This window comes from Somniosus microcephalus, chromosome 15, assembly GCF_052327205.1.
Source record: "Somniosus microcephalus isolate GS21.2 chromosome 15, FLI_Smic_1.0, whole genome shotgun sequence".
In the NCBI taxonomy this organism is placed as follows: domain Eukaryota; kingdom Metazoa; phylum Chordata; class Chondrichthyes; order Squaliformes; family Somniosidae; genus Somniosus; species Somniosus microcephalus.
The window spans coordinates 74,330,326-74,474,504 of record NC_141001.1 but is presented as its reverse complement, the minus strand read 5'-3'; the positions used below and the strand labels follow the sequence as shown (position 1 = coordinate 74,474,504).

The window sequence follows — 144,179 nt, the reverse complement described above, 5'->3', positions numbered from 1 at the left end:
GCTAACTTAAATAATGCTGGCAGGACAAGGATGAGCGTCACGGCAGCAGTCAGCCAGATACTTTGGTGGGCGGGGGGTGGGGGGGGGGGTGGTGCGGGGAAAGAACATTTGTGAAGGGGGTGGAGCAAGGATGCAACTTCTGCACTTAAAGGCCACAACGAAGTTAAAGGGCTGAGAAAGTTCTTGGCAGAGGGACTGAAATGGCAAAAGGGAAAAGATGAGTATCTAACTTCGAAGAGGCTGATCTAGAAACCTTGCTGGCCCAAATGAGAGAATAAAGGGGTGCAATAATTGGAGTGCCAGGGAAGAAGCTGTCACATGCAATAGCACAGGCTATGTAGCTGCGGCCTAGAGTTGGATCTCCATGAAAGAAATGTAATGACCTTGCTTGGTTAACATACGCAAGTGTGTTTTCAGATTAAAAACAGGGGAAATAACTGAGTCACAGAGAAAGCAGCAGCGTATTTCCGAGCACAATAGTCAAGCATTGTCCTTTGGGATATCACATGCCACTATAATCCTTGTCCCAGAAACTAAATCACTTGGTAGCACTCTGTCAAATGCCTCACATCCTGTAATGCACGTTAGTACATTGCAGTCTCACATCCTAGATCCTTGATCCCTGACACCTGCCATTACTAACATCCATTCTATGAATCTTGATTTATTGTGACTGCAGGATCTGAATGCTACAGCAGAAAATTAACACAATGCATTGCTCCTGCAGGAGGAGACAGCACATGGTGCCAAGGAATGCCAGGATACTGGAGGAGAACATACCAACAGCTGTTAGTTAACTGCACATGATGAGGAAGCAATAGCAATAATTGGCTTCAACTCTGGCCTGGCAGTTAGAACATAAGAAATAGGAGCAGGAGTCGGCCATTCGGCCCTTCAAGCCTGCTCCGCCATTCAATAAGATCATGGCTGATCTTCTACCTCAACTCCACTATCCTGCACTATCCCCATATCCCTTGATTCCCTTAATATCAAAAAATCTATCGATCTCTGTCTTGAATACACTCAACGACTGAGCCTCCAAAGCCCTCTGGGGTAGAGAATTCCAAAGACGCTCTGAGTGAAGAAATGTCTCCTCATCTCAGTCCTAAATGGCCGACCCCTTATTCTGAGACTTTGACTCCTGGTTCTAGACTCCCCAGCCAGGAGAAACATCCTCCCTGCATCTACCCTGTCAAGCCCTGTAAGAATTTTGTATGTTTCAATAAGATCAGCTCTCATTCTTCTAAACTCTAGAGAATATAGGCCTAGTCTACTCAATCTCTCCTCATAGGACAATCCCCCCATCCCAGGAACCAGTCTGGTGAACCTTCGTTGCACTCCCTCTATGGCAAATATATCCTTCCTTAGGTAAGGAGACCAAAACTGTACACAATACTCTAGGTGTGGTCTCACCAGGGCTCTATATAATTGCAGTAAGACATCTTTACTCTTATACTCAAATCCTCTTGTAATAAAGGCCAACATACCATTTCCTTTCTTAATTTCTTGCTGTACCTGCATGTTAACTTTCAGTGATTTGTGTACAAGGACACCCAGGTCCCTCTGAACACCAACATTTCCCAATCTCTCACCATTTAAAAAATACGCTGCTTTTCTATTTATAGTACTAAAGTGGATAACTTCACATTTCTCCACATTATATTCCATTTGCCATGTTCTTGCCCACTCACTTAGCCTGTCTATATCCCCTTGAAGCCTCCTTGCATCCTCCTCACAACTTACATTTCCACCTAGCTTTGTATCATCAGCAAACTTGGATATATTACATTTGGTCCCCTCATCTAAGTCATTGATGTAGATTGTGTATAGCTGAGGCCCAAGCACTGATCCTTGTCATACCCCACTAGTTACAGCCTGCCAACCTGAAAATGACCTGTTTATTCCTATTCTCTGTTTTCTGTCCATTAACTAATCCTCAATCCATGCTAGCATATTACCCCCAATCCTATGAGCCCTAATTTTGTTTAATAACCTCTTGTGTGGCACCAATCGTGTTTGACAAACCTACTGGAGTTTTTTGAGTATGTTATAGGAGTCTACGTACTCCTAGCAAAAAATACTGAACTCGGAGAGGTTCAACAGAAAAGGTTTAATTGTTGAGGCTGCATGCTGAACACAAAATGGAGTCAGAGACTACACAAAGTACAACTCTCTTTCATCAGTGCACAGCTTAGACTGCTCCTCCCCCGCTCTGGGCTTAACTATGTTGCAGATCGGGTTTCTTAAAGGTGTGATCCTTCTTAAAGGCATGACGCCTGATTTATAGTCTACGGACCGGAAAGCGGATTGTGTCCGTTCTGTGATTGGTACGCCACACAGCTCCCCCCAGAATCCGCTAGTAGGGAGTGTACGAACCGGCATGGCGGCTTGATGGCACGGCCGGAACGGCTCTTGGCGGTTGGTGTCGGGAGCGGGGCGGTCGGACGCGTCGGGCTCTTAGGCGGTCTGCCCCGCGGTGGGGGTTGGCCCACTTGAACGGGTTCATCGGGCTCTAGGTGCGCCAGCTTGAGCCGGTCGACCGACACCTTGTCAGTTCTGCCGCCCACTTCGAGGAGGAAGAACTTGTTCCCCGTCTGGAGTACCTTGTAGGGTCCGTCGCATGGGGGCCGTAGAGGTCCTCGGTGGGCGTCATGGCGCATGAAAACAAATTTGGCCATGTGCAGGCTAGGTGGTATGTGGGTTGCTGGTTCGCCGTGCCGGCCGGTGGGTACCGGAACGAACTGTTGTGCTCGGTTGGCGAAAGCGCAGCGTTGCTGGTCAGCCGACCAGGGGGTCGTGGCGGTGGGCAGGAACTCTCCGGGTACGCGCAGCGGCTGGCCGTACACGAGTTCCGCCGCCGAGGCTTGCAGGTCTTCCTTGACCGCGGAGCGTAGGCCGAGTAGCACCCACGGGAGGCGGTCAATCCAAGCCTCTTCCTCGAGGCTGGCGCGGAGGGACGCCTTCATGGACCTGTGGAATCGCTCGCACAGTCCGTTGGCTTGGGGGTGGTAAGCCGTGGTGCGGTGAACGGCCACCCCGAGGTTTCGGGCGATGGCGGCCCACAGATCAGAGGTGAACTGCGGGCCTCTATCCGACGTCATGTCAGAGGGGACGCCGAACCGAGCGACCCAGGTACCGATGAACGCCCTCGCGATGTCGGCGGTGGTGGTGGACGTCAGTGGAATGGCCTCGGGCCAGCGGGTGGTACGGTCCACGATTGTCAGCAGGTGCATGTGACCTTGTGATGGCAGCAGGGGGCCGACGAGGTCGATGTGGGCGTGGTCGAACCTTCTTTCTGGCACGGTGAACTCCTCGAGTGGGGCTTGGACGTGTTGGTGGATTTTGGCACGCTGGCAAGCTATGCAGGATCTGGCCCAGACGCGCACATCTTTGCGCAGGCCACGCCAGACAAATCGGTTGGCCACCAGTCTAATGGACGCGCGGGTGCCGGGGTGTGAGAGGCCGTGGACGATGTCGAACACCCATTTTCGCCAGGACGCCGGGACTACGGGGCAGGGTTGCGCCAAGGAGGTGTCGCATTTGACTGTGACGGCGGACGGGCTGCAGGCGACATCGGTCAGTCGCAGCCCTGGGAGGGTTGTGGGCGCGGAGAGCAGATCGGGGTCGGTGCGTTGCTCCGCTGCCAGTTGAGCATAGTCCACTGCCAGGTGGGCGCCGTGGACGGCGGGGCGGCCACCACGTTGTCTCGACCGGAGACATGCCAGATGTCCGTGGTGAATTCGGACACCGCGGCGAGCTGGCGTTGTTGCCTGGCTGACCACGGGTCCGCAGATTTCGCCATCGCGAATGTCAGGGGTTTGTGGTCGACAAACGCGGTGAAGGGGCGGCCCTCCAGAAGAAATCTAAAATGGCGGACTGCCAGGTACAGTGCGAGGAGCTCGCGGTCAAAGGCGCTGTATTTGGCCTCCGGGGGGCGCAGTTGGCGGCTGAAAAAGGCCAGCGGTTGCCAGGCCCCGTCGACCCACTGTTCGTACACGGCGCCGACCACGTGGTCGGAGGCGTCCGTGGTGAGTGCCACCCTGGCGTTGGGCTGTGGGTGAGCGAGCATGGTGGCGTCGGCGAGCGCCTTTTTGGTCGAGTCGAAAGCGGTCAACATGTCCGCCGACCACTCAATCGCCATTCTGTCTTTCTTACCCCGGAGGGCTTCGTATAGGGGCCGCATGAGGGAGGCCGCTCCGGGAATGAAGCGGTTGTAAAAGTTGATCATCCCCAAGAACTCCTGGAGGCCTTTGATGGCGGTAGGCCGGGGGAACTGCTGGACGGCTTGCACCTTGGCGGGCAGGGGAATGGCTCCGTCCTGCGTGATGTGGTGGCCGAGGAATTCGATCCTGCTGAGGCCGAATTGGCGCTTGGCTGGGCTGATGATGAGCCCGTGCTCACTGAGCCGCTGGACCAGGGTGCGGAGGTGCTCGATGTGTTCCTGCTTGGAGGAACTAGCTACCAGGATGTCATCCAGGTAGACAAAGAGGAACTTCAGGTCCCGGAGGACCGAGTCCATGAGCCGCTGGAAGGCCTGGGCCGCGTTTCTGAGGCCGAAGGGCATTCGGAGGAACTCGAATAGCCCAAAAGGGGTGATTATGGCCGTCTTGGGAACGTCCGTTGGGTGGACTGGCACCTGATGGTAACCGCGCACCAGGTCGACTTTGGAGAAGACTGAGCAGCCGGCCAGTCTAGCCGAGAAGTCTTGAATGTGCGGTATGGGGTACCGATCCGGCATGGTGGCGTTGTTTAGGCGCCGGTAGTCCCCGCAGGGGCGCCATCCCCCGTCGGGTTTGGTGACGATGGGGAGTGGGGAGGCCCAGGGGCTGTTGGAGCGGCGGATGATGCGGAGCTGTTCCATTGTGGCGAACTCAGCCCGCGCGATCTCCAGCTTGGCCGGGTCCAGCCTGCGGGCGTGGGCATACACAGGTGGGCCTGTGGTGGGGATGAAGTGTTCTACCCCATGCTTAGCAACCTTCGCGGAGAAGGTCGGGTTGGTGAGGGCTGGGAACTCAGCCAGGATTGCTGAGTAGTCATCCGTTGAGCAGGCGCGGCACTGCCACGCCATTTCGGTGGGTTGGGGGGGGGCCATGGCGCCCAGGACAGGTGACATGGTGTTCATGTCCACGAGGCGGCACCGAGGCATGTCGACCAACAGGCTGTGGGCGCACAGGAAATCCGCACCGAGGAGCGGGGAGAGCACCTTGGCGGTGATAAACTCCCAGTGGTAGCGGCGGCCTGCGAGGTCGATGGTGACGGTGCAGGTGCCGTACGTCCGGATGTCGGTGCCGTTGGCGGCAGCCAGCGCAGGGCCGCGGCCGCCTCGCTGGATCTCGAGGGCGGACGCGGGGACGATGCTGCGCTGCGCGCCCGTGTCGCATAGGAAACGGCGTCCGGAGGCGCTGTCCGTAACGTACAGCAGTGCACCTGCTTGCCCCACGGCCATCGTGTAGGCCGGTGTGGGGGCGGTTGGAAACGTGCAGGGCTGGCTGCAGCGGCGTGCCCGTGCGCCGAACCGGGTATGGAAGTAGCAGTAGCCCTGGGTCGGAGGGCTTGGGGGACGTGGGGGCCTCGTGGCCGAGCTGTGTGGCCATGCGATAGAGGGTGGAGCGCGCGCCGATGCTGCGGAGGCCAGGTCGGGGGTGACGGCGTGGTTGGAGCTGGCAGACAGGAGCTTATCGGCTTCGTCGGCCAGGGCCTCGAGGTCCGTGAGGCTGGACGCCACGATCGCCGGGCGGATGCTGGGAGGTAGTTGGCGGATAAAGAGCGTGCGGAAGAGGGAGCCGGGCGGTTTCTCGTCGGTCAGAGCAAGCATGTGTGAGAGCAAGTCTGACGGCGTGGAGTCACCGAGGCCCGGGAGGTCGAAGAGGTGGCAGTTGCGCACGAATTGGGAGGCTGTGAATTTTTTAATGAGCGCGGCCTTGAGATGTGCGTACTTGCCTTCCTCCGGAGGGTTTTGTAGTGTTGTCCAGACTTTCGTGATTGTGGAGCTGCCCAAGGAGGCGAGGAGGTAGTCGTACATCGTTGCGTCGGCGGTGATGCCGCGGAGTCGGAATTGCGATTCGGCTTGAAGGAACCAGGCGGTGGCCAGGTTCTCCCAGAACTCCGGCAGCTTCACAGAAACTGCATTTGTGTCAGCCATGGTTACGCTTAGGAGTCACCAATGTAGGAGTCTACGTACTCCTAGCAAAAAATACTGAACTTGGAGAGGTTCAACAGAAAAGGTTTAATTGTTGAGGCTGCATGCTGAACACAAAATGGAGTCAGAGACTACACAAAGTACAACTCTCTTTCATCAGTGCACAGCTTAGACTGCTCCTCCCCCGCTCTGGGCTTAACTATGTTGCAGATCGGGTTTCTTAAAAGTGTGATCCTTCTTAAAGGCATGACGCCTGATTTATAGTCTACGGACCAGAAAGCGGATTGTGTCCGTTCTGTGATCGGTACGCCACAATGTAACTGGTAGAATAGATAAGGGAGAATCAGTGGATGTGGTGTATTTGGATTTTCAGAAGGCCTTTGATAAAGTTCCACATAAGAGGTTAGTGTGCAAAATTAAAGCACATAGGATTGGGGATAATATACTGGCATGGATTGAAAATTGGTTAACAGACAGGAAACAAAGAGTAGGAATAAATGGGTCTTTTTCAGGGTGGCAGGCGGTGACTAGTGGGCTACCGCAGGGATCAGTGCTTGGGCCCCAACTATTCACAATATATATCAATGATTTGGATGAGGGAACCAAATGTAATATTTCCAAGTTTGCTGACGACACGAAACAAGGTAGGATTGCGAGTTGTGAGGAGGATGCTAAGAGGCTTCAAGGCAATTTAGACAAGTTGAGTGAGGGGGCAAATACATGGCAGATGCAGTATAACGTGGATAAATGTGAAGTTATCCACTTCGATAGGAAAAACGGAAAGGCAGAGTATTATTTAAATGGTGATAGATTGGGAAATGTTGATGTACAAAGGGACCTGGGTGTCCTTGTACACCAGTCACTGAAAGCAAACATGCAGGTGCAGCAAGCAGTTAGGAAGGCAAATGGTATGTTGGCCTTCATTGCAAGAGGATTTGAGTACAGGAGCAAGGATGTCTTACTACAGTTGTACAGGGCCTTGGTGAGACCACATCTGGAGTACTGTATGCAGTTTTGGTCTCCTTACCTAAGAAAGGATATACTTGCCATAGCAGGTTCACCAGACTGATTCCTGGGATGGCAGGACTGTCGTATGAGGAGAGATTGGGTCGACTAGGTCTGTATTCACTAGAGTTTAGAAGGATGAGAGAGGATCTCATGGAAACGTATAAAATTCTGACAGGGCTAGACAGCCTGGATGCAGGGAGGATGTTTCCCCTGGCTGGGGGGGGTCTAGAACGAGGGGTCACAGTCTCAGTATACGGGGTAGGACATTTAGGACTGAGATGAGGAGAAATTTCTTCACTCAGAGGGTGGTGAACCTGTGGAATTCTCTACCACAGAAGGCTGTGGAGGCCAAGTTACTGAATATATTTAAGGAGATAGATAGATAGATTTCTATACACAAAAGGCATCAAGGGGTATGGGGAGAGAGCGGGAATATGGTATTGAGATAGAAGATCAGCCATGATCATATTGAATGGTGGAGCAAGCTCGAAGGGCCGAATGGCCTACTCCTGCTCCTATTTTTCTATGTTTCTACCTTATTGAATGCCTTCTGAAAATCCAAATACACCACATCCACTGGTTCCCCCTTATCTATTCTGCTAGTTACAACCTCAAAAAACTCTAACAGCTTTGTCAAACACGATTTCCCTTTTATAAATCTGTGTTGACTCTGCCCAATCCTATTATTATTTTCTAAGTGCCCTGTTACCATGTCCTTAATAATAGATTCTAGCATTTTCCCTACTACTGATGTCAGGCTAACTGGTCTGTAGTTCCCTGTTTTCTCTCTCCCTTTCTTAAATAGTGGGGTTACATTTGCTACCTTCCAATCCACGGGAACCGTTCTAGAATCTATGGAATCTATAGCCACCTCTTTCAAAACCCTAGGATGTAGGCCATCAGGTCCAGGGGATTTATCGGCTTTCAGTCCCATTAATTTCTCCAGTATTATTCTTTTACTAATACTAATTCCTTTCAGTTCCTCATTCTCGCTAGACCCTTGGTTCTCCACTATTTCCAGGAGGTTTATTGCATCTTCTTCCATGAAGACAGACACAAAGGGCCGGATTTTGTCAATGGGAGCGCATTGGGGGGCGGGTCTGCTGGTTTTCGGATTTTAGTCCCGCCCCCAATGACATCCAGCCAACCCACGCTATTTTCCCTTGATTGACGTTGTTAAGCCCACCCTGCGGGCTTAGCCGGCCAATGAGGGGAAAGCTGGTGACAGAGGACGTCAGCGTATGACGTTTCATCTGACAAAAATTTTTGACAGATGAATTGTCAGCATTTGACAGCTTTGAGAAGCTGTCAAACACTGACAATCTCTGTTCTAAGGTGAGCCCTTGTACTGAAGACTCGCCAAATCTCTTTCCTCAGCAGAAAATAGGCAGTTAAATGGCTGTAATCCCCTTCCTGCCTCAAGGAGACGGGTCCCTGCACGACTCTGGGACCCGCCTCCCGGGAAGATTCCACGGAGTCGGGTTGGGGGCGGATTCGGTACCTCCTCCCAGTTTCTGCCATTTTCCCAGCAGTCCCGCCTCCATGCCTGCCTCCCCAGGGTTGGCAAAATTCCCCCATAGTATTTCTTTAATTTCTTGAACATTTCCTTATTCCCCATTATAATTTCTCCTGTCTCAGCCTGTAAGGGACCCACGTTTACTTCTGCTAATCTTTTCCTTTTTACGTACCTATAGAAGCTTTTACAGTCTGTTTTTATGTCTCTCGCTAGTTTATTCTCATATTCCATTTTCCTTTTCTTTATCAATTTCTTGATCCTCCTTTGCTGAATTCTAAATCCTCCCAATCCTCAGGCTTACTGCTCTTTTTGGCAACATTATAAGCCTCTTCTTTTGATCTAATACTATCTTTAACTTCTCTTGTTAGCCACAGTTGGACCACTTTTCCTGTGGGGTTTTTGTGCCTTAAAGGAATGTATATTTGTTGTAAATTATGTATTAATTCTTTAAATGCTAGCCATTGCTTGTCTACTGTCATACCTTTTAATGTAGATTCCCAATCTACCTTAGCCAAATTATCCCTCATACCTACTTAGTTTGCTTTGTTTAGATTTAAGACTCTAGTTTTAGATTTAACTAAATCACTCTCAAACTTAATACAAAATTCTATCATATTATGGTCACTCTTCCCTAAGAGCACCTTTACTACAAGTTTATTAGGGAGGATTTGTGGGAGTCTCTGTGTCTTTAGTGGGTTTGTCAGAACGTGTCAGAGCACAGGCAGCGGACCTGAGCAGGAGCAAGAGCGGAGGCGGAGCAAACAAAGAGCGCGGCAGAGGAAGGCCCGAGAGCGCAGGCAGCGGAATGAGCGGGAGTGAGAGCGGAGGCGGCGGACCTGAGCGGGAGCGAGAGCGGAGGCAGCGGACCTGAGTGGGAGCGAGAGCAGAGGCAGCGGACCTGAGTGGGAGCAAGAGCGCAGGCAGCGGGCCTGAGCGGGAGCAAGAGCGGAGGCGGCGGAGATGAGCGGGAGCGAGAGCGGAGGCGGCGGAGATGAGTGGGAGCGAGAGCGCAGGCAGCGGACCTGAGCGGGAGCGAGAGCGGAGGCAGCGGGCCTGAGTGGGAGCGAGAGCGGAGGCGGCGGAGATGAGCGGGAGCGAGAGCGCAGGCAGCGGGCCTGAGTGGGAGCGAGAGCGGAGGCGGCGGAGATGAGTGGGAGCGAGAGCGCAGGCAGAGGACCTGAGTGGGAGTGAGAGCAGAGGCAGCGGGCCTGAGCGAGAGCGGAAGCAGCAGGCCTGAGCGGGAGCGAGAGCGCAGGCAGCGGGCCTGAGCGGGAGCGAGAGCGGAGGTGGCGGCGATGAGCGGGAGTGAGAGCGCAGGCAGCGGACCTGAGCGGGAGCGAGAGCGGAGGCAGCGGGCCTGAGCGGGAGCGAGAGTGGAAGCAGCGGGCCTGAGCGGGAGCGAGAGTGCAGGCAGCGGGCCCGAGTGGGAGCGAGAGCGTAGGCGGCGGGCCTGAGCGGGAGCAAGAGCGCAGGCAGCTGGCCTGAGCGGGAGTGAGAGCGGAAGCGGCGGAGATGAGCGGGAGCGAGAGTGCAGGCAGCAGACCTGAGCGGGAGCGAGAGCGGAGGCAGCGGGCCTGAGCGGGAGCGAGAGCGGAAGCAGCGGGCCTGAGTGGGAGCGAGAGCGCAGGCGGCGGGCCTGAGCGGGAGCGAGAGCGGAGGGGGCGGGCCTGAGCGGGAGCAAGAGTGGAGGTGGCAAGCCTGAGCGGGAGCGAGAGCGGAGGCGGTGGATCTGAGCGGGAGCGAGAGCGGAGGCAGTGGACCTGAGTGGGAGCAAGAGCGCAGGCAGCGGGCCTGAGCGGGAGCGAGAGCGGAGGCGGCGGAGATGAGCGGGAGTGAGAGCGCAGGCAGCGGACCTGAGCGGGAGCGAGAGCGGAGGCAGTGGGCCTGAGCGAGAGCGAGAGTGGAGGCAGCGGACCTGAGCGGGAGCGAGAGCGGAGGCAGCGGGCCTGAGCGAGAGCGAGAGCGGAGGCAGCGGGCCTGAGCGAGAGCGGAAGCAGCAGGCCTGAGCGGGAGCGAGAGCGCAGGCAGCGGGCCTGAGCGGGCGCGAGAGCGGAGGTGGCGGCGATGAGCGGGAGCGAGAGCGCAGGCAGCGGACCTGAGCGGGAGCGAGAGCAGAGGCAGCGGGCCTGAGCGGGAGCGAGAGCAGAAGCAGCGGGCCTGAGCGGGAGCGAGAGTGCAGGCAGCGGGCCCGAGTGGGAGCGAGAGCGCAGGCGGCGGGCCTGAGCGGGAGCGAGAGCGCAGGCAGCTGGCCTGAGTGGGAGCGAGAGCGGAGGCGGCGGAGATGAGCGGGAGCGAGAGTGCAGGCAGCGGACCTGAGCGGGAGCGAGAGCGGAGGCAGCGGGCCTGAGCGGGAGCGAGAGCGGAAGCAGCGGGCCTGAGCGGGAGCGACAGTGCAGGCAGCGGGCCTGAGTGGGAGCGAGAGCGCAGGCGGCGGGCCTGAGCGGGAGCGAGAGCGGAGGCGGCGGGCCTGAGCGGGAGCAAGAGTGGAGGTGGCAAGCCTGAGCGGGAGCGAGAGTGGAGGCGGCGGATCTGAGCGGGAGCGAGAGCGGAGGCAGTGGGCCTGAGCGGGAGCGAGGGCGGAGGCGGCGGGCCTGAACAGGAGCGAGAGCGGAGGCAGCGGACCTGAGTGGGAGCGAGAGCACAGGCAGCGGGCCTGAGCGGGAGCGAGAGCGGAGGCAGCAGACCTGAGCGGGAGCGAGAGTGGAGGCAGCGGGCCTTAGTGGGAGCGAGAGCACAGGCAGCGGGCCTGAGCGGGAGCGAGAGCGGAGGCGGCGGGCCTGAGCGGGAGCGAGAGTGGAGGCAGCGGGCCTTAGTGGGAGCGAGAGCACAGGCAGCGGGCCTGAGCGGGAGCGAGAGCGGAGGCGGCGGGCCTGAGCGGGAGCGAGAGCGCAGGCAGTGGACCTGAGCGGGATCGAGTGTGGAGGCAGCGGGCCTTAGTGGGAGCGAGAGCACAGGCAGCGGGCCTGAGTGGGAGCGAGAGCAGAAGCAGCGGGCCTGAGCGGGAGCGAGAGTGCAGGCAGCGGGCCTGAGTGGGAGCGAGAGCGCAGGCGGCGGGCCTGAGCGGGAACGAGAGCGGAGGTGGTGGGCCTGAGCAGGAGCGAGAGTGGAGGTGGCGAGCCTGAGCGGGAGCGAGAGCGGAGGTGGCAAGCCTGAGCGGGAGCGAGAGCGGAGGCGGCGGACCTGAGCAGGAGCAAGAGCGGAGGTAGTGGGCCTGAGCGGGAGCGAGGGCGGAGGCGGCGGGCCTGAACGGGAGCGAGAGCGGAGGCAGCGGACCTGAGTGGGAGCGAGAGCGGAGGCGGCGGGCCTGAGCGGGAGCGAGAGTGGAGGCAGCAGACCTGAGTGGGAGCGAGAGCGGAAGCAGCGGGCCTGAGCGGGAGCGAGAGTGCAGGCAGCGGGCCTGAGTGGGAGCGAGAGCGCAGGCGGCGGGCCTGAGCGGGAACGAGAGCGGAGGCAGTGGGCCTGAGCGGGAGCGATAGTGGAGGTGGCGAGCCTGAGCGGGAGCGAGAGCGGAGGCGGCGGACCTGAGCAGGAGCAAGAGCGGAGGTAGTGGGCCTGAGCGGGAGCGAGGGCGGAGGCGGCGGGCCTGAACGGGAGCGAGAGCGCAGGCAGCGGGCCTGAGCGGGAGCGAGAGCGGAGGCGGCGGGCCTGAGCGGGAGCGAGAGTGGAGGCAGCGGGCCTTAGTGGGAGTGAGAGCGCAGGCCGCAGGCCTGAGCAGGAGCGAGAGCGGAGGTGATGGACCTGAGCGGGAGCAAGAGCGGAGGTAGTGGACCTGAGCGGGAGCAAGAGCGGAGGCAGGATTTGAAAGAGTGACGTCAGAATTAAAAATTGACGTTGGCACAAGGGAACGAGCTGGTTGGTGAGTAGCTGGTAAGTGTTTCTAGTAAATAGTCTATAAAGTAAAGGCATGGCAGGGCAGCTCAGCCCCGTGGAATGCACATCCTGTGCCATGTGGGAAGTCCTGGATGCTTCTCGTGGCCTGGACGACTATGTGTGCGGGAACTCTCGCCAGCTACAGCAGCTCGAGCTCCAGATTTCAGAGCTTGAGCGGTGACTGGAGTCACTGCAGTGCATCCGCGAGGCTGAGAACTTCATGGATAGCACATTTCTAGAGGTGGTCACCCCACAGCTTAAGAGTGTGCAGGCAGAGAGGGAATGGGTGACCGCCAGACAGAAGAGGAGGACCAGGCAGGTAGTGCAGGATTCCCGAGTGCATCTCGCTCACAAACCAGTATTCAGTTCCGGATACTGGTGAGGGCGATAGTTCCTTTGGGGCGTGCAGCCACAGCCAAGCCCACGGTACCATGGGTGGCTCAGCTGCACAGGTAGGGAGGAAGAAGAGTGGAAGGGCAATAGTGGTAGCGGATTCGATAGGGGAATAAACAGGCGTTTCTGCGGCCGCAGACATGACTCGATGGTATTTTGCCTCCCTGGTGCCAGGGTCAAGGATGTCACTGAACGGCTGCAGCACATTCTGAGGGGGGAGGGTGAACAGCCAGAGGTTGTGGTCCATATCGGTACCAACAACATAGGTAGAAAGAGTGATGAGGTCCTGCAGGAAGATTTTAGGCAGCTTGGAAAGAGATTAAAAAGCAGGACCTCAAAGGTAGTAATCTCCAGATTACTCCCAGTGCCACGTGCTAGTGAGTACAAAAACAGGAGGATAGAGCAGATGAATGCGTGGCTGGAGAGATGGTGCAGGAGGGAGGGCTTTAGATTCGTGAGGCATTGGGACCATTTCTGGGGAAGGTGGGACCAATAAAAACCAGACGGGTTGCACCTCAACAGGACTGGAACCAATATCCTCGCTGCGGGGTTTACTAGTGCTGTTGGGGAGGGTTTAAACTAGCTTGGCAGGGGGATGGGAACCTGAGAGTAGATTCAGAAGGGAAAGAAGCAAAGCTGGAAATGGAAAGCAGAAAATTAGTAAGTGAGTTTGGAAGGCTAAAAAATAGACAACAAAGGAGTTTGGTAATGCTAAATGGTATATAATTCAATGCAAGGAGTCTAGGGAATAAAGCAGATGAGTTGAGGGCACAGATAGACATGTGGGAGTATGATATTATAGCTATTACTGAGACATGGCTGAAAGAAGGGCAGCTCAACATTCCTGGTAACAGGGTTTTCAGACGAGATAGAGAGGGGGATAAAAAAAGATGGGGGGTCGCAATATTGATTAAAGAATCAATTACAGTTGTGAGGAGGGAGGATATCTTAGAAGGATCATTAAATGAGGCCACATGGGTTGAACTGAAAAACAAAAAAGGGGCAATCACACTGCTGGGAGTGTACTATAGACCTCCGAACAGTCAGAGGGAGATAGAAGAGCAAATATGTAGGCAAATTTCTGAGACATGCAAAAATAGGGCAGTAATAGTTGGGGATTTCAGCTTCCCTAATATTAACTGGGATAAAATTAGTGTGAAAGGTATAGAGGGAGCAGAATTCTTAAAATGCATTCAGGAGAACATTTTTAGCCAGTACGTAGCAAACCCAATAAGAGAGGGGGTGGTTCTGGTCCTAGTTTTAGGGAATGAAGCTGGGCAGATGGAAAGGGCATCAGTGGGAGGGCATATTGGTGGTAGTGATCATAGTTCATTTAGATTTAGAGTAGTTATGGAAAAGGACAAGGACAGACTAGGAATAAAAGTTCTCAATTGGGGAAAAGCTAATTTTACTAAGCTGAGCGGTAATTTAGCCAAAGTGGACTGGAGACAGAAACTTGAAGGTAAATCAGTGTCAGAGCAGTGGGAGGCATTCAAGGAGGAGATAGTGAGGGTTCAGAGCAAGTATGTTCCCTTAAAGAAAAAGGGTGGGACTAACAAATCTAGAGCTCCGTGGATGTCAAGGGGCATACAGGGTAGGATAAAGAAAAAAGGGAAGCTTATGACAGATACCGAGGGCTCAATACTGCAGAAACCCTAGAGGAGTATAGAAAGTGCAGGGGGGAAATTATAAAGGAAATTAGGAAAGCAAAGAGAGGGCATGAAAAAATATTGGCAAATAAAATCAAGGAAAACCCAAAGATGTTTTATAAATACATTAAGAGCAAGAGAATAACTAAAGTAAGAGTAGAACCTATTAGGGACCATAAAGGTAACCTGTGTGTGGAAGCGGAAGACATGGGTAGGGTTCTTAATGAATACTTTGCGTCTGTTTTCATGAAAGAGAGGGACGATGCAGACAGTGCAATCAGGGAGGAGGAGTGTGAAATATTAGATGAAATAAACATGGTGAATGAGGAAGTATTAAGGGGTTTAGCATCTTTGCAAGTGGATAAATCCCCAGGCCCGGAAGAAATGTATCCCAAACTGTTAAGAGAAGTAAGAGAGGAAATAGCAGAGGCTCTGACCATCATTTTCCAATCCTCTCTGGCTACAGGCATGGTGCCAGAGGACTGGAGGACTGCTAACATAGTACCGTTGTTTAAAAAGGGAGAAAGGGATAAACCGAATAATTACAGGCCAGTCAGCCTAACCTCAGTGATGGGAAAATTATTGGAAAAAATTCTGAGGGACAGGATAAATCTTCATCTAGAAAGACACAGATTAATCAGGGACAGTCAGCATGGATTTATTAAGGGAAGGTCGTGTCTGACTAACTTGATTGAATTTTTTGAGGAGGTAACAAGGAGGGTCGATGAGGGTAGTGCATTTGATGTAGTCTATATGGATTTTAGCAAGGCTTTTGATAAGGTCCCGCATGGCAGACTGGTCACGAAAGTAAAAGCCCATGGGATCCAAGGCAAAGTGACAAGTTGGATCCAAAATTGGCTCAGAGGCAGGAAACAAAGGGTAATGGTCGAAGGGTGTATTTGTGACTGGAAGGCTGTTTCCAGTGGGGTTACGCAGGGCTCAGTACTGGGTCCTTTACTTTTTGTGGTATATATCAATGATTTGGACTTGAATGTAGGAAGTATGATTAAGAAGTTTGCAGATGATACAAAAATTGGCCGTATAGTTGATAATGAAGAAGAAAGCTGCAGACTGCAGGAAGATATCAATGGACCGGTCAGGTGGGCAGAACAGTGGCAAATGGAATTAAATCCAGAGAAGTGTGAGATAATGCATTTGGGGAGGGCTAACAAGGCAAGGGAATACACAATAAATGGTAGGACACTGAGAAGTGCAGAAGATCAGAGGGACCTTGGACTGCATGTCCACAGATCCCTGAAGGTAGCAGGACAGGTAGATAAGGTGGTTAAGAAGGCATACTGGATACTTGCCTTTATTAGCCGAGGCATAGAATACAAGAGCAGGGGGGTTATGCTTGAACTGTATAAAACACTTGTTAGGCCGCAGCTAGAATACTGCGTGCAGTTCTAGTCACCACATTTTAGGAAGGATGTGATTGCACTAGAGGGGTTACAGAGGAGATTTACGAGGATGTTGCCTGGGCTGGGGAATTTTAGCTATGGGGAAAGATTGGATAGGCTGGGGTTGTTTTCTTTGGAACAGAGGAGGCTGAGGGGAGACCTATAAAGTTATGAGGGGCCTAGATAGAGTGGATAGGAAGGACCTATTTCCCTTAGCAGAGGGGTCAAAAACCAGGGGGCACAGATTTAAAGTAATTGGTCTGAGGTTTAGAGGGGATTTGAGGAGAAATGTTTTCACCCAGAGGGTGGTGGGGGTCTGGAACTCACTGCCTGAAAGGGTGGTAGAGGCAGAAACCCTCATCACAATTAAAAAGTACTTGGATATGCACTTAAAGTGTCGTAACCTACAAGGCTGGATCGCTTTGTCAGCCGGCACAGACAAGATGGGCCGAATGGCCTCCTTCTGTGCTGTAAATGTCTATGATTCTATGAGAACGTATTCTTATTTAATGTTTCTATGTATTCATCAATCACTTAGAGATTCCCAAAGTAGCTGATTAAGATAGAATGCTGCTCCAGCAGGCCAAAGCTAACAGTACCTCCTCCAGAAGGTGACAGTCAGGAGCTAGCTGAAAAGATTGCTGAATAGCAAGACTTCGCAGTCCCCTCTGCCTCTGCCAACACTGGAAACCATGCAGCCAGCCACCCCCATCATGTAACCTTTCCCTTGCACTCAGCAACCCAGGGACACCCACTTGAGCGGGTACAGAAAACTATCCGAGCAACATGATGCGAATGGCTTCAATGATTTTTGCTTACTTAAGGTGACTATAATGCCTGAAAATTTGGTCGCAGTTTGGAGAGATCCTCTGAACAGGTGCAATTGCAGGAAACTTGCATCTGTAACTTGGGTTCGGGGCCAATATTTTGGTTGCAGATGCGTGGGGTGGGCGGAAGGATTGATAGACCATTGGAAAAGATCGAGGAGATTTGAGCGTATTGTAATGACGCGCGTAACTCACTTACGCCCAAAATTCTGCCAACTGTTAGGCCGGCTTTATGCCCCGATTGCGCGAGTCTCTGGGCGCAAATACGCAGGAAATTCCAAGCCATGTGGACTTAATTTAATTGTAAGAGGGAGACGGATTACAATAGATTAGGATTTTTTAAACAAAAATAACCGTGGTCTCGCGCCAAATGACTGCTTTCTTGACAACAGGTTTGCATGTGTGGGTGCTTTTTGGTGGATTTATTAGTATTCGAGAAACGTCATGGGGGAAACCCAATTTCTGATGGAAACGTTCTGCTGATTTCTTGTAAACAGCAATGTACAATTTCCTGTCCTGCCAAATGGCTAAGGTTTGACACACTGTATGAACCCAGTTTATACTGTGTGAGTCTCCCCAGAACTTGGAGCGATTGCAATAATCTCTCGGTGCTCTCGCCGCAGGACAGGAATGGGTCAGAACCGTTTTTTTGCATTTCCTTCCCGTGGTGTGATGTGAATCTCCGCCTCAATTGCATTTTCACGTCTGTAGTTTAGAGATTTAGCACCAGACCCGGCCCCCGCCCCACTGGCTCTGCCCCCAGCACTGCTCAGCATTCACGATCAGACATTCATCGCCAAATCGCCCGCCGCTGAAACAGATCAGGTAATCGATCGCATGGGGATTTCTGACAGCGAAGTACTGGGATTTCCAACTCGTGCTGGGATTTTTTTTTAACTCCAGCTTCACTGGATGATAGTCCAGATCAAAAATGTTCAAAGTCAGTCAGCCATAGTTTACAGAAACGTTTCTTTCCCAACCCACGCTAGTATTCTGCCGCTGACCTCCCCCGATCCATCGCCCTCTCTCCTAAAGGCAGATTCCGCATAAACGCCTGTTCGACTGGAAAAGCTAAAGATGTGGGGAAAGGAGCTGAGATACAGGTTGCTGCAGAACATCACTGGAATAATTGGCTCCGTCGCCTTGATCTACTCGGTCTGCAGCCCCGACTGGTATCAGAACAAGGGGCTGTGGCACACGCCCGGCAACACAAGCACAACCGCTGCCCAGAACGGCCAACTCCACCACCGGCTCAGCCGAGGTAAGAGATTTCATCTCCAATCGGGTTTGCCCCATGTACAATATGGGTGTGTGAATCATAGAAGCATACAGCGCACAAGGAGGCCATTCGGGCCATCGTGTCTGTGCCGGCTCTTTGAAGAGATCCAATTAGTCCCACTCCCCTGCTCTTTCCCCACAGCTGGGGTCTAATCTGGCCAATCTCCTTCCTGTCCCACTCACCTCACCTGTGGACTCTGCCAGTGGATCAGCTATCACCGCTCCTCTCCCCATCTCCCTCCAGAATGTCCGCTCACTTGTGAATAAGGCCCTTGCTATTCCATGAGCTTATTGTGGATGATTCCATCAACATCATGGCCTTGATGGAAACCTGGCTGACGGGTGATGACACTTTCCCCCCTTAACTAAGCCTCCCCGCCTGGCTATACCTTCCAACCCCTGCTCCGCCCAGACCACCACTGTGCCAGTGTGGCTCTCATCATCAAATCACACCTTGGTCTGTCCCCGTACTCCTCTGGCATCTTCGCCTCCTTTGAATATCTTACCTTGTTCCACCTCTCTCATCCCTTTAAAATCCTTGTTCCATTCTGCCCACCCAAGTACCACACCAAGTTTCTCACCAAGATATCTTCACTGCTTTCCTCCATCAGGCTCTGCACCAAGTGACTTCTCATCCTCGGTGATTTCAACCTCCATCTCAACTCATCCTGCTCTCTCTTCTCTGAGTTCACTGCCCTCCTATCCTCCCTTAATCTCTCCCTCCATATAAACTCCTCTACCCATATGGCCACCCCCCTTGACCTTGCCATCTCACATAGCCTCTCTACTCCCATTGTGTCAATCACAGAGAAGGCCATCTCTGATCATCTCCTTGTATTGCACTCCACCCACATCCCCCTTCCTGCTCCTAACCACACTTCCTTCTGTGTCCACCCCTGGAAAAAAAACTCTTCCCCCAAGTCACTTACAATGGCACTTTCAAATTCCCAACTGTCTAGCCTTTGGCCTTCCATTCACCAAGACATTTCTGCAGCTATCGATCTGCTCAATCACACCCTCGCTTTCACCCATTGAAACCATTACTCTTTCTCACCTTGGTCATTCCCCCTGGTATGACCCTCGTCTCTGCTTCTTTAAGTCCAAGAGATGCGGACTTGAACGTTTATGGCGGACAACTGGTTTAACCATTCATCGCCAGATCTAGCTGGACCAGATAAAGCACTATCGGGTCTTGCTCTCCTCGGCCATAACTGCTCAATATTCTTACAACCCCTGGCTTCTCTTTTCCACTACAAATCGTCTTCTTAAACCTTTCTCCCTTGCCTCCTCCACCCTCACCTCCAACAAGTGCAAGGAGCTCATGGACTTCTTTGTCACTAAGATCGAGACTATCCGTTCAGTTGCTTCTTCCATGTACCTCCCTTCCACTAGAATACCAGCCCAAACTTCCCTTAAGGTTCCCTCTGCCCTAGCCCTGAACCCACATCTTTCTCTAGTTTCTCACCTCTCTCTTCGAGCTCATCCTTTCCATGAGATCCTCTTTCTGCTCCATCAACCCTATTCCCACCAAACTGCTGACCGCCCAACTTCCCTTCCTAGCCCCCATGTTAGCTGATATTGTTAACGATTCCCTCTACTCAGGTACTGCTCCCTCCCCTTCAAATCAGCCATCATCACCCCTCTCAAAAAACCCATCCTTGACCCCTCTGTCCTTGCAAACTACCACCTCATCTCCAGCCTCCCTTTCCTCTCCAAACTCCTTGAATATGTTGTCATCGCCCAAATCCGTGCCCACCTTTTCTGCAACGCCATATTTGAATCCCTCCAATCAGGTTTATGCCCCTGCCTCAGTACTGAAACAGCATTTATCAAAGTCACAAATAACATCCTCAGTGACTGTGATCGTAGCAAACTATCCCTCCTCATGTTTCTTGACCTGTCTGTAGCCTTTGACATGGTTGACCACACCATCCTCCTCCAACACCTCTCCTCCATCATCCAGCTGGATGGGACCGCCCTCACCTGGTATAATTCTGATCTATCCAGTTGTAGCCAGTGAATTATCTTCAGTGGTTTCTCTTCCCACTTCCGCACAGTTACCTCTGGAGTCCCCCAAGGATCTATTCTTGGCCTTCTCCTATTTCACATCTACGCGCCGCCTCTTGTTGACATTATCTGAAAACACAATGTCAGGTTCCACATGTACGCTGATGGCACCTAGCTCTAATTCACCACTACCTATCTCAACCCCTCCACTGTCTCTAATTTGTCACTCCGTTTGTCCAATATCCAGTACTGGAATAGCAGAAATTTCCTCCAACTAAATAGTGGGAAGACTGAAGCCATTGTTTTCAGTCCCTGCCACAAACTCTGTTCTCTAGTTACCAACTCCATCCCTCTCCCTGGCCACTGCCTGAACTAAACCGTTAGCAACATTGGTGTGGTATTTGACCCTGAGATGAGCTTCTGACCACATATCCGCTCCATCACTAAGACCACCTACTTCCACCTCCATAACATCGCCTGTTTCCGCCCCTGCCTCAGCTCATCCGCTGCTGAAACCCTCATCCATGCTGTTGTTACCTCTAGACTTGACTATTCCAATGCTCTCCTGGCCAGCTTCCCATCTGCCATCCTCCATAAACTTGAGTTCATCCAAAACTCTGCTGCCTGTCTACTAACTTGCATCAAGTCCCATTCACCCATCACCCCTGTGCTCACTGACCTACATTGACTCCCGGTCCGGCAATGCCTCAATTTTAAAATTCTCATTCATGTTTTCAAATCCCTCCACGACCTCACCCCTCCCCATCTCTGTAATCTCCTCCAGCCCTACAACCCTCCGAGATTTCTGCTTTCCTCCAATTCTGGCCTCTTGCGCATTCCCAATTTTAATCACTCCACCATTGGTGGCCGTGCCTTCAGCTGCCTTGGCCCTATGCTCTGGAATTCCCTCCTTAATCCTCCCTGCTTCTCTCTCCTTAAAACCTACCTCTTTGACCAAGCTTTTGGTCATCTGTCCTAATATCTCATGTGGCTTAGTGTCAAATTTTGTTTGATAACGCTCCCGTGAAGTGCCTTGGGAGATTTTACTATGTTAAAGAAGTTATATATATGCAATTTTTTTTCCAAGTATACAATTCCTTTTTGAATGTTCCTATTGAATCTGCTTCCACCAACCTTTCAGGCAGTGCACTCCAGATCACAACAACTCGCTGCATAGAATAAATTTTCCTTATCTCCCCTCTGGTTCTTTTGCCAATTATCTTAAATCTGTGTCTATATTGACCTTCCTGCCAGTGGAAACAGTTTTTCCTTATTTACTCAAAACCCCTCATAATTTTGAACACCACAATGTCAGGCTCAGTCTTTCAAACCATTGCCCACTTGACAAGGCAGCACACACAAACCATTATGGTTGTTCAATATTTTGTGCATTTTATCCAATCTACTTATGCAGTCTGTGATTTAGTCTCTAGTTTTAGGAGTTTTAAAAGGTCCCCACACCATCACCTAGCAGTAACAGTGCAGCGAATTGAGTTTTGAATAATTTGTTCAAACTAAGTCAGGTACTACACAATATTCCTGTAGGTAGGAGCATCAATGCACACAGGGAGACACAGATTCCATCCAGAAAATTACATCAACTCTGCTGAAATAAACAATAACTTACATTTTGATAGCATTCCCCGTGTTCAAAAATGTCTCAAGGCCTTTCACAGGGTGCTTGAAAACAGTAGGCAAAAAAGCAGAAAGCAAAAGGGGAAAACAGGAACAAAAAGGGAGCCTGAAAGCCAGGTTGAGGAAAAGAGGTTTTTAAAAGCAGGAAAAGCTAGAGGGATTTGTGGAGAGTGACCCAGAGAGCTGGGGCATAGTGAATGAAAGAGCAGCCACAAACCATAGAGTTGTGGGAGTGAGAGAGAGAGTGTCGGAGGAATGAGGTGAGTGCTTGCAGTGTAGATCGCTGAGGTAGGGCGTGACCAGGTAAGGAAGGGTCTTGAAAAGAAGAACTGGGATCTTTTGCTGGGTTACAGGGAACTAGTGCAGCTTGGTGAGGAAGAGAATGGTGGGAATGCCAGACTTTCTGTAGCTGAGGACATGGGTTATGTATTCTAAGTGAGCTGTCATTTTTACCACTCATTCGGTCCCCACTTCAATACTGGTTCCTTTTCCAGGAGAGTGAAACAGTCCAGATGTTGCCTTTTCCCCCTGATTACAGTCATGGCTGCCCTGCTGCAACTGATACCTTATTCACAGCAAAGCTCAATCCAAAATGGAGCACTCCAAACCAAACCCCCCGTAAAAAGTCAGAGACATGCACCTTAACACGTCTCTCAGGACTGACACAAAGTGCTTTACATACAATGAATTACTCTGCATAAGTGAACACAGCAGAATTCCACAAACATCACAATGAGATGACCGACCAGTTAAACTGCTCATGGTTGACAAAGCAATGTTGGCCAGTTGGCACCAGGAGAACTCTCTGCTCTTCTTAGCTAAGTGTCATAGGATCTTAAATGTCCACCTGAATCACCAGAAGATGCTATCCGAAGGATAATTCCAGCCTGTTGCGGAGCTGCATGTCATAATTGTATGGCCTGGGAACTTTGAGAGGGCAAACACTGCTGCCCACACTCTCCTATCACCAGCAATTAGCTGTCAGCAGCAGAGCTTTGTGCATCTGTCAAAACTCGCATGTGCAGAACTCTGTTATTGCTGTACCTCAGTGCCAGTCAGCCAGGCCTTTGATCACTATAGCAAGGGCCTGCCAATTGATCATCACAGCTTGTTATCTGTCCTATATAACTGCACCATAGATCTCAATAAACAAATAAGCCCGTGTTCGTTGATTCAAAACATCTGTCAATTCACAATCAAAGTTTCCAGCAGGTTGCACAGTGAAGCTCCATTAGATACATTGGCCCGGAACTTGCAGTCGGGATGACAGCGAACTGGCCATCATTCCGTCTTTGAAACTGACCGCAACTTCGGGATTTGGTGCATGCGCAGGCGCTTGCGGAGATCCCAAAGTTGTGCTGTAAATGACCGCTCCAAAACAGTCTGTGGTTCCCCCCCCTCCCAATCACAGTGCCGGCAATCTGTGTTATCAGCCAAATCAGTAATCAGGAACTGACGAAAACTTGGGCTCTTCCGCAGTAATTACGCTGTTAAATTCCCCACTAAAAGTTAGACCCAAAGGGATCAGGTGTAACTGGGATTTTGACAGCGTTATTACTGCTAAACAAATGTTAAGGGCCTGGAAAAATAATTTTAATTTTGTGCAGTGTGAAATTTGTCCAGTTTAATAAAAATTAAAATTAAGAAACTTTTCAAAAAAAGTTTTAATTTTTTTTAAAGCTTGTCCCTCTTTATTTCAGGTTTGCCTTTGCCCCATGTGAGAGCTCCAATCTTTGTTTTGCTCTCTAACGTTTTTAAAAAGTTAGAATTTTAAGAGCTTACTCATAAAATTCCAGGCTGACACTCCAAGAGCAGGGAGGTTATGCTCGAACTGTATAAAACATTAGTTAGGCCACAGCTGGAGTACTGCGTGCAGTTCTGGTCACCACATTACAGGAAATATGTGACTACACTAGAGAGAGTACAGAGGAGATTTACGAGGATGTTGCCAGGACTTGAGAATTTTAGCTATGAAGTAAGATTGGATAGGATAGGGTTGTTTTCTTTGGAGCAGAGGAGGCTGAGGGGAGATCTAATTAAGGTGTATAAAATTATGAGGGGCCTAGAGTGGATAGGAAGCACCTATTTCCCTTAGCAGAGAGCTCGATAACCAGAGGGCACAGATTTTGTGTAAGCCCTGGCTCAGTTGGCAGCACCCTTGCCTCTGAGTCAGAAGGTTGTGGGTTCAAGTCCCACTCCAGGGACTTGAGCACATAAAGCTAGGCTGACACTTCAGTGCAGTGCTGAGGGAGTGCTGCACTGTCGGAGGTGTCGTCTTTCGGATGAGACATTAAACCGAGGCCCCATCTGCTCTCTCAGGTGGACGTAAAAGATCCCATGGCACTATTTCGAAGAAGAGCAGGGGACTTACCCCGGTGTCCTGGCCAATATCTATCTCTCTATCAGTATCACTAAAACAGATTATCTGGTCATTATCACATTGCTGTGTGTGGGAGCTTGCTGTGCGCAGATTGGCTGCCGTGTTTCCTACATTGCGACAGTGACTACACTTCAAAACGTACTTCATTGGCTGTAAAGTGCTTTGGGATGTCTGGTGGTCTGAAAGGCGCTATATAAATGCAAGTTTTTCTTTTGATTGGCTGCTTAGACAAGCTGTTGACATCACAGCAGTTCACACAAGGGAATCCACATTAACTTCTGGGTTGATTTTAACTGAAGGTCGGAAAACCCTAAGTTCTCAACACAGGGATCACAAGATCCTTGTGCAAAGCGTACTTCAGTGCCAGCAGCGAACGCCTTCACTTCGTGCTGACTGCAAATTCCAGGCCAATATTTATCTAAGAAGTGGTTCTGATTCAGTAATATGTTGCAAATAAGCGAGTTATACATTCTAGAAACATTGTATCTTCTCTTCTCTTAGGCAGTCCCTCGGAACTGAAGATGACTTGCTTCCACATTTAAAAAAAAGAGTTCTCAGGTGACTGATGAGTCCAATGCGGGACCTACAGTCTCTGTCACAGGTGGGGCAGACGGTGGTTGAAGGGGGGGGGGGGTGGGTGGGGTGCTTGGGTTGACGTGCGCTCCTTCCGCTGTTTGCGCTTGGCTTCCGCTTGTTCCCGGCGAAGAGACTCGAGCTATTTGGTGCCTTCCCGGATGCTTCTCCTCCACTTTGTACGGTCTTGGCCAGGGATTCCCAGGTGTCGGTGGGGATGTTGCACTTTTTCAAGGAGGCTTTGAGGATGTCCTTGAAGCGTTTCCTCTGCCCACCTAGGGCTCTCTTGCCGTGTCAGAGCTCTGAGTAGAGCGCTTGTTTTGGGAGTCTCGTATCGGGCATGCGGACGATGTGACCTGTCCATCGGAGCTGATCAAGTGCGGTCAAAGCTTCGATGCTGGGGATGTTGGCCTGAGCGAGAACACCGACGTTGGTGTGCCTATCCTGCCAATGGATTTGCAGGATCTTGCGGAGGCAGCGTTGGTGGTACCTCTCCAGTGCTTTGAGGTGCCTGCTGTACATGGTTCATGTCTCTGAGGCATACAGCAGGGCAGGTATCACTGCTGCTCTGTAGACCATGAGCTTGGTGCCGGGTTTGAGGTTCTGGTCTTCAAACACTCTCTTCCTCAGGCGACCGAAGGCTGCACTGGCACACTGAAGGCGGTGTTGGACTTCGTCATCGACGCCTGCCCTTGTTGACATTAGGCTCCAGAGGTATGGAAAGTGGTCCACGTTGTCCAAGGCCTTGTCATGGATTTTGATAATCGGGGGGAGGGGGGGGGGGGGCGGGGTACTGTGAGGCAGGGGCAGGTTGGTAGAGGACCTTTGTCTTATGGATGTTTAGTGTAAGGCCTATGCTCTCGTATGCTTCGGTGAAGGTGTTAACGATGGTTTGGAGTTCGACCTCCAAGTGAGCGCAGACGCAAGAGTTGTCGGCATACTGTAATTCGATGACAGAGGAAGGGACGACCTTGGATCTGGACTGGAGGCGATGGAGGTTGAACAGTTTCCCGTTTGTTCTGTAGATTAGCTCCACTCCACAAGGAAGATCGAGAAGAGCGTTGGTGCGATGACACAGCCTTGCTTGACCCCGGTCCGTACGTGAATTGGGTCTGTGGTAGATCCGTTGGTCAGGATCACAGCTTGCATGTCGTCGTGAAGCAGGTGGAGGATGGTGACAAACTTTTGAGGGCAGCCAAATTTGAGGAGGACACTCCATACATTCTAGAAACATTGTATCAATCCTCAAATCTACACACCTTCTGTCTGCAACAGTTTATGCCAGAATGATACAAATTTATAAAACAGGTGAATAAATACACATTGATAATGAGGCAGCACATACCAATATCGTCAAAGACCTCACAACATCTCAAAGCAGAGAGAGATTAGAATCATAGAATCAAAGATGGTTACAGCACAGAAGGAGGCCATTCGGCCCGTCGAGCCCATGCTGGCTCTCTGCAAGAGCACTTCAGCTAGTCCCATTCTCCCCTCGTCCTTTCCCCGTAGGCCTGCAATTTTTTTTCCTTCAGGTACTTATCCAATTCCCTTTTAAAAGCCACGATTGAATCTGCCTCCACCGCCCTCTCAGGCAGTGCATTCCAGATCCTAACCACTCGCTGCGTAAAAAAGTTTTTTCTTATGTCGATTTTGGTTCTTTTGCCAATCACCTTAAATCTGTGTCCTCTGGTTCACAACCCCTCAGCCAGTGGGAACAGTTTCTCTCTATCTACTCTCTTTAGACCCATCATGATTTTGAACACCGCTATCAAATCTCCTCTCAACCTTCTCTGCTCCAAGGAGAACAAATCCAGCTTCTCCAGTCTATCCACATAACTGAAGTCCCTCATCTCTGGAATCATTCTTGTAAATCTTTTCTGCACCCTCTCTAAGGCCTTCACAGTCTTCCTAAAGTGCGGTGCCCAGAATTGGACACAATACTCCAGTTGAAGCCGAACCAGTGTTTTATACAGGTTCATCATAACTTCCTTGCTTTTGTACTCTAGGCCTCAACATAAAATAAAATCAATCAGACAATAGGAGGCCTGAGCAGTGGGGACAGAACAAAAAGGAGAATTGCAGCAGAGAGAAAGGCCGATCCTTCCCTATCTGGGGAGGGGGAAAGAAGAGGAGTAAAAAGAGGAAATCATTTATGGGTTAGGGCTTCTCTGTTTTTTTGATGGCTGGTTACAAAGCAATCTTGGCAGAAGCGCAGGAATGATTTCCTGTGTAGTCTTTCAGCCAGGGAATGGCACATGGCACAGGGAAACTGAAGACAGGAATAAATTATTCAAACAGCTAAACCTGAAATTTGACTTAAAATAAAATCCCTCCAAGCTGGGTATTTGCACTCAAAAAACTCAGCTTTGAATGCCCTCTCTGTTTACGACCATGACACATCTGGGCTTATTTCTGCCGTACCTACATATCCCAATTCACCTGGTTTTGGTTGCCGCTCCCGACCCGAGCAAGTTACTTCGATCTCGTTTTGAAGTCCATGGAAATAAAAATTGAGAGAGATGTAAAACGGGCTCCCAATTTGCTATCACTTGTTTCACACTATCGCACAAAGTCAAAATCTCCCCCCTGTGCTTTGATCACTGTCTTCTTCAGACTGATGGTCAGTCCAAATTTATTGCAAGCTAGCAAAAAGCTATTGCAAAGTTGTTTAAACTCCACTTCACTGTGTGTGACCAACACTGCATCATCAGCAAAAAGAAGTGATCTTATCAACAGGTGTTTGATTTTGCTTTTTGCTCTTAGGCGTAAAATATTAAAGATTTTTCCATCTGACGTTGTATGGAGTAATACACCTTCAGCACTAGGTGAGAAAGCATAACACAGCAGCAGAGAGAGGAATATACCAAAACGCAGCTCTGTTTGACACCACTATGAATTTCAAAACTAACAGACTGATTACCGTTGATCTGGATTATAATCTTCGTATCATCATCAAAGGATCGAATCAGAGGAGAACTGGGGGGACCACCAACTTTCTCCAGCAATCGGAAAAGGCCCTTTCTGCAGGTCATATTCTCCCCCCCACCCCACCAAACAGCCCCCCACCCAAATGCTCCGTTCCTCTGACTCTTGTGAATCCTCCTCCCTTAAAAGCACCATTGGCAGCCTTTTCTTCAGCCACCTAAGCCCATTCTCTGGAATTCCACCCCGATACTCCGCCACCTTTTCACCTCCCTCTTTTTTAAGACCATCCTTAAAACACATCTCTTTAACCAAGCTTTTGGTCACCCCTTCTAATTTCTCCTTCTGTGATTTGTTGTTGTAGTAATAGCAACAATAGCATAATTTGGAAGGCATTTAATTCAGACTTCTGCAAAGGGTTTAATTTTCAAACAGGGGAAGGATTCTACAAAGTGCTGAGAGCGGTATGTAGCACCTCTCTCTGATATATTCAGTCAGGTCTGATCCCACTGATTTCCTGTTTTAGTTCTGGTAGTGCTTGCTTCACAGACTCAGTTTCTGCTCTTCACGCCCAGTGCTATTAAATTAGACGCAAACTTTGTAGAGCTTGGTTTCTGTTCTGACCACTGGTTTTATAATAAAAATAAATCTAATAGATCATGATCCAGAATTGCAAAGCAGATGCTTAAACGGATAAAGTCATGACACAGGGTATTTCTTCTGATTAGCATATTTTCAGTAATTAATTGGCAACCTCACAATCACCAATTCAGATTTAAATTCTCTCCACCTTCAGTTTTTGCACTAACATTGCTCCGGGCAACGGCAGGCAGGCAATCTACGTCCAGGGCACTGAGCACTTGGGCTAGCTGTTAGGGTGTGTCAGGAGAGACCCAGCTCAACTTTCCAAATACTAGCAGGGGGTGGGGTTGATAAAAATACCAAAATGGGTGCAGTTTGCACAAACTGCAAAGGCACTTTGCACCTAATTAATATTTATAGCCTAAAGCGTGGAGGAAATTGTCTGGCCCACTAAATTAGAGCTTTGTTGATTAACTGAAAAAAAAATTGCAGGAGAAATATTACAGAATTTTGAATCAGTGAAATATGTTCAAGTGTTGCTGGTGCTTTTTGATTAGTTACGGTTGTTTTCATTTTTAGCTGTGGAAGTGGAGCGTGTATTTGGAGTGATTGCGAGTATGATGGCAGTCACAGCTATCTGTATCTGTTTGCTGCTTATCCTGTGCTGGAACCCAGATACCTGCAGGGAGTCCAAGATGAATCCAGGGCGGATACTGGATCAAGGAAAACTGCTGCTTGTAATACTGATGCCAACTGGTAAGAATATAGTCACTGGAGCTCCTCGGATGGTTCAGCTGGTTAAAGGCAGAGCTATGCAGACCAAGAAAGTCCCAGATTCAATCCCCAATCTGTGTTGATATTAGCTAGGATGGCAGTAAGGGTGCTGCGACTGGCACCAGTGTCCCTCCGTTAAGGAAGGGAAAACATAGACGAGGGTTCTCAATCCTGATCGCTGTTTAGCGATCCCTGCTGAAAGTGACTATGTGGACATCAGGTGTAATACCCCTGTGGTGAACAACCTGCCAACACTCACCGTCAAGGGTCATGCAAGGAGAATAGTTGAGGTACCAGAGAGTGATCTGCACACATGAAGAAGTACCCCATCAAGTCAATGCTTTCAGAAGGAGAGGGGGGAAGAGGAGAAAACTGGTGATGGAGAGGGGGAATTCCCCAGGAAAATCCATAAATACTGCACAGTGCTGTGGATGGAATTTACAAATTTGTATAAAAATTATACAGAATCTTTATTTATGCATCAAGCAGCTGCAGAAAAGCCTTTAGAAATAATATCTTAACATACAGAAAATAATTGAATTTCTCTGCTAGACTCCCATTATTTTACACCATGGACCCCATAGGGATAGACTGCTGGTACAATACTGTACTATCACAGGTTGAGTTTTTGCAAGAATCAATGGATAGCAATTAGGGTCAAGAATCCTTGCCAGCTTTTTTTTTTACCAAGAGCAAGGATGTGGCCAATTACAGGAAACTCTTTTTTATCCGGCACCGATGGGACCGGCGTGGTGCCGGTTGATCAAAAAGTCCAGATTACAGAGAGGTATACTTACCAAGGTACGAGAGCCCCATACACGGCCACAGGTGCAGGAGCCCCTGTTGCACGGCCACAGATCCAGGAACCCCGGTTACGCGGCCACAAGTTCAGGAACCCCGGTTACATGGCCACAGGTGCAGGAACCCCGGTTACGCGGCCACTAATATATAGTAAAACGTACCTGAACCTACTCCTGAATTTTGCCAGTTAAGAGAGATTTCCGGATATTTAGGCGCCGGTTAAAAGAATGTTTCCTGTATAGTGTTCCCACCTCAGCTATCTCAACATAGACTAAAGATGGAACTTGGGACTTTTCTGGTATAGAAACATAGAAACATAGAAGATAGTAGCAGGAGTAGGCCATTCGGCCCCTCGAGCCTGCGCCGCCATTCAATGAAATCATGGCTGATCATCCAAATTCAGTACCCTGTCCCTGCCTTCTCAAATCAAATCAACTTTTATTGTCATTGTTAGTGCGCAAGTGCAGTACAACGAAATGTAGGCTTGCGGCTCCCAAGAATGTACATTTGGATTAAGACATTTAAACATTCAACATACATTTGGCTTGTAGTATATTAACATAAACATAACCATAATAAAGTGCATTGGCAGATGCGCAGGCTTTAGAGTTTATTTGTGGAGTTCAGTAGGATGACAGCCCTGGGAAAGAAGCTGTTTCTAAATCTGGTCGTATGGGTGCGAATGCATCTGTAGCGTCTCCCAGATGGCAGGAGGGCAAACAGACTGTGGCTGGGGTGGGTAGGGTCTTTGATGGACCGTGACCTCCGTAGACAGCGTTTCTGGTATATGTGCTCTATGGTCGGTAGCCGGGTGCTGGTAATGCGTTGGGCAGTTTTGACTACCCGCTGCAGGGCTTTCCGGTCATAGTAGCTACAGCTGCCATACCATACTGTGATACAGTTTGTCAGGATGCTCTCTATAGTGCAGCGGTAAAAGTTAGAGAGGATCAGGGGTGACAGGTTACATCCCTTCAGCCTCCTTAGGAAATACAGGCGCTGCTGGGCCTTCTTCACCAGAGAGGAGGTACTGAGGGACCAGGAGAGGTCTTCCGTGATGTGGACTCCAAGGAACTTAAAGCTGTCCACCCTTTCCACCACAGCCCCATTGATGTGGATGGGGGTGTGACTTCCGCCTTTGGACTTCCTGAAGTCCACAATGATTTCTTTGGTTTTCTTGATGTTAAGGGCCAGGTTGTTATCGGCGCACCACTTCACGAGATGCTGGACCTCCTCCCTGTAGGCTGACTCATCGTTGTTGGTGATCTGGCCTACTACCGTGGTGTCATCCGCAAACTTGATGATGGTGTTGGAACCATTAACAGCCACACAGTCGTGGGTGAAGAGGGAGTAGAGGAGGGGGCTCAGCACACATCCTTGTGGGGCCCCCGTGTTCAGGGTCGGGGGGGGGGGGTGGGGGAGGTGTGGCTACCTAATTTGACAGACTGGGGTCTGTTTGTTAGGAAGTCCAGGGTCCAGTTGCAGAGGGAAGTGTTCAGGCCAAGAGTTTGGAGTTTGGTGGCCAGCTTGTTGGGGACGAGTGTTGAATGCTGAGCTGTAGTCTATGAACAGCATTCTGATGTAGGTCTCCTTACCATCTAGGTGATTCAGTGCCGAGTGTAGAGCAGTTGTGATTACATCCTCCGTTGATCTGTTTGCACGATAGGCAAACTGGTGTTGGTCAAGAGAGGCAGGAACACTGGCTTTGATGTGGGCTAAGACCAGTCTCTCGAAACACTTCATTATGATGGGTGTGAGTGCGACAGGTCGATAGTCGTTCAAGCACGTCACAGCCGTTTGCTTTGGCACAGGAATAATGGTAGCGGTCTTGAAGCATGTAGGGATTACTGCCTGGGCCAATGACAGATTGAAGATGTCGGTGAAGACATCAGCCAGCTGATCGGCACATTCCTTGAGTACCCGTCCCAGGATGCTATCCGGTCCAGCAGCCTTTCGTGTGTTCACTTCACGTCGGAGGTCGACAGAGTGAGCACCTGATCTTCCGGGGGTGGCAAGGCTTTGGTAGCCGGCTCCGTTGTCCCTGTCGAAGCGAGCGTAGAAGTTGTTAAGCTCCTCCGGGAGGGAGGCATCGCTAACCGGGGGGCTGGTGTTTTTGCCCTTGTAGTCAGTGATGGACTGGATGCCTTGCCACATGCGCCGGATGTCTTGCCACTGGATGCCTCCCCATATCCCTTGATCCCTTTAGCCTTAAGTAATATATCCAACTCCTTCTTGAATATATTTAATGAATTGGCCTCAACTGCCTTCTGCGGTAGAGAATTCCACAGGTTCACTACTCTCTGGGTGAAGAAATTCCTCCTCCTCATGTATGGCCTATTTAACCAATGAGATATAACAGATTCATGTTGATACATTCCTGAACAACAAAGAGTGATCAAACTCAGCTTTTCATACAGACTAATTGAGCATTTGATTGAATACTACAGCTGATGACCATCACATGGACAGGGATAACTCAAATTTACTGCAAAGTAACCTATTAAGAGTTTTGTTTTGTGTTCATTTTACTGAACAGCAGTTGTGGGGACATCGATCCCCTTGTTACTGCTGAGCTGACGGACATGAATTGAGTAGGAATAGTGAGGATGGCTCATTTAATGTAGATAACAATGACTGTAAAATGTTTATCTCAACACTCAAAGCACTGTTATACATTACTTTGAAAAAAATATCAGTAGATTTACTGATAGATTTAGGTTGTAGTTTTTAGCCAACCTGAGCCATAAACCATCATGAAAAGTGCCTGGAAAATTGCTGTCACATCAAACAAAACTACTTGAAGTAGGTTGGATCATTTTCATTGTGCAACTATTTTTGTGAGTCATTTGCCAGTTGCCACCTGTCACAAATCACTGTAAAACACAATAATAATTGCATGTGTTGCCAATCTGACCTTTTCAGAAATAATATTAAAGTTTTCCATGTTTTTATTTTCAGCTCTATTGTATCTCATCTCATGGTCTTTGTTCACCAACCGTCACAAAGAACAAATCAAGAATGATCTCACACAACTTGGCTCTGCATACTGGATGGGAATGTGCTCTTGGTTCACATTGCTAGTTATATTACCGATTATCTACTTGATAGAACAGTGCTCGCTCCCAGAACCTGAGACTCTAATATGACCAGGAGTTCAATATTTCAGGAGGATATTTAAACATTAGAATCGTGTGAACCTGTATAACATCTTTCCAAATACTGTACTGGCAGCTAATGGACCGAAGTTACGGAGATTATTTTCAGATACGGTTTGGAGTTCTAGGGAGATTGAATTTGAAAGAGTCTCCTTTAGGAACTGGAGAAGTGATACAATTTAACATTTTAATACTTATTTAAAATTGCAGTGGCCTTGGAAATTACTGGGCCATATTGTGAATAGGATAAAAAGATGTTTCATATGTGAAAATGTCCACAGATAGATGCCAATTAATGATTTCTTTTGAACATAAGAAGTCAAGGTGAAAAAGGGTCAAACAGCCCATTAAAGTTCATTGCTGCAGTACTTCATCTGCCCACTTCAGCATTCAACTACATTTAACTCCTTCTAATGTGTTTGACAATCTACCCTACTTGCTAGGATACCCCAAACATTTATTATCCTACAATTAAAGATTTTTTTTCAACCTAATATCTGTTTTAAATGTACTTTTCACTCATTTAAGTTTCTGTTCTTGTGTCTTAATCTCCTGGTTTACCTGTCACTGATATTCTGAGTTTACTTTATCTATACACTTAAACAATGGCCCATCCTCAATGATGCCGGAGCCTAGCACGTGAGTGCAAAAGACAAGGCTGAAGTGTTCGCAACCATCTTCAGCCAGAAGTGCCGAGTGAATGATCCATCTCGGCCTCCTCCTGAGGTCCCCACCACCACAGAAGCCAGTCTTCAGCCTATTCGATTTACTCCACATGATATCAAGAAACGGTTGAGTGCACTGGATACAGCAAAGGCTACGGGCCCCAACAACATCCCGGCTGTCGTGCTGAAGACTTGTGCTCCAGAACTAGCTGCACCTCGAGCCAAGCTGTCCCAGTACAGCTACAACACTGGCATCTACCTAACAATGTGGAAAATTGCCCAGGTATGCCCCGTCCACAAAAAAACAGGACAAATTCAATCCGGCCAATCACCGCCCCATCAGTCTACTCTCAATCACCGGCAAAGTGATGGAAGGTGTCGTCAACAGTACTATCGAGCGGCACTTAATCACCAACAACCTGCTCATCGATGCCCAGTTGGCTCCAGACCTCATTATAGCCTTGGTCCAAACATGGACAAAAGAGCTGAATTCCAGAGGTGAGATGAGAGTGACTGCCCTTGACATCAAGGCAGCATTTCACAGAGTGTGGCATCAAGGAGCCCGAGTAAAACTGAAGTCAATGGGAATTAAGGAGAAAACTCTCCAGCGACTGGTGTCATACCTAGCACAAAGGAAGATGGTTGTGGTGGTTGGAAGTCAATCATCACAGCCCCAGGACATCGCTGCAGGAGTTCCTCAGGGCAGTGTCCTAGGCCCAACCACCTTCAGCTGCTTCATCAACGACCTTCCCTCCATCACAAGGTCAGAAGTGGGGATGTTCGCTTATGATTGCACAGTGTTCAGTTCCATTCGAAACTCCTCAGATAATGAAGCAGTCCGTTCCCACATGCAGCAAGCCCTGGACAACATTCACGCTTGGTCTGATAAGTGGCAAATAACATTCGCGCACACAAGTGCCAGGCAATGGCTATATCCAACAAGCGAGAGTCTAACCACCATCCCTTGACATTCAATGGCATTACCATCGCTGAATTCCCCACCAACAACATCCCGGGGTCACCATTGACCAGAAACTTAACTGGACCAGCCACATAAATACTGTGGCTACAAGAGCAGGTCAGAGGCTGGTATTCTGCAGCGAGTGTCTGACCACCTGACTCCCCAAAGCCTTTCCACCATCTACAAGGCACAAGTCAAGAGTGTGATGGAATACTCTCCACTTGCCTGGATGAGTGCAACTCCAACAACACTCAAGAAAAAAGAAAGACTTGCATTTATATAGCGCCTTTCATGACCACTGGACATCCCAAAGTACTTTACAGCCAATGAAGTACCTTTTGAAGTGTAGTCACTGTTGTAATGTAGGAAATGTGCAGCCAATTTGCGCACAGCAAGCTTCCACAAACAGCAATGTGATAATGACCAGATAATCTGTTTTCGTGATGTTGATTGAGGGATAAATATTGGCTAGGACACCGGGGAGAACTCCCCTGCTCTTCTTCGAAATAGTGCCATGGGATCTTTTACATCCACCTGAGAGAGCAGACGGGGCCTCGGTTTAACGTCTCATCCGAAAGACAGCACCTCTGACAGTGCAGCACTCCCTCAGTGCTGCACTGGAGTGTCAGCCTAGATTTTTGTGCTCAAGTCCCTGGAGTGGGACTTGAACCTACAAACTTCTCAAGGGCAATTAAGGATGGGCAATAAATGCTGGCCTTGCCAGTGATGCCCCCATCCCGTGAACACCAATACCTGCAGTAATGGGAATGTAAATGAGCACACCCAGGAAACTTGTGTGCAACTCCCAGCACGAGAAATTAAAAGGTAGGGTATTCGGGGGCATTTCAAGAACCAGGAACATTGTTTGCCCGGGGACACAGTACCTCATCCGGGGACTGTCCCTGGAAAATGGGGGTGTGGTCATCCTAAATTACGCCGTTAAATACCCCATTAAAAGTTACACACTTTTGGATTAGATGTAACTGGGTTTTTAACAGTGTATCAACTGTTAAACAAAGGTTTTGGCCCTGTAAAACGAATTTTAATTTTGTGGAGTCAAATTTATCCATTTTAATAAAAAAAAATTAAGAATCCTCAAAAAATTTTTTTTTTTTTTTTTAAAGTTCTTTCATCTTTATTTCAGGTTTGCCTTTTCCCCATGTGACAGCCCCAATCTTTGTTTTGTTCTCTCAAACATTAAAAAAAAAATTAGAATCAAAGAAGCTTACCCACTTCCTGGTTTGCTGTCTGTGAGAATTCTACCTTTTGATTGGCTGCTTAGACAGCTTGTTGACTTCACAGCAGCTCTTCGCTGGGAATCCCCATTAACTTCTGTTGATTTCCAATTACGCGTCGGAAAACCCAACATTCTCGTCACAGAGATCGCGAGATCTTTGTGCGAAGCTTACTTTGGGGCTGACTGCTAATTCCGGGCCATTATGTGTATCCCGATGAAGTCCCCTGTATTCAAAGCTTAATAATCCTGTTCTTTTTGCCCTTTTTTCTAAAACAAAGCCAAAATTAATTTTAATTAAAAAAAATGTTTACATAACACAAGTGTCATGATCTTTAGAGATCTATTAGAAGCTGTTTATGTAGCACACTGGTGACTGGGTGGCTTTTGGTCTTAGTTCCTGGAATAGTGAAGTGCCAAGAATTGATCCCAGCTTCGCTGTTTCACACAGGTGGTTCAGAATTTCTGCATCAAGTATTTGCCTTCTTGGTGTGAGCGTTCTACCAACCAAATGTACAGCATTGTGAACACTATCTGTGGATAACTGGCATGGGAGCAAGATTGATGGCTGTGAGACAAAATAGTTTTTTTGGGGGTTTTGAGTTTCTCTCATATTAGATACTTAGGAGAAATCCAGAGTAAAAGTGACATCAACCATGCTGTCTGTAGGAAATTGATTTTTTTTCTGTGGCAAAGTTAGTCTATGGATGGCCAATACGCATGGTTGGTTGTATTGCAATTAGCAATCATCAACTTTCTCAATGTGGCCCATTTGGCCCATCGTGCCTGTGCCGGCTCTTTGAAAGCGCTATCCAATTAGTCCCACTCCCATGCTCTTCCCCCATCGCCCTGCAAATCTTTCCCCTTCCAAGTATTTATCCAATTTCATTTTGAAATTTACTATTGAATCAGTTTCCACCATTCTTTCAGGCAGGCATTCCAGATCACAACAACTTGTTGCATCATTTTTTTCCCCTCATGTTAAAAACACAAAATGATACAGCACAGAAGGCGGCCATTCGGCCCATGTTGCTCTGGTTCTTTTGCCAATCACAAGTCTGTGTCCTCTGGTTACTGACTCGTCTGTCACTGGAAACTGCTTATCCTTACCAACTACATCAAAACCCTTCATGATTTTGAACTCGTCCATTAAATCTCCCCTTAACCTACTCTGCTCTAATGAGAACAATCCTGGCTTCTCCAGTCTCTCCACATAACTGAAGTCCTGCATCCTTAGCACCATTCTAGTAAATCTCTTCGGCACCCTCTCCAATACCTTGACATCCTTCCTAAAGCTAGATGCAGGAAGGATGTTCCCGATGGTCGGGGAGTCCAGAACCAGGGGTCACAGTCTAACGATAAGGGGGTAAGCCATTTAGGACTGAGATGAGGAATTTCTTCACCCAGAGAGTGGTGAACCTGTGGAATTCTCTACCACAGAAGGCCGTTGAATATATTTAATGAATTGGCCTCTGTATTGATTTCTTTTTGTTGTTTAATCTAAAGTCTTGTTCAAGACTTTCTACAGCTTTTTACAGAACACACTATGCTGTGATGCATCTAGAATGAAACTGAAAGTAAAAGCTCTCTGCCTTGCTTCTCTCGGTCACATGACCTCTGCTGGTCAGGCATAAGTAATCAATACCTGCAATCATGCTATTAAGGCATCATAATCGAACAGGCAAATAACATCACTATTTGCTGATATCATTACATCTCCCTTTCTTAAAACAAAAGTATTTTACTTTTAACTAACAACATTTAATGAACTTACATTATCATTATGATCAAGGTTTTTTACCCTTGCTTTGTGTGTTCACATGAAATATGTCAATACACTAGAACTTGAAGAAAGAATAAGATAACATTACTTCCTTCTATAACAATAGTCCTTAAATTTGCTCAATGAGTCTCTCAGGAGGCTTCACATGTCTTGAGGATTTTCTGATTGATTGTCCTTGAATCTGAGTTGTTGCCTCAGATGATTAGTTCTCAGCTGTGTGATCAGGTTGTTCTTTGAACTTGCTCACTTTCTCCCCCTCTTTTGTTTTCAGGAGGTTCTCCGGGATGGGTAGGTTTGACCTTAGCCGACGTCCCATCAGGAGTTGGGCTGGTGACATACCACACTCGAGCGGCGTTGTGCGGTATACAAGCATGCTCTGGTCGAAGTCAGTTCCACTGTCTTTTGCCTTGTACTTCAGTCTTTTCACTGTGTTTGCGGGCTCTCCTGGGTCAACAGCTCTGGACAACGTGTCTGCTGTATACATCAGCTTACCCGGTGTGTACGCAACATTCAGTTCATCATAGACTGTCTCTCTTTCACTTTCCACAACGAGGACTCTCTTTACCAGGTTCAGTCTCTCACAGGCTTTTAAACCTAGTATGGCTTGCACATCCTTTGGCACCACAATTAATGCTAGCGTGTGCTCTCTGTCCTTGTGTGTTACTTTGACAATGCATTTTCCTTTCACTGGTATATCAGTACCTGAGTATCCGGTCACTTTCACTTGTATTCCATGTAACTTTGGTCTGGGTCTAATTCTCTTAAAATCGGTCTCTGATATCACATTAACTTGTGCTCCAGTATCCAATTTAAATGGAATGTGTATGTCGTTCACTTTTAGTGTCAACATCCAGTCTCTTTCTTCTTTTTTGTTTTCAGACACAACATCTACATAGAATTCCTCTATCTCGCTTTCATCTACTGTATGGACCTTGCTTTGTTGCGCTTGGTTCTTACAGCAACGGGCATAATGGTTGTTTTTGTTGCATCTATTGCATGTTTTACCATATGCTGGACACTTTCTTGGTGGATGCTGTGTACCGCATCGACTACATGACTTCCGATTGTCCCTTTCATTTTCGTTTGCTGGCCACGTCTCTTTTTTCACATTGGCGCTCCCTTTGTTAAAGGTTTGTATCCGTTCTTTCTCACTGCATCCATGTTGCAGCTACTGTCACTGAACAGCTCCTTTGCCTGCAACTTCACAGTCTCTGTAGCCCTACACAGTGCTATGGCTTTTCCCAGGTCTAGATCTTACTCACGTAGCAGTCTTTCCCTTAGACCATTATCTGGAATTCCACACACCAGTCTGTCTTTTATCAGCGAGTCTGTGAATCCCCCAAATTCACACGATTTGCTTTGGTTTCTCAGTTCAGTCACATACTGATCAATAGTCTCGCCGATTTTCTGTACACATGTGAAAAATTTGTGCCTCTCAAAGGTCACGTTGCGTTTAGGTATGCAGTCGGCCTCAAACTGTTCCATTATTTTATCTAGCTTCATTTTGTCTCCATCAATGGCAAATATAAAATTATTATATACCTCCAGCGCTGCATCACCCACTACATGTAAAAACACGGACGATTTCTGTTTATCACTTTTATCGTCAGCTCCGGTTGCCGCTAAATACAACTCTAAACGTTGTTTGAACCTTCTCCAATTTTCAGCCACATTACCTGACAACTGAAGCGTCGCCGGTGGGAGTAAACCTTCCATTTTTCACTTCGTTAGCTATTCTCTAATGGTAAGCAACGATGTTCTCTTCTGGCTTGCTAATATGTGGAGAGCTGATTTCACTTACTTGCCACAATTCCTTTCACTGTCCCATCGAGTTGCTAACTTCCGATTTTTTCTCTTTCAATCCTTCTGACTTCTGACACCATGTTTTGATTTCTTTTTGTTTTCAATAAAGACTCATTTCTGAAAGAGAATGTTGTTTAATCTAAAGTCTTGTTCAAGACTTTCTACAGCTTTTTACAGAACACACTATGCTGTGATGCATCTAGAATGAAACTGAAAGTAAAAGCTCTCTGCCTTGCTTCTCTCGGTCACATGACCTCTGCTGGTCAGGCATAAGTAATCAATACCTGCAATCATGCTATTAAGGCATCATAATCGAACAGGCAAATAACATAACTATTTGCTGATATCATTACAGCCTCAAGAAGGAGTTAGATATATTTCTTAAGGCTAAAGGGATCAAGGGATATGGGGAGAAAGCAGGGACAGGGTACTGAATTTGGATGATCAGCCATGATCTCATTAAATGGCGGAGCAGGCTCGAGGGGCCGAATGGCCTACTCCTGCTCCTATCTTCTATATTTCTAAAGTGTGGTGCCCAGAATTGGCCACAATACTCCAGCTGGGGCTTAACCAGTGTTTTGTAATGGTTTAGCATAACTTCCTGGCTTTTGCACTTTATGCTTCTATTTATCAAGTCAAGGGTCCCGTATGCCTTTTTTTACAGCCTTCCCCACTTATCCTGCCACCTTCAAAGATTTATGTATGTTCATTCCCAGGTCTCTGTTCCTGCACCCTCTTTAAAATTGTACCATTTAGTTTATATCACCTCTCCTCATTCCTCCTACCAAAATGAATCACTTCCATTGTGTCTCTCCTCTGCAAGGCGACTTTATGTGGAGGCAGCTTGGGAGTAGTAGTCTAAAAATATAATTTCCTCTCTAGTCAGGTGTTAAAAACCAGATTAGTTGAAAAAGGTAATAGTTGAGAGCAGACATGATTCCTAGGCCATCATCCCATATTTACTGGGAGATGGTTTTCTACGTTGCAAGAGTGTCAATACTACAGAAGTACGTAATTGGCTGAGAAGCACTTTGGGATGTCCTGAAAGGCACTATATATAAATGCAAGTTCTTTCTATTGGCCTGTTAGATGCTGTTTGTTGAAGGAAGTCTTCAAAGACACTGCTTCTACATCAGAAGAGTCAGAATGACAGATGTGCAGCAACCTCCAGAATGCTGGCACCACAGTAGACTGATTTTCATCGGCCTTGCAAGCTGTCTTTGTATTTGGTGACTTCTCTTCCGGCCCACTAAATAAGTGGGCCCAGTTCTATTCTGTGTACTTGTGTCATAACATAATCTCATGTCCTGACATCAGCACACACACACACACACACACACACTCACTAATCTTGCTCCACATAAATTTCTAGGCCTTGCTATGAAAACCTTGCTTTTTCCTCAGCACACTATTCATAGTATCACTTGCAGAAAGATTCAACTACATTGAAATTTGGTGAGACTTCTTTAAAAGGTCCACTCCCTATTTTCAGAGGCGCATCATGAAAATTGCAGACATGTACAATTTCAATTTTTTAAAATTTGTCACATAACCAAATACAACAAGTGAAATCCAGTCAGTGAAATGCTTTTTTCTTAACGAGCCGAGCGCACCAAGCAGCAAAGGACACTTAGCTGCCTGGTATGCACGGAGCCTGCAAGGATGGCAGCCATCTTCATCAGCGCCATCACAATAGGGTCCGCTCTCGCCTCGCCCCGCCTTTCCCGCACTCCTGCCCGACAACTTTCAGCCGCCGTGGTACCGACGTCCCGGGGCCTGCTTCTCCCTGGCTCTCCTTCCACCCGGTCTGACCTCCGAGCCTCCCGCGGTGTCCGACCTTCCAGGGCCTGCTTTTCCTGCCCTCGGTCCGCTGGCCGCCTCCCTCCTACTGGTTGGACCTCCGAGCCTCCCGCCGAGGAGCTGCCGGCCGCTGTGCTACAGCGGGTCGTCGTGGTCTCCATCGCTGCTTCTGCTGCCTCCCTGCTGACTCGCCGAACTCATCAGCGCCGATGCACAGTGTCTGTAGCATGGGCTCACGTTAAAAAAAACTGTCTTTCAACAGCCCTTGATCAGGAGTGGTGTCATGAACTAAGGTGAAAGAGGAGAGCAGGCAGAGAGAGAGATTGTGAATTAATTTGAGTACCACTCCCCTGGGATCCCCAACTTTTGTGTCTGTAGCTGATTGAAGAAAACCAACAGAAAAAAAGATTATGTGTGGCACTATGAAGTGCATATGTACCATGCAGGAGGAAGAGTCTCTCAATATAATGAGAAGTGTCAAAGTACATTGAGAAAGACACATGGCTTCTCCCTTGTGGAGTAATGGCATCATGCTTAAACCACAATATGTGGAAAAGATCATTTTGTGAATGAAGATTACTGCACTGTAGGTAAATAATCTACCATTAAAGTCATTACTTCTCATTTTTTTAAATGTATTCGTTCACGGGAGGTGGGCATTGCTGGCAAGGTCGGCATTTATTGCCCATCCCTAATTGCCCTTGTGAAGGTGGTGTTGAGCTGCCTTCTTGAACCGCTGCAGTCCGTGTGGTGAAGGTACTCGCACAGTGCTGATTTTGTTGTCGTGGTTAGTTACAACTGAGTGACTTGCTAGGCCATTTCAGAGGGCAGTTAAGAGTCAACCACATTGCTGTGGGTCTGGAGCCATATATAGGCCAGACCAGGTAAGGACGGCAGATTTCCTTCCCTAAAGGACATTAGTGAACCAGTTGGGTTTTTCTGACAATCTGGTAGCTTTTTAATTCTAAATTTATTGAATTAACTGAATTTAAATTCCCCCAGCTGCCCTGGTGGGATTTGAACTCACGTGTCTGGATTATTAGTCCAGGCCTTGGGATTACTAGTCCAGTAATATGACCACTTTGCTTGGCTAGGGGTTTGCTAGTGCTGTTGGGAAGGATTTAAACTAGTTTGTCAGGGGGCTGGGAACCTTGTGAAGGAATGAGCCATACCTATTCAGAAAAGTACACCATCCTATGAACAGAATTCTGACTTTATTAAAACATGACAAACTGGGTTTAAAAATCTAAAAGCCTCAACGACACAAAGCTGTAAACAGAATACAGGCTTTTGAGATAAGATAAATTGTTAACACAAAGCTGTAAACACAATACAGGCTTTTGAGATAAGAATCAGTTGTTGACACTGAAACAATAGCCCTATTGAAGCAGAGGGTTAGAGCTTCCAGAAAGTCTGAGCTTTGGAAAGAACACAAGATGATATACCCAGTTAAATTGTTTTAAACCAACACTTTGTAAACAGGCACATGAAAGAGCACAATGGTCATAAACCAACACTTCGGGAAACAGAAACACAGAACATTAAAGAAACAAATGCCTTCATAAATATGACAGCAAATGAAACACAAAGTCTGTAATACAACCAACAGAGGTAGCTAGGAAGACAATCATGTACTCAGTTGAAGTGTTTTTAATTTACATGTTGTAAAAGATACAAACAGAAGACTTTGTAAATATGACATTATTAGATGCACCAAGCAGTCACATTGTTTTTGCGTTGAACTTGGAACACATATGAGACACAAAATCTGCTTACAACCAGCTAAGGTGACTTAAGAATTGAATAGAAGCCCTTCATAAAAATGGCATCAAATAGAATCACTGCGGTCACATTGTTTTTATGATAAGTTTTGAACACCTACACACAGACAGAATTCTGCAAGCTACCAGCTGAACTGACTGTAAGAATAGTAGGGGTCAACAGAAAGATGACTAGAGATAATTAGCTTACGTCATCAGAAAATTTCAAAGGATATACCACTGAAAAAGGGTATAAAATATAGAACTTTCAAATAGGAAGACAGAATTCGCTGGAAGGGGCAAAGCGATTCTCAGCTTCAGAGACAGGTTCTGAAAGCCTACAATCCTTTGAGTCTCAGTTAATCAAAGGTATTTTGATTTTGGTGGATATCCTGGAATAAGAATTAGAAATGTAAAAATGTAACAAAGTTAAGATTTGAGAATAAGGATCTCTGAGAATAAGAATTGTAAGCTATTTGTATTTTGAACTGTTAAAGTTGCGATTGAATCACCAGCTGTAATTACATGTCAGTTCTTTAATAAATCTATATATTTTTAGAATTGTCTCACATAGTACTTCTGTATCAAACTTGCAAACTCAATCTCTGTACACTCTTTGGTGAGGAGTTGCAGAATTCTGGAGGAGTTTTCCGGACCCTCATAATATTCGAAAGGTTACAGTCTAGTTAAACTTATTAAAAGTGCTATCTGGAGGATGGTAACACCTTCAGGTCGTTCCTTTCCTTTAGAGAGAGATAGACTGGACCTTTAGACCCAATTAAGTGTCTCATACAATTCGGCTATCTCTAACTTTAGTTGAAACATAGAAGATAGGAGCAGGAGTAGGCCATTCGGCCCTTCGAGCCTGCTCCGCCATTCAATTAGATCATGGCTGATCATCCAAATTCAGTACCCTGTCCCTGCCTTCTCTCCATATCCCTTTAGCCTCAAGAAATATATCCAACTCTTTCTTGAATATATTTAATGAACTGGCCTCCATTGCCCTCTGTGGCAGAGAATTCCATAGGTTCACCACTCTCTGGGTGAAGAAATTCCTCCTCATTTCAGTCCTAAATGGCTTACCCCTTATCCTTAGACTATGACCTCTGGTTCTGGACTCCCCGGCCATCAGAAACATCCTTTCTGCATCTAGTCTGTCCAGACCTGACAGAATTTTATAGGTTTCGATGAGATCCCCTCTCAATCTTCTAAACTCCAGTGAGTATAAGCCCAATTGACACAATCTCTCCTCGTACGTCATTCCTGCCATCCGAGGTATCAGCCTGGTGAATATTTGCTGCACTCCCTCCATGGCAAGAACGTCCTTCCTCAGGTAAGGTGACCAAAACTGCACACAATACTCAAGGTGCGGTCTCACCAAGGCCCTGTACAACTGCAGCAAGACATCCTTGTTCCTGTACTCGAACCCTCTTGCTACGAAGGCCAACATACCATTTGCCTTCTTAACCGCCTGCTGCACCTGCATGCTTACCTTCAGCGACTGGTACACAATAACACCCAGGTCTCTTTGCACTTCCCCTTCTCCCAATCTATTGCCATTCAAATAATAATCTGCCTTCCTGTTTTTGCCACCAAAGTGGATAACCTCACATTTATCCACATTATAGTGCATTTGCCATGTTTCTGCCCAATCACCCAACCTGTCCAAATCGTACTGGAGTTTCACGACATCCTACTCACAGCTTACCCTCCCACCCAGCTTTGTGTCGTCTGCAAATTTGGAGATATTACATCCAATTCCCTCGTCCAGATCATTAATATATATTGTGAACAGTTGGGGTCCTAGGACCGATCCTTGTGGTACCCCACTAGTCACTGCCTGCCACTCGGAAAACGACCCGTTTATTCCAACTCTTTGCTTTCTGTCCGCCAAGCAGTTCTCTATTCAAGTCAATACCTTGCCCCCAATCCCATGTGCCTTAATTTTGCACGCTAATCTCTTATGTGGGACCTTATCGAAAGCCTTCTGAAACTCCAAATACACCACATCCACTGGTTCTCCCTTATCTATTTTACCAGTTACATCCTCAAAAAATTCCAGTAGATTAGTCAAGCATGATTTACCTTTTGTAAATTCATGTTGACTTTGTCCGATCCTGTCACTGCTTTCCAAGTGCTCTGCTATTACATCTTATATAATACTCTAGCATTTTCCCCACTACCGATGTCAGGCTTACCGGTCTATAATTCCCCGCTTTTTCTCTACCACCTTTTTTGAATAGTGGGGTAACATTAGCTACCCTCCAATCCATGGGTACTGTTCCAGAGTCTATCGAGTTCTGGAAGATGACCAGCAATGCATCTATTATCTCTAGGGCCACTTCCTTAAGCACCCTGGGATGTAGACCATCAGGCCCTGGGGATTTATCGGCCTTCAGTCCCATCAATTTTCCTAACACCATTTCCCTACAAATACTGATTTCTTTCAGTTTCTCCCTCTCATTAGACCCTATGTTCCCTGGCATCTCTGGGAGGTTATTTGCGTCCTCCTTTGTGAAGACAGAACCAAAATATGTATTTAGTTGATCTGCCATTTCCTTGTTTCCCATTATAAATTCCCCTGATTCTGACTGTAAGGGACCTACGCTTGACTTCACCAATCTTTTTCTCTTCACATATCTATAAAAGCTTTTACAGTCAGTTTTTATGTTCCCTACTAGCTAACTCTCATATTCTATTTTCCCTTTCTTAATTAATCCCTTTGTCCTCCTTTGTTGACTCCTAAACTGCTCCCAATCCTCAGGATTATTGCTTTTTCTAGCCAATTTATATGTCCTCTCCTTGGATCTTATGCTATCCCTAATTTCCCTTGTTAGCCATGGTTGAGTCACCTTCTTTGTTTTATTTTTATGCCAAACTGGGATGAACAAATTCTGTAGCTCATCCATTCGGTCTTTGAATGTTTGCCATTGCCTATCCACTGTCAACCCTTTGAGTGCCATTCCCCAATCAATCCTACCCAACTCGCTCCTCAGACCATCGTAGTTTCCTTCATTTAAATTGAGGACCCTTGTCTCTGAGTCAACGACTTCATTCTCCATCTTAATGAAGAATTCGATCATATTATGATCGCTCCGACCCAAGGGGCCTCGTACAACAAGATTGCTAATTAATCCTTTCTCGTTACATAATACCCAGTCTAAGATGGCCTGATCTCTGGTTGGTTCCTCGACATATTGGTCCAGGAAACCATCCCGTAAACACTCCAGGAATTCCTCCTCCACAGTATTGTTACTAATTTGGTTGGCCCAATCTATATGTAGATTAAAGTCACCCATGATGACTACTGTGCCCTTATTGCACGCTTCTTTAATTTCCCTTTTAATGCCATCCCCAACCTCCGCCTTACTGTTTGGAGGTCTATATACCACTCCCACTAATGTTTTTTTCCCCTTAGTATTTCTCAATTCTACCCATACAGATTCCACATCATCAGAGCTAATATCCTTCATTACAATTGTATTAATCCCTTCTTTAACCAGTAATGCTACCCCACCTCCCTTTCCTTTTTGCCTATCTTTCCTGAATATCGAATACCCCTGGATGTTGAGTTCCCAGTCTTGGCCATCCTTGAGCCATGTTTCCGTAGTCCCAACCAAATCATATTCATTTACCTCTATTTGTGCAGCCAATTAATCCACCTTATTACGAATGCTCCTCGCATTAAGACACAAAGCCTTCAGGCTTGTTTTTTTAACGCTCTTAGACCTATTAGAATTATTATTTACTGTGGCCATGTTTGATTTAAACCGTTGATTTCTCTGACTGCCACTTTTGTTTTTCTCCTTCCTATCTTTTGCTTTTATCCCTGTTTTCCTTTCCTCTGTCTCCCTGCTCAGGTTCCCAACCCCCTGCCATTTTAGTTTAAACCCCCCCGAACAGTGCTAGCAAACCTCCCCGCAAGGATATTTGTCCCGCTCTGGTTCAGGTGCAACCCGTCCGACTTGTACAAGTCCCACCTTCCCCAGAAGCAGGCTCTGTGATCCAGGAAACTAAAGCCCTCCCTCCTGCACCAACTCATTAGCCACGCATTCATCTGCTCTATCCTCCTATTCCTATACTCACTAGCACATGGCACCAGGAGTAATCCAGAGATTACAACCTTTGAGGTCCTACTCTTTAATCTGCTACCTAGCTCCCTAAATTCTTGCTGCAGGACCTCATCCCTCTTCCTACCTATGTCGTTGGTCCCAATGTGAACCACGACCTCTGCCTGTTCACCCTCCCCCTTCAGGATGCCCTGCAGCCGTTCAGTGACATCCTTGACCCTAGCACCAGGGAGGCAACAAACCATCCTGGAGTCACGTCTATGGCCACAGAAACACCTATCTGTTCCCCTTACGATAGAATCCTCTACCACTATTGCTCTCCCACTCTTTTTCCTCCCTTCCTGAGCAGCAGAAGCACCCCTGGTACCAGGAAGTTAGCTGCTGCTGCCTTCCCCTGGTGAGTCATCCCCCTCAACAGTATCCAAACTGTTGTACCTGTTTGAAAGGGGGATGGCCACAGGGGTCCCCTGCACTACCTGCCTGCTTCTATTGCTCCGCCTGGTGGTCACCCATTTCCCTTCTGCTTGTGCAGCCCTTCCCTGTGGCGTGACCAACTCATCAAACGTGTAATCCACAACCCTCTCAGCATCATGAATGCTCCACAACCCATCCATCCGCAGCTCCAATGCCTCCATACAGCCTGTTAGTAGCTGCAGCTGGATGCATTTCTGGCACACGTGGTCATCAGGGACACTGGCAGCGTCCCTGAATTCCCACATAGAGCAAGAAGAGGAGCATAACACGGGGCTGGGCTCTCCTGGCATGATTTACCCCTTTAATTAATTTAAATTAGGTGAATGGCTGGGGAATACACCTGATCCGGGGTAGCCCGAAAAGGGCTAGGACTAGTAATTATCCCTTCAACCTAAGTGTGGGCCCAGAACAGAGAGAAACAAAGCTGGAAGTGCAAGTTAGAAAAGTAGTCAGCAAAACTAGTAGAGAGCAGAAACAAAGGCCAACAGTAAAGAGGGTCAAAGTGCAGAAAAATATTAAACAGGCAAAGTTGAAGGCACTTTATCTAAATGCATGTAGCATTCGCAACAAGGTGGATGAATTAATGACACTAATAGAAGTAAATGGGTATGATGTAATTGCCATTAGAGACATGGTTGCAGGGTAACCAAAGCTGGGAACTGAACGTTCCAGGTTACTCAACATTTAGGAAGGACAGACAAAAAGGAAAAGGAGGAGGCGTAGCGCTGTTAATAAGGGATGAGATCGGTACAGTAGAGATAAAAGATCTTGGCTTGGCAGGTCGTGATGTAGAACTGGAATCAGTTTGGGTGGAGCTAAGAAACAGCAAAGGGCGGAAAACATTGGTGGGAGTTGTGTATAGGCCACCAAACAGTAGTGGTAATGTAGGGCACAGTATCAATCAAGAGATTAGAAGTGCATGTAACAAGGGCAATATGGTAATCATGGGGGACTTTAATCTACATATTGACTGGGCAAATCAAATTACCACTAATGGTGTGGAGGACGAATTCTTGGAATGCATGCGAGATGGTTACCTGGATCAGTATTTGGAGGAACCAACCAGGGAACAGGCTATTCTGGATCTGGTACTGTGTAATGAGAAAGGGCTAATCAATAATCTTGTGGTAAACATAGAAAAATAGGAGGAGTAGGCCATTCGGCCCCTCGAGCCTGCTCTGCCATTTAATGAGATCATGGCTGATCATCCAAATTCAGTACCCTGTCCCTGCTTTCTCCCCATATCCCTTGATCCCTTTAGCCTTAAGAAATATATCTAACTCCTTCTTGAATATATTTAATGAATTGGCCTCAACTGCCTTTTGTGGTAGAGAATTCCACAGGCTCACCACTCTCTGGATGAAGAAATTCCTCCTCATCTCTGTCCTAAAAGGCTTACCCCTTATCTTTAGAGTGTGACCCCTGGTTCTGGACTCCCCCAACATCCTTCCTGCAGCTAGTCTGTCTAGTCCTGTTAGAATTTTATAAGTTTCAATGAGATCCCCTCTCATTCTTCTAAACTCCAGCGAATATAAGCCCAATCGACCCAATCTCTCCTCATACGTCATTCCTGCCATCCCAGGTATCAGTCTGGTGAATATTCGCTGCACTCCCTCCATGGCAAGAACATCCTTCCTCAGATAAGGTGACCAAAACTGCACACAATACTCAAGGTGTCGTCTCACCAAGGCCCTGTACAACTGCAGCAAGACATCCTTGCTCCTGTACTCGAATCCTCTCGCTACGAAGGCCAACATACCATTTGCCTTCTTAACCGCCTGCTGCACCTGCATGCTTACCTTCAGCGACTGGTGCACAAGGACACCCAGGTCTCGTTGCACTTCTCCTTCTCCCAATCTATTGCCATTCAGATAATAATCTGTCTTCCTGTTTTTGCCACCAAAGTGGATAACCTCACATTTATCCATATTATACTGCATCTGCCATGCATCTGCCCAATCACCCAACCGGTAAAGGGGCCTTTACGGACAAGTGACCATAATATGATTGAATTTTATATAAAGTTTGAGAGTGATGTAGTCCAATCTGAAACGAAGGTCTTCAATCTAAACAGAGGAAACTACAAAGGTATGAGGGATAAGTTGGCCATGGTAGATTGGGAGACTACACTAAAAGGTATGAAGGTGGACATACAATGGCTAACATTCAAGGAAATAAGGCATAATTTGCAACAAACATATATTCCTCTAGGGCATAAAAACCTAAAAGGAAAAGTGATCCAACCATGGCTAACAAAAGAAATTAAAGCTAGTATCAAGTCAAAGAAGAGAGCTTATAAAGTTGCCAGAAAAAGCGGTCAGCCTGAGGATTGGGATCCTTTTAGAAATCAGCAAAGAGGGACCAAGAAATTGATAAAGGGAAAATGGAATATGAGCACAAACTAGCGAAAAATATAAAAACGGATTGTAAAAGCTTCTATAGGTATGTGAAGAGAAAAAGACTGGCAAAGGTAAATGTAGGTCCTTTACAGTCAGAGACGGGAGAATTTATAATGGGGAATGAGGAAATGGCAGAGAAATTAAATAAATACTTTGTTTCTGTCTTCACGGAGGAAAACACAAAAAACCTCCCAGAAATACGAGAACCAAGGGTGTGGCGAGAATGAGGAAATTATTATTAGTAAAAAAAAAGTACTAGCAAAATGAATGGGACTAAAAGTCGATAAACCTCAAGGACCAGATGACCTACATCCTAGGGTTTTGGAAGAGATGGCCATTGGGATAGCGGACGCATTGGTTGTCAGCTTCCAAAATTCTATAGATTCTGGATCGGTTCCTGCAGATTGGAGGATAGCAAATGTAACCCCGCTATTTAAGAAAGGAGGGAGAGAGAAAACCGGGAACTACAGACCTGTTAGCCTCAGCAAGCCAATAGGAAGGCAAATGGTATGCTGGCCTTCATTACAAGAGGATTTGAGCACAGGAGTAGTCTTATTCCAATTATATAGGGCCTTGGTGAGACCACACCTGGAGTACGGTGTACAATTTTGGTCTCCTTACCTAAGGAAGGATATACTTGCCATAGAGGGAGTGCAACAAAGGTTCATGAGATCGATTCCTGGGATGGCGGGACTGTCATATGAGAAGAAATTGAGTAAACTAGGCCTGTATTCTCTTGAATTCAGAAGAATGAGAGGGGATCTCATTGAAGCATACAAAATTATTACAGGGCTTGATAGGATGGATGCTGGGAGAATGTTTCCCTTGGCTGGCGAGTCTAGAACCAGGGCCCACAGCCTCAGGATAAAGGGTAGGCCATTCAGGACTGAGATGAGAAGAAATTTCTTCACACAGAGGGTGGTGAATCTTTGGAATTCTCTGCCCCAGAGGGCTGTGGAGGCTCAGTCATTGGGTATATTCAAAACAGAAGTCGATAGATTTCTGACTAGTAAGGGCATCAAGGGATATGGTGATAGGGCCAGTGAATGGAATTGAGGCAGAACATCAGCCATGATCTCATTGAATAGCGGAGCAGGCTCGAAGGGCCCACTCCTGCTCCTATTTCTTATGTTCTTATGCTACCGTTCCCCTACTTACACCACTTAGAATGATTGGCCATTTTTTCTCACCTTAACCACCGGGAGTACTAAGGCTAACTGTAACACCTATTATTTTCTGACTGTGAATGTGCTCACAAGGCATTCAGCATAACAACATGAAGAATTAAGACTAAGCGGCTGTTTCATTGACACTCAAAGCAGAGTGAGGGGCACAAGTACTGGTAACCTTCATAACTCCGCATCATCAGAGAATTGCAGAATCCTTGAAATGTTGTTTGAAAATAATCATTCCTCAACATTACACTATTCCTTTTTGGCCATGGACATTTCTAAAACACTTGTAATAAAATATTGTATCAGTTTCCATGCATTGTTGTACAGTGGTTAATAATCATGCAGTGCTGAAGGTACTGGACAGGAGTGAAATACACTGTTGGCCCCAGTAATTCAAGTCTTTATGTACATCAGCAAGATAAAGAAGCCACCACAATTAAAATTCTTCCGAGCTTTCAGACATTGGCCTGTATGTTTTGCTTTTAAAACCAACACCCACCCTCAAGCTGTATATTTTTAATCATTTGCAGAGAAACCAAATACAAGTTGAAATGCAGCAACCAATAACTGCACGCCTGTGAAGTGAGTACTAACAAGAGGAAATGCAAGATTAAAATACTTTAAAAAGCCGCATAGTCTTCCTGCCCACAGAACAAGAAGTGAAAATCTGCCCTTTTTATGGAGGATTGATAACTGTTTGCTTAACTGCTCAAGTACAGAATGGTGCCTGCACATCCTTTCTGAAAGTTCATGTTTTCTAGTAGTTCTCTGCAAATATGATTTTTGCTCCCCTCATTAATTCTCTTCCCTTTCCTTCTGAAGGCATTGAGACAGTATTGTGCCCAATACAGCAGCTATGTTTGAGCCTCAACAGCAAGCGTAACAGGATATCCCACCACTGGGGACGTCAAAGCCCAGGTAAATTCTTACCTCACCTGACACACACACACAGGCAGGAATCACTGAATAACAACGAAGAGAGGAAGCCCTGGTCAATTTTCTCCTCTCTAACCCCGGAGCACCAAGGCACATTGCAGCACCCACTCACTATTGTCCTTACTGTGATTAGTTAGCTTTGCAGAGACTGGATTAAATTGGAGATATACCTGGTTTGTATGGAATCACTAGATATACTTGCTGAGCCATTTGATGCAGGTGGTATGAAATAGAATACTAAGCAGGATGTAGCACAGGAAGCAAATTTAAACTATAGAGCATTCTGCAGACATCACTAAAATAGGAAGCAGAGCAAATAATGAGGAACCATACAATGACAGAAATTTACAGCACAGAAGGAGGCCATTCGGCCTATTGTATCTGCGCCGGCCGAAAAAGAGCTATCCAGCCTAATCCCACTTTCCAGGTCTTGCTCCATAGCCTTGTAGGTTATGACACTTCATTTGCATATCCAAGTATATTTTAAATGTGGTGAGCGTTTCTGCCACCCTTTCAGGCAGTGAGTTCCAGACCCCCACCATCCTCTGGGTGAAAAATTCTCAACTCCCCTCTAATCTACCAATTACTTTAAATCTATGCCCCAGGGGTTATTGAATTGATTTGATTTAAATCATTTCAATAACCAGGGGTTATGAAATTATTTAAATATTTTAAGTGAGTAACTGGGCAAATTGTACTAGATGTACTTCAGTGCGGATAAGTGTAAAATACTTACTATAGGAAGAATGAACCAAAATTGGAAGTGTGGTTTAAATATTGATCAGGAAAGAGATAGAGAGGTTACAATGAATAAATCTAGGAAAACCTTAGCATAGTGCCTAGCTACAGTAAGAAGGTAAATAGGGTACTGGATTACATTAACAAAGGGTTAGAGTATCTGCCTCCATCTGAAGTACTGTATACAGTTCTGGTCACCTAATCATAGGAAGGATATTATTTCTCTTGAAAGAGTACAGAGGAGAGCAACAAAAACTTTCTGGGTATTAGGAATTTGAGTTACAAGGAAAGAGTAAGCAATTTGGGTTCACTTCCTTTGGAAAACAGAAGATCTCAAGATGATGTAATTGAAGTTTTGAAAGGAATTGACAAAAATAATCTAAACCAATTGTTCACAATGGTAAAGGTTAAAATACCAAGTGACATAGGATACTCATCATACCAAAGACAACTGCCCATTCTTAGCTGTCAGGAGGTGGTTCTTTTCCCAGAGAATAGTGGACCTCTGGAACAGGCTGCTATCTCGTGCGGTGGATCTGGATTTGCTGAATTCCTTCAAGCGAGAGCTGGACCTGTTTCTGGCTGCGGCGGCGATCACCTCTTACAGAAAGCAGGTACTGCAGCGAATTCAGGGCCAGTGTGATCTCCTGGACTAGTTTCGAGCACCTAGATGGGTTGGCGAGAAATTTCCCAGATTTTTCCCCCCTAATTGGCCTGGGTTTTATTATCTGGTTCTTCACCTCTCCCAGGAGATTACATGGTTTCGGCCAGGGTAGAAAGCATATATTGTGATACACAGGGTATTGCAATTGTGGGGGACAGGCCAGATGGACCAAAGGGTCGGTACCTGTCTGTCATTTTTCATATGTTTGTATGTTCGTATTGCTGGGCTGAATAAATTATTGAAAGAGAAATCAAAAGATTGGTTGAGTTTCTACTTAGTAGTGAAAATAGACTCATAACACTGATGAATGCTCCATCATACATTGTGTGGGCATTTGTGTCAGCAATGTGCACGGTATTTCCATGATTTCAAGGTTTCCACTTTTGATCAATATATGGTGAAAGAGCCAGGAATCAAAGTACAGTTAATTAATTTGCTGATAAGACAGCGTAGCTAGATAGGACCTATGTGAAATGCAGATGGCAAGCACTATAATGAACACTGTTCAGAATAGTTCATTGTATGAAAGAGGCCATGTCACCCTCTCTGTTGTCTGGCAATTTTTCCAATGGTAAGGCCCCCAACTGTCATCACAGCAGAGATCAGCTAGCTCAGGATTGAACCTGAACCCCTTCCTCGTCTGTATGGCTCTGTTCTTCATTACCCTAACCAGCTGAACCATTGCAGGAGCTTTTGAAAATCATGCAAGGTTACATTCCACAAACCTTAACTATTTAAGTACCGTTAAGGAGTCCTTTATTTTGTATCTAACCTAGAATTTCCTCCTACTACATAATTATCTGTGTCCATTCTCTGTTTATGACTTCATGACAGACTTTTACTTTGCAGCTTAATGTACTGTACATACCTTCCTAGCTAGCTCATCCTTTAAACAGAATACTGCTGCTACAAATCAGACCAGGAGATGGTGCTATAGACGGGGCTGCTCATTTAAGTGTTTAAGAATTCCTGATTTAATTTACTGAATTTACCTGTAGAATGTGGATTATGGGAATGAATTTTACAACTAATAATGTATTATTTAGTCTCTTTAAAGAAAGACACATATTAAATGGTGATACCTCAGTGTCTAAACCAACATTAAATACTTGCACCAAATTGTATAAAAATGCCAGCGCCTCAAGCAGGAATTATCCTACTAAATCAGAACAATTTTTAATGCTGAAGAAAAATTATCGTGTATCTGCACATGGCAATGTCGCTTTTTATGCCAGGTGTGAAATTCTTCAGTTTTCTCTTTGATGTCACTTGGTCCTGTTCATCACACTCTAAACCAGCCACTAGGGACATGCAAGAGCAACATAGGAACAACTCTCCCTCCACTTATTCCCTTTATTCAGCAGCTTAGCTGAAATCACCCATGCTGTACCACTGGCGATTGAATCTCTAGTGTGTTGTAACAGTGCAGTGGGGCACAGATTCAATCCCCATGTGCAGATACACATTTATTGGGAAGATGAGCAAAGTACAGTTTCAAGCCTCACTCAACCAAGCTGGTGATCTAAGTCCGTTCGTAAACGCAAATTGTAACAGTCATATAGACCAAAAGGTCCAAGATTTTGATTCCTCAGTCTGTGCGGAATTAAATCATCTCAGCCAGGTTGTTAGGAACACTGTTCCTGTCAGTTTCATCACCCTTGGGTGGGTGAGCGGGGGAGGGAATCTGCCAGACACCCACCCCTGCTCACTGCCCATTGACACCTGCTGGAAAATGATCAGGAGTGTGTGGATGTTGAGCGAGAGCAGGATTGGTTTTGGGTAGGATGTCCACCCATGGCTGGATACCCTGCCAAGATGCACTGTCTCGGCTCACGTATGAAAAAAGATCACTTGGGCCAGGTACTGAAAGGCACTCATGGAATCGTACCTCTGCAGAAGTCAAAGCGTTTAAGAGACATGGAGAAAACTGGCACATAAAATCCACACACTATACCACCAGCGATTCCAGGAAAATTTCAGAAATGGCAAAGTCTCACATAACTTACTTTTCTTTTCACCAACGGCATGGACTGGTTGGGCCAAATGGCCTGTTTCTGTGCCGTATATCCTATGTGCCCATTGCCGAGTCAGCCTCTGGCTGAATAATCTGTTGCCATCTGTTGGGATTCAAACTCACCGCTAGAATTATTTTTTAAAGGAGCAGAAATGTAAATGGGTGCTGTGCAGAGCCAATGTTTGCAGGGTTTGAATTACATGAAACACAGTTACACACAATGCAGAGTCAAAGTAAAATGTTTAAGTGGCAATAACTTGCAATTTTACTAGACATATGGATACAGAGTACAAAATAAAAAACGAATAATTTTATAGTAATGATTACATTAAAAAGTGACATGTTTCAAATAGGTTACACAGTCAATCTATAATCATATATATCATGTTGAATCATTATTATACAGCACTGGGTGTAATACATTTTATATGAAATACATTTGCCTTCCCTCCCCCAAAAGGGTTCACAACACAGACGCACAATTAAACCTCACTTCACATCGACATACATTAGCTCTAGGTAGATAGGCCACATGGGCACCTAGTAGTTGTGCCAAGATTCTAATATGAGAAATGACACATCATATGTTTGTGTCCCTCTGGTAATGACAGCCATTTAAATTACTGAAGAGAACGTTATACATTAATGGAAGAAAGCAAAATTAAAGACAGACCAATACTTTAATAAAAAACTCACTTCTGTGCGCCGTTGAACGTTTAGTACCGTGAGAGAACGAAACCCCAGTAATTTGATCAACTTTCAAGGCTTAGTGTGAAATAAGCAGGGAGATAATGTTTCCACATGTTGTCAGTTTAATGTAACTGAGTATAGTGAGAAATGCTTCTCAACAAGTTATATTTGATTTTCTTTGAAAGGTTAAATTTTTCTTTAAAAAAAAATCCGTTTCAACCAACAAGCCACTACTTCTCATTCTTTCTCGACAACAGGAACTCAATTAATAGCCATATTTTCAAAATCAGCAGATAAATAAGACACACATTTCATTTTAGTGAACAAGACACTCTGGATTTTGCCCTAAACTTGTTTACATAAAACAGACTTCAACCGTACGCTGCCATGTCATTATCCACACACCAACTTCACACCTCACACTGCCAATAATACAAAAGAACTCAGTCCATAGATTGTGAAAAGTTATTCCTCCAAAACATTGTTCCCTCCCTCCACAAAGGTTAAATTTATAAACAGTCAGGTGACATAAATGATGATGGTGCAATGCAACAGGAAGTAGATCTGCTGAACTGGACTTTTAACTGACAAGTTTTGTTGACTGAACCTTGATAAATCCCGTGTTGGAGACTTGAGTAAATTATTTAGAGAAAAAGGAAAAAAAACCCTGCAAATGCTCAAAATCGGAAATAAAAATTGAAAATCAGAATCATAGAATGATACAGCACACAAGGAGGCCATTCAGCCCATCGTGCCTGTGGTGGTTATCCAATTAGTCCCACTCCCCCGCTCTTTCCCCATAATCCTGTAATTTTTTCCCTTCAAGTATTTATCCAAATGCTGGGAATTCACAGTATGCTTGCCCGTCTCTAAAGAGAAAAGATTGCTAACGTTTCTGGAAAAGACTTTCAGATGAGTCTATGCCTAAAAATTTAACTTTTTTTCTATTTAAGTCTTTTATTGCCTAAATTAAACACAAAAAAAGACTTTGGTTAAAAAGACAACTTTGGTGTTTTTGACAATAGCTGTAACAATTTCAGACAGGTTCTTTAAACAGGGGACCATGGAAAGGTTCAAACCTTCAATGGAAGATGTTTAAAATCACTTTTACCTTCAACACTCAAATCAAAATGACCAACTACAGCTATTAAATAATAAATCCTTCAAGGTGTTTGGCACAGCACTTCCATAAATAAAAAAAATCAATTGTCCCTCAAAGAATCCCGAGGAACAGTACTCGATCAAATGACAAAACATAAACTTCTCCTACAAAATGAATTTATGTACTACATGTAGAATTGCTCAAAAGTAGACAGGTGGGATGTACAAACTTTGCATCACAAGTTTAAGTAAATTTGGCACATCTTCTGAAGTAACACCATCACAAACTGTACTAACCTTCAAATTGGCCCTGAAATCACAATGCAGCCCATCAAACTGCAAAATCATTTTCAACAGAGCATAAAACAGGAGCATCACAGATCATGTGCTGAAACTTAAATTTGAGAGTCCATCTAGTTGAATGTTTGAGGGATCATTCTACATTGTTCAGATCAGTCCATTTACCTAGCACTATCTTCCTGGTTTTTTAAACTGTGGTTTAGATGAAATGCATTGCAGGATCTTCATAATGCAGAGAATTGCAAACATATCGGGCTGTATTTTCCTGTTTCCGACCTGCCTGGAGTGGGGGGGGTGACATAATGGGTGGGTTCCCTGCCCAGAAACCAGCCTGATTGACAGGCTGGCTTCCAGTCGGGCGGGGAACGCTGACTGAACAGGATGCCGCAGTAACAGGTAGGTGCTGGATCCAAGGGGGGGGGGGGGGGTGTTTCCAAGCTCGGGGTGGTTGGCTGGGGGGGGTTGAGTGAGGTCTGATCCCCGACTCTGGGGTGAGTTCCGATCCCGGTGGAGAGTTCCAATCCATGGGGGTTTGGGGGGGGGACGCGAGCTTGGGAGGAAGCACTCCTGCTCCTCCTGGCCTACAAGGATTGCTCCCCGAGGCTGTGCTCGCTTCGCTGCAGCTACCGGGATTCCCAAAGGCCAGGATTCCCGGCTGTCCGCAGTAAAACCTGCACAGCAGGTTAAAGCAGAGGCTTCATTATCATATTTAAAATGCCAACCTGCCTCTTGGCAGCGGTTTGGTTGCCCGCCCCCATCCCGCCTGAATAAAAGTTGAAAGTGGGCGGGTTGGGGTCGGGATTCAGATTTTTAAAACTTTAACATTCCCCCCCTCCAATCCCCCCATTTTTTCCATGTGAAAATTCCTCCCATTGTGTGCACTCCCTTTCACTAAGTCGGTTCTTTTTCTTCAAAACAAATGGAAGCTACACATAAAATTAAAACAACGCCTGGTGCCAACCTTTCATATCACTCATTAGAAGGACAGGGAGAAGCTAACGTGCTTCTGGCAGTCACAGGTTCTGTAGTCTTTCCCACACGTGAATTAAATGGCAGATTTCATTGCTTATAGTGACTTGCTCATCGATGACAGCTTTCCTAAAACCAGGAATTTCATTGGACTAGCAAATTTGCAAAACATAAATGAGCTAAACAAATCTCCAGCCACAGTTGTTGTTTACCTGCTTCCTTAAAACAGCAGATCTGGATTCGGCTGTGGAGATAAAAACACCAGAAATTTTAAATAAGAACAGGAGATGCTAAAAATGGACAATCAGCAACTAAGAGAGACAGGTTAATGTTTCAGGTGTCAGAGCTACATTCAATTCTGATGGCGGGGGCCACGCACACCCATCTTTCTATTTCAAGTGCTGAATGGTCTGCTGCAGAAATGTTTATTTTTACTCCAATTTCTGCTATGTTCAGCTTCACAATTTTCATCCTTCTCAATACATAATGCTGAAAGCCCTGTACATTAGAAAGGCATCTACTTTACAATGGGTGGGATTAGAAAGCACCTTTGTTGCTGTCATGAGCATGGCCCTCCTCCTCTCCAAAAACACACAAAAATATCCACTACACCAAGTGACAATTCAATTAATAAATCAACTGCAACTCCTCGGTAGTCATGAGAAGCATTCAATGAAAAGCAGCCTGCCCTATCTTAACCGACTTTTTAAAAACCGGAAATGTAACCTATCAAAGTCACATTATTCACAACTATGGTTGACATAGTTTGTATGGAATTTAGTTTATTTGCAACCTGTACAAAATGACCAACCTGGATTCTTCACGATTACAGACCAGAGAATAGTACTGAAGTGGATTCTACAGTACTGACACCTGCAGGGGTGGCAGGTGTTTATTTAAAAAATAAAATTAACATTTTACCACCAATTTTTATCATCAAGGTGAGGGAAGTCCGAGCTGGGGAAAGGAACATGGTTTCACATTAAACACCAATATCAGCATCAAGCATGGCCAGGTTATGTAATAACACAGATCGGATTCAGAATAAAGCTTCCTCCTCTGTGCTTCAACTGCTGAGCTCGAAATAGCAGTGACTATACATTAGCACAACATTTTCTTTTTCTCATCTCAATCATTTTGTGGCTTCTCAGAGCAAGACTGCTAAATACTGTAGCGGCAAATCAGTGGCAGTTTAGTACTTCAGTCTCATGCCCACCAGGAACTGGATTGAGAGTTTCCATTTTATTTAGAATCCCTACGGTCAGCAAAGAGAAGGGACCTTCACATAGTGAGCTGGGTTTCAATCCAGCCCAAATAACGGAATGAAGCAGCAGCTGGAAGATTTCCTCTGATTGCTGTGTGTTAGCAACATCATAAACATAGTGGGGAGATTTCCTACGTTTGTTTTATTTAGGGAAATTGTAAATGCATTATAAAAGAACATGTTTACAATATGATTAGAACAGATGGGCAATTAGAGGAAACCTTCACATTTTGCTCCCAATGTCACTAATATAACTTGCATTTATATAGCGCCTTTAACATAGCAAAATGTCCCAGGCGCTTTACAGGAGCGTAATCAAACAAAAATGGACAGCGAGCCAAAGGAGGAGCTATTAGGATGGGTGACTAAAAGTTTCAGCAAAGAGGTATGTTTTAAGAGTCATCTTAAAGGAGAGAGGTGGTGTGGCAGAAAGCTTTAGGGATGGAATTCCAGAGCTTAGGGCCTAGACGGCTGAAGGCACGGCTGCCAATAGCCAATTCTCTTGCATATTATACAGCATAGGTGCACAGAGCTGATCAATGATAACATCCTACTCAAAGCACTACAGGATAACCTTCCTTCTTTTCGTCCTGTTGGTGAATAAAAATCAATGTTATGAACTGCAGTTCTGTACGATTTAGCAATATGTGGTTAGAAGACCTGGCCGGGGACTTAGCTTGTGAATGGATGACAGTACTAAGAGGTACTTTTAAGATCAATTCATTTTCTATTGGAAGAAATTTTTAAAAAGTAATGTTTTCAATCATTTTGCAGACATAAAAATAAGCACAGGCAACAGCAGAATATGCTGGGTTTCTTTTCCAGAGAAATTGATATCCCACTACCCCGCCTCCTAATTACTCAAAGTATTGCTAACACTCAGGACTCTATGTTATGCATTTTGCAGTATTGTTTTAATGTGCGTGATTCACAGGGATAGAAGGACAGAGATATATAGCTTCTTTTCCTCTGTCTCTACTATCCCTTCTATCCCAAATCAAAATCAATGAATGAAATTGCGAGTATTGACAATGCTATAGTCCTGTGAAGGTGAAACTTTTGAATGTAGCTCATGGTAAGACGAGAAGACTTGGTTACAGTCATAAATTAATTTTCTTGGACTGGGGAGGGTGGCTGAGTGCACAGGCGAAAAAATAAAAAATAAAAATACCAGCAGTGTTATACAGTACCACTTCAGTGTTAAGACATGTTACCAACCCATCAGTAAGTGTGCTCGAGTATAATGTAAAATAACCTACAAGCATTTTGCAAATTTGAAAATAATCATGAACGCATTTCCAATTAATGCATTTTCTGAAATTGTAGGGACAGATTATTTCTCCGCAAGCTTGCAGAAAACTTCATAGACTTCTGGATTCTCTTGAGCAAACTGTTCAGCTGTGTTTCTCTGCAACCAGTCAGTTGTTCGGATCTGTTGACGCAGAAGTCCAATTAGACCATCAAGAGCAGGATCTGGTGGAGATGGCTGGACACCAACTTCTATGACATCCTCCGCAGTTTTGGTTCTATTCTCAGAATCAGAATTGGGCCCTTTTTCAATAGACTGGATTTCTGAATCTTCCCCTTCTAGAACCTTCCTAAGCCTGTGCATTCCTAAGCAAAACAAGATTGGAATCTCAAGTTATTCGTGGAAGCAACAATTAAAGAAGTTCAGTGAAATAAAATTTAACAATGACTTTCAAACACTCTCCACTGAGCTACTTATTACATTAAACTGCAAACCACAATCAAGTCTTTAAAGAACATAATGTGCTTAGTAACAATTTTAACCTCCTCTCCAAATATAGACTATGACACACACACACTTTCCACCAGGAGGTCTCTATATTTCTTTCAAGAGAGTGAACTCTAATCAGTTTTTCCCCTCCCAAATGTGGTGAGTGAGCCCAACAGCTGTAGCAGCCCCATCACCACCAGATTGAGAACAGCTAACTGAACAGAGACTGGGAATCGAGCCTGGGACCTTTGTGGACTATGTATGGCACAGTCGGTGTATTTGCACACTGATTCATTCACGGAGGTATCACACAACTTTCTATGGCAAATTGCTGCATTTTTCCAAACTTTTCCGAATTCAATCATCTCAACAATTTCACATCCAAGGCAGGTTTGCCTCCTAGTCTGGTCTCAAACAGTGCAATGGCTGGCACTCTACAGTTGGCCTCAATGCAGCTGCACTAGGGAGACGGGGAGAAAAAATTCATCCAAATGCTGCTAGAATGTGCAATTGTGCAGATACTGTTCTCTATTCTCTACAGTCAAATAGCCTGCCAACACTCACTGTCTAGGCTCAGACATGACACTGGCCACATGGGCAAGGTACTGACGTACCGTCAGAGTCTGTGAAATCGTACGCGAGCAAGTCTTAGTACCTTCAGGAGAGAAGAGGTGCAAAACAGGAGGTAATAAACCCACTTTATAAACCTTGAATGTTATTTTACAGCTTATTTTCTTCTGTTGTAATTAGACTAATTTGAAAGCTAGTAACATTTGATAGACAAAGTAAACACTAGGATGTCACAAGGTTTATACAAGGGCATTGCAGTTCTATTCATTTGGATGTATATATTGCAATTTAAAAAAATAAATGGTTTAATTGAATTTCATTTTACTAAAATAATTGGAAAAAAAGATGCAAGAGTGAATGTTTATTCTGTGTATTTAGCATGATTATGAACCAATCCAAATTTTCCTCTATAGCTACTCATAACTAAAGAATATCCTGACCAGGAATTAAGGAATATTGGGTCAAAAAGGCAAAATATTAGGGAGGAATATTTCCATATTGTAAATGGAGGAAAATTTCACCCTTCATACTTAATAAAGCAACTTTGTTCTGTTAGTAGTTGGGTATATAATACACATCATTTCAGATACCATGGTGGGGGGGGGGGGGGGGGTGGTATTTTTAAACTGCCGGCCACCCATTCCTTGCTTTAATAATAGGCGACTAGCAGAGAAAACACTGGTGGGGACCTTTTACGCACCTGATTTTCATGCAGGCCTTTAAATGGGCACTCAATACTCCTGCCCAATACAGGCAGGAGGCTGTTTAAATATTCAAATCGGAGTCCTACGAAGGTTAAGGAACCCGATTGCAATTTTGGTGGAGAAATGGGTGGAGCATGCAAAGTGCGTGCTAGTCCCACTTTTTCAAAGCACTGGGAGGCCTCACTGGGAGGAGTCAGCAGAGACCACTCAGAAAAGGTAAGTTTTTCTTTTTTTTTAAAAAAAAAGCAAAAAATATTTTTGCGAGGCTTGAAGTAGCATGCTGCTTCCTGGCCCCACAAAAACCATCCGGCCCACTGCCAGCACCCGCCCCACTCCCCTGGTCTCCGCCCCCATCCCCCATCCCCCCAACAGGCCCTACATGCCAGCCGGCTCGGTGCAATTCTCCACTGCATCAAACTGGTGAGCTGCTGCAGAGAGCTCGTCTGCCCACAGCTCGCAGGTCAAATTTAAACAAGGCCCGATCCTGAAAATGTTTTGGGCTTCCCGACTGTGACCTGGGCAAGCATAAGAACATAAGAAGTAGGAGCAGGAGTAGGCCATACGGCCCCTCGGGCCTGCTCCGCCATTCAATAGGATCATGGCTGATCCGAATCTAGACTCACGTCCACTTCCCTGCCCTCTCCCCGTAACCCCTAATTCCCTTATCTGCTAGGAAACTGTCTATCTCCAATTTAAATTTATTTAATGTTGCAGCTTCCGCAGCTCTCTGGGGTAGCAAATTCCATAGATTTACTACCCTCTGAGTGAAAACAAGGATGAGAATTTAAGGGAGGGGTGCCTATGTCACACTTGTTTTGGCCCCTCGCCCTTGGCGTCAGCATCAAAGCATGCCTAGATTAGAGATGCAGAGTACTCTACTGCAGCAAGTGTCTTAATGCTGACCTTCGAAGAACCTTTCAATATAACTAGGGTGAATTTGCTGTATCGCTGTGGCATCTTAATTAACATTACCATAGAGCCTAGGATATGAAATTGTCACATACAACAGCACAGATATTAACACTTAAAAATACATCATGTGGTGTAATAAATGTGGCCAGATGAGTTATTTCTGGGGTGATAGGCCTTATTACTGAATCCCAGCATTACCATTAAAATAGAACACAGTATTTGCACACAGTGATCTTTGGTTTGTAATAAGAGACTTCAATCCAATAACCTCAGTGATCATTAAAACTTTTTATTTTAAAGAATATTAAAACATACAGAAGTTTCAAACTGTACCAGTTGGTTAATCCGTGCAGCAATATAAACATTAGAATTTGTATTCGAGTCGGTGCTCAAATCATATGCCCATCAGCTAAAGGAATGGCATCTGTGGCAAATACATGTTTAGAAGGCTTGGAGAGACTAAAAAAAGGAGCAAAGATAAAAATACTAAACTGAAACCAGAGGACAAAGTTACAGTAGTCACTGTACTCACCTAACTGTAGCCGGTAGGTTTTGTCAGCAAATATAATGCGGAACCACCCAGGCTCACAGCACCCAAATGTCTTCCCACTGGTGACAAGAATTTTATTATTGAGAAACCGCGTCCATAGTTTTGCCTCCTCTTCAAATGTTGGATTCTTTAAGTACTGAATCAGAAGAAACGTATACATTATATTTCTGTGGTTTTCATTGCTGCAGTACACCTGCTGAATCACCCAACACAAGTTATATTTTAATCCCTTCCTGGGATGCGAAAAGTCTCTAAACAGCACGATGAAAAGACAGGAAGGGTATGCGAGAACAGGAATGTTACTTTAACAAGGGACTTCAATCAATCAAATATAATCTGGGAAGATCCAACTGTTTTAGAATCAGGGTTGGTAAAGGTGATGCATGACTGCTTCACAACCCAGTGCATCAGAAAGCAACAAGAGGCCGGACTCAGCTACCATCACAAGCCATGCCCTCCTCAAAAAACCTACCCTTGATCCCGCTATCCTTGCAAACCACCATCCCATCTCCATAGTCCTTGAACATGTTGTTGGCTCCCAAGTTCGACCCATCTTTCTCACAACTCCCTGTTTGAATCTCTCCAATCAGGTTTCCGTCCCTGCCAAGCACTGAAACGGAACTAACCAAAGTCACAGACATCCTCTGTTACTGTGACTGTGTGCAGTATTCCTCCTCATAATAAAGCAAAATACTGCGGATGCTGGAAATCCGAAATAAAAACTGAAAATGCTGGAAATACCGTGGAGAGAGAAACAGAGTTAACGTTTCAGGTCGATGACCTTCCGTCAGAACTGGAAAAGGTTAGAGATGGAACAGGTTTTAAGCAAGTACAAAGGCGGAGAAAGGGGGGGGGGGGTGACAAAATTTTTCATTCACTCTCTCCTGCCTTCCACCCCATCACAAACCTTCCCTTTTGTTCTTTCCTCCCTCTCTGCCTTTCCCTGCCTCTGCACTTGCGTAAAACCTGTTACATCTCTAACCTTTTCCAGTTTGGACAAAAGGTCATCGACCTGAAACATTAACTCTGTTTCTCTCTCTCCACAGATGCTGCCTGACCTGCTGAATATTTCCAGCATTTTCAGTTTTTATTTCCTCCTCATACTCCTTGATGTCTCTGCGGCTCTGCCCCACCTCAGCTCATTTGCTGCTCAAACCATCATCTGTGCATTTGTCACCTCCAGACTCAACCATTAAGCCAAATGGCCTAACTCATCTATAATGACCTTTAATTAGTGCTTGAATGGTGCCAATCCTTTGCATTTTTCATACAAAGTAGCTTATAATACATATAAATATAATGGTCCAAATTTGTTATATATGTTGAACTTTTGTGGTGGTCACAGTAAGAAGGCTCAGAGATGCAGTAAGCATTACTTTCACCAAACACACTATGGTGTACAGCACAGACCAGATGCACAGTAAAGAAAATGCCCTGCACTGAGCACAAACAATGCCCTTCACTCCTGCTTCAATGCACCAGTATGATTTTTTCCATTACCACACTACCACACCTCCATTTTGTCCCTCAGTAAAACTGCCAATTTGGGCCAAAATATGGACACTCATCTGCTAGAAACAGATTGAGACTCTGCCAAACTCATTTCACCTTAGATATCCTAGTTACAACAACAACAGCAACTTGTATTTAAATAGCACCTTTAACGTGATAAAACATCCCAAGGCGCTTCACAGGAGTGTCATGAAACAAAATGTGACACTGAGCCATATAAGGAGAAATTAGGGCAGATGACCAAAAACTTGGTCAAAAAGGTAGGTTTTAAGGAGCATCTTAAAAGGAGGAAAGAGAGGTAGAGAAGCGGAGAGGTTTAGGCAGGGCTTATGGCCTAGGCAACAGAAGGCACGACCACCAATGGTGGAGCGATTATAATCAGGGATGCTCAAGAGGGCAGAAATAGAGGAGCGCAGATATCTTTTGGGGGGGGGGGGGGGTGGGTTGTGGGGCTAGAGGAGATTACAGAGATCGGGAGTGGCGAGGTCATGGAGGGATTTGAAAACAAGGATGAGAATTTTAAAATCGAGACGTATAGCTGCAGCGATGGTGGAGTTTCACCCCTGATCTGGAATCAAATCCAAGATCCAAAAGGTGAAACCATGAATCCTCAGAACAACCCAGTTCCTTTTCATATTACAGAAAATATATGTATGGAACCATGAACATTTTTTCAATTGTCATGACTGAATAAGTTAAAATAAATCCCAAGTTCATCTCCTAATGAGACAAAAGCAATGTTAAAAAAGATTACACAGAATACCTTTCTAAAATCAGCCCAGATATAAAGGCCTGTATGCCGGTTCAGGAAAGGAATTCCCATTGCTGTTAGTTCATTTGTCAGACACTTGTGGGCAGTTTTCAATCTGGCTCGATTTGTCGGCAAAAACACCTGGTTGATCCAATCTACAGAAAAGTGGAAAAAAAGACAAAGCAAATCAGTGGATGATTGTGGATTTTATTGAGGCTGCAAGAAATTTTCAACCACTCAGAAGGAAATCTGATCTTTCAAGATGCCACGATTTATAGGAAAATCACTTCTGCAAAACTGCAATTTGAAGGGTGCCTCTTCATCCCATTAATTTAAAAGCTGAAGGTAAAACAAATAAAAGTTTTATGAGCCATTTTCTATATAAATTTCAACATTAACCTCAATAAGGCTGAGACAGATAGATTTTTGGACTCTAGAGGAATCAAGGGATATGGAGATCGGGTGAGAAAGTGGAGTTGAGGTCGATGATCAGCCATGATCTTATTGAATGGTGGAGCAGGCTCGAGGGGCCGAATGGCCAACTCCTGCTCTTAATTCTTATGTTCTTATAATCACACTCATATTTCCTCACACAATTGTTTTGCTCAGTACAGCATCAGTGTAAAATGCTGCTCAGCAGGACAACGGTGTAGCCCAATAGCTCAAGCATTTTGTTTATAGCTGGTGTTGCCAATGACGAGAGCTCTCACCGCAGCTGCAGCTCCACGCACCTCTACAGTCTTAGGGCTCAAGATGGGAAACAGAACACATTCCAAATGTGACAAATGGAAAATGCTCCATTCAGCATTTAATATCCCCCGCTGGCTTATGGTCTCATCAAGCAGAGTTTACAGCCAGTACAATTAGCTGCACAGTGGGCACTTTGCTTGCTCTGATCCTTCAAAAACTCAGTGGAGCAGCAATGGACAGAGCTAACCAGATAAAACAGCATTTTAATGATTCCAAGATCTTTCCAACACATACTCTGGCCTGAATCCCTCAATGCACAGATTCTGCCATGAGATTACTCTTTTACAGGAGTAACTGATTGATAGATACAAGACTGATTTCTAAACCATAAAATGCAAATCCAGAGAGAGTCAGTCAGATTCGCAAGATGTCATTTTACAAAATTAATACGTGGCTTGTTCTACCGGGTACTAAACATGCTTCTATCTAGAGAATGAATACAAAAAAAGTGGGTAAGCAGCATCTTCCAGTTAAAAAAAAAATCCTGCTAAATATTAATTTAAGAAATTTTGCTATTTATTTATTGACTAAGAGGTTACTAAAGAAAGCCTAGTGAAGTCTTAGTGGGTGATTGTACCCAATCCCTCCACTCTCCTCCGGGTTGATACTTGGCCAAATAGAGCAGGAAGATGCCAGTTTTGATTCCAGGTATGTGCTGAGTTAGCTGATCTTAGCATAGGGTGACCATGTTTTTTTAAACCGAATCCAGGGACACACAGGGTGGGAGCACAGCAAAGTAGCCAGGACAGAAAATGTAGGTTGTGCAGTGTAGTGAGGCAAAAACTTTTAGCAGCCTATATTTTAAACAGTTGCACATATAAACTATGAATTCGAAACAAATGCGTATATAAGTAACACAGATGTGACGTCACACTAATGAAGTGCATTCAGACATGGCCCAGAGATACCCGACTCCTGATCTCCCACCCACCAGTGACCCCCGCCACTCCCAATCCACTGCAGCAAAGTTTCCACAAAGTTCAGCTATTACAGCAGTTTTACACCAATACCTGCAGTAATGGGAATGTAAATGAGCACACCCAGGAAACTTCTGTGCAACTCCCAGCATGAGAAATTAAAAGTTGGGGTATTCGGGGGCGTATTTCATGAACCGAGTAAGTTTGCCCGGGGACTGTCCCCGGAAAACGGGGACGTATGGTCACCCCATCTCAGCATCGTAATGATAGACTGGAGGTGCTACAATTGGCTTCAGCAATCCTAATCTAGGAAGGAAAAACAAAATAATCAGCCAAGATTCCCACTCCTGATCACTATCCAGTCACCGCTAGTAGAAAGTGCATGTACGTGGACATGTTTGGGTGAGAACAGGATTCAGCTTGACTGCAACCCCCTTCATAATCTAACAACTGGCTGACACACACTGTATAAGCTCATACATGAGGTATGGTATGTTTGCTGAGGTCCCACAGCCACTGGTGCAGGTAGAACTATACCCCAGCAAGGGGCAGCACCTGCAGGTCAGGAGTAGGGAAAAAGTGAGGAAAGTTTCAGAAAATTAAATAGAAAAAAACAGGCCAACGGTTCTTGGGGGGAAAGTGGGAAGACCTAATGGGTTGTTTCAGAAACGCAGATGATCTGTAGTGTCTAACAGAACAGCTTTGCAGGAGGCCTGCAATTGATGCACGACAGCAACCTGCATGTGGAACACTGCGAGCTCACTGCTTATTTGACACGTATATCCCATACAAACATCGAATAAGGCAACTCTCCACTGTGGTAGGCTTACCTCGGTCTCTCAGTAACTGTGCTATCATATGTTGTGTGGGACCTGGAATACCATGGAAGTACGACAACTGGTCAAGGGCACTGATAACATCTGTATTCTCAGTGTACAGTGTACCTACTCGCATTCCACTGGCTGCAAAATCCTAAGCAATAATAAAACAGGTTTAATTTACATAGTTCCTGCTGCTGCTACATTCCCCTTCACCCTGCTTTGCTATGCATTTTTAAAAACCTCTTTAATCAAGCAGGCCAAGCAGTGGGTCAGCAGGTTCTCTGCAATTCAGAAGGATTTGCCATCATTGTGCTCTGTCAATAGGATGTGCACGTGAGGAGATTCGGCATTAGTTTCTTTATGCATAGTAATAGATTTTGCTCCTGTAAGAATCACCAGTGAAGAGATTCATTATAAAGCATTGTTGATGGATTGAAACATAAACTGACCCACGGTTTAAGCCTGCAAGTACGGATTACTAGGTCAACAGTCACACAAAAGTAAAACTCAAGGGTTATTCCCTCTCCAACATTCAGTATTTACTCTCTTGGGCACTTGGCAATCTCACTATATTTAAGCTCCATCATCTAGACACACATGACCTAATAATTCTCTAACCGCCCAAATTGGCGGTCATAAACCAAGACATTTACACCAACTGCGGTTCTGTGATTACGTACTGCTAAGCCTGAGGATTTATAGAAGTGTTTTCTACCAACACATATCTGAAGCGCATTTTTTTCCATTTGTGCAATACAACCTCTCAGACTTGGGAGATTTTAGATGTAGATATAATTAGGTCCTATTACTATACAAGCATGTTAACATTAGATCAAGTCCTAATTATTCAGTGACAGATACCATTTTTGTGAAAATAAAATGTAATTCTTTCCCTACACCTCACTCTTGTAATTTTAACAGGCCTGCTGTTTTTCTAATCAAACATCATTTCTGAATTTGTGACATTGGCACGTCTGCAATGGCATGATCAATATTAATTTTAAAAGTTGCTATTTCCTTTCTCCCATTTACATCCTTATCCACATTTGCCTTGGGTGGCCTTGCACCACCTCTGAGCCGGTAGGTAGACAACCTGCCCCATCTCTCTCAATGCTTCTCGCTGCCATTAGGAGATGCGCAAGAATCATCTGGGTTACTTAGCCTTGGGTTACTGCCAACCTTTCCATGGGAAATCATAAAAGATCACAGCAGTGAAACAGGCCAACAGGCCCACCAACTCTGTGTTGGTGTTTTTCTCCACGAGTTACCTAGTCTCTCTCCTCACTGCTCCCCATACTCTTTAATATTACTCTTTTGCAAGCAAATATCTAATTCCCTTTTAAAAGACTTTATGGACTCTGCTTCAACAATAGTTTGAGAGAAAGAATTCTACCCTTTAAAGATTTTTTTTCTAACCTTCTTTATTTAAAATTTCCAGCTGATCAGGGAACCTGGGCATCAAAGAGGTTGGTAATATTATATAGAATTTACGGGACAGAAACAGACCATTCAGCCCAACTTGTCCAAGCCGGTGTTTATGCTCCACACGAGCCTCCTCCCACCCTAGCTCGTTTAACCCCATCAGCATATCCTTTTATTCCTTTCTCCCTCATGTACTCATCAAGCTTCCCCTTAAAGATATCTATGCTATTCGCCTCAACCACTCCATATTGTACCAAGTTCCACATTCTCACCACTCTCTGGGTAAAGAAGTTTCTCCTGAATTCCTTATTGGAATAAATGAAATACAGAAGAGTTTTTTTCTGTGTTGAAATGCTTCTTCCCCAGTATAAAATCCCATGCACCATGTAGTCACCTCCTACAAAGAATAGCAGAGGCCTATTTCTGGGTTTCACCATTGCCATTCTGTCAGCTGACTCTTCTTACTGTGTTCCCAGATGAATCCAGTGGAGACTGGAAACTCATCATGTGAGGCACATCCCCGAGTGTTACCGTCCTCTGGCATAATCTGCTACGGTGCCCACTCACTGTTCCACCTCGCTGCTTTAACACATTACATGCATCTCATGCGTTCATACAGAATTAACCATTAGTTTCAATGGATGCGTTACCTTGCTAATTCCCCACATCACGTGGGTTCTCTGTGGATCAGGAAGCCTGAAAAATAGTGCCATGCAGCCATAAATTCTGAATACTTAAAGTGTAAAAAAAAGCAGCACAAAATAAAATTACGGAAATATATAGTGTAAATTTATTGAATTTTCAGGCAGAGAAGATAAAAATCACAGTCTGGAGGCCAATCTATGATTAATGTAAATGCAGTTATTCCCATTCCCATATAAACAGTAGCCAAAGTACCACAGTTAAATCAAACAGACTGCTCAGGCAGCACGCTGTGCTACACCTGCACCATCAATGTTCTGGCATCGTCTCATTTTACATAAAAGAATTGTCACATGCCTAAATTCAGCATAATGTAGTCAGACAGAGTGGTAACCAAGCGTGAGTGATTGGATTCCTTTTAAGTGGTTTTGTTATGTATGCTGGTTTTGCATCACCCAAGAGGGAATTTCAAAAGGTACTGATAAGAAGAAAAAAAAGCTTGCCAATCAGGTACTTGAAACAGGCAGGTCAGCAAAGATGCTGTTGATGGAAGGGCAGGCTTGCTGCTTTGGGCTGGGATTCTCTTACGTGGCTTTAGATAACTCTGCAAGCCAAAGCTCCAGTGAATAGAATGATTCTACCTGGACAGCACCAGGAAGCTTTGTGGTTTTACCTCTTTAAACTCTGGCAGTACACCTGCGCACACTTAAGGGCCTTAAATCTGGGCTCTAGCAACCTGAACTGAAACTCTCTATAAAAGAAAAAAAGACTTGCATTTATATAGCGCCTTTCACGACCACCAGACGTCCCAAAGCACTTTACAGCCAATTAAGTACTTTCTGAAGTGAAGTCTCTGTTGTAATGTGGGAAACGCGGCAGCTAATTTGCGCACAGCAAGGTCCCACAAACAGCAATGTGATAATAGCCAGATAATCTGTGTTAGTGATGTTGATTGAGGCCCTGTGGGTAGCGGAGCGGGCCCAGGGGCCGTGTAGCCTGATCCTGCTCCTATTTCGTGCGTCTAATTCTGTTAGATTCAGGAGATGGTTTTGTGATAGTGGATTGGCAGTTAGGATCAGATCAGCCATGATCTTATTGAATGGCGGAGCAGGCTCGAGGGGCCGATTGGCCTACTCCTATTTCTTATTTTCTTATAAATATTGGCCAGGACACCAGGGAAAACGCCCCTGCTCTTCTTCGAAATAGTGTCATACGTCCACCTGAGAGCGCAGACGCGGCCTCGGCTTAATGTCTCATCCAAAGGGCAGCACCTCTGAGAGCTGCACTCCCTCAGTACTGCACTGGAGTGTCAGCCTATATGAGGGTAATGGGGAATGTGTCTCTATGGGGGAAGAATGTGCACCCTGCATCAGAAAAACAGAAATTTTACATGTAGATTTCTCAGTAGCTTGGTTTAGAGACTCTTAAAAAGGATGGTGTTTCTGTACATATCAAATTCTAGATGATAATGAAAAAAATCCAAGCACAACATTTATTGTCAAAGTAATTATCACATTTGCGATATTTAATGTAAAACACAAGACTCACTTGTCAAAGCTGAGGACACTTTGGAATGAACTCATGTCACCAAATACCGTTAACATGTACACTTCATCCACAATTACATGCAATTTGTATCTACAGCACCAAGAGAAAGAAAATAAAAACAGCATTTAATCAAGTTACACAAAAACCTCAATCAGTTCAAAGAAAGGTTTTGATTTTTGTATCCAAGAGAGCTAGACATTTTGCTTATAAATGGCGCACGGACTCCGCTGGACACCATGCGTTTCGGGCAGGAACCAGCAGCACCAACCAGAAATCAGCAACACTTCAAGAACAGACCTTTCAAGATCTCCTGCTCTTCTCTGAAGTGTAAGAACATCCTAAATGGAACATGTTCCTTGGCAAAGTATTGATAAGCTACTTTAAATGATACAATTTTTAAGCATATGGAGGTAGATCTTAACTTTGTGCGTTAGTGTAAACTGGTAATAGCAAGGCAGCAGCCAGTTTTACATCTCTCCATATTTTTATTTCCACTGAAGTCTACATCTCGGGAGAGTCTGTAAAACGGCTGCCGACTCGCTATCACCTGTTTTACACTATCGCACAGAGTCAAGATCCCCCCATGATGTCTATTTATGCCCAAAAACAGCTTTAATTTTGGAAATGTTTTAATTTGTCCCTTTCTGCTCTTCTCATGTTGCAGGCCAATCCACTGAAAATATATTGGACAAGTAACTTGTTTTGAGGGCTCTATCAATGCTAATCTGTGTAACTAGCCGCAAGGAACTGCACAGGAGTGGCTGGTGGAGCCAGGGAAGGCAGAATGGACTTAATTTCTGACTTCCCCCGCCCTGTCCTTTTAGGGGCAAGCACCTGCCCTCTGCTTGGTGCCTTCTGACAGCAATTCGGAAAATCAGGTGGGGAAACGACATCCCACCATTCCATGAAGCAGCATGAATTAGCTCGAATGCTTTGCATTGCTCAGGTGTACTTGGGACAGAGCAGGTCCTTTTACTAACTTGAAGCAATCTAGAATACAGTAGCCAGAAATACTTGAGAGAGAGAACCTGAACCAGACTCTGGGCTCAAAATGATATTTTTTGCACTCAAACATACAAGAAAATAACCTCAATCTCATCAGCGCACAAAATAAACTGATCTGTATCCATCACAGATATTGGCTGGGGAGGTGGGGGGGGGGGGGGGCGGAGACAGTGTAGGAGATTATGAAATACTCTTTATGGTAGAATAAGGCACAATGGTGGTAATTGTTGCAGATCTTCTTCAGCATAGGTGAATCCACTAGATCCCAAAAAAACATTTTAACTATGATAAAGATTCAGGCTAACAGCCACCCCACCACTGAGGGATAAATGGAATTACAAATAAGGAAGGAAGTGCAAAATACATAAAGCTCAAATATTAAAGTCAAGATTTATTTTCTGAAATGAAGTGAATTATTTGAAAATCAAAGCTGAAGAAAGAGCAGACTCATGTAACAGTGTCATTGAACAGGTAGTTAAAAAAAATTTCATCGGAGGACATGAAAATAAAAACACAATTTTAATATCCTGGAACTGATACAAACTGCGAGTCTGCGGGGGATTCACATTATCTGATTTCTAACCATTTTAGCAATTTAAAAAAACATACATCTCCTTACAAACCTTCACTGCTGGTCTGGCAAGAGATTGTTTAGGACTCTCTCATAGCTCCAATGGATATCTCACCTTTTAGCAAATTCAAGAAATTCTTTCATTTCTGTTGCTGAATAAATATCACCCAAGGGATTGTGGGGGTTTGTCAGAATCATGGCCGTGACCCTGGTGCCCTGTGGTTACACAGAAAAATTATTTGTGCCAATACAAAACAACCTCCCACAAAAAGCTAGTCGAATCAGAATGGAGATTTTAGGATTTCACTGAATTAAAAAAAAAGTAACACCAACAAAATGAGCCCTTCCCTTCCTGAGAGTGGAGTCATGTAATGCTAATTGCAATAACTAAAATATAAAGTGCATCAAAGAAGCAGAGATAGGTTAACATATCAGGTTAGACCCTTCACCAGACTTGTAATTTTTTCCCTTTTCAGATGCTGATAAACCTGCATTTTCCATTTTTGTTTCCGATTTACAGCATTTCCCATTTTGGCTTTTAACTCGAATTGCACAAGATATTCTGAATAGATCAACATCAACTTGCATTTATAAGTACCTTTAATGTAGGGTGACCATATTTTCTAAACCAAATCCAGGGACACAGGGTGGGAGCACAGCAAAGTAGCCAGGGCACGTTTCAAGAAAACCGGCATGACGACTTTATTGCTTCCGCTAGTGGAATACGCATAGAGAATGCCATTTTCACTTTACACCAAATCTCGAATCTTGCGTGTGTTCTAGCAATCTATACTCATCCCCGAATAACCTAACATTAAATTTCTCAATTTTAAATCTGTTCCAAACAGACTTAGATTTTCCACATAAGGTGGGAAACATCTGTCTCAGATTTCAGAAACCTCTTCCTAGTGGGAGAATTTAGAGCTTGCCTTATTCAGTGAAAAAAACCATGATATACTATACTAATCTGAGATAAAGTAAATCCACTCACCCACCCGCTCTCACTGCGCTCTCGGCTTCTCCCGCCCATTTTAAAGGTTCCGCCCTCCGGCCAGACGCTATTGGCCGAATCACGGGGCCAGGTGACTCAATCCCCCAGGAGTGCAGTGCGGCCCGATCTATCGATGGGGCCTTTTCGCTGCCGCGCTGCATTGTGGGAAGGCGGGGCCACCATTGTCGCGTCCGTTCAATCGGCTCCTGGAATCCGAACCCAAGCTCAAATCAGGCGGGAATGGGCCGAGAATCTCCCCCCCCCCCCTCCACCCCAGGGTTTCTGTACATTCGCGTTTAAAAAAGCAAAGGCTCTACACGGGGACGTGTTTTCTGAACCGAGGACTCTTCTCATGACGTTGTTTGCCTGGGAACACAGTGCCTAATCCGGGGACTGTCCCCGGAAAACAGGGTCATATGGTCAGCCTACCTCAACATAGTAAAATGTCCTGAGGCGCTTCACAGGAGTGTTGTCAAACAACTGAACTACAAAAGGAGATATTAGGACCGGTGATCAAAAGCTTGGTGAAAAAGGTAGGTTTTAAGGAGCATCTTAAAAGGAAGAGAGAGAGGTAAAGAGGCGGAGAGGTTTAGGGAGGTAATTCCAGAGTTTAGGGCCTAGGCAGCTTTACAGTTCAATCTAATGATGAACTCCAGCAACCACAGTCAGTCATTCAATTTCTATGGATTTCACTCAGAATGGCACTGAAGGATGGGTGGACAAAGCAACTCAAAATTCTATTTTGGAAATAGGTTAACAGCACTGAATTAATCCTTTACAAAGTCTAGCGACAAGACCTGTGCATATCAAGTGTTCAAAATCAACATTGGTGCGCTTAATTTTTGACAAGTACTTTTCCCCAATTGGACCACCCACAGTACAGAGAGACCAGGCCTCTGATCCAGAAATGATGAAAAAGCAACACAATAACAGTTGCAAACTAAGAGGGAGCTTTCCTTTCAGGAGCCAAGTGCAGGCAATCCACTGAGGAAGTGAAAATAACTGGCAAGAGGTTGAATAGAACTGTTAAGAGAGTTGTTGGGGTTTTCCTCAAACCTTTGAGTTAGCGAGAAAATACCCACTGAACACAGTTAAAGCATACGGTGTATTGAGGGCCGATTGAGTGCTGATTTTCAAAACTCGAGTCAAGAAACCATTGGAGCCCAGGCTGGACAGAGACAGGACTGAAGGAGGCTATTACCAGTTGGCATTGTTAAATATAAATCATTCTTCAGTTCATTTTTCAGAATGCATTAACCTGAAAATATGAGACAGACTCTCACACGTTACGCTGACATTGTTAAAAGCAGAATCTTTCACTGAAGGGAGTAAAACGACAACACGGAATGAGGAGCTTAGACTGAACCAATGCTTTAGTTACATAGGAAGAGCAATAATCATAATTCTAATACTCTGATGGTAAACTAAGTTTAGTCAGCGAGGAAGAGTTAGTGAAGAGCTGGTAAACCAAGAGGAAAAAACAATGTTCTAACACAATTGTTTGTAATGGAATGGTCTTCAAGAGCTATAGATCAGATATTTTGAGCCCCATTATAGATATTCTCCAAAGAAAGCATAACAAAAAGCAAACCAAGCACTGGGATTCATTTCTAGAGGGATAAAATTGAAAAGCAGAGGTTACGTTGATCTTGTATAGAACCTTGGTTAGACCACATTTGGCGTACTGTGGACAGTTCTGGTCGCCATATTATAAAAAGGATATAGAGGAACTGGAGAAGGTACAAAAATGATTCACCAGGATAATATTAGAACTGAGAGGATGTACTTAACAGGAAAGGCTGAACAGGCTGGGGCTAGTTCCTTTAGAAAAGAGAAGGCTGAGGGAGGAACTGATAGAGGCCTTTAAGATTATGAAAAGGTCTGGAATTCCCTCCCTAAACCTCTCCGCTTCTCTATTGCTCTTTCCTCCTTTAAGACGTTCCTTAAAACCTACCTTTTGGTCATCTGCCCGAATATCTCCTTACGTGGCTCGGTGTCAAATTTTGTTTTATATCGCTCTTGTGAAGTGCCTTGGGACATTTTACTACATTGGAAGCACTATATAAATACAAGTTGTTGCTGTTGTTGATGGGGTAGACGTAGAGAAAATGTTTCCACTTATGGGGAGTCCAAAACTAGAGGTCATAAATGTAAGATAGTCACTGATAAATCCAATAGGGAATGCAGGAGGAACTTCTTTATCCAAAGAGTGGTTAGAATTTGGAATGCGCTACCACAAGGAATAGTTGAAGCAAATAGGATAGATGCATTTAAGGGGAAACTAGAAAAGTACATGAGGGAGAAAGGAATAGAAGGATATACTGATAGGGTTATTGCACTCCTCTCGCAGCAAGCACTGTGTCAGGAGCAGTAAATCTTTAAATGTACCCCTTTATAGTCTCCCTTTCCCCCTCCTATAATATAGATCATTTAATCAGACTTTTACCTGATGTACCTATCAGTCCAAGCATGTCTATTTTGAAATGGATTTCAGAAGTTGCATATAACATTTTAGTGAAAAATCAGATAATGCATAAATGCAAGAATGAATTGAACTTCATTTTACACAATTAGATGAACTAGAAACAGATTCAAAAGAAGCTTAGACTGCTCTCAGAGCACTAATCAAGAGGAGAGTAAATACACTGTATGGGCAAGTACTTCCAGGCTTCAGTTAGGCACATCAACAGAAAGACCAATTGTAATGCTTAACGGTTCAATTAATTAGACTTCAATATATTTGTCAACTTTTGTAGCTTGTTCACATGTAGCAAACCTTTGATATAATGTGTTATTTAACAGAAAAAAAGCATGAATTGGCCAACTGAATATAGGAGAATTTAAAAAAATTGTACATAGAACTTTGATGTTTTTTGTTAAATGCTCATCCTCTGAATCCCACTTAAAAATGTAATTCTATAATTAAATTATAAAAAATGGCAAATTATAGGAATAATGAACATTTCTGAGTCACTCGCTCACCTGTAACTGTGCAGCATGCATTGATTTTTCAAGCTTTCCCACTGTTAGTTGAAATGGACGCGTGTCACCATCAGTCACCTAAAACAAGGCCAGCAGAAGTTCACTGCAAGACCTAGGTTTACACCTACAATTCTCTATGTGGCAGCTTCCTAATGTCCTTTGGGGTATACAGGGAAGGGTGCAGGCAACTATAAGCGCTCACACACCACTGCACTGGTAAAACCCTATGGGTACGACTCACTCCGTCAGGGAATTGTGGATGGTAGGGTAAGAGGAGAATTTAAAGAAAACACATTTCCCCACTTGACACTAAGGTGTAAGATATGCTGTCAGTCGGACAGAGTCTTTGCCTGAATGTGGAGATTCCAGAGGTGAAAGAGCAGTTGTGTGATACAGTGAACCACTGCTACATGGCTGGCACACGTTTTGATCATGTTCACCATTTCACATGGCGATATTGATCCAACAAACATAGAATCATACTAATTTATGGCACAGAAGGAGGCCATTCGGCCCATCGTGTCTATGCCGGCCGAAAAAGAGCTACCCAGCCTAATCCCACTTTCAGGTTCTTGGTCCGTAGCCTTGCAGGTTACAGCACTTCAAGTGTATATCCAATTACGTTTTAAATGCGATGAGGTTTAATGTCTCATCCTAAAGACAGCATCTCTGACAGTGCAGCACTACCTCAGCACTGCACTGGAGTGTCAGCCTAGATTTTTGTGCTCAAGTCTCTGGAGTGGGACTTGAACCCACAACCTTCGGACTCAGAGGCAAGGATGCTACCAACTGAGCCAGGGCTTACACAAAATCTATGCCCCCTGGTTATCAACCTCTCTAAGGGAAATAGGTGCTTTCTATCCACTCTGTCTAGGCCCCTCATAATTTTATACACTTCAATTAGATCTCCCCTCAGCCTCCTCTGCTCCAAAGAAAACAACCCCATCCTATCCAATCTTACCTCATAGCTAAAATTCTCCAGTTCTGGCAACATCCTCGTAAATCTCCTCTGTACCCTCTCTGCTGTTGTCACATCTTTCCTGTAATGTGGTGACCAGAACTGAATGCAGTTCTCTAGCTGTGGCCTAACTAGTGTTAGGCCTCCCCAAATGTATTACCTTACACTTTTCTGCCCACCCAACCAGTCCATTGATATCTTCCTGCAATCTACAGCTATCATCTTCACCATCAACTACACGGCCAATTTTTATATCATCTGCAAACTTCTTAATCATGCCCCCGACATTGAAGTTTAAATCATTGATATATACCACAAAAAGTGAGGGACCTAGTACAGGAAACTCTCGATTTACCGGCACCTAAATAACCGGAAATCTCTGTTAACTGGCAAAATTCAGGAGTAGGTTCAGGTAAGTTTTACTTCATATTAGTGGCCGTTCCTGGATCTGTGGCCGGGGTTCCTGCACCTGTTGCTATGCAGCAGGGACACTTGGTCTGTGGCCGTGTACGGAGCTCTCGTACCTTTTACTATACCTCTCTGTAATCCGGACTTTTTGATAAACCGGCACCACGCCGGTGCCGGATAAAAAAGAGTTTCCTGTACTGAGCCCTGCAGAACCCCACTGGAAACAGCCTTCCAGTCACAAAAACATCCGTTAACCATTACCCTTTGCTTCCTGCTACTGAGCCAATTTTGGATCCAACTTGCCACTTTCCCTTGAATCCCATGGGCTTTTACTTTTCTGACCAACCTGCCAGGTGATACCTTGTCAAAGGCCTTGCTAAAATCCATGTAGACTATATCAAATGCGCTACCCTCATCGACCCTCCTCGTTACCTCCTCAAAAAATTCAATCAAATTAGTCAAAGACGACCCTCCCTCAACAAATTCACGCTGACTGTCCTTGATTAATCAGTGACTTTCTAAATAACGATTTATCCTGTCCCTCGGAATTTTTTCCAATAATTCGCCCACCACCAAAGTTAGGCTGACTGGCCTGTAATTACTCGGTCTATCCCTTTCTCCCTTTTTAAACAATAGTACAACATTAGCAGTCCTTAAGTACCACACCTGTAGCCAGAGATGATTGGAAAACGATGGTTAGAGCCTCCGCTATTTCCTCCCTTGCTTCTCTCAACAGCCTTGGATGTATTTCATCCGGGCCTGGTGACTAATCTACTTTCAAAGATGCTAAACCCTATAATACTTCCTCTCTCACTATGTTTAACCCATCTAATATTTCACAATCCTCCTCCTTAACTACAATGTCTGTATCGTCCCTCTCTTTTGTGAAGACAGATGCAAAGTATTTATTAAGAACATCTTCTAAAACAAAACAAAACTTTATAAGGTTTAAATTCCTAATACATCATTGCTCATGACACGACTCAGGGAGAGTTAATGGTAAAGATTAACCTTCAGCTTACTTAGTTTTCATTCACTCGAACAGAAGTTCAGCGTTTTGGACAAGTTTTACAAAGTACTATTACAAAACATGAGGAATCACAAAAATCACATTTTTAGGCCATTTGTTTCTTGTGAAATCTCCTTACTTTGCTCTCCAAATGCACAAATTGTAGATTGACTGCACTGTAGAAAAAAATATCATGCTTGATAACACCATAGTATGGAGTAGGTAGTAGGATTCTATCTGTCAAAACAGAAGGGAAACCATGCAGTAGTGATTTTAGTAAAATAAAATGACATGATCAAAAGACAAACAATTTAAAATTCAATTAATCATTAGCCTGCTGAATAAACCAGCTCCATATATTGCAATTAACTAGTGGTGTATGGGTTAATAGTGATACAAATTAGTGATCCTCACTACAAAATACATTTCCCCAGTAAGCATCCTAGGTTAGGAGCATGTGGGGAATTTAAATTAGCGCCAATGATAACAGATATTAGGAACGCACTTAAAGTTAGTATTTTCTTCATCACTTCCCTAAACATTTCCCTGGGTGACCAATATTGTCCACTTAAGATTTCCCCCCCCAAATTTGCAACAATAGATTTAAAAAAAAATTGTTCTTGGGATGTGGGTGATGTTGGCATGGCTTCATTTATTGTCCACCCCGTTTCCTTGAAAATATGGTGATGGGCCTTCTCCTCAAACCATGCTCCCACAATGGCCGTAGGTAGTGAATTACAGGATAGTAACCTTTCATCATTGCTAGAACAGTGGGATATATCAAAATCAAGGTGATGCATGACTTGGAGAGGAACCTGAAGGTGATGGTGTTCTCATGACGCTGCTGTTCTTGTCCTTCTCATTTCTCTAAATTGTCAGATTGCTTGTCCAACATCCAGTACTGGATGAACAGAAATATCCTCCAACTAAATATTGGGAAGACCGAAGCCATTGGGCTGGATTTTCATTCAGCAGTCGGGAAGGAGGCGGGACTACAACTTTCGGGTTTTAGTTCCGCCAACATCGACGTCCGGCCAATCCACGCGATTTTCTCTTGATTGACCTTGTTGAGCCCGCCCAGCAGGCTCAGCAGGCCAATTAAGGGCCACCCGGCAACAGGTGACGTCACAGACTGAAATTTCATCTGTCAAGACGTCTTGACAGATGAAATATCAGTGTTTCACAGCTGTTTGAAGCTGTCAAACACTGACAGTCTGACTTCTAACCTGAGTCCTTCTCCACAGACTCAGTTAGAACTCACACCGGCAATGAAAGCTGCAGGCTGTCACTTTTGACAGCTCGCAGCCATTCTGCTTTCTGCGCCAGCTGAATGATAGACTCCCGAAACCTAGAGGGAGGAAGGCTGTTAAGGTAAGTACAGGTAATTTAAACTTCTTTACACACTTTAGACACACCAAACACACTTACCTTTGCACTCATGCACCCATCACTCACCTGAACACCGACATCACGACCCCTCCAAGTCCTTCAACCCGACGGCCCGCCTGCTCTAACCTGGCGTGGTTTGGAGCCGTCGGGAATCCCACACGACACCCCTCAAAATAGGGATTAGGCTAAAAACTGCCTGTTAACAGGCAGTTAAGTGGCAGTAATCCCTTCCCGCCTCGGGTCAGTGGGTCCCAGTGCGGGGCGGGTACCCGCCTCCTTTGAAACTTACGTGGAGGCGGGTTTTGGGCGGGACCCCCGAATTCGGGATTTTAGCCCCCCACACGCCTAAAAGCCCGCCTCATGGCACACTGAAAATCGAGGCCATTGTCTCCGGTCTCAGCCACAAATTCCATTCCCTCTCCCTGGCAACTGTCCGAAGCTGAACTCGCAACCTTGGTGTCGTATTTGGTCCCGAGATGAGCGTCCGACCACATATCCACGCCATCATTAAGACAACCTACTTCCACCTCCGACTTTCCCATCATAAGGTTAGAAGTGTGATGATTGCAATGTTCAGCGCCATTCGCAACTCCTCAGATTATGAAGCAGTCCGTGCCTGCATGCACCAAGATCTTGTAAGATCAAGATGAGAAAACTATCGAAAGGCTGGTGCAGAAGGAATAGGGGGTTAAACAAGCTTCTGCAGGACTAAGCTATTTTTCATTAAATTGACCATTATCACCAACCTAAGCTTTAAGCCACAGCTGTGTCCTGTAGTGCAGAGATATCAGTTATGAGATGATTGTCACGGAAGATCTAGCTTGTAAACGGCAAGAATAGCCTGTGTTGATTTTGCAGAAGTGTCTGTATTGTCTGTTTCAAAATGACTAACCTAAGCTGATGGAATACTGAACTATTTTAACTTAGAGACAATCACAAATAACCAACCGTTGAACTGACCCTTGACCACTGGTATTGCAAAAGGTCTGAAAGGACAGAAAAACAGGAAGATCCTACAAGATAAGAGTTAAAGAACCATTAAGAGTGTACGTGCAGAAGAATTGATTGATTCAACTGGGAAATGTGATCAAGGAAAAGGGTATAACCGAGGACGCATCATAGCCTTTGGGGCAGTCGTAGCAAGGAACCCAGAGTGCGTATCTGACCAAGGAAGGAAGAAACGTGAAGATACCATCCTTCGCACATCTACTATGCCGACCGGCGCCAGGGTAATGTAGGATCTAGTCGGGGCTATGTGTCTCGAAGTGTGTGTACTCACTGTATAATCTTAATAAAGATCCACCGCTGCTGTTAATTAACATCAAGTCTGAGTCCTTAGTATTCTTACACACAACATTCAGGTTTGGGCTGATAAGTGGCAAGTAACATTCGCGCCACACAAGTGCCAGGCAATGAACATCTCCAACAAGAGTCTAACCACCTCCCCTTGACATTCAACGGGATTACCATCGCTGAATCCCCTACCAACCACATCTTGGGATGGGTCACCATTGACCAGAAACTTAACTGGACCAGCCACACAAATACTGTGGCTACAAGAGTAGGTCAGAGGCTGGGTATTCTGCGGCGAGTGTCTCGCCTCCTGACTCCCCAAAGCCTTTTCATCATCTACAAGGCACAAGTCAGGAGTGTGATGGAATACTCTCCACTTGCCTGGATGAGTGCAGCTCCAACAACACTCAAGAAGCTCGACACCATCCAGGACGAAGCGGCCCGCTTGATTGGCACCCCATCCACCACCTTGAACATCCACTCCCTCCACCACCGGCGCATCATGGCTGCAGTGTGTACCATCTACAAGATGCACTGTAGCAACTTGCCAAGGCTTCTTCAACAGCATCTCCCAAACCTGCGACTTCTACCACCTAGAAGGGCAAGGGCAGCAGGCACTTGGGAACACCATCACCTCCAAGTCACACACCATCGTGACTTGGAAACATATCGGCATTCCTTCATCGTCGCTGGATCAAAATCCTGGACCCCCTCCACAACAGCACCTGTGGGAGTACCTTCCCCTCACGGACTGCAGCAGTTCAAAAAGGCGACTCACCACCACCTTCTCAAGGGGAATTAGGGATAGGCAATAATTGCTGGCCTTGCTCACATCCCATGAATAAATTTTTTAAAACATCACCAGACTCCGTCCCTGCCTCAGCTCATCGTCTGCTGTTGAAACCTTCATCCATGCCTTTGTTACCTCTAGACTTGAGTATTCCAACGCACTCTTGGTCAGACTCCCAGCTTCCACCCTCCACAAACATAAGCTGTTCCAAAACTCCGCTGCCCTTACCCTCAGTCCCGTTCAACCATCACCCCTGTGCTTGCTGACCTATGTTGACTCCTGGTTAAGCAATGCCTCGATTTTAAAATTCTCATCCTTGTTTTCAAATCTAGGGCCTTGCCCTGCCCTATCTCTGCAACCTCCTCCAGCCCCACAACCCTCGGAGATATCTGCGCTACTCCAATTCTGGCCTTTTGCGCATTCCCAATTTTAATTGCTCCACCACTGCCAGCCATGCCTTCAGCTGTCGAGGCACTAAGCTCTGGAATTTCCTCCCTAAACCTCTCCGCCTCCCTTTCCTCCTTTATGATGCACCTTAAATCCTACCTCTCTGCCCTAATATCCCCTTATGTAGCTTGGTGTCAAATTTAGCTTGATAACGCTCCTGTCAAACAGGTTAGTATGTCCCCAGTGATTTCTTGTTGGAGATGGTCATTGCCTGGGGCTTATGTGGCACGAATGTTATCTGTCACTGGTCAGCCCAAACCTGGAAGTTGTCCAGGTCCTGCTGTAGGCTGGCATGCTCTATTTCTGGAAGTCTTGTTAATACAGTTGAACACTACAAAACTGTCAGCAAACAGCCCTGTCCCTGACATGACAAAAGGACAGGTCACTGATGAAGCAGCTGAAGATAGCTGGGCCACAGGCACTACCCTGAGGAATTCTAGTAGCGTTGTCCTGGGGCTGCAATGATTGGCCTCTGAGAACCATGACCATAACCATAACCATCTTCCTCTGGAGGGTTTTCCCTCTGACCACAGTTTTGCAAGGGCTCTTTGTTGCCATATTCAGTCGAATGCTGCCTTGATGTCAAGGACAGTTACCCTCACCTCTCTTCTGGATTTCAGCACTTGTGTCCATTTCTGGATCAGGGCTGTGATGAGGTCAGGAACCGAGGTTTGCAGTATTTTACTTGCACAAGTTCATTTCAAACAGACAGCAACTCAAAAGTTGTAATTTTACTTTTACAGTGCTGATGTATCAAATGTCAAGAAACATCATCACACCCAGGGTACAACTTCTGACAACCAGAAGGGAAATCCAAATGTTTCGCCACTCAAATAAACAACCACCCTGTTTCAGTCTTTACTTACCTCCGGGATCACAGAGCACAGCAGAGAGTGCGGAAAAGAGAGATCCACAACCATTAATCGCCACTATCTAGAATAATGAAAGAAGTGTAAATACATCATTCTTGGTTAATAAGCATTCCATGAACAAGTATCAACTTTTTGGGAGGAGGAAATGGGTCTTAGCATTAAAAAGAAGTATTTTATAATCAATTGTACAAACTTTCCATCGTTTCACAGTAAGTAATCAAGTTTTGATTCACAAAAGTTTGTCATTCACAGAGTGATGGTATCTACTTGTACTATTTAGATATGCAGCTGGCTTTTACTGATGATTCATACTGATGTTACTAAGAGACACCAATGGAAACTTATCCATTGAGTTAATGAATCTTCAACCAGCAATCAGCCAAACTCAGCTGAGAACTCCTCTACAATCTGGATGTTGAATAGTTTGAGTTGAAAAGCATTACGTGCTTATCGCCCGAAGCCTGGGACGACCTATTGAGCCAATGTACAGCTAAAAGGCAACATTCTGCTGATGCTGTTCCAATGCCATCTTCGTACATAAAGCTCAGGCACAAAGGTCATACACAATGTTCAGAAATGCAGCTCGCTTTTCAATTGCTTTTTAAAAAAAAAAATAAAGCTCTCTACAAAATCACATATCTAAAAGAAAATGCTGGAAATACTCAGTAAGGTTCTGATGAAAGTCATCGACCTGAAACATTGGGGGAATTTCAATCTAAAAAAACGGGTGGGTTAGGAGCGTGGGGGTAGTTAAATTGTTAAAAATCGGAATTCCAAGCTGAACCCACGTCCTTCCGGTTTTAATAGAGGTGGGACGGGGGAGGGTGGGACGAGACGGGCAGCCAACTGCTGCCAGGAGGCGGGACGTGAATTTAAATATTTTAATGAGGCTGGAAACCTCTTCTTTCACCTTCATTTTGTTTTTAACTGCAGCTGGTCAGGTTTTACACACTTCGTAAAACCAGTCAGTTACAGCAAGGCGGGACTGCTGCATCCAGGAGGTAAGTGCCTTTACACTTAACTCCTGGATCTAGGGTCCCTGCCTAACACCCCCCCCACCCCCCGCTCGGAGACCCCCTCATGACGCCTCCGATCACCTTCCCAGAACACTCCCCAACGATGATGGTGAGGCTGGCCCTGATTTCTCTTCCCCCACCCCCACCCCACCGCAATCCTCCAGTGGCCGGCCATGATCTTCCCTTCACTCACCCACCCCCATCCAATCATCCGGCACGAATCATCTAAGAACATAAGAAATAGGAGCAGGAGTAGGCCAATTGGCCCCTCGAGCCTGCTCCGCCATTCAATAAGATCATGGCTGATCTGATCCTAACCGCCAATCCACTATGACAGGACTATCTCCTGAATCTAACAGCATTAGACACACGAAAACAGGAGCAGGATCAGGCTACACGGCCCCTGGGCCCGCTCCGCTACCCACAGGGCCATGACCTATCCGAACCTAGACTCATGTCCAAATTCCTGCCCGCTCCCCGTAACCCTTAATTCCCTTTTCTACTAGGAAACTGTCTATTTCTGTTTTAAATTTATGTAATGATCTCTTCCCTCCCCACCCCAATCTTCTGCCTAACCCCCCGCCCGCCGATCTTAACGGCCCGGCCCGACCCACCGATCATCTGCCCGACCCCCCAGATCCTCTCAACGGCCCGGCCCCCACGTGAACCCTCACTCCCTCCTCTGTGCGGCCTAGTGCCGCAGGCCTACACACCCGGAACCAGCCAGCTTCTCAATCTGGCTGGCTGCGGGTGGGAAACAGAGGCCTCACATGCAAATCAGGCCCTGCTGTTAAAGGCAGCAGGGTCTGTGGGAAACCCGGCCTCCCAGGAGCCCCCCTACCCCCAATCCACCATCCCCATTAAAATCCAACCTATTATCTCGGTTTCTCTCTCCACAGATGCTGCCTGACCTGCTGAGCATTTCTAGCATTTTCTGTTTTATTTCAGGTTTCCAGCATTTGTCATATTCTGCTTTTGGATTAAATTAATCTGGATTGTATGGTTATCGGATTCTCTCTTCTCCTACAAAAATGTTAATTTATTGAAGATTTTTAATTTTAATATATGCTTTGCACCTTATTACCTTTTAATGGATTGTTTTAGTTTTACCATTCTTGTTTACATTTTTAGATTTACTCCCCCCAGCTTCCCCCCCCCACCCCCCAATTTATATGCTGAAGTCACATGTCCATCGTATAACTGATGAGGATACTTAGACTGGGAAAAAACACTTTATTACAACATCCACTGTGACCGTGACCATGGTGTTTTATACCTTCTTGTCCTCTTGCAGCACTTCACGGATAGGTGCAAGGAAACCAGACACCTTCTCAAAACCCATCTCTTTGACCAAAGTTTCGGTCACCACTCCTGACCGCTCCCGTCCTAGATCAGAGAACAGTTTCCTTTCACCTACCTGTGAAGTGCCTTGGGATGTTCTTCACAGTAAAGGTGCTGTAGAAATGCAAGCTGTCATTAGTCCGGAAAAGTGTTGCCTGTAGGCCAGGTATGAGAACACACACTATTCAGGCCATCTGTACCTACCATGTTTGGGTTAGAGAGAGACAAGCAGATATTGCTGAAGCTTTGCACTTCTACTGCACTGTCTATTCTGTGATCAGGGGGATGGTGCCAATTCCTTCATACCTTTTGTTAAGTTATGGACCGCACCTTGCAACTTGTGAGCAGCTGGTACCCACTGTCTACCTAGCAAGAATTCAAGCTTAGTTGTCTAGTAACTTGTGAGTTGCCTAGTGACTATCCCACTTGGGAGGGAGGTACATGGGGTCGCTTTGGGTTGAGGCAACAACAAGGAGACGTGCCTGGTGATGAAAGTTCAAAACCATCGTCCTCTGTGGTAAACTGGGTAATTTGATACCTGAACCAGGCCGGTGTGTGCTACTCCAGGGCACTCTTGATGAGTAACTACCCAGCCTGGCTCACAAATTGAAGCTGCCCGGGTCAGCCCATCACAAGGGGCCAAGCTCCTACCCACTTGCTACAGATAACCTTCCAAACCAATGTCCTAACATGTCGGATGGTCCTAGCGAATAAGCAGCAGGAAGTTTACCAGTATTATACACTGGTAAACGGCATGGTTTTAGCTGGTAATACCCTGCAAACACTTGGGAGTCCCCAAGCCAACCTGTACCCAAGGTCTTTGGAATTAGGTAATAGGAGCGAGTCCTCATTGGGCGAGAGTGTAAACTGCATATTGGGCAAACAGAAATGTTATACCTGTAGATTTCTCATCAGCTTGGTTTGGAGACTCTTAAATGGAGTTCCACACATGTCACAACACCCATATTCTTTCAGATTGTTATTTTTGTGGATCACAGGTCGTTATAAAGTGAAAGAATGGACAAACAATGCACTTTAAACAAAAAGTGAGTTCACTCCCAAGGGAAAAAGGTCAAATTATCAGAATGTCTATTACTGTTGAGAGTAAATCCAACAACAATAACTTGCATTTGTATAGCACCTTTAACATTATAAGACATCCTAAGGCTCTTCACAGGAGAAAGACGGATCGAGCGATAAAGCAGTTAATCCAAAACACAGTCAAAAAGGAAGGTTTTGCGGAGGTTATAAAGGCAGGGGGCGAAGTGACAACAAATTTACGAAGGAAGTTCCAGAGGGTGGGGTCAAAATAACTGAAAGCTCTGCCACCAAGTGACAATGCTGGGTAGAGGGGGTATGCATAGGAGCCCAGATTCAAAGGAACATGGGGCAGGCTGGGAAGTAGGGGTGAAGTGTCTTGTTTTGCACACTTTGTACAAAAATAATAAATTGCAGGACAACGGAGTACTATAGTTTAAACTCTTTTATGAAGCATCAGGTCTGTGATCTCAATCATACAGCAGTGGGGACAAGATGGAGTTAGGACCCCTAGCCTCCTGGGTCTTCCAAACAATAGCAGTCCTTACAGATGCCTGCAGGCCAATGACAACTCAGCATGTGATCACATGTGAATATGACAGGTATTCCTTACAGATGCCTGCGGGCCAATGATAATTCAATATGCAAATGTTACATGAAGGATGCTGCAGGGATAGGTTGAGATGAGGTTGTAAACAAGGACAAAGATTTTGAATTCACATGGATAGGGATGATGGGTGCAAGACAATGTATGGATAGCAGAATTTTGTGCAAGCTGAAGTTTGTATGGGAAGGGGTTCGAGAGCTGGCAAGGAGGATGTTTGAGAAATCGAGTTTTAACATAATAAAAGAACGGATATGGAGAGAAGGGGGTGAGATGGGGGCAAAGGCGGGTAATGTTGAGGAGGTGGAAGTATACAGTCTTGGTGATGGCCAGGACGTGGAGTTTGAAGTTCAGCTCAGGATCGAACAGGACACCGAGGCTGCACACTATCTGGTTCAGCCTGAGTGAGTAACTGGGACAAGGGCGGAAATCTTTGGTGGGAACCAAGTACTTTGGCTTCAGTTTTCCAAATGTTCAACTGGAGAAGATTCTGGTTCATTTATAACTTTATACAGCACAACCACCACTCTTCCCCAGGGAATATTAGAAAGATAAAAAATATAGGCAAGTTGTTAAACTGGAGGTTTCCTCGATCAGTAAAAAAAAAGCCCATCCAAAAATACTGTTCACCATAGTGTTGACACGATTGTATGGAGTAAAACGAACACAGGAACTACTCTCCCTATACGAATGTGAAATGGTCAAGAACTGCAACTAAAAACACATTACTGGTTGCACACATTCATAGAATATTGACGACCATGTTACAGTCCATTAGACATGAAACAAGCCTGATAGAAACAGCCACATCACCTGAACTTAAGGATAGCACCACCTTCAAGGATAAATTAAGCAAGAGGCTGGTGAAAGTACTGGGATAGAAAATCACACCATTCGCTATGGTTTTCAGATCTTTAACTTAAGAAATGCATTTTTTGAGCAAATATTTGCCCACCGAGGTGCTTGTTTTTCACACTTTGAAAATGCATTCTTAAAACAAGGACTCCTTCACAGAGCGTGTGTAGTAAACTCTCATTATTACCAAGTTTAATTAATTGTTCCCCAATAACAGCTAAAGGACAGCATTGTACCCTTTGCGGAGGTATACCACCAACATGCACAAAGGAAATTGAGGCCCGCTGACCCCACCTCCACCCCCACCCTTTCTGGTCTCATTTACTGAGACTTGAACAGTTCAATATTCACAGCTATTCCTGTTCTTTACTGGTCACTACATTACTCACGTTGTCAGGCTTGAGGGGCACTGGTGCCTTACAGTAGTATGTCAAAAACCTTCCAACTTCCACTCGGAGGCTAAGATAGCAGAAACACAAACAGCCAATTGTGATGAATTTGTTTCTTGTACATTTCTCTCAATGTGAAACTTCACAGATACAAAGTACATCGCAATAATAACACAAAGAAATTTTAAAGGGAGGTAAAATCAGAAAGTATCAGTTTTACAAAATGATAATTACAGGTTTCCAATTAAAAAATTTTTTTTATTCATTCATGGGATTTGGCATGGCCAGCATTTATTGCCCATCCCTAGTTGCCCTTGAGAAGGTGGTGGTGAGCCGACTTCTTGAACCATGCAGTCCGTGTGGTAAAGGCACTCCCACAGTGCTGTTAGGGAGGGAGTTCCAGCATTTTGACCCAGCGATGATGAAGGGCTGCAGGTGGTGGTGTTCCCATGTGCCTGCTGCCCTTGTCCTTCTAGGTGGAAGAGGTTGTGGGTTTGGGAGGTGCTGCCGAAGAAGCCTTGGCGAGCTGCTGCAGTGCATCTTGTAGATGGTACACAGTGCAGCCACGGTGCACCAGTGGTGGAGGGAGTGAACAATTAAGGTGGTAGATGGGGTGCCAATCAAGCGGCTGCTTTGTCCTGGATGGTGTTGAGCTTCTTGAGTGTTGTTGGAGCTGCACTCATCCAGGCAAATGGAGAGTATTCCATCACACTCCTTACTTGTGCCTTGGAAGTAGTGGAAAGGCTTTGGGAAGTCATGAGCAATGTTCTTGTTTAGCTGCGCAGCGATCTGCAGCTCCCACACAGGCCACTCAATGGCATTCTAGTGCCAAAAATTGCACATACGTGGTCATTTGAATGGGCCGCGCAGCTAAAACAAAAATTAGCGGGAACATTGGTCAGGAGGTGAGTTATGCCGTAGTTTTCCTTTCTCAACTCTTCAACATCTACTAAATGCAACATCTTCATCCCTTCTAATCCATTATGGCAGAGATTTAAATTTGGAGGTAGACAAAAAATGACAGCAAAACTTTCAAAAACGCTGTTAGGGTGACAGTTTGGGGAATTTATAACAATTTGCCTTTATATAGCACCTTTAGCGTAGAAAAATATCCCAAGGCACTGCACAAAGATGCAATCAAAAAAAAAAAAGGATGCCAAGCCAGAGGCAGCACGGTGGCATAGTGGTTAGCACTGTTGCCTCACAGCGCCAGGGACCCGGGTTCGAATCCGGCCTCGGGTGACTGTCTGTGTGGAGTTTGCACATTCTCCCCGTGTTTGCGTGGGTTTCCTCCCACAGTCCAAAGATGTGCGGGTTAGGATGATTAGCTATGATAAAATTGACCCTTAGTGTTAGGGGGATTAAATACGTGGGGTTACGGGGATAGGGTGGGATATGTGTTGGTGTAGGGGTTACGGGGATCGGGTGGGATATGTGTCGGTGCAGGCTCGATGGGCCGAAATGGCCTCTATCTGCACTGTGGGGTTTCTGTGATTCTGTGAGACATCAGGAGGGGTGACCAAAAGCTTGGTAAAAAAAAGTGGGTTGTAAGGAGGGGCAGAGAGAGGTAGAGAGGCAGAGGAACTTGGAGGGAATTATAGAGCAAGGGAGCGGAATGCACAATGGTGAGTTTCTAAAGTAAGTATTGTAGAGCTGAAGGAGGTCACAGAGATAAGGAAATGTGAAGCAATAAAGATGTTTCCAGTTAAGTCTATCTACATAGAAATGGTGAGCAGTAATGAAGCTTTAAAACTCTGAATGTGTAACGGATATAGTTTGGATTCGAAAGTGTTACATTTGGATAAAGAATTCAGTATTATGAGAGGGATTCAGAAAGGAGTCCTACACAACAATATCTATGCTTGGATGGTGTTTTATGGCTTACCAAGTCAGTGCATTGACAACACTGGGCCTCAAGTGGTACAACTTCACCTTACTTTCCCCAAACAGCAATGAACGGAGGTGATGTTCTAAACTGGGGTGGACGGACGGACAGAAACTAGATGGGAGTTAAACTTGTACGTGTTCTCTAGCGTCTTAATTACGGAATAGCATTGACAGAACTTAGGAATGGTGTTCTTGCTGCCTGTCTTCCTCAACAGAAATAGGCATATGCCTTAAAGATCATTAAAAAAAGGAAAATAAAGTAGAAAAGATAGCAATGGAAAGTTGATTCTTTTAAAGGACGAACATAGATAGCACCTTCCACGTCCCAAAGTGAATTACAGCCAATGAATTGTAGTCATTGTTCTTTTGTAGGCAGATACAACAGCCAAACCCCACAAACAGCAATGAAATGCTTTGTTTTTTAGTGGTATCGGCTGAGGGCTAAATTGTTGACCAGGACACCGAGAGAAATCCCTTCTCCCCTTCGAATAGTGACACGAGATCTTTTATGTCCAGTGGAGAGACCTCTGTTTAATGTCTTATCTGAAACACAGCATCTCCAACAATGCACATTCCCTCAGTGCTGCAGTGAAGTGTCAGTTTAGATTATGCGCTCAAGTCCTGCACTGGGGCTTGAACCACAACCTTTTGACTCAGACATGGGTGTGCTACCACTGAGCCAAGGCTGACACTTTTTAATATCAGATAAATTTGATCTAAAGTCAGCAATAGCACAGTAAAACCACTCAGTACTTACAACTCGTGTCCCTTCCAGTCTGGATACTCCAAGAGCGGAGGCTCTAACTGAAACATGTCAGTCTGCATCAACTGCAAAGACAGACCAATTAGCATTTCAATTGAGCACATTTAACAAGGAACAATCTTCCAGTAACTATAAATCTACAAGTCTACATTGAAAATGGTTTGAACCTTGTTATATGTTTATTTGTGTACTTAAATCTCTAAAGCATGAAGGATTCCACACAAAAAAACAGAAAAGCAACCACAAACAAATCTTGTAAAGAAAACGAATGTGGGAGCTTTTTGTAATATTTAGTGAGTTTATCAAGTAACAGTTGCACTTATATTGTGCCTTTAATATAAAAAACCTCAAAGTTGCTTCACAGATAAGCATAAGGAAAATGGCCGTTGAGCCAGGAACGTTAAGTTTAGATGGGGCGATTGGCTTGGCCAGAGATTGGGCGCGATCTTGCCAGCCCTGGGGAGGCGGGCATGGAGGTGGGACTGCCAGGAAAATGGCAGAATCTGGGGGCAGGTGCCCAACCCGCCTCCGTGCCATCTTGCCAGGAGGCGGGTAGCCGTCCCGCACCAGGTCCCGTCTCCTTGGAGGCGGGAAGGGAATTACAGCCAATTAACTGCCTGTTAACAGGTAGTTAACAGGCAGATAAGAGAATTATCCCCATTTTACCCACAAAAGCTCCCCATTGGCAAAATCCAGCCCGTGGGGTCGAGAAGGTTTCTAAAAGGAGGAGAGGGGCATGGAAAAGCAGAGAGATGTAGGGAGAAAATTCCAAAAAAATAGAATCCAGGTGACTGAAGGCTCTGCCGCCAGTAGTGGGCTGCTAACTTGAGATCAAATCTGTCAGCTTTGGCTCAGTAGAAGAGGTATGTGCTTCCTGTTCTATTAGCTTAACTCACAGATCTTATCACACCACATAGAATAAGGACACAGCAGTGCAAAACAAAGTTAGCCTAAAACATTTCATACGCATTTTGTTTTACTCTAACAAAAGTACTCAAAATGCAGCACTACACAGGAGAGAAAACAGTTTTAAAGTACATGACAAAGACTTGCTCTGAAGTTGTTACTGGCTTTTTTCAATCAATTCAATTATATTGCAACAACTTGCATTTATATAGCGTCTTTAACACGGTAAAACATCCCAAGGCGCTTCACAGGAACGTCATCAAACAAAATTTGACATCGAGTCACATGAGGAGATGTTAGGACAGGTGACCAAAAGCTTGGTCAAAGAGGTAGGTTTTAAGGAGTATCTTAAAAGGAGGAGAGAGAGAGAGAGGTGGAGAGGTTTAGGGAGGGAATTCCAGAGCTTAGGGCCCAGGCAGCTGAAGGCACGGCCGCCAATGGTGGTGTGATTAAAATCGGGGACGCGCAAGAGGCCAAAATTGGAGGAGCGTAGAGATCTCGGAGGGATGTAGGAAGTTACAGAGATAGGGTGGGGCGAGGCCATGGAGGGATTATCACACACTGTCTACATTAAAAGATAGATTTTAACATGTCAAGTCCTAATCAGTCAATAATATATTAAAAATCTTATGTTTGCACACATTTCCTGTCTACAAAACCTTACTTTCTGTAGTCGACTTTTCCCATTATAAATTCCTACATCCATATTTATAATGGAAACTGGTCACAATGTAATTACCTACCCGTGGTGGCGCTATAGGATCACAGTTTTGCATATCCCAGCTCTTCAGTAAGTACTGCAGAAAAACTCCTACACTCCAACACTACTACTTTGTTTCCCAAACTGCTGTTACTTCATAGCAAAACTTCATATACAATGAAAGTACTATACACAAATTAAGCATAGATGGTATAACTTTAAAATGGAGAATGAATTACATCTTCATGCCCTAGTCTAATTATCTCTCATCCTCTAACTTCGCTTCATCTGAAGATAACATTTGGTCTTGACTGCTCATCTGCAACACCACTAGTTGTTTAAAGATTTTTCTGAATCATCAATTGATGTACTGTAACAAAATATGACTGGATAAGCAAGAAAGAATGGTATAGGGACAGCATGGTGGAACATCAGCACATTGGAAATAGGACATAGGATCGACCATGATTTCCCTTCTCCTCCCTTATAGAACTCCTTTTCTCAGCTGTGGAATGACCAAACAGATAGAAACTCACTCCAGGCTGACGTACATTCTTGCAGCTTATTTTGAAACAAAATTAATGCAGATGTAGCATGAAAAGGTTGTTTGCCTGAGAATAGTGTTTCTTGTAGGGAATTCAAAGGAACCCTCTAGTACAATAGCAAAATACTGCGGATGCTGGAAATCTGAAATAACAACAGAAAATACTGGAAATACTCAGCAGGCCAGGCAGCATCCGTGGAGAGAGAAACAGAGTTAACGTTTCAGGTCTGGGACCGAACCCTCTAGTACCTTGCCCAAGTAACCATTCTTTAGGTATAAGCCAAGACAGGCATTAACTGTGAAGAGCATCAAAGCTGAGCCCAAAACTGTCCTCTCCCGACATTCATATACGTGCATTTTTCCAGCAGCAATTACTGAACAGGAGCAGCAGTGGGAACCCTGATTGATTTTTCTCCTCCATTGTTTCGGGGCACTTTCCTTCTGTGACCGGTGGGATAAACCAAGAAAAGGTTAAATACTGTACTGCCACTAAACTTAGCAAAGTCTTGTGTCAATCTTCTGGCCTCAGTTCGATAAAGCTCCCATCAATTAATGGGCCGGATTTTGCGGTTGTAATGATAACAAAACCGTCAGCATTCGCCAACATTACTCTGTGAAACTGACAGAAACTTCTGGTGTCCGCATGTGCGCAGTTGAACGCGGAAATCCAGAAGTTGCTGTCAGTGATTCCCTACAGCTCCACACCGTAGACGGCAATCTTTAGAAATTACTGAACTGATGAGAACTTCCCCTTTTACACTGCAATATCGCTGTTAAAACCCCTGAAAAAGTTAAGCCTTTTGAATGACGTGTAACTGGGTTTTTAAAGGCGTACCAAGTCATAACTACTGTGGAACAACCGCTCTGGCCCTGCATAACTAATTTTATATTTGTGAAATGTCAAATTTTTCCATTATGATAAAAATTCCATAGGTTTGTTTATGATATTTCAGTTCTACCTTAATCCCATGTGTATGTTCCAATCTTTATTTCACTTTCTGTAAAATTTATTAAAAAAGTGAAGGATAATCGGTGCATTTTACTTCCTGGTTTGCGGTCTGTGAGAATTCTTCAATGTGACTGGCTGCTTAGCCTGCTTAATGACATCACTGTTGCTGGACGCTGGAGATCCCCTAGAATTGGCGCCAGAATCAAACTAACATCGGGAAAGGTGAAATCGACGGCACAGAGATCGCTAGATCTTTGTGGGCAGCTTACTCCGAGGTCAGTGGCGAGCATCGTCACTTCGTTACTGACCGCAAAATATGGGCCATTATATCTTACAATTGCAATTGACATCTAAGTGGATAGTTAGAAGTTTATTTTCCTTCAGCAAAGGCATTCTTATAAACTTCTATCTGTACTTGAATTTCCAACTCGTTTCTGAAAATTATGGATCACAAAATGGTGTGGAGAAACCGCTGGGCGGTTTCACAGTCACCAATTTCCCCACAAACTCCTAGCAGTCTAACAACCAATAGACATTGACCAAAACCGACATCGGAAAAGTCCAAACCGGTTTTCTTCCAAAAATGAGAAGCACTAAAGCTTGTAACGTGGAATTTGGAATCTCCTGTTAAAATGTTGATGTAAACACTGGATAAGAAATTGGAACAGCATTTTAAGTAAAAATGCACATACCCTTTTGGAAAGCAGGTCAAAGCACAGCTTGTTCTCAGCGGTTCCCAGATTAATAATGCCCTGCAAGAAGGGATGAAAGCCAAAAGAAATTAATAATCTACAATCTGAACAAAGAGCTGCACTCAGACTTACTTTAGAAACTCAGCCACAGGTTATTAATTCATAATGTGGGTGCTAGGTCACTCCAATTCCAGCTCACAGGTCAAACTCAATTTACAGCACATACAGTGCTATCATGTGAGAATATCATTGCCAGTAATTTGGAACATTATTATTTACCAAATTTATAAACACACACACAATATTTAATACAACCACTGACATTACTGGAAAAAAAAATTCCCAGCTTTCTGAAACCAGCAGCCTGTGCTGACTTATGGGAAAGGAGAGGGAGGGAGGGAAAAGATTTCCTCTGGTTTCTGTATTAGCTACATTGTAAATATAGCTGGAAGTCTTTCTCCGATTAATATTTCTAGAGAAACCAAAAATCCATTCTTTCAGACCCCTTTTACAATTTCATTATAGTGAACAAAGGACATTGTCTCACTGCGTTTTTGATGTTGCGGACACATAAATGACCAGAGGAAGCCTTTCTCCTGAGATTTAAAAAAATGTATGATTAAAATGCCTGATTAAAGCATCCAGTTACTGAAGTGAAGTGACACAAAAAAAAAACACAATCCAGTAACTCAGTAACCGACTGTTCCAAGTCCAAAAAGACTCCATGCGTCTCTAGATTTTTCCATTTAAAAAAAAGCATATGGCCCTGAATTTGCGGTTGGAGACGTACCAGAAAAATACACCTCCGAACCGGAAAAAGAAACCGAACTTACCTGGTGTCTCTGGAGCTTCGGACTCTTCGTGTCCTGGGCCTGCAGGTAAAGGCCCAAGGATCCCAGGGGAGCAGGCGGTTCGCAAGCGTCCCTGGGATCACGTGGGCCCGGTCAACCAATCAAAAAGGGGGATTCTTATGATGCTTATGGGGATTCTATTTACATACAGAATCCCCACAAGCATATTAGAAATCCCCAAAATAAATAAGAATTCACACCACTTAAATAAAAATAAAAGCTCCCATGTTCAATATTAATTAAAAGACCCTTTAATTAAGCACTTAAAATAAAAATTTAATTTTTCAAAAAATAAATTTAAACAGTTTAAACAATGGGCCAAAATGTACCTAAACAAATTTTAAATGTATGTGCATGTTTAAATCATTAAAAAAAAAATGATTTTAACATTTATTTTAACCCTTACGCTGGTAAAAGGTGGCCTTACGCTTGCTTTTACCAGGCTGAAGGGTTCCGTGGGCATTCACTGGGCGGTAACCAGCGAAAGTGATTTTGTAGCGGATGCGAAGGATCTGTCCAAGTGAAACTTGACAGCTCTCAAGTTCCAGGTTTTCGCGCATGCGCAAACCCAGAACTCGTGGGGCCATTCTGAAGGCCCGTAATATCAAGTTAAAAATTTTCAGTTGAACGTTTCCATCAGTAATGAATATTTCTAAGTGGAATGGAATATTGAATATAAAACTGGGGCTAACGTCTGATATTCAAATTTCAAACGCTTTCAAAATTTCTTGCTGACTGCCAAGGTAGGAGGGAAGGCTGTTGGGTGTTGGCAAGGGTGCCTTGCTGAGAGGTAGTGACGTTACTGAACATCGGAGAAAAATAGAAACAATTTTAACATCTACTAAACTGAGAAAGGTCGGTCAGGAACTTTTCCACGGGTGGTTTCAGTGATCCAGAACTGTGCAAAGGCAATAAACCTGTGTACACAAAGTGGTCAGAAAAGGAACTTGTGAAACCTAGCGTACAGCGTTCAGGATAGACATGCACACATGACATGGACAGTGGTCACTGGCAGACTGTTCCATGTGTGCTCAGCTACAACTTCAAACACACTCGGCTTATTTAAAGAACATGCAATGTAGTGGTCCCCAACAAGGCGGGTGAATCCAAACTCATGATTTAACCAGTGCACTTTTGACCCCAATTTACTATTATCTCTACTCAAGATTAGAATCCTAAAGACAATACCAAATTTGTATAGTTTTATGTTGTGCAAATTAATTAAGTGAAGACCCAAAGTCTTTAGAATAAGTAGATCCTCCTCAATGTGTCTAAGAATGAAACCCAAGTTCCTAGTTATAAATCAGTGATCGAACACATTTTGAATTTTTAGTTTGGATTTAAATGAGATATCACAGCATTTTGTAACCTAAATACCCACAAATAACAAATAAATTAATACAAATGAACCCCCAAAGGCCACAGCTAGACCGAACCAGAACAGGCACAATGGGCTGAATGGCCTCCTTCTGTGCCCTAAATGTCTATGATTCTAACCTTAATATGCCTTAATAGACTTACATTAGGGTTTTTGTCTTCATCATGCTTATCTGCATGGTAGGCAGCATAACCTTCCTCAAGTTTTCCACAGTAATTAATCATTTCATTTCCTCTCTTTGATAAATAAATGCTAAACTCAGGTTGTTGGAATGTTGGATTAACTTCTGCATCAGACACATCCCTCCGTCCATTTGATAGAGATTTGCTAGGATGCTGTACTACTCGACTGCTACCATTTTTAGAGGTAGAAGCCGAGGATGGAGCACCACCTGTCCCAGTGGCTTGGCCAGAAGACTGTGAGAAGGCCTGGCTGAGGTCCAAGCCCAAGGTTTGCATGGAGCCACCATGTCGCAGTGCGTTCACCATCTGAGCGAATATGGTGAACATTCTGTACTCGTGCTCCCTCTCCAATTCCATCCGACGTTGCTCCAACTGCATTCGCCTGTCTTCCAGTTCCATGTCCCGTTGCATTCTTCGCTCCTCCATTTGCAGGAAACGTTCCTCTACCACTCTTTGCGCTGTTAGAAATTTGAGAAGAACGTCATCCAAGGGATCCTTCACCCGAGGTGGCTTTCTTTTCCGGCGAAGTCTGTGAAGGGCAGAAAATGCAGGCCCAGAGGTACGCATCCCAGAGGAGGTACTACCTATATTTGGGTCAATGTAACCTGAAATAAAAAGGTGCAGATATCATCATAAACTACATTTTTAATGTATTTTTTTAATGTGCATCACTTCAAAGAAAATAAGTCATTGGCCTAGAAATTGGGTTGGGGCGCCAAAGTGGCGCCAAAGTCACCTGAGCGCAGGATTTAGCGCAGCGATCGGAACATTAGCGATCGCCGGATATTCAGTTTCAGTGCCCCTAGAGAGAGACAGGGCGAGCCTCGAGGCGCTCTGCGTCCCTCTTAGGGCGCTGAAACTGAATATCGCAGTGCAACGTGCCGCTATGCTGCGGTACTGCAGGCCTTCCTCCCACTGTTAAGGGGGAGGGGCCTGCAACAGCACGATCCCCGATCGCGAGTGCCGGCAAAAGAGCCCGGCACCAAGGAGAAGTGCCGGGCTCTCGGGAAACAGCCGGCAATGCCGCGGGGGGGGGAAACCAGGAGGCCGGGGACGGAGGTGCGGGCAGGCGGCCGCCCCGCACCTCCACCTTAACTTGCACCTCTGCCGGCACAGTAAGGCCCCGTGAACCGGGCGCGGGTAGCGAACGGCGCTACAGCAGCTTTCGCTACCAAATATCGGGATCGGGGCGCTGCACACACCGATGACGTCATCGGTGGCGGCGCAGTGCAACAGGCTAACGCCACCATTAGCGCCCCTGCTGAATATCGCGGGAGGCGCAGCCAGTGGCGCTACAGCCACTGACTGCCTCTTTAGGCGCTAACAGGTGGCGCTACTCACCCAATTTCTCCCCCATTGAGTCATAATGGCACAGAAGGATTTGAGCACTAATCTAGGTTGCCACTTCTCCCAAACCCGCGACCTCTACCACCTAGAAGGACAAGGGCAGCAGGCACATTGGAACACCACCACCTCCACGTCCCCCTCCAAGTCACACACCATCCTGACTTAGAAATATATCACCATTCCTTCATCGTCGCTGGGTCAAAATCCTGGAACTCCCTACCAAACAGCACTGTGGGAGTACCTTCATCTCACAGAGTGCAGCGGTTCAAGATGGCGGCTCACCACTACCTTCTCGAGGGCAATTAATGCTGGCCTTGCCAGTGATGCCCACATCACTTGAATGAATAAATAAAAAAGTACTGAGGAAGTGCTGCACTGTTCGAGGTGCTGCCGTTTGGATGAGACGTTAAACTCTTTGGATGAGGCCCTATCGGTCTCTCAGGTGGACATAAAAGATCAAAGAAGAACAGGGAAGTTCTCCCGGTGTCCTGGCCAGTATTTATCCCACAACCAATATCACTGAAACAGATTATATGGTCATTATCTCACTGCTGTTTGTTGGACCTTGCTGTGCACAAATTGGCTGCCGTGTTTTCCTACACAGTGAAAACATTTTGGACTGTCCGGAGATCATGAAAGGCGCTATAGAAATTCAAGTCTGTTCTTTCACAACTCCAGCTAATCAGAAGAAAATTTTAATCTTTTCTTGCCATTATCAAGGAATAGACTTTGAAACCCAGGCTGTTTGTTTCCTGAGCACTCTGTTCCTGGACAAACAACCCAGACATGTAATTTTTTCAAACACATGCCGACCAAATACAATATCTGTAAAGAAATGCTAAACATAAATACTAAACAGGGTAACAAGTAACCAAGTTAACATTCCTGAGGCAAATTCCTCAGTAACAAAGCAAATCTTAACAGCTGCCTTAGAATAAGTACCTGCTTAATTTTCAGACCCTTCCAGCAATACAATCTTCAGCGTGTGCAGCTAGCTACAATCTGCGGTGTATAAATAGGGCAAAGTACCACATGCGGAGTGGCTACTGATTTACCGATTATCACCTCCTGTCACAACGGCTTTTGATCCCAGAGCTGTCGGTGCTTCAAACATTGTGTGGAGAATGGGCTATAAAACACTATTATTTAAGTCCTGTGTTTTATTTCCCCCAGTACTAAAACTCTAAATTCAACTTCTCTTCTCTGTGAAGCATCTACTTCACTGGGCTCTGCTATTTGTGATTAATCTGGCCCACTTTCAAACTGAAGGATAGTTTTAAAAAAAGAATCTGCTCCAATAGAGGAAATTGCTCCTTTTCTCTTTCCATACCCTCAAATATTTGCTTAACCCAATCTTTTACAATGCCATAGGCACAATCCAAGCTTAGTAGTCAAAAGTATGTCGTTAAAAGCATATTGTTATACCTACTTCGCCTTCTCACTGTTACATTTATTTATTTTCCATGAAGGCAGTGTCATGCAGTGTTGGAGCAGCAACTGATCATGGGACAAAGCAATCGGCAATGGTTTTTAAATATTAATTTCTAAGTACTATGTTTTGTCGCAATCATTTTGACTGGAGGAGAGGATTGCACAAAAGCTTCAGAGGCTCAAAAATATTAAAAAGTGTTTCATTTGAGAGAGAAATGTACAGTCTATATTAGAAAATCACAATATCTGTATGTAAAATCTGAGGATATGCTTAGGTAAGTTCGTTTTTATTGTTCACAAACTGCAGAAACTGGGTATGAAATCACTTTAGATGCAATAGGTGTAGAAACCTGCGGGTTGTCACATCAGCTCAAATCACTTGGGCTATGCACAAAACAGCCACTCACTCACTCTTAAGATCATTTTTGGTTTACAATCACTTATGCATTACTGCTGGAAGTAAACAAATGCACTCATGCCCTTTGTATATTAGGATCTTGTTGCTGTACTTGTGTTCTGAGTAGCATAAATGCCAATAGAGAGCTACCAAATTAAAAATAGTTGAAACTGTTGAGTCCACCTGTGATGATGGCGGCTCAGCAATGGAGTAATAACCGCAGCTAACATAATACCCTAACTATGTGTGTTATGATATTACAGTGCATTGGAGTTATGGTTTACACATATTGGCATGGGTCAGACACCTCAGGACAGCAGATGAAGTGCCATAGATAGATAAAATGTACACCAAATTAGACTGGTACTTTCCTACACATGTACAAGTACTCCGAGTTTCAGAGTAAGCTATAGCAACCAATTTGTGAGACTGGTACAACCTGGATGGCACAACGGAGAGTCCATTATTCAACCTATAGAATGAGCAAAGGTTATTAAGGAACCCTAACATGGCTTCCGGAAGAAGATCTGATCAAGTTTTTTGAAGGGGTTACAAAATTGGTGGCTGATGTAAATCTGGTAGATATTATCTATCTTGGTTTGCAAAAATGATTTGATAAGTTGCCACACAAAAGACTGCTAAATAAGGTCGAGTCTTGTGGGATTGGCTGGCAGATTTAGGTTGGATAACGAATTGGTTGCATTCGCCTACACAGATGGCAGTTATTAAATGTAGCAGCTGTGTGGGGGGTGGTCACTAGTGGAGTCCTGAAGAAAAAGAAAATGAAAGAAAGACTTGCATTTATATAGCGCCTTTCACTACCTCTGGAAGTCCCAAAGTGCTTTACAGTCAATAAAGTATTTTTCAAGTGTAGTCACTGTTGCAATGCAGGAAATACAGCAACCAATTTGCGCACAGCAAGGTCCCACAAACAGCAATGTGATAATGACCAGTTAATCTGCTTTTAGATGTTGGTTGAGGGATAAATATTGGCATGGGGAACAGAGAGAACTCCCCTGCTCTTCTTAGAAATAGCATTATGGGATCTTTTACATCCACCCGAAAGACGGCACTTCCGACAATGCAGCACTCCCTCACTACCGCACTGGAATGTCAGCCTGGATTATGTGCTCAACTTGTATCGAACCTTGGTTAGACCACAGTTGGAGTACTGCGTGCAGTTCTGGTCGCCATATTATAAAAAGGATATAGAGGCACTGGAGAGGGTGCAGAGAAGATTTACGAGGATGATACCAGAAATGCGAGGATATACATATCAGGAAAGGATGAACAGGCTGGGTTTCTTTTCTCTTGAAAAGAGAAGGCTGAGGGGTGATCTAATAGAGGTCTTTAAAATTATGAAAGGTTTTGATAGAGTGGATACAAAGAGGGTGTTTCCACTTGTGGGGAAGAGCAAAACTGGAGGCCACCAATCTAAGATAGTCACCAAGAAATCAAAGAAGGAATTCAGAAGAAACTTCCTTACCCAAAGAGTGGTGAGAATGTGGAGCTCGCTACCACAGGGAGTGGTTGAAGCGAATAGTATTGATGCATTTAAGGGGAGGCTGGACAAGCATATGAGGGAGAAGGGAATAGGGGGTTATGCTGATAGATTTAGATGAGGAAAAACGGGAGGAGGTTCGAGTGGAGCATAAACGCCAGCATGGGCTGGTTGGGCTGAATGGCCTGTTTCTGTGCTGTATATCCGATGTAAAGTCTCTGGACCGGGACTTGAACCCACAACCTGACTCAGAGGCGAGAGTGCTACCACTGAGCCATGGCTGACACCTCAGGAATCAATGTTAGCGACATTGCTCGTCATCATCTTTATTAATGATCTGGCACAAGGGGAACAGTCCACTATTTTGTTGATGATACAAAGATATACTCAGTTGTTAGCACCTTAGATGAAATAATAGTCTGCAGGCTCATCTAGAATGATTGGGCGAATAGACACATGTGGGGCAGATGTCTTTCAATAGAGACAAATGCAGCATGATGCATTTGGGCTAGGTAAATTTCAGGCATGTATATATAATACATGGTTTCCCACTCAAGGGTGCAGAGCAGGAGAAGGACCTGGGGTTTGTAGTTCACAAGACATTATAGATCCATGACCACGATGGTGAGGCCATTGTGAAGAATAGGTTGTTAGGATATACAGCTAAACAATTAAATATAAAACTAGAAGTACAATTCTGACCATATACAAGGCTTTGATTCAGCCACATCTACAATACTATGTCCAGTTTGGGTCGGTCACATGGTTCCAAGGTTATCGAGGCCCTGGAAAGATCCAGAGGAGGGCACTTGATTAATACGAGGTTTAAAGGCCCTTAGTTATCAGAATAGGTAGGGAACTTGGGCTTTTATCTCTGGAAAAGCAGAGACTTCGAGGGGATATGATTGAGGTCAATAAAATAACGAAGGGATTAGATTCTGTCCAAGTTTACAGGTTATTTGAGCTAGATAGGCAGGAAAGAACTAGAGGGCCGCCATACAAGTTACAGAAACAGAATTAGGTTACATACCAAGTTATTTTGGAGATTTGTCAACCTCTAGAATAGGCTGCCAGTACAAGCAGTGAGTGAAGGTTCGCTGCAAACCTTCAAAAGGGAGTGGAGTTAATTCCTGCCAGTGGAAGACATCTTGAGTTATAGAGGTAGGTGGCTAACTGGGACTAGTGGCATCAGTCACTGTAGTGTCCTGAAAGCTGCTCCTAAACTGGCTAAAGTTATTTCTGTTTTTCTGCCTCTCTAAGTATATTGCATTATTGGCGGGGGGGGGGGGGTGGGTGGATTGATGGACGTGTGTAGGCTGCACCATGTTGAGATGGATCAGCTGGTCTTTTTCAGCCCTTTGCCATATACCTCACCAGTGCCAACACATTAGGTATAAATGAGTGGCATTGCTTTTTTGATGACCAGGCTGAAAATAAATAGTTGTCCGAAGTGACAACATATTGGACAGAAATGGCGTATCTGTAGCATATTAAATCCTCTAGGTTACAGGTGAAGTGTCATATGAAAGGTCACAGTAAATTAGAACATTTCAGGGAACTGCACGCACATCATACAGTAGCCTGGCTGCATCTGATACTATAATGAGGTTGAGATTGAATTCCCAAGTCTCTTTTTGTGAAAAATAAACACTTCGGCATAAATCAATTATTTGTATATTGGGCTCCATTGAGCAAAACAAGTATCTGAACATTTTGAGCAGCACTGGAGTAAATAGTAAACAATACAGAAAAATAGAAAAATGAGAGGAGGAGTGAGGGAGGCGAAACGGGGGAGGAAGCAAGGCGAAGGAGGGGGGGAGGGGGGGGGGAGAAGAGGGGAGGGTGGGAGAGCCAGAGGTGGGGGGGAGAAAGCATCGGGGGTGGGCAGGAGCACCAGAGGGGTGGGAAGGGGAGGTGCCAAAGGAATGGGGGGGGGGAGGGAGGGGGCAACCAGAGTGGGTGGTGTAGGGGAAGGCTGAGCTGGTGGCAGGGTGGATGAGGAGGGGAGTGCCGAGCCGAGCCGAGGTGGGGGGGGGGGGGAAAAGAGGTGGGAACGGGGAGGGTAGGGCAGGGGAGAAGTGGAGGGTAGAGCAGAGCCTGGGGGTGGGGGGATAGGGGAGGGGAGAGCTGGGGGGAGGGGAGAGCTGGGGGGAAGCCAAGCTAGGTAGAGAAACAAGAAGGAGTGATAAAGGGAGACAGAGAAAGAGATAGAGATAAGAGATAGAAATATAGAAAAAGAGAGCTAGAGAAAAATAAGGAGACTAGAGAAAAAAAGACTGAAAGAGAGAAGTATGAGAAATGAGCAGAGAGAGAGATGGATGGCTCTTTTAAGTTAAGTACCAACCTGATGGGGAAATGGTATTCTCCGTAGGAGCATCCACCCTAATAGCTGGTGACCCATCATGATGTCCCCCTTCCAACAGGCTCCCATCCATTCCATGATCATCCCCACCCTGCTGAAGTACAATAGAAGGGGGTGGTTCAGGTGTCTCGCTGCGTTCGTCCGAGTCCACTTCTTCACATTTAATGTCCATTAGTTCCTGAGGATGGTGTGAATGAGAAATACCATGTGGCGGAGAAGTAAGATGATGGTGGTGGTGATGATGAATGTACCCATCTCCTGCTGCCAGAACACCTGGTGGTATCTGCTGTGTTATCACTGTGTTACCCACAGTACTGTAACAAATATTTGGTCTGTTGGACAGCACTCTATCCATCACCTCAAAGAACTTCCAGGTCCTTCCTCCCCTACAGATTTTGTTGTTATCCTTAATTCTTCTGTATTCAAGTTTCATTTTTTTGATCTTCTCCCTACACTGGTCTCCTGTTCTGTGGATACCCTTTTCCCTTAAGACTTCAGCTATTCTATTGAAGACATGCTGGTTCCTCAGGCAACTCTCCAACTCCATCTGAACAGACTCATCAGCCCAAAGCTGCAGCAACTCCACCACCTCAGGATCTGACCAGTTACTCCCACGCTCATATTTTTTGCCTCGGAAATCCATCACATCTCATTAGGCTGGAAGACATCAATCGAGAAACATTACATTTTGAATACTTATCTGCAATGTCATTTTACAGTCTAACATAATAAAATATTAAGTAGATGTTATCTCAAAATGTTTATTTTCAAAATCAAGCCATGATAAACCTTTTGAATAATCCAAGCACCCTGTATCAATGTAATATGCATTTATTAGCTGTACTCAAAATACAAAGCTATATTCACCTCGATGATCTACATATGGTCGGTAACAGCTTAGGAAAGTACAACTTGTCTTCTTATTTACATTAGAAATTCACATTAGAAGTATGACCATCATGAAATCGATATACTGACAACCTAATATTATAGTTGCTTTTAGTTCAAATACAATTCATATTTTCTTAATGAAAAATTCTGACTTACTTCAGTATTATGACTGTAAAATACACTGCACAAGATCAGTTTTAGATAAGCTCAGGAGGGAATGGACCTGAATCACACTGGCTTCATTCTATCCATCACCGTGAAGAACAGGAGGAAGAAAACTGGATTAAGATGACGCTGTTGGATCCATAACAACAGCAGAAAATGCTGGAAATACTCAGCAGGCCATATCTGTGGGATCCATAGCCTGGTTTGCAGAGAAGGTGCCATGCAAAACCTAATGAAATCAGAACTGGTTTGGATGAAAACAATACAAGATTAATATCATATATTGTTGAGGAATTGCAGGTGAAACAACATTCTTACAAAGGATCTTGCGTTAGCCTTCAATAGAAAAATGAGATAATACAATATATTGGGATTTTCCTGGGATAGCTCAGTCAACAAGGAAGCAAATAGGCTATACATCAAGTGCAACAAACTTTAAGACACCATTCAGCTATTCTGGCCATATTAAAATACAGCAAAATAGGTGTAAATATATTTTGGCTTAAGGGTTGAAAATAATGGGCACTTGTTCTTGGAATTATGTGGGGGGGGGGGGGAGAGGAAGTACTGAGTGGGTGCCTGAGTGATCAGTGTTGACATCACTGTATCTAATTCAAATGAATAACTTGGACTCAGAGACCAAATGGAAGTTTGTTAAATTTGCATAAGATACTAAATTAGAAAGGGCAGTTGAATAGAAGAAGCCAGTACAAAAGTTACAGAATGAGCTGGACAAAGTATGTAAGTAGACTGAACAATGACCGATGAAATTTAATTCAGACAAGTGTAAAGTACTGCACATTGGAAAGAAAAATGGTCAACTAACATATTCCATGAATGGTATTGAAATAGCCAAGGTCAAAGTTGAAAATGACTTCGGAGTCTTCGTAAACTCAACACATCCAAGCAATGCAGAGTAGCAATCCACAAAGCGGGGGGGGGGGTGAGCTGAAGCCTCAGTGATCCAGGTTGGGTTTGTGCGGGGGGGGAGCTGAAGCCTCAGTGACTTGTTGAATGTTTCAGCAAAAACAGCAGAATACAAGTCAGATGAAGTCAGGATCAAACTACTTAGGGCTCTGGTCAGATCACACCTTGAGTACTTTGTCCAGGTCTAGTCACTGAGACACAAGGGAGATACTGAAACACTGGAAGCAGTGCAACGAAGAATCTCAAGACTGATGTTTGGGGTCTAAGTTATGAGAAAAGATTCTAGAGATTTGGGCTTTTCAGCCTGGAAAGGAAGCATCTGTAGGTGATCTGAAAGGGGAATACAAGGTGATCTGAAAGGGGAATACAAGGTGATCTGAAAGGGGAATACAAGGTGATCTGAAAGGGGAATACAAGGTGATCTGAAAGGGGAATACAAGGTGATCTGAAAGGGGAATACAAGGTGATCAGAAAGGGGAATACAAGGTGATCTGAAAGGGGAATACAAGGTGATCAGAAAGGGGAATACAAGGTGATCAGAAAGGGGAATACAAGGTGATCAGAAAGGGGAATACAAGGTGATCTGAAAGGGGAATACAAGGTGATCTGAAAGGGGAATACAAGATAATTAAGAGAATGGAAAATGTAAATCCAGAACGCTACTTTAAATTAAACTGCAAAAGTGGGTCATGGGACCAGGTTCAACCTAATAGAAGGTAAATTTAGGATTGAAGTCAGGAAATTCTTCACATGAACAGTGATCAAAACTTGAAATGGACTCCTGGCTAGAGCAGTGCAAGTGAAAACTCTGGAATCATTTCAGAACCAATGGGATGGTGCAATGAGGGAAGGGGAAACAGATGTCAAAAGAATGGAGGTGACTCCTTAAATTCCACTAAAAGCTTGAGGCAATCACTTGGTCCTTGTTGGGCAGACTTTTAAATGATATGCAGCTATGTAAATCAGATTGATGCCTAATCTACCTTTATCATTTTTACTACACCTGAAGGTGTCAATTTCCCCATTCACCAAAACAAAACAGATGAAAGTCCAAGTGTCAGATTTTGCTGTTCTTTCTTGCAAACACAAGGACATGGAGGAACTGCTAAAATTGAGGGCACTGGCAGAAGAAGAAAACATATGGGAAGGAGCTGATGAATATTGCACAGGGCTGGTGGTCAAATGGGAGATAAATACTCTGCGAACAGCCTTTGCCAGCCTAAAGCAAACATAGGAAACCAACCATTTTAAATCCCACTCTCCTATTGAAGACCAGAATGAATGGGCGAGGGTTTGATTTTCAAGCGACGAACTGAGTGAGAGTTAATTGTTTCGACGCCGCGAGCCACCGTGTGGGTGTGTTGTTTTTTTGTGCGTGTGGAAATTGGTGCTGCTGTGAATGGGAGAAGCGCCTGAAGGTGCAGGCTCGCTCTAAGAGGACTAGAGGGAGTGCGGCTGTGACTTTGAGAACTAGTTGGCCGTGCTGCGGATGGATGATACCTGCGGGGCAGGAAGAGCAGGGTTGACAGGCAGCAACTTGATAACAAATCCTTTCTGGTAATAAAATTTAAAAAAAGATAACTGTCCACAATGACAGTGCAGCAGCAACTCTTCGAAGAAAAAGTTTGGCATCAGCCGCACAACAGAATTTTTTTTTTAAAAAACAATGGAAATTCTCATCTTTTTAAAATGCAAAAATCCTTGTAATTTTTTGGCTATTTTTGTCATTTCAGTTTTATCCAATATTTCGGAATTTTATTTGCCCAGAACTTCAAAGTATTTTGCCTTCCTTTACATCACCTGAAATAGTTATCATCAGATCAATCTCTAAGTACCAAACACACCGACCTCAGGTTATTTTTTCCATCCGAGTTATCTTGGGTATATTTCGCCCAATTCCGCCGACTTTTCCCACTTGCTCAGATGGTTATATTGGCCAGTTTACCTCATGAATTGGGTGATCTACGATGTCCTTGCCGGTTCTGTCTTTTATTGTTTTTTTAAAAATATATATATGAATTGTTAACGCGGTGCGATCTAGCACGGCTCGGCTCAGCCCGGCCTGGCCCGGTCCAGTCCCGGTCACACTGTTAATTCAACCAGGGCTTTTTGCTGCCGAAGTGATTTACATCCGGGTTGACGGCACATGCGTGCTGTCCTTATTCCGGGATAACTTTGGTCCGTGTCAGGCAGTCAGTGGCTGCTGTTGCACAAGGAGAGCCACTGGAAACAGAGCCAGAGAGTGAGGGAGAAAGAGAAAGAAGAGCAGGCTGGTGGGCACTCAGCAGCACACCCCAATGGCAGGGACTGGCAGCACAACATCATCTGCGACATAAAGCACACTTTTGGTTCAATTTCTACAAAATGTTTTTAGATTTTTGAATTATTTAGGCAGTGTTGGGTGAAAATAAATTCACATCTAATCTGTGGTAAAGTAAAAGGTGCAGTTTATTGAAAACAGAGCCCTGGGAGAAGCGTCTCGGACCCCGCGGTCTGTGCGAGCACCTTCTCTCCGATCAACAAAATTCACAAGCTTATATACAGTACAAGACTGGAGCACACCGATAGCCGTTATTACATTACTTATTCCTTGGCCAATCCGGCTCCGTGGCAACAGCCGCCCCCCCCAATTATATTCCTTCGAAAACAACCTAATTATAACTTTACATTGTTAGCTAAGCCCTTTCTTTCAGTTCTGTCTTTTATCTAAGTTTGTCCAGTTATCTGGACCGCAGGGTCCATTCTTGCTTCATTGTGGCTTCGGCCGATCTGAGTCAGTGACTCGTGATTGGACATGGCTCAAAGGTTAATCAAATATACCTTACATACATCCGCGTGACAGTTGTTACTTCGTAACCCGATTGTTCTGCAAATTTTAACCTTGTTATTGCAGCTTCTCATATCCCCACATGCTTAATCACTTTTAGTTCAGTTTCTGACCATCTGTTCCATTTGTGGCTTCAACTAGTTTCAACCGAAACTAGGTTGTCATGCTGTGTCGCTTGACTGCAACATTAAACTGGTTCAAATCCCAACCCTTCAATCCCTCCTGTTGGTCCCGGTACAAATTTAGATTTTGCCCCGGGATACCAACTTCCAATGCCGTTTCTTGCCATCCACCGGGTAGTCACCCTGTATTGAGGGTTGGGCTCAATTGTCCTGGGCTCGTCCTTCGTTGATCATCATGTGACTCTTTACATGTGAGACTCGTCGTCTTCTCCTGTTGCTTGCAGTCCGTCTGTCGTTGATAGCAGGGGTTTTAATCGCATCTCCAGATGCTACTGAAATGCCAGCGAGTGCCAATTTACAACATACTTTCAAAATTGTTATCATAACACAACATATTGTCATCACTACAACAACAATTATAAATCCATGTATCAAATACGATCCCCATGATCCTCCGAAGAGCCAGTCCAACCAACCTTCCCCTGAGGTTTGGTGTAATTTCTTTACCTCCTTTTGTATATGTCGGCCAAATTGGTTATATTCTCTGAGCTATCTGGTATGTAGGTGCAGCACTCAGCGCCTATCATTGCGCATGTGCCACCTTCTTTAGCTAGGAGATAATCAAGGGCCATCCTATTCTGGGGAGCTATTGTTCTCATAGCCACCATTTCTGCACTTATTTCAGACAGGGCTTCAGCTGTGTCATTAGCTACTTTCTCTAATACCGATGCTACGAGTCGAATTTCCTTTATTGCCCTAGCCGTCCCATACCCGGGGAATAAAATAGCGAAGAACCGCTCTGTTTCTGTAATTGCCCTTTTGGATCGATAGTGGTGATGATCTGCTAGGGAGGGCAAGTGATGGATGTATGGCACCACATATCCCAAATAGCAGGACCTGGTCCAATTTCGTGGAAGCCATGGGTATGCCTTATGCCCACAAATAAAATAGGTCCCGTTATAGGCAGTTAGGTTCATATTCGTTGCGACTGTGGAAAAGCCGAACTCGCCGTTACTCCCTGTGATTCCGTTCCATTTCCCCCCACTAGTGAGGTTTGTTAAACCAGTTGTATTAAACCACCAAACTTCTAAGGGTGAACCTTGTTCGAGTGTTGTCCAATTATGTTTACAACTACTGTTTCCTGCTTCCAGATTCCCCTCTGCTTACATTCCTTATCCAACATATCGCCCCAACGGGTCTTCCTACCCCAGTTGTGTTTGTGAGGATAAGGTACGGTGGCGTTTCGCTTATATTATACACGGGTTTGTACCATCCTTCAAACATGTTTAAGGGATATCCTGCACTCCTGAACTGTACTCTTTGTTCCTCCCGTTTTCTGCTCTGGGTGTCGTTACCATTAGTACTACTGCTCGTATTGTTTCTACTAACTAACCATTCTGCCATTTGAATTACGTTTAATGGTATTGGTCTAAGAGGGATTCCCCCGTTGGAGTGGATTGGGATATGGCTACATACCCAACACGCACTTTCTCCCTTGTCCCTTACATACACATAACTCATATACAAAAACGTATTAACAAGTAACTCTCGCTTTTCCCGTGCCGGGTGGCATGTCACTCCGGTCAACGCCACACATATTCCACAAAACAATCTGGTATGGAGGATAATGTCCCCGGTCATTACTGTGGGCTCGCTAACCTTTACTGTCCATGCTGCGCAGTCCAGTGCTGCTACACATCGTGATAATCCAGCGGCTACGGATGACTGTTTAGTGGAGTAATATGCTACCGGCCGTCGCCTGTCCCCATGTTGTTGGGTTATCACGGCGGCGTAGAACCCCCCTTCGTTCTCACAATGAATGTGGAATGGTTTCCTCATGTCGGGTAGACCGAGGCCAGGGGCCGATATCGGCGCTTGTTTTAAACTCCCATATGCCTGCTCCTATTCTGGTCCCCACTCTACCAGGGTATTACCGGGACTTCCCCCTTTCAACAATTTCTGGATGGGTTCCGCTATAGCTGCAAAGTTCGGTATAAAATTCCTACTATAATTAAAGAGACCTAAAACCTTCCCGACTCCTCGTACTGAGACCGGTCGGGGCATCTCTTGTATGGCCTTCTGTCGGTCACCTGGCATGGCTCGGGTCCCCTGGGATAATTGTTGTCCCAGGTAAATAACTGTGCTCTGCCCGATTTGAGCTTTCTTAGGGTTTACCTTGAACCCTCCTGTTTCCAGGGCTTGTAGGACTTCAGTTAAAGCAGCTGCATGTCCATGCTCATCTTCCGAGGCGATTAACAGGTCATCCACGTATTGTAACACAGTGCTGCGATACGGGTTGAGGTTCACTGTTTCTAACAGTGAACTCATTACCCGGTGGAATACCGCCGGGCTGTTATGGAACCCCTAAGGTAGCCTAGTCCATGTATACTGTCTTTCCCCGACTGTAAAGGCAAACTTATTCTGGGATTCATGGTCTAAAGGTAAAGACCAGAATCCATTAGCTATGTCCAAAACTGTAAAAATCTTGTGCTCCGAGTTCAAGGCATTTAAGATTGTGGATGGGCTGGCCACTATTGGGTGTAATTTGGACATTACCTTGTTTAATTCAGTATAATCAATAGTCAGTTGGAATGATTTATCCGGTTTGGTGACTGGCCATATGGGCGAGTTGGTCATGTTTTCGGTAATCCTAATTATGCCCCTTTCTTCCAAATCACGTACTATTTCTTGTACCGCTTCCCGTGCTTCTGGTTTAATAGGGTATTGTTTATGGGGCTTGTGTTCAGGACCTGGAACCGTGATTGGCTCCATTTTTACCCGTCCGGTGTCCTGTTTTGTCTTAGCCCAAACCCCTTTCATAATTTTGCATATGGTCCCGTATGGTTTTCGTTCTAGTTCCCAATCCCTGCTCAAAGATGCTGCACTCCCTACCCTAGCCAAATTGGTGCATGGTTTATCTATACTGACCTTGGACCCATCTCCTTTGGACCAAACAATTTTATTTTGCGCGGAGTCCACCAATATATTAAATTCTTTTAGCAAGTCTATTCCTAATATGGTACCTTTGTTATTTGGACACACATAAAATTGGGCGGGGAGGAGTTTTCCTGTTATCTCTAAAACTTGTACTTCACTTTTATAAGCCTTAATTTTTATACCCCCTAATCCTACTATATATATATACTCCTTGGTTGTCGGAAGGGGCAAATCAGTCAAGGATACTGATGCTCCTGTGTCAACTAACATTTCACACGGTTGGCCCCCTAATAATGCTGCTACATAGACTCGGTTATCCGAGCCTCCTTTTACTGGGGCCGCCTCCCGTCATTGACTCTTCCCTTTCGACTTGAGGTACTCAAGAAAGTTCCTTCTATCCTCCGGACTGAGATAAGCGCCCTGTGTCTGGTCCACATCTCCTTTCTTCTGCCAACAGCTGTGACTCTGGTGTCCTGGCTTACCGCAATAGTCACATCCCCCTTTCTTTCCACTCCTGCAATCCTTTGCCATATGTCCCATCTTCCCACAATTATAACAGTTCCCCTGAATCCTCTTGTTTGGTTATGATGCCCCCCCTGCTGCTACCCTTTCCTGTTTAATTTTTACACTCCCTTTTCGGTGTGTTCAGATTCCTTTGCATCTATCTGACATGCCCATTGAACTGCGAGATCATACGTAGGGGCGGCTACTACCCCCATTTTTAGGATGGCTTGGTGTGCCGATGAGAGTCCATCCTTAAACATCTGGATGAAGGGCTGGTCTGTTCGTTGTGGGTTTGCTTGCCCTGACGATTCGCAATAGGCGTCAAACAATCATTCTCCATAATCACTACTAGATTCTCCCTTTCTTTGCTTTACTGATTGGATTTTCCCCCAGCTTATAGTAGGGGCCCCAAATGCCGTTTCTACTGCGATCTTAAAGGGCCCGTATGCTGCCCGCTGTGCCGCCAGTGCGGCACTCGCAGGTACTGCATCCGCCCACGCTCCATCTTGCATGCCTGCAGCGGGGTTTACATTTCTCCATTTGTCAGCTGGGCATTTCGCCCTAACTAACTGGTGGATGTCTCGAGGGTGTAAATCATGGATTTCCCACATTTCCTCTAAATTCCTCCAGAACTATGAGTTCTGACTACGGGGTTTAAGGGTTCCTAAATCTTTAAGAATGGCTTGTTTTTCAAGAGGTGAGAAAGCCCGATATCGATTTTGAGCTGGCACTGGGTGTCGCATTACGGGTGCCATCGGCACTACCGGAATATCACTTTCGTCTCCAGGTGGAGCCGAGGCATACGGCGGGGGGTTTTCTTTATCCCATTCGTCTCCTTTTCCCTTGCCTGTCAATTCCATCCTTTCTACTAAAGTTTCTTATTCTGCTATTCTCACTTCTTGTTCTTCCATCTTACTGGTTTGTGTCTTAACCCTTTTTGTTAACATTACTAACTGATGTATTAAAATTACGCCTGCTTTCTGAGTTTTCTTTTGTTTCTGCTTTTCCCACCACTCCCGTTGTGTTATTGGTTTTTCTATTGGATCCCACCCATCTTTCTTCATTTTATCGATCAAACCCTTTTGGTCGTCAGCATAGAGCCGACTCATCGATCCTGGCGGACCCCAGTCTGGGCCTCTGCCTTCCGCCATAATGTATTAATTCTTGTTACTAGTTTACCGCGTCCCGGTCCCCCCCTAATAACTCGTTCTCAGAGGTCTACCTATCGTCCACCACTAGTGATGGCGGTCCTGACTTGTAACTATCTCGCTGTCAGAGGTGATTATTTCACTTGCAGCCGTTAATACATTACAGGTAGACTATCCTTTATCCGAAAACCTCGGGACCAGCCGTGTTTCGGTTTTCGGAAAATTTCGGATTTCGGAAGGTATTTTATAAGACTGGGAAATTTGTTGGGGGTGGGTCGGCGGGGGGGGTCGTCGGGGTCGGCAGTGGGGGTCGGCGGGGGTCCGCGGGGGTGTCGGCGGGGGGGGTCGGCGGGAGTCAGGGTCGGCGGGGGGGCCGGCGGGGGGGTCTGCGGGGGGGGTCGGTGGGAGTCGGGGTTGGCGGGGGGGTTGGCGGGGGTCGGGGTCGGCGGGGGTCGGCGGCGGGGGTCGGGGTCATGCGCCACTCTGGTCATGTCGTGCGCACGACTTACGCTGAACGAAAAAACCTTCGGTTTTTAGAGGGTTTCGGTTTTCGGAAGTTTGGATAAAAGGTAGTCTACCTGTAATACAATAAGTCACCTAATGCAATACAACAGATCCCGCAACGCAACACAGCAGAGAGACTTTTAGTCTGTCTCGGATTCCCAACTAACTCTGGCCTTCACGTGGGGCCCAGTCGCCCTCTTAATTCCGGCTCAGTATGGGTCCTCGAGACATTTACATTCCAAAATAACACATCAGGTTTCAATCAACTTAACCACTATTTAAACTGCATCTCTCACCCGTCACGGATACCAGATTCTTTCGAAACTGCGTCGCTGTCACACCGCCCTTCCGAGTGATCCAATTTCTGGACAGTCAAAGATCTGACTACTTGCCCTGCTCACTGGTGCAGGCGGTCATCCAGCTCCAAAGTACCCTGCTCGCAGCGCCAATTTGTTGGGTGAAAATAAATTCACATCTAATCTGTGGTAAAGTAAAAGGTGCAGTTTATTGAAAACAGAGCTCTGGGAGAAGCGTCTCAGACCCCATGGTCTGTGCGAGCACCTTCTCTCCAATCAACAAAATTCATAAGCTTATATACAGTACAAGACTGGAGCACACCGATAGCCATTATTACATTACTTATTCCTTGGCCAATCCGGCTCCGCGGCAACAGCCGCCCCCCCCCCCCAATTATATTCCTTCGAAAACAACCTAATTATAACTTTACATCGTTAGCTAAGCCCCTTCTTTCAGTTCTGTCTTTTATCTAAGTTTGTCCAGTTATCTGGACCGCAGGGTCCATTCTTGCTTCATCGTGGCTTCGGCCGATCTGAGTCAGTGACTCGTGATTGGACATGGCTCAAAGGTTAATCAAATATACCTTACATACATCCGCATGACAGTTGTTACTTCGTAACCCGATTGTTCTGCAAATTTTAACCTTGTTATTGCAGCTTCTCATATCCCCACATGCTTAATCACTTTTGTAGTTCAGTTTCTGACCATCTGTTCCATTTGTGGCTTCAACTAGTTTCAACCGAAACTAGGTTGTCATGCTGTGTCGCTTGACTGCAACATTCAACTGGTTCAAATCCCAACCCTTCAGGCAGTGAGGTAGTTGTCAACTTTATAAGGTTTACGAGCCATGCTACTACTTCCTTCAAAATATGAAAAAGTACAACGTTGAAGGGAATGGTTTTTCTCCTTTCTAGTTAGTTTGCACAGTTCTGTGGACAACCATGTCAGTTTATTTCTTGGATCTCAACTGGATTGTCAGTTACCATCGCTTCATTAACAGTAGCTAACATCAGGTTGCCATCTGCTTGGTTTTGGACTGGACACTCCAGTTTGGGTGTGGACTGTTCCGAAATTTCTGAAATATAAATAAAGCATTTCCTTAAAAAAATAGAAGTCGAATGTCAACTTAATTTTCTGTCTTATGCAGTGAAGGCATCTTTTATTAGGGGTTTTAACTATTTTGTTATTGGCACCGTAGAAAATATCAGAACTTAAACTATGATCATATACACTGTCCTGCTTCTCTTCTGCTCATTTAGTTTGGACTTGGAAAGGGTGGAAACCCTAGTCTGCATCACATGCAGAATGCTGGTAATCTGTTACATATGTCTCTCATTGTTACAGTAACTGCAGCCAAAGTACAAATTCATTGTGTTAAGTGCTTTGAGATATTTCAAGGTGCTAAATAAATACAAGCATATTATTTCTGCAGTTCTGCAACCCCCCCCCCCCTCAGCTGAAAAGGCAAAACTCTGAGTTGGTCTTCTCTAGTGCCACCTACTTGAAGGTCAGCTGAGATGAAGTACTAGTTCCTTAATGCTCAGTTCCATCTTTAATGATCCATTTAGCAACCTAGCGTAAATGTAATACACCCCCCTCAGTATTCTCATATGATCTAACGTTTATAGCACTGATATACGTTTGCAGTGTTTTTCTGTATACATGGGTGAGAATATCTCAAGAGAATATGAGTAAATTTTCAGCAACGTCTCTACGAAAAAATTAGGGAAAATGAACAGTATGCTGAAAAATCAAATTCCATGTAACGTTTATAATTTTTTTGTGTATTTCTTGTATTTATCCTTCAAAATTCAACTTTCTTTTTAAAAAAAAACAAGTTAGAATGAGAAAGCACACTGTCTGCCTCACTATCTATTTTTTCTCTCTCATACACACATAGGTAGTAGCAATTAGAATACCTGTCTCAAGGTGTAAGCAGTAATTAACAATTACTTTTTCTAACTGTTAACAATTACAATAAATAGTTGACTTCAAAATTCATCTTTCTTTGAAACAGAATTATTAATATATTTTTAAAAATTCATTTATGGGATCTGGGCATCGCTGGCAATGCCAGCATTTATTGCCCATCCCTAGTTGCCCTTGAGAAGGTGGTGGTGAGCCACCTTCTTGAACCGCTGCAGTCCGTGTGGTGATGGTACTCCCAAAGTGCTGTTAGGTAGGGAGTTCCAGGATTTTGACCCAGCGACGATGAAGGATCGGTGATATACTTCTAAGTCAGGATGGTGTGTGACTTGGAGGGGAACTTGGAGGTGGTGGTGTTCCCATGCGCCTGCTGCCCTTGTCCTTCTAGGTGGAAGAGGTCGCGGGTTTGGGAAGTGCTGCCGAAGAAGCCTTGGTGAGTTGCTGCAGTGCATCTTGTAGATGGTACACACTGCAGCCACAATACACCGGTGGTGGAGGAAGTGAATGTTTAAGGTGGTGGATGGGGTGCCAATCAAGCGGGCTGCTTTGTCCTGGATGGTGTCGAGCTTCTTGCATGTTGTTGGAGCTGCACTTATCCAGGCAAGTGGAGAGTATTCCATCACACTCCTTACTTGTGCCTTGTAGATGGTGGAAAGAATTTGGGGAGTCAGGAGGTGAGACACTCGCCGCAGAATACCTAGCCTCTGACCTGCTCTTGTTGCCACAGTATTTATGTAGCTGGTCCAGTTAAGTTTCTGGTTAATGGTGACCCCCAGGATGTTGATAGTGGGGGATTCGGCGATGGCAATACCATTGAATGTCAAGCAGAGGTGGTTAGACTCTCGCTTGTTGGAGATAGTCATTGCCTGGCACTTTTGTGGCGCGAATGTTACCTGCCACTTATCAGCCCAAGCCTGAATGTCGTCCAGGTCTTGTTGCATGCGGGCATGGACTGCTTCATGATCTGTGGAGTTGTGAATGGCGCTGAACACTGTGCAGTCATCAGCGAACATCCCCATTTCTGACCTTATGTTGGAGGGAAGGTCATTGATGAAGCAGCTGAAGATGGTTGGGCCTAGGACACTGCCCTGAGGAACTCCTGCAGCGATGTCCTGGGACTGTCTTGATTGACCTTCACCCACCACAACCATCTTCCTTTCTGCTAGGTATGACTCCAGCCAGTGGAGCATTTTCCCCCTGTTTCCCATTGACTTCAGTTTTACTAGGACTCCTTGATGCCAGGCTCGGTCAAATGCTGCCTTGATGTCAAGGGCAGTCACTCTCACCTCACTTCTGGAATTCAGCTCCTTTGTCCATGTTTGGACCAAGGCTATAATGAGGTCGGGAGCTGAGTGGTCTTGGCGGAACCCAAACTGGGCATCAGTGAGCAGGTTATTGGTGAGTAAGTGCCCCTTGATAGCACTGTTGATGAGACCTTCCATCACTTTGCTAATGATTGAGAGTAGACTGAAGGGGCGGTAATTGGCCGGATTGGATTTGTCCTGCTTTTTGTGAACAGGAGATACCTGGGCAGTTTTCCACATTGTCGGATAGATGCCAGTGTTGTAGCTGTACTGGAACAGCTTGGCTAGAGGTGCGGCTAGTTCTGGAGCACAAGTCTTCAGCACGATAGCCGGGATGCTGTCGGGGCCCATAGCCTTTGCTGTATCCAGTGCGCTCAGCCGTTTCTTGATATCACGTGGAGTGAATCGAATTGGTTGAAGACTGGCTTCTGTGATGGTGGGATCCTCAGGAGTAGGCCGATATGGATCATCTACTCGGCACTTCTGGCTGAAGTTGGTTGCAAACGCTTCAGCCTTGTCTTTTGCACTCACGTGCTGGGCTCCATCATTGAGGATGGGGATATTCTTGGAGCCTCCTCCTCCCGTTAGTTGTTTAATGGTCCACCACCATTCACGACTGGATGTGGCAGGATTGCAGAGCTTTGATCTGATCCGTTGATTGTGGGATCGCTTAGCCCTGTCTATAGCATGCTGCTTCCGCTTTTTAGCATGCATGTAGTCCTGTGTTGCAGCTTCCCCAGGTTGGCTCATTTTTAGGTACGCCTCGTGCTGCTCCTGGCATGCTCTTCTACACTCGTTGTTGAACCAGGGTTGGTTCTCTGGCTTGGTGGTAATGGTAGAGTGAGGGATATGCCGGGCCATGAGGTTATAGATTGTGGTGGAATACAATTCTGCTGCTGATGGCCCACAGCGCCTCATTGATGTCCAGTTTTGAGCTGTTAGATCTGTTCTGAATCTATCCCATTTAGCACGGTGGTAGTGCCACACAACATGATGGAGGGTGTTCTCAGTGTGAAGATGGGACTTCGTCTCCACAATGACAGTGCGGTGGTCACTGCTGCCAATACTGTCATGGACAGATGCATCTGCGACAGGTAGATTGGTGAGGACAAGGTCAAGTAGGTTTTTCCCTCGTGTTGGTTCACTCACCACCTGTCGCAGGCCCAGACTGGCAGTTATGTCCTTCAGGACTCGGCCAGCTCGGTCAGTAGTGGTGCTACCGAGCCACTCTTGGTGATGGACATTGAAGTCCCCCACCCAGAGTACATTCTGTGCCCTTGCTACTCTCAGTGCTTCTTCCAAGTGGTGTTCAACATGGAGGAGTACTGATTCATCAGCTGAGGGAGGGCGGTAGGTGGTAATCAGCAGGAGGTTTCCTTGCCCATGCTTGACCTGAAGCCATGAGACTTCATGGGGTCCAGAGACAATGTTGAGGACTCCCAGGGCCACTCCTTCCCAACTGTATACCACTGTGCCACCACCCCTGGTGGGTCTGTCCTGCTGGTGGGACAGAACATACCAACATACCCCAGGCATGCTGATGGAGGAGTTCGGGACATTGGCTGAAAGGTATGATTCTGTGAGTATGACTATGTCAGGCTGTTGCTGGACTAGTCTGTGGGACAGCTCTCCCAATTTTGGCACAAGTCCCCAGATATTGGTGAGGAAGACTTTGCAGGGTTGACTGGGCTGGGTGTGCCGTTGCCGTGTCCGTAACCGGTGCCGAGGTCGATGCCGGGTGGTCCGTCCGGTTTCATTCTTATTCATTTGTTTTGTAGCGGTTAGTTACAATTGAGTAACTTGCTAGGCCATTTCAGAGGGCAGTTAAGAGTCAACCACGTTGCTGTGGGTCTGGAGTCACATATAGGCCAGACCAGGTAAGGACGGCAGATTTCCTTCCCTAAAGGACATTAGTGAACCAGATGGGTTTTTACGACAATCCGATAGTTTCATGGTTACCATTACTGATACTAGCTTTTTATTCCAGATTTATTTAATTAACTGAATTTAAATTCCCCAGCTGCCGTGATGGGATTTGAACTCACGTCTCTGGATCATTAGTCCAGGCCTCTGGATTGCTAGCCCAGTGACATTACCACTACGCTACCGTATGAAAAATACTTCCCTCCTCCTCTTTCCATCCATCTCTCACCTCCTCTCCTCTCTGTCACCACCCACCTCTCTTTCTGACCCCAGTCTCTCTCTTTCCCTCAGTGAGCTTAATACATTTTCTGAACTTTTTACAACACAAATCAAAAGCCACAAGTGTGTAATTAGTACATTCACAATTTTCTCATTCTCTTATACACAAATCCTCTATTTAAAAAAACCAATATAAATGTTACCTGAACAAAGATTTTGAAATTTGTCTTCCAGCTTCTCTTCAAATAATTTTGAAAACTGCTAGAAGCTCTTCAAAGAGCTGGCATGGACATGATGGGTTGAATGGTCTACTCCTGTGCTGTATAATTCTATGATTCTAAGCTAAAGAAATATATTCCATGATTACAGCTGACTGAACAATACTGGTGTATCTTGGAAAATTAAGTACACTGCACATGTTCAGACGACACAATCTAAATTCAGCTCTTGGCAGAAATGTTAAATCCAAGCCCAGACTTTTAGGAGAGGATGAGACCTTTAATTAAAAATTTAATGAAGGCATTAAAAGGAAAAAAATGCTGTCAATGGATACATTTAATCATGTTATTGTGAAACATGGATTTTTTTTGTGTATTTTGTTTAAACCCTTATTTAGGGAAATAGAAATTTCAGTTACTGGGAAATAAATTACAGATCAAAGATTTTAGATGAAACATTTTCATAAAGCAATTTGAGTGATTTGTGGGGAAGAGCCACCCATTGGCCAGAGCCTGCAACTGTATGCAGACTGAAAGCAGTTTTATTTTTGTTTACCATATAATCTCACTGTAAAATAGCAGCAATTGTGGCAATACATGTGGGAACAAATGATGTGATGGATTAAAAAAAGTATTTTCTCTTGCAGGAAAACTAGAGGAAGTTGGCTCATGTTCTAAAGGACCAGGGAGCAAAGGTGGTCATCACAGGTCTTCTTTCAGTGCTACGGGGTTGTGCAGAAAGGAACACCAGAATCATTGGGCTTGAGGATCTAGGTAAGAGAATCTTACTTTTATAGACAACTGGGGAATTTTTCAACAACAAGCTAAGTTTTTTAGGAGGGTTAGCCTCCATCTTAACTTTCTGGGTGCACAGATGTTGATCAAGAATTTTGAGGTAGCCTTTGGGGAGCATTTAAACTAGTTGAGCCAAGCGTTAGACTAGATAAAGCAGCCTGTAGTTTTACTGGGGTAGGTAACACTAATAGACTACCCAGATTTTCTAAAGGAAAGGCACAGAAAAGGAATGGTACCCAGAGTCAGCTAACTGATATACCACTGAAATGCTTCTATGCTAATGCAAGAAGTCTTAGAAATAAACTGCTGGAACTACAATCTTATGCAGCATTAGAAAACCCGGATGTTATAGATGTGACTGAGACATGGCTAGATTTAAATGATGGTGCCAAATGCCGCAATGCAGGGTATAACTGTTTTAGGAAAGATAGAATAGGTCAGAAGGGAGGAGGTGTAGCCTTATTTGTCAGAGACAATCTGCTTGCTGTGGCAAGAGATATTAGCCCAAGCCAATGGCCTTAAGTTTATGATCGTCCCATGTTATAGACCTCCAGGACAGGCATCCCCAGCTGATGAGGAACTTTGTTCACAACTTGCTAAGGCTTCTAGCATGAGCCCAATTTGCATTATGGGAGACTTCAACTTTCCTTGTATTAAATGGTCCAATGTTGAACCATCTAGTGTAGTGGGGAGAGTGGCTGAGACTTTTGTGGGCCCCATCAATTATTTATTTTCCTTTCAAAGCATATTGATGAGGCAACTAAGGATAAACACATTCCAGACCTGGTTTTTAGCAGTGACCCTAGTGCTGTATCAAACCTCCATGTGAGGAAACACCTGGGCAGCTCTGATCATAATATAATTAGGTTTAATCTTATTTGCCAATCCAAGGCTGCAGCCAATTTAATCCTAGTCCCAGATTTTAAGAGGGTTAACTTTACAAAAATGGCTGAAGATCTGTCAAAAGTTTACTGTGTAACCCTACTAGACAGGCAATCAAGTACTGAGGACAAATGTGTCTGAGTTAAAACCATTCTCAAACAGAATGAAGCCACGTATGTCCCAATGGTTAAAAAGGTGCATGGCAAAACAAAGCCATTATGGTTGACGAGGAATGTACAGAGGCAAATTTGATTGAAACAGAAGGCATTCTACACACTTAAGGCATTTAACTCACAGGAGAACAGGGAAAAGTATGCCATGCAATTAAGGAAGACAAAAACAGTCATAAAATTAGCCAAGATATCTCTGGAACAGAAGATTGTCCGTAATTGTGCCAGTAATAGCAAAAGCTTTTTTTTAGCTATATCAGAAGAGCATAAAGGATTGTACTGGGCAACTAAAGGATACTGTAGGGCAGATTCAAATGGATTCTCAGGTTATGGCCGAGCTGCTAAATGATTATTTTGCATCAGTCTATTCTCTTGTAGATGATGCTTATGTTCCAGATGAGGGGTGCTCAGTAATGAATAGCATTATTAATATTAAAATAAATAGTAATGTCATCTTAGATAGATTAGGAAAGCTCAAAATTGATAGGGCTCCAGATCCACATAGTATCCATCCAAGGGTAATTAAAGAGCTGGGTGAGGTGCTCTGTGAGCCCCTTACCTGTACCTTCATAGGTTCAATAGAGTCAGGGAGAGTTTCCTTTGATTGGAAGCTAGCTCATGTAATTCCTATTTTCAAAAAAAGGAGACAAATCAGAACCAGCGAACTACAGGTCTATCAGCCTGACATCCAATATTGGAAAGATGCTAGAAGGGATTGCAAAAGTCTAATCAAATCCAAAAAGCTTTATGATAGAATCATAAAAAGTTACAGCACAGAAGGAGGCCATTTCGGCCCATTGTGTCTGCGCCGGCCAGCAAAGAGCTATCCAGCCTAATCCCACTTCCCAGCTCTTGGTCCATAGCCCTGCAGGTTACAGCATTCCAAGAGCACATCCAAGTACTTTTTAAATGTGGTTAGGGTTCCTGCCTCTACCACCCTTTCAGGCAGTGAGTTCCAGACACCCACAACCCTCTGGGTGAAGAAATTTCCCCTCAAATCCCCTCTAAACCTTCCCCCAATTACTTTAAATCTGTGCCCCCTGGTATTTGACCCCTCTGCTAAGGGAAATAGGTCCTTTCTATCAACTTTATCTATGCCCCTCATAATTTTATACACCTCAATAAGGTCTCCCCTCAGCCTCCTCTGTTCCAAGGAAAACAGACCCAGCCTATCCAGTCTTTCCTCATAGCTAAGATTCACTACTCCCAGCAACATCCTTGTAAATCTCCTCTGTACCCTCTCTAGTGCAATCACATCTTTCCTGTAATGTGTTGACCGGAACTGCACGCAGTACTCTAGCTGAGGCCTAACTAGTGTTATATACAGTTGAAGCATAACCCCCCTGCTCTTGTATTCTATGCCACGGCTAATAAAGGCAAGCATTCCGTATGCCTTCTTAACCACCTTATCTACTTGGCCTGCTACCTTCAAGGATCTGTGGACATGCACTCCAAAAGGTCCCTTTGTTCCTCCACACTACTCAGTGTCTTACCATTTAATGTGTATTCCCTTTCCTTGTTAGCCCTCCCCAAGTGCATTACCTCACACTTCTCCGGATTGAATTCCATTTGCCACTGTTCTGCCCACCTGACCAATTTATTGATATCCTCCTGCAGTCTACAGCTTCCTTCTTCAGCATCAACCACACAGCCGATCTTAGTATCATCTGCAAACTTCTTAATCATACCCCCTATATTCAAGTCAAGATCGTTGATATATACCACAAAAAGTAAGGGACCTAGTACTGAGCCCTGCAGAACCCCACTGGAAACAGCCTTCCAGTCACAAAAACACCCATCAACCATTACCCTCTGCTTCCTGTCTCTGAGCCAGTTTTGAATCCAACTTGACACTTTGCTCTATAAGAACATAACATAAGAAGTAGGAGCAGGAGTAGGCCATACGGCCCCTCGGGCCTGCTCCGCCATTCAATAGGATCATGGCTGATCCGAATCTAGACTCACGTCCACTTCCCTGCCCTCTCCCCGTAACCCCTTATCTGCTAGGAAACTGTCTATCTCCGTTTTAAATGTATTTAATATTGCAGCTTCCACAGCTCTCTGGGGTAGCAAATTCCATAGATTTACTACCCTCTGAGTGAAGAAGTTTCTCCTCATCTCAGTTTTGAAAGGGCAGCCCCTTATTCTAAGATTATGCCCCCTAGTTCTAGTCTCACCCATCAGTGGAAACATCCTCACCGCATCCACCCGATCAAGCCCCCTCACAATCTTATATGTTTCGATAAGATCACCTCTCATTCTTCTGAATTCCAATGAGTAGAGGCCCAACCTACTCAACCTTTCCTCATACGTCAACCCCCCCATCTCCGGAATCAACCGAGTGAACCTTCTCTGAACCGCCTCGAGAGCAAGTATATCTTTTCTTAAATATGGAAACCAAAACTGCACGCAGTATTCCAGGTGTGGCCTCACCAATACCCTGTATAACTGCAGCAAGACTTCCCTGTTTTTATACTCCATCCCCCTTGCAATAAAAGCCAAGATTCCATTGGCCTTCCTGATCACCTGCTGCACCTGCATACTAACTTTTTGTGTTTCATGCACCAGGACCCCCAGATCCCTTTGTACTGTAGCACTTTGCAGTTTCTCTCCATTTAGATAATAACTTGCTCTTTAATTTTTTCTGCCAAAGTGCATAACCTCACACTTTCCAATATTATATTGCATCTGCCAAATCTCTGCCCACTCACTTAGCCTGTCTATGTCCTTATGCAGGTTTTTTATGTCCTCCTCACTCACTGCTTTCCCTCCCATCTTTGTATCGTCAGCAAACTTGGATATGTTGCACTCGGTCTCTTCCTCCAAATCGTTAATATAGATTGTAAAGAGTTGGGGTCCCAGCACTGACCCCTGCGGAACACCACTAGTTACTGATTGCCAGCCCGAGAACGAACCATTTATCCCAACTCTTTGTTTTCTGTTAGATAGCCAATCTTCCACCCATGCCAGTATATTACCCCCAATCCCGTGATTTTTTTATCTTGATCAGTAATCTTTTGTGTGGAACCTTGTCAAATGCCTTTTGGAAGTCCAAATACACTACATCCACTGGTTCCCCTTTATCCACCCTGTATGTTACATCCTTAAAGAATTCGAGCAAATTTGTCAAACATGATTTCCCCTTCATAAAACCATGCTGACTCTGTCCTATTAAATTATGTTTATCCAAATGCTCTGTTACTGTTTCCTTAATAATGGACTCCAACATTTTGCCAACCACAGATGTTAGGCTAACTGGTCCATAGTTTCCAGCTTTTTGTCTACTTCCCTTCTTAAATAAGGGTGTTACATTAGCAGTTTTCCAATCTGCCGGGACCTTTCCTGAGTCCAGGGAGTTTTGGAAAATAATCACCAATGCATCCACAATCCCTACCGCTACTTCTCTCAAGACCCTAGGATGTAGGCCAACAGGTTCGGGGGATTTATAGAAACATAGAAACATAGAAGATAGGAGCAGAAGTAGGCCATTCGGCCCTTCGAGCCTGCTCCGCCATTCAACAAGATCATGGCTGATCATCCAAACCCTAGCACCCGGTCCCTACACCGACAGCCATCCCACCCAAGCCCTATCCCCGTAACCCCACATATTTAATCCCCCCTAACACTAAGGGCCAATTTTTATCATGGCCAATCAACCTAACCCGCACATCTTTGGACTGTGGGAGGAAACCGGAGCACCCGGAGAAAACCCACGCAAACACGGGGAGAATGTGCAAACTCCACACAGACAGTCACCCGAGGCCGGATTTGAACCCGGGTCCCTGGCGCTGTGAGGCAACAGTGCTAACCACTATGCCACCGCCTTAAGTCCCATTATTTTACCGAGTACCATCTCCTTAGTGATTTTAATCGTGTTTAGCTCCTCCCTCCCCATTGCCCCCTGTTTGTCCAGTGTTGGGATACTTTTAGTGTCCTCTACTGTAAAGACTGATACAAAATATTTGTTCAGCGTCTTTGCCATCTCCATGTTCCCCACCACTAGTTTCCCGGTCTCATCCTCTAAGGGACCAACGTTCACTTTAGCCACCCTTTTTCTTTTTATATAGCTGTAGAAACTCTTGCTATCTGTTTTTATATTTTTTGCTAGTTTACTTTCATAATCTATCTTCCCTTTCTTAATTAACCTTTTAGTTATTGTTTGCTGGCTTTTAAATGCTTCCCAATCTTCTATCCTCCCACTAGATTTGGCTACTTTATATGCCCTTGTTTTCAGTTGGATACTATCCTTTATTACTTTACTAAGCCACGGATGGCTGTCTTTTCTTTTACTCCCCTTTTTCCTCAGTGGAATATATTTATCTTGAAAGATGTGAAATATCTCCTTGAATGTAGACCACTGCTCTTGTACCGTCTTACACTTGAATCTGTTTTCCCAGTCCACTTTAGTCAATTCTACTCTCATACCTTCATAGTCTCCTTTATTTAAGCTCAGTACATTGGTTTGAGATCCAACTCTCTCACCCTCAAACTGAATTTGGAATTCAAACATATTATGGTCACTCATTCCAAGGGGATCCTTTACTAGGACATTTTTTATTAATCCTGTCTCATTACACAGGACCAGATCTAAGATTGCCTGCCCCCTGGTTGGTTCAGTTACATACTGCTCAAGGAACCCATCCCTAATACACTCTATGAACTCTTCCTCAAGGCTGCCATGCCCAATTTGATTAGTCCAGTCAATATGAAAGTTAAAATCCCCCATGATTATAGCTATTCCCTTATTACAAGCCCCAACTATTTCCTGATTTATACTCCGACCAACAGAGTTGCAACTGTTAGGAGGCCTATAGACTATGCCCACTAGTGACTTTTTCCCCTTATTATTCCTTATCTCCACCCAAACTGTTTCACTATCCTGATCCTTTGACCCAATATAATTTCTGACTATTGCAGTGATTCCATCCTTGATTAACATAGCAACCCCACCTCCCCTTCCTTCCTGTCTGTCCTTCCTAATTGTCAAATACCCTTGTATGTTTAGTTTCCAGTCATGATCATCTTGCAGCCATGTTTCCGTAATGGCCACCAGATCATACCCATGTGTAGTTATTTGTACCGTCAACTTATCTATTTTGTTACGAATGCTGCCCTGGATCCCATGGGCTTTTAACTTCGTAACCAGTCTGCCATGTGGAACCTTATCAAAAGCGTTGCTAAAGTCCATATACACATCATCAAACGCACTACCCTCATCTACCCTCCTTGTTACCTCCTCAAAAAGTTCAATCAAGTTTGTCAGACACGACTTTCCCTTAACAAATCTGTGCTGACTATCCTTGATCACTGGGAAAGGTTAGGGGCCATTAGAAATTCACAACATGGCTTCCAAAAAAATAGGTCGTGCCTAACAAAATTGATTTTGAGGAACTCACTAAGGTAGTGGAAGAGGAAAATCCAGTACACATTGTCTACCTGGGCTTTCAGAAAGCCCTTGATAAGGTACCTCACACTAGGTTACTTCACATGATAGAATCTTGTGGTATCAGTAGAAATTTGAAATGCTGGATAAGGAATTGGCTCCAATCTTGGAGCTGAAAAGTTGTAGTTAATGGATGTGGTTCAACTTGGAGACATGTTACTAGTAGTGTCCTCCAGGGATCGGTCCTCAGTCTGCTACTAACTGTCTTTATCAATGGCCTGGGCAATGGTGTTAGGAGTATGGTACGTAAGTTTGCAGATGGCACCAAAATCTGTGCAAGGGTTAAGGCGGTAGAGGAGTCTAATCAAATCCAAAAAGATTGATATATGCTTGGGGAGTGGACCACTCATTGGCAAATAGTGTTTAATTTAGATAAATCTAGTGTCATGCATGTTGGTAGGGCCAACACAGAATACATGCATCATTTACAGGGAACAATACTGAAAGAGGTTGAGAGAGTAAAAGATCTTGGTGTTATTGTGCAAACATCACTAAAAATTCATGACCAATGTAGAGAAACTGTAGCTAAAGCTAACAAGGTATTGGATTGTATTAATAGAACCATTCAGTATAAGTCAAGACACAATTTGACACTACACAGGTCACTGGTCAGACTACATCTAGAGTACTGTGTTCAGTTTTGGTCCCCCCACTTGGTGGGTGATATAGTGGCCTGGGAAAAGGTCCAGAGAGCTACAAGAATGACTCCTAGCTTAAAGAACCTCAGCTACTCAGATAGGCTCAAGGACCTTGGTCTATTTACTTTAGAGCACGTCGGCTTATAGGTGACCTGATAGAGTTCTATAAAATAATTAATGGACTGTATTTTCCCTATTGATAGATTATTCCAGTTTAAAAGATTAGGGAGGGCCAGAGCACATGAGTAGAATAGAACGGATGTTAGGCGGTTCTTCTTTTCCCAGAGAATTATAAGCCTCTGGAATGGTTGCCGGCTGGTGTAGTGGATGCTGACTCTCTCCATGCCTTCAAGAGGGATCTGGACTGATTCCTGACTGGGGCAGAGATTGCATCATATTGAAGGTAAGTATCTTTATAGGTAACACTTGGTCCATGTGACCTCCTGGACTGGTTTTGACCGCCTGAGGAGGTCGGAGAGGGATTTTACATTATTTTGTTCCCTTATTGGCCCTGGGTTTTTTCTGTTTGTTTTGCCTCTTCCAGGAGATTACATGGCTGTGGAGGTGGGTGTGAGTTAGTGTGGGGGCTGGGGGGGGCGGGGGGGGGGGGTACATGGAGAGAAGTGTTTAGCCCTGATGGTCCAGCTATCATGGTTGGGGCAGTTTGATGGACCAGCAGTTCTTTTCCTGCCTGTCAATTTTGTATGTTCATATCATGTGTTAGGTGTCACAGATATCTTTAACATAAAAAATACCTATCTGTTTGGCAGGCAATTTTTATTTGTTTATAAATATTTTTTACAAGCATCCCTTTAACTTACATCAAACATTCTTCTGATATCAAGTGAGGTGTGTCCTCTTGCATTTTCTTCTCCCAACTATATGATGACCCTTTGATGTTGTACATTTAATGTTAGTAGAGTCCATTTCTTCCTCCTGCTCTCAAGGTTAAAGGTTTGGATAGAAATGTGGATGAATCATTTCTGTAGATATAAATAAATGATTTATGAAAATATTTCTTTACATTGTCTAAAGAACTTTCTTCTCAAAGAGTGATAGATAAGACACACAACTAATTTTTGAACAAACTTTCTTGATTGTAAATGAAAGTGAATAATGAATATTAATTGTGCTTTAGTCATATCCATAATGATATCGGCATCCATCTCAATATTACTCTGAATTAAATGTGGTTGATATTTTTCACATAAGTTATAACATCAAAATAAATACCAAAATCTGCAGACTCTGTCAAGCGGTTGGAGAGGAGTGGCCATTTTCTTTTCTGCACTTTAATGTTGTGGTAGACCTTCTTCCTTACTGATTCTTTATGGACCTTTATTGCAGGTTACCTTCAAATGACCATTAAAGGTCTTTAGGATGTTTTCAGTATTTTTTTCATCCCTGAATTTTTGGGGGCCTTTTTTTTAAAATTTCCAACCATTTCAATACCCAGTAGCTGTAGATAATTTGTATTTGGAGCCCATGATTTCCTCTTTTCATAAATAATTTGGATTAATTAATTGAGATTATGAACCATCTGTTCTATGAATCATGATTTGCATACCACTTTTTTTTGATTCTGAATACCACTTGCTTACTATTACTCTCCGGAGAACATGAAAAGTACCTATCCTTCTAGTACCATAATGCTCCCACCACAAAAACAAAAACAACAACTTGCATTTATAATAGCACTTTTAATGTAAATAAAATCTTGACGTATTGATTTCAATGGAAATAAAACTTGGGCAGTTTCAATAACAGGTGACTATTCCACAGTGCCAGTTTTAAGCCTGGAAAGAAGTTGAAAATCTCCCATATGGCTTAATCTTAACAAGCCTCCTACATGACACTTTATTAAATACCTTTTAAAAATCCATATATACAACATCCATGACATTTCCTTCATAAATATATTCCATTAATTCTTCATAAAACCCTATTACATTTGTCAGACATGACTTTCCTTTTACAAATTCATGTTGCTGTCCTTAATTAACCCACATCTTACTAGGTAAGTATTAATTTTATCTAGTAATATGGACTCTAAGGGCTCGATTTTGTCAACGGGGAGCTTTTGGAGGCGGGACTCCCACTTTTTGGGTTGTAGTCCCGCCTCCATCGAATTGTGGCCAACCCACGATATTTTCCCTTGATTGACCTTGTTAAGCCCGCCCAGTGGGCTCAGCAGGCCAATTAAGGGACACCTGGTTACTGGTGATGTCAGCGATTGACATTTCATCTGTCAAGAGCTTTTGACAGATGAAAAATCAGCATTTGACAGCTCCGTGAAGCTGTCAAACACTGACAATCTGTCTTCTAACTTGAGTCCTTCTACTCAGACTCAGTTAGTGAGCTCTCCAGACCAGAAAGCAGAGGCTGCAGCTTTTGACAGTTCAGCGGCCATTCTGCTTTCTGTGCCGGTGAGCTGAGGGACTCCCGAGAACTGAAGGAAGGAAGCCTGCAGGAGAAAGTAAAGGTAAGTAAAACTTATTAAAACACTTTACACTTACCTCACACACTTACCTCTGCACACATGCACCCATCAATCACCTGCACAACGGACATCTCGACGCCTCCAACCCCTTCAGACCGACGGTCTGCCTCCCTAACTTGGCGTGGTTCAGATCTGTCAGACAGCCCACACTTCAGGGCTAAAAATAGGGATTAGGCAAAAAACAGGCAGTTAATTGGCACTAATCCCCTTCCCGCCTCGGGGAGGTGGCTCCCAGCACAGGTCGGATACCCGCCTCCTGGGACATTGGCACAGAGGTGGGTTGGGTTCCTGCCCTCCGATTCTGCAATTTTCCCACCACTCCCGCCTCCAAACCCGCCTCCTCGGGGCTTGGAAAATCGAGCCCTAAAAGTTTACCCATGTTAGTCTGACTGATTTATAGTTACTTGATTTATCCCTTTCTCCCTTTTTGTACAGAGGTGTTACATTGGCAATCCTCTGGCACAACTTCCATTTCCAAGGCTGTTTGAAAGATTGTGATCAGAGCCTTTGCTATTTCCCTTCTGACTTCCCCGAGATTCTAGGAAGCATGCCATCAGGGCCTGGTTCCATTCCTGCTTTTAGATCCACCAGTTTTTTTTCCATTAATATTCTCTTATTTATTGTCATCCTACCTAAGTGCACCATCTCCTCCTCTTAAATCCTTCCATTCCCACTACCTCGCTTGGATGTGAAAACTGAAGCAAAGTATTAATATCTCTCCTATTCTATCATCCTCCATAAGATTTCTTTTTCATATTTAATCCACCATGTCCTTTCTTTAACAATTTTTTTACTTTTTCAGGTAGAAGTTAGACCTCTTTGCACCATTTTATAAAAGTAACAATGAGCCCAACGAGGGACAGTTTTGGGCATCAATGTCCTGCGGCAAAAATTTGCCTGAATGAGGTCAGACCTGATATTATGTGGGGGCCATTTCTCAGGCATCTCTGGTGGCCGGCGGCCGTATAAAACAGGCGTTACACCCCTTACATGAGGGATCTAATGCCTATTTTCGCCTCCCTCTGGGAAATTGGATAGTGATAAGTGAAGCATGAGTCAGGACTGATCCGCTCATGATTCTTCGGCGGCCATGAACTTAAAAAAAAATTCCAAAATCAATCCTTTGGAGCTAGGAGGAGCAGGAGTTTCCCCTATTCCACAGTACTCCCGATTGCCCACCCCCCGCCCCCAGTGCCACGCCACCCCGCCACCTGCCCCCCCCCCTCCGCTCCCAGCGACTTGCTTTTGGGCTGCTGACCGTGAGGCAAGAAGCCTGACATTCGTCTTCTTAAAATGGATGAGCTGCCTGTGGAGGCTGGACATGCGCCGGAGCTCAGACAGGCCTCAGGTCTCAGGCCTGCTGGTTGGGGCATGCGCTCCCTGCTCGGTGCCCATTTTAGGCCCAAAAACCAGCCAAAAGGAATTTTCATACCTTTGGGTTTTAAGTCCTTTACTATTTCCTTTTATATTGGCCCAGAAATTCGGGCCGGAGGCTTCCCGCGGGTGCAAGCCACCGACCTGTACTTAGCTTGCGTGCCGGCCGTTGAGCTGTGGGCCCCCGTGGAATTGCGATCCTGGGCCTCCTCCAACTGCCGGCGTGCAGTGCTTGCGTATCCCAGGGGCGCAGTTAGTTCAATGCGTCCCCTGGGATCACGTGGGCCATGGAGAGCCAATGGTAGCAGGGAATGCTTCATTCATAAGTTTGACAGGAAGAGCTGTCAAACCTATAAATACTATAAGCCCCAAAACATCACTAAAACCTCACATAAATTTTTTTTTTAAATCACATTTTTAAAATAAACTATAAATTACATGAAATAACTATTTTAAACAATAATTTAAATTTTTGAAAAAATAATTACATTTTCTAACGGGGCTAAAAATAAACTTACCTTTCTTTAAAGTATTTAAAAATAATAAACCTGTGGAAAAAATGTTTTAATTTTAATTAATTCACCACTTACCTTGTTAAAAGCAGGCCTTGCGACTGCTTTTTACATGTCTAACTTCTGGAGACTCACCCTCCCGGAGAAACCTGGAAAAAAAACGCAAGTTCGATGCGCACGCGCTGCCTCTCCCGTGCACGCGTTCCACCTCTGAACCCCTTCTTTCAGGGGAACGGAAGTGCCGGTTTCCCGCGCATGCACATTGCATGCACGAAACCAGCACTTTCGTTGGGCCTATGCGTGAGTACCCCGTGCGTACTCACGCGTTGGGACCTGAATTTCTGGGGCATTATCTTCCAGTCTTCTTGTATACCTCCTTTTAGCCTTTCTAACCATTTCTGCTCTACCTCTATAGAATCACAGCATAGTACAGCACAGAAAGTGGCCATTTGGCCCATCAAGTTTGCACCGGCTCTTTCGGAGAGCAATCCAGTTAGTCCCACTCCCCTGCTCTTTCCCCATATCCCTGCAACATTTTCTCCTTCAAGTATTTATCCAATTCCCTTTTGAAAACTACTGTTGAATCTGTTTCCACCACTATCAGGTCGTGCTTTCCAAATCCTAACTACTCGTTGTGTAAGTAAGTTCTTCCTCATGTCGCCTTTGGTTCTTTTGCCAATTACCTTAAATCTGTGCCCTTTAGTTATCAACCCTTCAGTCATTGGAAACAGTTGCTCTTTATATTCTCTATCTAAACCCTTCATGATATTAAACACCTCTTTCAAATCTTCTATGCTCTAAGGAGAAGAACTCCAGCTTCTCCAGTCTGTCCGCGTATCTGTAATCCCTCATCACTGAAACCATTCTAGTAAATCTCTTCTGTAACCTTCCTAAAGTGTGGTGTCCAGAATACTCCAGCTGGGGCCAAGCTAGTGTTTTGTATAGGTTTAGCATAACTTCCTTGCTTTTGTACTCTATGCCTCTATTTATAAAGCCTAGGATCCCATATGCTTTATTAACTGCTTTGTTAACCTCTCCTGCCACCTTCAAAGATTTGTGCACAACACCCCCAGGTCTCTCTGTTCTTACACCCCCTTTAAAATTGTACCATTTAGCTTGTATTGTCTCTCCTCATTCTTCCTGCCAAAATGTATCACCTCACACAATCCTGTGTTGAATTTCATCTGCCATGTGTCCGCCCATTCCACCAGACTGTATCGTCTTGAAGTCTATTACCATCTTCCTCACTGTTTACTACACTTAGAAGTTTCTTGTCATCTGCAAATTTCGAAATTGTGCCCTGTACCCTAGGTCCAAGTCATTAATGTATATCAAAAACAGCAGTGGTCCGAGTACTGAACCTTGGGGAACTCCACTGTATACCCGCCTCCAGTCTGAAAAACAGCCATTCACCACACTCTCTGTTTTCTATCACTGTTTTGTATTCATGCTGCTACTGCCCCTTTTATCCCATGGGCTTCAATTTTCCTAACAAAATTTGATACTTTATCAAATGTCTTTTGAAAGTCCATATTCACAACATCAACTGCACTGCCCTCATCAACCCTCTCTGTTATCTCATCAAAAACTCAATCAAGTTAGTCAAACACGATTTGCCCTTAACAAATCCGTGCTGGATCTCCTTTATTAGTCCATACTTGTCCAAGTGGCTGTTAATTTTCTCCCGGATTACTGATTCCAAAAGCTTCCCACTATCGACATTAAACTGACTGGGCTGTGATTGCCAGGTTTATCCTTCTCCCTTTTTTTGAACAAGGGTCTAACATTTGCAATCCTCCAGTCCTCTGGCACCACCCCTGTATCTAAGGAGGATTGGAAGATTGTGGCCAGCACCTCTGCAATTTCTACCCTTACTTCCCTCAGTAACCTAGGGTCCATCCCTTCCGGACCGGGTGACATATCCACTCTTAGTACTGCCAGCCTTTCTAGTACCTCCTCTTTATCTATTTTTATCTCATCCAATATCCCGATAACCTCCTCATTTACCGTAGCTTTAGCAAAGTCCTTTTCCTTGGTAAACACCAATGCAAAATACTCATTTAGTACCTCAGCCATGCCTTCTATGTCCACCAATAGATCTCCATTTTGGTCCCTAATCGACCCCACCGCTCCTCTGACAACCTTTGTACTTTTAATATGACTATAGAGGACCTTTGGATTCCCTTTTATGTTAGCCACGAATCTATTCTCATACTGTCTCTTTGCCCCTCTTATTTCCTTTTTCACTTTTCCTCTGTACTTTTTATATTCAGCCTGATTTTCCCTTGTATTATCAATCTGACATGTCGTATGCCCCCTTTTTCTGCTTCATCCTACTCTCTAACTCCTTCACCATCCAGGGAGCTCTGTATTTGGTTGGCCTCCCTTTTCCCCTTGTGGGAATATACCTAGACTGTACCCAAACCATCTTCTCTTAAGGCTGCACGTTGCTCCATTACATTTCTGCCTGCCAGTCTTGTCCTTCTCCATAACTAATCTAAACCTTATGATACTATGATCACCATGTCAGAGATGCTCCCCCACTATGACATTCTTAACTTGACCCACTTCATTCCCAGGAATAGATGCAGCAATGCCTCCTTCCCTGTTGGACAGGAAAAATACTGATCAAGTTCTCCTGAACACACTTCAGAAATTTGTCCCCCACTCTGCCCTTAACACAATCACTGCCCCATTCAATATTGGGTTCGTTAAAAGTCTCTAGTTATTATCACTACTCTCTAGTTCATGCACCTCTCAGTAATTTCTCTGCAAATCTGCTCCTCTATCTGCTTCCCACTATTTGGTGGCCTATAAAATACATCAAGGGGTGTAATCGCTATTCTATTGTTTCGTAACTCCAACAAGTAGATTCTCTCTTTGAATATATTTTCTATATTCAGCTTGATTTTCTTTTGTATTCAGAGCTATTGATTTTGGATATTCTATTTTAATTAATTTTAATTTCTCTAGTCAATCAAGGAATTCCAGCTTTTGATTTGCCACCTTTACTTCTTGTGGGAATATGACTAGTTTCTACCCTAATCATCTCAACAACAACAACTTGTATTTATATAGCGCCTTTATAGTAAAGCGTCCCAAGGCGCTTTCACAGGAGTGTTATGAAACAAAAAGTTTTAATGTTTCCCATTGTTTGTGAATGTCTTCTTTGCCAGTTTTTCTTTCCAGTTTATTTGAGATAGTGCCCTTTTTATCTCATTGAAATGGTCTTTCTTCCAGTCAATTACCTTTAACCTAATTACGCTGTGGTCGCTGTTTCTTAGGTGCTCCTCTATCCTTACCTTACCTACTTGCTCTACTGTATTTCCTAGAACCAGATCATTTCGTCCTTCTTGGACTAAAAAGGTACTGTCTTAGAAAGCAGTCCTGGACATATTGCAGATACTCCTCTCATTCATTGCCACTTACATTACTCCAACCCAAGTCTATCTTTTGACAATTAAAGTTATTATGGCCCTGTTCCTGCAATTTTCTCCAAATTATTAACATACCTTTTCCACTATCTCTTTCTCTTTCCCACTATTTGGTCGTCTATAATATGCTCCCAATAATGTAACAGTTCCCTTCTTATTCCTTAACTCAAAACAAATAGATTCAGCTTTTGCACCACCCCACATATCATTCCGATTTCTAGTGCTGTAATGGAATCTTTGATTAGCACTGCCAATCTTCCTCCTTTTTTCCCTACGCTATCTCTTCTGAATATTTTGTAACCAAGAATATTCAGCTCTTAGTCCTAACTTAAGCCATGTCTCTGAAACATCTATTTTAAAAGTCGTTTTCAGTGTATATGTGAAATGATGACGGAAAAAATTAATGCATGGTTCTAGTCATTGGAGGAATGTTTCAATAATAAATAGTTGTTCAGAATTTAGAAATTTCCACCTCTGGGGAGGTGTGAGGAGTTTGAGAGTGCACGGCACACATTCCAACTAGTTCCATCCTAAAATGGCAATCGGGGTTTTGAGTACGTCGTAGGACCCCAATTTGTATATTAAAAGGGGCCTACTGCCTGAAGCAGGCAGCCGCTTCGGCCGCCCAATGGTAGACCCCTGTAAAAGCGATAGCAGACAGAGCGTAGGCATTAACAGGGCGGCAAGTCTACTGACTCTATTTTGAGGCTGTTGCCGATTCGTTAACACCAATTGTGTCTAGTTAAAATTGATCCCAAACACTTTTATTGGTTTAAAAAAACAAAATCAAAAGTACACAAAGATACTGTTATGTTTCACAAATTTTTGGACCATTTTTCCACAGAAAAGATTTGAAAATGAATTAAATTTAAGTGGTGTGTTTTAAATTTAAGTGGTTAACACAGTTTTAAAATTCTCCTTACAGCCATGTGCTGCAGCCATAGAGGTAGAGACGTTTATATGCTAATCAGCCTGTTATTGAAGATGTGTTTGTATAACAAGCAGGAACAATAATTAATTCAAATCCTGCCACAGGTTTCCTATCAACATCCACACTTGTTATCGTTGGGATAACCTATTCATTTGAGCCTAGCTTGAGCTGACTGCTGGGAACCCACTCTTGTGGGGAAGGTAGCTGATTTTATTGACAGGCATACTGGTGAATCATTGAATGGGGAAGAAGTTGGAGGTGCAACTTATCCATTTCTTGGAAGAGAGAGAGAAAAAAAACAATGTTCAAGGTCAGTCAGTCGGGATAGTCTCCGGAGAGAAAGACAATTTATTGTAGGACTAGCATGGAATAAGCCAGTGCAAGTCTTAGCCTGTTTCAATTTTATACTGACCAAAAGCAAATATTAGTCAGCTCATTAACTCAGAGCAAGGCAACGTGGTTTGTTATTTTTCTTATTCACAAGGGGGATTTAAAGTTAAGTGAAGTAAGTGAGTAAACTGTTAGTCTATATATTCACTTGGTGTCTCTCCACTTCAGGTAACAGAAAGAGATATAACCTGCTAGCACTGTAAAAAAATGTCCAGATATTGTGATAATATGTAAACCAAACTGAAAAATATGATATGGCACTTAAGAGACTTGCTTTAGGTTGCCATGGTTACAGATTTAGGTTCTAGGGCTGCCTTATTGTTAAAGCTGCCAACTTTTGTGAGGATTTTTACCCATTTTGAAATAGGATACAAGATGGGGTGCCATGATGATTTCTCCTTTTAAGAGGCATTGGCAACTCAAATTTCTCACTTGTATGCCAGAAATTCCCACTACATCAAACTGTCCTTTCAGTAATATCTAACAAGGTGACCTACGTCAAGTCCTTAATACTTTCCTAAATCGTGTGATTTGTAAAGTGTTTAAAGCTGTCAATCATACAGAAACAATGAAATGAAGATCAAACTTTTTAAATTCTTCACAAATCTTACTGAAAAGATTATATATTGAGATTGCTTGCCAATTTTGGATAAAACTGAGGTTTGTTTTTAATGAAACCCTCCATTTAAGGAGATATTTCATAACTCTCAGCAAAGGTTTATTCCAGTGAGAAAGAAAGGCTCTACGAGAAGGATGAACCATCCGTGGCTAACTAAGGAAGTTATGGATGGTATCAAATTGAAGGAAAAGGCATACAATATTGCAAAGATTAATGGTAGGCCAGAGGATTGGGAAATGTTTAGAAACCAGCAAAGGATGACAAAAAAATAATAGAGTGAGAAGATAGATTATGAGAGTAAACTAGCAAAAAATATAAAAACAGACAGTAAGAGCTTCTACAGGTATATAAAAAGGAAGAGAGTAGCTAAAGTAAACATTGGTCCCTTAGAGGATGAGACTGGGGAATTAATAATGGGAAACAGGGACATGGCAGAGACTTTGAACAAATACTTTGTATCGGTCTTCATGGTAGAAGACACTAAAAGCATCCCAATAATAATTGATAATCAAGGGGCTATAGGGAGGGAGGAACTTAAAACAATCACTATCACTAGAGAAAAAGTACTAGGCAAACTAATGGGACTAAAGGCTGACAAATCCCTTGGGCCTGATGGCCTGCATCCTAGGGCTTTAAAAGAAATGGCTGCAGAGATAGTGGATGCGTTGGTTGTAATCTACCAAAATTCCCTGGATTCTGGAGAGGTCCCAGCGGATTGGAAAACCGCAAATGTAACTCCCCTATTCAAGAAAGGAAGGAGACAGAATGCAGGAAACTATAAGCCAGTTAGCCTAACATCTGTCATTGGGAAAATGATGGAATCCATTATTAAGGAAGTAGTAGCAAGACATTTAGAAAATCATAATACAATCAAGCAGTCAGCATGGTTTTATGAAAGGGAAATCGTGTTTGACAAATGTACTAGAGTACTTTGAGGATGTAACAAGTAGGGTGGATAAAGGGGAGCCAGTAGATGTAGTGTTTTTGGATTTCCAGAAGGCATTCGATAAGGTGCCGCATAAAAGGTTACTGCACAAGAGCTCACAGGGTTGGGGGTAGTATATTAGATTGGATAGAGGATTGGCTAACTAACAGCAAACAGAGAGTTGGATTAAATGGGTCATTTTCAGGTTGGCAAACTGTAACTACAGGTAGACTATCCTTTATCCGAAAACCTCGGGACCAGCCGTGTTTCGGTTTTCGGAAAATTTCGGATTTCAGAAGGTATTTTATAAGACTGGGAAATTTGTCGGGGGTGGGGGTCGGCGGGGTCGGGGGTCGGCGGGGGATCGGGGGTGGGGGTCGGCGGGGGTCGGGGTCGTGCGCACGACTTACGCTGAACGAAACCTTTCGGTTTTCAGAGGATTTCGGTTTTCGGAAGTGCGGATAAAGGATACACTATCCCTTATCCGAAAGTGTGGGGGGTCAGCGGTGGGGGTCGGCGGGGGTCGGGGTCGTGCGCACGACTTACGCTGAACGAAAAAACCTTCGGTTTTTAGAGGGTTTCGGTTTTCGGAAGTTCGGATAAAGGGTAGTCTACCTGTAGTAGGCTGCCACAGGGATCAGTGCTGGGGCCTCAATGATTTACAATCTATATTAATGACTTGGATGAAGGGACCGAGTGTACTGTAGCCAAATTTGCTGACAATACAAAGATAGGTGGGTTAGCAAGTTGTGAGGAGTACACAAAGAGTCTGCAAAGGGATATAGATAGGTTAAGTGAGTGGGCAAAAATTTGGCAGACGGAGTATAATGTGGGAAAATGTGAGGTTATCCACTTTGGTAGGAAGAATAAAAAAGCGAAATATTATTTAAATGGAAAGAGACTACAGAATGCTGCGGTACAGAGGGATCTGGGTGTCCTCGTACATGAAACACAAAAGTTAGCATGCAAGTACAGCAAGTAATTAGGAAGGCAAATGGAATGTTGGCCTTTATTGCAAGGGGGATGGAGTATAAAAGTAGGGAAGTCTTGCTACAACTGTTCAGGGCGTTGGTGAGCCCACACCTGGAGTACTGCGTACAGTTTTGGTCTCCTTATTTAAGGAAGGATATACTTGAATTGGAGGCAATTCAGAAAAGGCTCACAAGGTTGATTCCTGAGTTGAAGGGGTTGTCTTACGAGGAAAGGTTGAGCAGGCTGGGCCTATATTCATTGGAGTTTCTAAGAATGAGAGGTGATCTTATTGAAACATATAAGATTCTGATGGGGCTTGACAGGGTAGATGCAGGGAGGATGTTTTCCTTCGTGGGGGAATCTAGAACTAGGGGGCATAGTTTCAAAATAAGGGGTCGCCCATTTAAAACGGAGATGAGGAAGAATTTCTTCTCTCAGAGGGTCGTGAATCTTTGGAATTCTCTACCCCAGATTTTTGAAAAACAGGGGAATCAAGGGTTATGGGGAGCGGGCAGGTAGGGGAGTTGAGGCCAAGATCAGGTCAGTCATGATATTATTGAATGGTGGAGCAGGCTCGAGGGGCCGAATGGCCTACTCCTGCTCCTATTTCTTATGTTCTTAGGTTCATTCCTGTCAGCTAGTACTACTGAGAACCATAGTTCTGCATCACAATCTTGTTCTATAAGTATATATTCTACAATGCAAAGCTACACAGTCATATTCAGCTGCCATAATGATGGTGGTTTGCAGAGGCTAGGGAATATTGATATAGGTAATCAAAGAAACAAACTGAAACATGAAGTCTTGGAATGTGGGAAACGAGTTCAAAGCTATAATACGGTCTGGGTTTGGATGACATATATAAACCCGTTGGGCTTCACTTTAAAATGTTATTATGTAGCTTGAAAGTATACTCTGGTTATGTTATGTAAGTTACAAGATTAATATAGTTATTTTACAGCACATTTATTCGTAAAGAAGTAGGAGATAAAATTGAGTCGCACCCCCTTCGGGGCACTAACTTTGCCGGGGTGCTACTTTTAGGGGAGGAGCCTTGCACAGCGTGACCCGGGGCCCAGCTGGGCCACCAGGAATCGGACTGCTGGCAAAAGAGCCCGGCACGCAAGAGAAATGCAGGCTCACGGAGCGGCGGGGGTGGGGGGCTGGTTAGGAGGCCGGGGGCGGCAACGGGGGGCAGGTGCTGGCAGGCGGCCAGCAACAAAAATGACCACCTGGCACCTCGCCTTTAATTAGCCTCGCCCCGGCCGCAGGTAGGCCTCCCTGACTCCGTCGGACATAGCGTCAGGCGGTAAGTCAGGGGGCGCTACCAAAGATAGCGGCCGGGGCGCTGTGCACAGCGATGACATCATCGCCGCCGGCGGGGCGCTAGCGGTTACCGCCACCACTAACCTCCAGCTGAATTTCGTGGGAGGCGTTGGTGGCGCTGTGCCTGGGCGCTAGTTGCTTTGCGCCCTCTTAGGGCACTAACGGGAGGCGCAAAGCACCCGAATTTTTAGGCCTTATTGTTTTCAAATCCTTTTGTTATGATATTATCAAATGTGACTCTTGCAGACTTTGGGGGAGTACAATTGTTTCCTATCCATCAAAGCACCTGTGAAACACAGTCCTCAAAAGATTAATATCAAATGAATACAGTACAACAGATTGTTCTCTAAATTCCAGGAACTTTGGAAGATCACAGAGCTCATGTTGGAAGCTCACTACACTCTCAGCGTATGCACTGCACTCCTCACATGCACCAAGAGAATGAATTTGATTGTTCTCTAAATTCCAGGAACTTTCGAAGATCACAGAGCTGATGTTGGAAGCTCACTACACTCTCCTCACATGCACCAAGACAATGAATTTAAGGATAATTTATTTGTGAATTTTATCCAAACAAGTCTCTAAACATGAAGCATAAATTATAGCCAGGCATGTTATTCTTAGTCAACCTTCAAATTTGTGACCTGTTGTTCTGTTACCCATTTGCAATCACTTTATTCAACATAGTGTCAGCTGTGGCTCAGTTGGTAGCACCCTTGCTTCTGAGTCAGAAGGTTGTAGGTTCATAGTCCCACTCCAGAAACTTGAGCACAAAAATCTAGGCTGACACTCCAGTGCAGTGCTGAGGGAGTGCTGCACTGCTGGAGGTGCCGTCTTTAGGATGAAATGTTAAACCGAGGCCCCGCCTGCCCTCTCAGGTGTACGTAAAAGATCCTTTGGCACTATTTTGAAGAAGAGCAGGGGAGTTATCCCTGGTGTCCTGGCCAACATGTATCCCTCAA

At 44.7% G+C, this 144,179-nt stretch overlaps 3 protein-coding genes and 1 long non-coding RNA gene across 4 annotated transcripts in view; 1 reads left to right on the top strand and 3 right to left on the bottom strand.

Annotated features, from left to right (window-relative positions):
- Positions 1-17,151: 17,151 nt before the first annotated feature.
- Positions 17,152-33,397, top strand: LOC147107038 (uncharacterized). The gene is made up of 3 exons (XM_086008485.1): positions 17,152-18,063; positions 28,762-28,938; positions 32,713-33,397. Exons 1-3 carry the CDS (start codon positions 17,880-17,882, stop codon positions 32,898-32,900), a joined length of 549 nt encoding a protein of 182 aa, XP_085864611.1. The 5' UTR covers positions 17,152-17,879; the 3' UTR covers positions 32,901-33,397.
- A 22,211-nt stretch (positions 33,398-55,608) lies between these two features.
- On the bottom strand, positions 55,609-133,905 carry LOC147107036 (1-aminocyclopropane-1-carboxylate synthase-like protein 1). The gene is made up of 21 exons (XM_086008046.1): positions 131,056-133,905; positions 124,713-124,780; positions 122,292-122,430; positions 116,716-117,791; positions 110,226-111,658; positions 107,442-107,694; positions 106,377-107,051; positions 99,318-99,961; positions 96,946-97,005; positions 93,149-93,219; positions 90,505-90,574; positions 85,256-85,322; positions 80,610-80,707; positions 78,096-78,173; positions 74,238-74,338; positions 72,547-72,636; positions 71,007-71,052; positions 68,944-69,085; positions 66,459-66,601; positions 64,166-64,319; positions 55,609-61,323 (listed from the first exon to the last, which is right to left on the bottom strand). Exons 7-21 carry the CDS (start codon positions 107,035-107,037, stop codon positions 61,043-61,045), a joined length of 2,706 nt encoding a protein of 901 aa, XP_085864172.1. The 5' UTR covers positions 107,038-107,051; positions 107,442-107,694; positions 110,226-111,658; positions 116,716-117,791; positions 122,292-122,430; positions 124,713-124,780; positions 131,056-133,905; the 3' UTR covers positions 55,609-61,042.
- LOC147107037 (syncytin-2-like) lies at positions 111,528-113,654 on the bottom strand. Its single transcript, XM_086008517.1, is given in 3 exon segments — positions 111,528-111,850; positions 111,853-112,488; positions 113,417-113,654. Coding segments are annotated over 3 exon segments (1,197 nt in total).
- A 4,901-nt stretch (positions 133,906-138,806) lies between the features above and the next one.
- LOC147107035 (uncharacterized) overlaps positions 138,807-144,179 on the bottom strand; it is an 8,271-nt gene continuing 2,898 nt past the window's right edge. The window contains exon 3 of the long non-coding RNA XR_015081012.1: positions 138,807-144,179. This exon is cut by the window's right edge and continues 492 nt beyond it. This is a non-coding gene — a long non-coding RNA (uncharacterized LOC147107035).

Excerpts from the sequence above, each read along its gene's own strand:
- LOC147107038 (XM_086008485.1), top strand. The coding sequence starts at position 17,880 with ATGTGGGGAAAGGAGCTGAGATACAGGTTGCTGCAGAACATCACTGGA. Across the intron at positions 18,064-28,761 it reads CCACCACCGGCTCAGCCGAG|CTGTGGAAGTGGAGCGTGTA; the intron begins GTAAGAGATTTC and ends TTTCATTTTTAG. Across the intron at positions 28,939-32,712 it reads TGTAATACTGATGCCAACTG|CTCTATTGTATCTCATCTCA; the intron begins GTAAGAATATAG and ends TTTTATTTTCAG.
- LOC147107036 (XM_086008046.1), bottom strand. The coding sequence starts at position 107,037 with ATGGATTTCCGAGGCAAAAAATATGAGCGTGGGAGTAACTGGTCAGAT. Across the intron at positions 93,220-96,945 it reads TTGACCTGCTTTCCAAAAGG|TTGATGCAGACTGACATGTT; the intron begins GTATGTGCATTT and ends CTGTCTTTGCAG. Across the intron at positions 61,324-64,165 it reads AACCTACCGGCTACAGTTAG|GAATGCACAGGCTTAGGAAG; the intron begins GTGAGTACAGTG and ends TGTTTTGCTTAG.